General features: G+C 37.8%; 1 protein-coding gene across 1 annotated transcript; it reads left to right on the forward strand.

The window, feature by feature from the left end:
• The first annotated feature begins 6,956 nt into the window (after positions 1-6,956).
• LOC121390200 (DIS3-like exonuclease 2) lies at positions 6,957-112,853 on the forward strand. The gene is made up of 24 exons (XM_041521964.1): positions 6,957-7,076; positions 19,529-19,580; positions 23,147-23,472; positions 24,588-24,653; positions 28,307-28,360; positions 29,705-29,806; positions 43,259-43,711; positions 46,028-46,175; positions 46,543-46,630; positions 48,173-48,272; positions 51,121-51,274; positions 54,088-54,200; positions 65,000-65,107; positions 69,910-69,978; positions 72,695-72,802; positions 74,986-75,122; positions 79,898-80,021; positions 89,118-89,177; positions 89,395-89,481; positions 100,444-100,591; positions 103,273-103,403; positions 104,458-104,562; positions 107,305-107,472; positions 111,671-112,853. The coding sequence occupies exons 2-24, from the start codon at positions 19,535-19,537 to the stop codon at positions 111,689-111,691; spliced, it is 2,916 nt and encodes a 971-aa protein (XP_041377898.1). The 5' UTR covers positions 6,957-7,076; positions 19,529-19,534; the 3' UTR covers positions 111,692-112,853.
• The last annotated feature ends 27,446 nt before the right edge of the window (positions 112,854-140,299 follow it).

The raw sequence follows: 140,299 nt of genomic DNA on the forward strand, positions 1-140,299 counted from the left end.
CACCGGCTTGACTATTCATAAATTTCTAGTTTGGCGTTATTGAGGGTTTTTTTAATTTAATGTTTTACAAGCGTGCTCTTTTTAATCTGTTATTATTATTATATTCTGTTTTTAACATTTATTGAAATAAAAAGAAATTGTAATTCATCAATACAGCGGTTCGCTACACCTATACCGAAGGGCGAGGCCTGGTATTTCATTTCATTTCAACTTATTTTCGTGCTTATATCCAATTAAGGTTCAAGCACGCTGTCCTGGGCACACACCTCGGCTATCTGGGCCGTCTGTCCAGGACAGTGGGTTAGTTGTTAGTGAGAGAGAAGAGGGTGTAGTGACCTTACACCTACCCATTGAACCCTTAAGAACTCGTTCTGTGTTGGAGCCGGTACTGGGCTGCGAACCCTGTACCTACCAGCCTGTAGTCCGATGGCTTAACCACTGCGCCACCGAAGCCGGTAAGGCCTGGCATTTTACCTTGTTCACCCCCGTTCGGTTTTTATAAATTAAAGGTCAACATTTATCAAAAACGTAATTCACTATTGTTTGGTATCTACGTATACCTTTTACAATATATATGAAGTATCAATAAAATATATTTTTTTAATATTTACCCTTTTTTAATATATTCGCAATAAAAAGTCGCGTTTTTCCCATCGCTTTCCAAAATGCCTGTCGACTCGAAGAGCCAAGTCACGTGACCCCGTGACGCCGCGCTAACCGGCATAACATTAAAGCGTGATTCGCAGATTTTCAAACATTTTACTGGGAAGGTGGAACACGCGTATTTTTAAAACGCGGAAATGTTATTATATTGAATTGAATTGTATGGATGGAATCTTCTTTTGGAGATAGTTTTCAAACGTAAAATATCGTGAACCATTGTTTAGTGTTTGGATGTATCAAATCAGCAGTTTTTCCGAACTTTAAACAAACCGACAATCACAGGGTTTGCGAAGATGAGGGTTTGCATGAAAGTGGTTCTTAAACAGAACCCGTACGTAATGGAAAGGACCATCACGATGGGATAGGATCTACAGTGACCACTTCATCCCTGGGGATTACGACAGTTATTTAAGGTGGTCGATAAATATGACACCTATTTTTTAAATTATTATTATTATTTTTTTTTTTTTTTTATTATTATTTTTTTTTTTAAACATATCTGTTCCAAGCCTATATCTGTACCGGAGCAAGTCACTGGCTATACAGAGACAGGCCCCGGGACGGACATGCTCGAAACTCTAGTGGTATTGAGCATGTTAAAATTATTCGCACGCACCAAGGCTATATCCCCACTGGCACATGGCGCATAATACAACAAACAAGAAACCACGACGAGCACGAGCTAAACTAGAGCTCAAAAGGGTGAGGGGGGTGGGGAGGAGGCGGGGAGGGTACCAGAGAAGGGGCGGCAGTGTAAAATATAGTGGTACGACTCTTCTTTCAAATTCAATTGAGAACATTTTCACAGATACAACAAATATAACCCACAAAAGTGCCTCTTTGAAAAGTGTTAGGCCATGCGCCGTCCCTGCAGTGGCGTAGGGGGGGGGGGGGGGGGGGTCTACGGGAACAAACCCCACCCCCATCAATTTTTTTTTTTAAACTATTAAATTTTATAAAATCGTATATACACATGTATATACATAGTGTGGGTTCCTCCCCCCACCCACCTCCAATCCCAATATAAAATCCTGCCTACGCCAGTGGAGGGTACCAAGCCTAGAACAATAAAAAATATGAGGCTTGTATTTCATAATTAAATACAAAGATTTTGTGCGTGCGTGCATGTGTGTGTATATACGAACTTTACACAGACATGCACGCACACACACAACACACACACACACACACACACACACACACACACACACACACACACACACACACAGAGACTGGACTGTCCAAACCGGCATCTATCTAAACCGGCATTATGTATAAACCGGCATAGTTTTAAAGTCCCATTCAGCTACCGTTAATTTATTAGGAAACAAGAAATCTGTCAACACCAGATGCCTTCGATTCCGGACTTCGGATGCAAATTCAAGAACAAAAGAACCTTTCATGTAGTAATTAGCTCTGTCCACACCGGCGCGCGATCTTGACCCTATACTGTCTACACCGGCATGCCATCCAATCTAATTAAAATTAGCTCCACTATTACATGTGGATCTAACAGCAACCAGTTGGAGCTTATGTCCACCAATCAAAACCTTACTTGCAGAATCATGCCAGTGATTTGAAAATAATTTGAAAATATTCCGAATTATTCTGAGGGTATACGATATGTTTCATGTGAATTACGAATGCTTGTAACACAATACCCTCACATTAAAGGAACAGATAGCTAACTAAATTCTCCTGACATTAAAGGAACGATGATGGCCAGCGGAAGTCAGTCTATAATTCATACATGAACTTTGTGGACGGTGCGAGATGACCACGTACGACTGTGTTGACGGACAGATCCGGCCTCAACCGACCAATGTCGCTGCATAACCCGCATACCTTCCTCGTGCCAGTAGTGTTTAAAAGAAGAGCCAGCAAGCTGTATCGACAGTCTTTTCTCAACCACGAAAAGCTCCGGCCAACGGCAATCCAAGAATCAGCTACTTTGTTGACCCAGCCGGTCGTTATACTTTCTGACCAAAGTAAAACTGAAACATCCGACGATAACGTGAGGCAGATGCAGTTCCTGTGAACATTTTATCCCGAACCACGATCATCCTATCAGTTAACTATGTGACGAGAACCCAGAGAAGAACATAACTATACCTTGTGAAATGTGTAACTTATAACCTATTAAAATCTTCCTTAACTTGATCGATCTTCCGAGTTTATCAACCGTTGTACGAGTGTTTCACAACGCGCGCTCGTACAGCGACGACTATAAAAGAGTACTACCACTATACGAATCATCAGAGTGTCACTAACCATACGACTGGTAGTGGCACATGCTTTATTTAGACCAGTAGAACTAATTTTAATCAGATTGCTAACAACACTGCGTAGTCTCCAATGTCCAGGTAACATTTCGTCTGTAAATAATAATTTATGGAATGGAAACTGTGTTTAACGTGCCCCTATCCACAGAGGTTCAGGCACGCCCACTTCGGATTTAGCCTCTGACTTCGCCAGTGACCAACTCCGGAGCGGGGGGGGGGATTGAGTTTGAAGTGGGCAGGTTTTGGAAAAAAGCCATTTAGTGCGGTCAAACGCAAGCGCGGACCGAATAGCAGACACTTCGCAAACTTGAAGTATCACCGAGTGGGAGCCGTGCTCTGATTGGCTAAGTTTCGATTCCTCGGTGAAGCCTGACAAATACCTAAGTCTACAAAGAGTAACTGCATCCAAAAACATGTCTGGACTCTAAAATTTAACCCAAAATAGTTGAGACTGCTCGGCCGAAAAGTTTTAAAGGTGATTTTGAGCAATTGATCGGGCGCCAAAATAAAATGCGTTAGACTATTTATAAAAAAATAAACATAAGAATTTTGAACTCGATCGAAAACGTTTAAAGTCTAACTAGCCCAAAAAGGAGGTTGATACCTGTCCTAGCAAAGGTTGGCGTCTAGGGGGATCCGATGTACCCGGTGGTCTCAAGCTGCGGGAGGAACTGCCGGTAGTCGGAGTCTGCTAAAGCCTTGGTGATGGTACGGTAATGAGTCCCCGCGACGGTTTTCAGAACGCGGTGTATTGTCGGGTTGTCCATCTCCAATAGTAGCAGTCCTTGGCTGAATATTCCGCTCCGGCAGATGGTGACGCAAACTGCGTTGAGTCCCTCCCGCATCTTGAGTCGATGTACAGCGAATTCCCCCTCATCCGGATTGTCTGGCAAAGGTTGATATGCTAGTGCCTTGGGCGTGCTGATGAGATGGCGTTCGTCTTGGATGTTGGTTCTAACCAGTTGTTGGAAACGCTGTGGGAGCCGGCTGGCCTGCAGTGACCACGGCTCCACTGGTTGTTCGTCTGGCTTCGGCGGTTGAGAGGGGCGACTTGGCTTGGCTGGTATGGCACTCGGGGGAGTGGTCGCCTTCCTCTTTACAACAGACACCTTCCGGGCCTGCGCCTCAACGGGTGTCGCCTGTATAATCGGCGGCACAACCGGAGGCGCTGAAGTCAAGGCCTATGGAGTTGGTCCAAGTTCCATCGTAGAAGACGGGATGTCCGGGGCTGGTGCCTCTTCTATTCCAGTCTTCTTACGGGGGGGGGGGGGGGGGGGGGGGGGGGGGGGGGGGGGTGGCGAAGCAGAAGGAGCCGCTGCCGGCGGTTTAGCCGCCGGTTTTGTCTCCCCCTGAGCCTTCCTTGGCGCACGTCTCCTCTTCCTCCACCTTCCTTTCTTCGGCGGTACCGGGTCCCCGTACACCAAGGTCACGGAAGCCCGTGACCCGGTGTACGTAATCCGGTACTCTAGCAAAGCTCCGTAAGAGATCATCAGCCCCTCCAGGTGGGGGGGGGGGGGGGGGGGGGGGGGTGTTAATTCGAGAGAGAGCATGGACACACGTCTTGTCTCATCGTGATCTATTTGAAACTGGATAATAATTTAAATATTGACCAATCACACTTCGCCTTTTATAACGTTATTTGGGAGCATACAAATTCTAAAAATATCGGGCGAGTCTATTTTAGTGGCCGCAGTACAGCGAACCATACCAATACGTACGGGATGGGTTATCAGTCTTCAATTTTACATTAAAAATTATTTATTTATTTATAAAAATACCCAACTAAATCAGTCTTCAGTTTTACATTGCATTCGTAATTCACACGAAACATGTCGTATACCCTCAGGATAATTCGGAATATTTTAAACTTATTTTTAAATCACTGGCATGATTCTGCAAGTAGGGTTTTGATTGGTGGACATGAGCTACAACTGGCTGCTGTTAGATCCACATGTAGGCCCTAATAGTGGAGCTAATTTTAATTAGATTGGCATGCCATCATACCTACTGTCTGCCAGTGGTCACCTTTTAACAATGACGGCAGTAATTAGGACACCACAGAAAGTGTTACGAAATAATCGCGCCTCTTTGAAAGCTTAATAAACAATTGACAACACCTGTAGTAACGGGTATAGGTAGCATTGCATCTAACGATCTGTCTAAGACAATAAATTCAGATCCCTATTTTATGTTATATTAATCAATAAAATAATGTTATTTATTCTGCTTGTTGTTTTAAATGCGTTCCGATCTGAACACATATTTTTTTATTACAGTCAAATGTTAATATCCCACTTTCAAAAGTCAAGACTGCTTTTCACAGGTAGGTAGGTAACTAGGTTAACGTGTTTTTGTACCACCCTTTGGTGTCGGTCCCTTTGATTTTACCCGTGGTGTATCCCATAGTTAGACCACGGGCGTGTCTGACCTAAATTTTAGCGATTGCTGAATGGCTGAAGAAAGTTACGCCTACAGGTCACGTATAGTTCAGCAGGAAGTAAATTAGAACATTGTTTTAAAAAGTAACACTTTCACTAACATTACTAATAAAGCTACAATATAAATATGTAATGGGGGCGTGGTACACGCTAGTTACATCATCCTTTTCCGAGAGATTTGTCTAGATAGACCACGGTTATTGCGGCCGTTGAGTGACGGGTGTAATAGATCTCTCGATCATTACACCCGTCACTCAACGGCCGCAAAAACCGTGGTCTAACTAGATAAATCTCTCGGAAAAGGATGATGTAACTATAACATATACCACTTCCTCACCAATCGAGGTACCATTAGAGTAGATGTACAAATGTGTTAAGACCAAAATGTCCAAACTAGCGTCTGTTAAGAATCAGCTGTTTTTCGAACAATCATTCTCTGCTGTCGGCATGTTGACCTACTAACAGAACGCCCGATGCTACGTCACAGGTCTGATGTGGGTCAAACCGACTGAGCAGTGGGGGTTTTCCCCAAGCGTTTTACAAAAAGTTACTTTATTAATAACTGGGATGGTATTTTTATTTTTTATTTTTAATACTGTAATGTTTATGTATTTGTTTTATATACTGTGTATTAATAATGTGCCATGATTGTGGACCTTTAAAGTGGTCACAGCGTCTCATGAATGACGTAACGTTTTTGTTCTCTTGGTTGACAGAGAGGCGCCTCTGCTCTTCAGGATTACCAGAATACGACTCACCAGACGCAAAACTTTCTTTAAATCAATTACCCTTTCTAGACAGCAACAACGTTGGAAATTACCACTCTCCTAGCGACACCTCCGTTGGACTATCAACAATCTTTCAAAAGGGCATCGAGACTGGAGGGCTCAGCGGTTGGAGGAGCCGGGAGGGGGCTCTGGGAGGGGGTCGTCCACCGGAAATTAGGGTAGGGCGCTTAGGCGGTTTCGGCCGTAGGGAGTGTTTAGGTTTGTCCGGGGGCCTGCCCCGCCCCTCCTCCCCCCCCCCCCCCCCCCCCCCCCCCCCCCCCCGAAGGGTCACACCAATGTTCCCAATACGAGTCATGCCTCTCACTCTTCCCAACCAATAAATAACTTCCTGTTGGCCTTGGCCCAACCTCACCAAACAACCTCCCTCTTCTCCCCCAGACATAAGGGCATAAGTTAAATTAGTTAAATTAATAGTTTGAATTTTAGAAAGCCCGATCAAAAATGCGCAATTTTTTAAATATATATTTATTATTAATTGGGCAATGCGCACATAAATTTATAAAGCCCATACAATTCTAAATTGCCCCGGGAATAATTTGTGTCCCGGATCCGGTCTCTTGCTATCCAGAGACGGGACCCGGGACGGAGATTCTCGAAACCGTAGTGGTATATATATGAGCACAACAAAATTATCCACTCCGCTCATTAGTAATCGGTATCATTGTCGACTATAGGAATTGATTTGGTATATTGTAACCTAGAGGTCTCGGTCATTACCAGACAGTTTGGATCAACCGAGACTAGTTAGCATTAACTGGTACTTCTCATTCACGTTTCAATTTTGTAAAAACTGTTAAGTTTTACTTTCGCATTTGAGTTTCATAACAGTTGCGTTATACTAGATCCTGGAGACACTGAGTGTGTTGTGTAAATTTATAGTAATTATTTTTATTGTGTTACAAAAGGTAATTATTGTTATTTTGTTACAACAGATCATTTCTAACCTTTCTATCATTACGGCGAGTACGGGCAGTGGCAGAGCAAACTGTACAATCGACGGCCCAAACTTGAAACTGGCAAACTGCGTTCGGCTAAAAGTAACGCCGTTAACGGTAGCCCGAGTACTCTGACTGTAACTTGTAAGAGAGCTAGACGGACATTTGAACATAAATACGCTCTCGTTACAGTCAGAGACCTAGTTCATAAAAATAAACTCGAATGTGCATTTACATTCAAGTTTATTTTTATGAACTATCAGAGACCAAGCTGTGTAATTTTTTGGCAATCGCCGACCACTAAAAAAGTAGTCAAAGATTTCCGCTCTATAGGAGAAGCCATGTGTTTAGGGAAGTGACGTCACGTATCAGCATGCGCGTGCATCTGGTAGGCAGAAGTCTATCATAATGGCCATTAGTAACAAAGCGAACTAGCGTAGCGTGAATAGCAAAGAATGGCCAAAACATGCTTAAATTACCGCTTGTAGCATGGGAACGTTATTCTACATAGCTCCTGTATGGAGGAGATACATGTACTCTTTCTACCCATAAAATTTGATGATTGACCGAGTTCAAAACTATAGCAAACTTCCTTTTTTTTCTTTTTCTTTTCACCTGAATAAATATTTTTAGTCCATGTATTTTTAAAGCGTCTGGTCCATATTTCAAGTTAAGCAATACAAACGAGCGCGCGCACACACAAATAAAAATAATAAAATAAAACAAGTAGGCCTATATTTTTTTATTTAAAACTGTTTAAAAGAAATAATTGGCCTACACTTTGTTAAAGGAAATTATTTCTTTAAACAATTTTAAATAACCCATATATATATATATATATATATGAACATTCGTTACAAATGAACAACCAGTAGACAATATATAGACAGTAGTTATATATATAACACATCAGACTACCCTACTGGTTCATTTGTAAGGCTTTTCATCAACAATAAATTTAAGCAAGTATCTTATTAGAAAACTTTACAAAAACTTTAAAACTATTAATTTTATCAAGTCCTTTTTTATTCCTTAAACTTGCTGATATCGGATACATATTAACACATTGTATTAAAATGGAGGAACCTAAATTTAGTTTCCATACATGTTCCATGACCACACATACATTGCTTCCTCTAGCTACAGCGTCCCTTTTTAAATATTAGTACAGAACTTAGCCTTTTAAACCGGATACATCTCAAATTTACTTAGTCCCTCACCTTTGCGGTTTCATCTTCAGAAACTTTTATAGCATTATTTTATATATATATATATATACATAAAAATTGCCATTAATATTTTAATTGCCTAATCCCATGCAGGCCAGGACATAGTTTAATACGCAGTCGATATAGGATTGATTCCTGTTGGTGGTCCTATAGGGCTATTTCTCATTCCAGCCAGTGCTCTACAACTGGTGTAACAAAGGCTACACTATTTATTATCCTGTCTGTGGGCTGATGCATATAAAAGATCCCTTATTGTTAATCAGAAAGAGTAATCCATTGTGTGACAGTAGCAGGTTTCCTCCCTAATATTATCTGTGTGATCCCTAAACATGTCCGACTTCATATATCTGTAATTAAAATGACTTGAGTGCATTGTTAAATAAAAGATTCCTTCCTTTCAAATCTAAAACAGTGTCAGTTACCTTTGACAAGAGGCACAGTTTCAAAGGCCATCACTTTCAACCTGATTAATAAACCAGTTAAAACAACAAATTACTGTAAATGGTAACAATACAATGTTTAATTTAAGACATACATTAACACAATGCAAATATCATTTGATCATTGGTTTATAATGATAATAGAAAAAGAAAATAATAAATATGTGTTGTCTATTGTTTCTCGATATAATTTTATTGATTTTGTAAAGTCTGTTTTTATTAGAAAATAGAGATCCTGGTAAAAAAAGATTAAATCCAAGTGTTATCAATGTCATCATCACATACTGAATAGCCTCAATAATATTACATATGGTAGTTTGGAAAGTCAGTGAAAAAAGTTCTGGTATCTTTCTTATGCACAGAAACATGAGATACTGTAGAAAAGAATCGCTGAATCTGATACCAGTGTTCTCCTTAGCATCCCTTAATTCACCCTAAAACTTAAACGCCCTTAATTCATCGTGAAAGGCCCAATTTTCATCCAAGAGTTGCCGGTTCTCTTTTTGTCCATAAACAGGGATCACCGATACCTAGAAGAAAAAAATGAAAATTGGTAAATTTCTATGATATATAAGTATGAAAGTTTTATATTGTGTACATATTAGTACTAGTAACTATAGCATTTTTTGACTGTATCATGTAAGCCCAAGATGTTGGTCAAGGACATATATATTGAATATTATTGAAATATTTGAATACACATAAATGTATTTGTGAAGACATATTGACATCTGTCACTGATGACAATAATACTTATAAATACAATCAGCTCCCCTTTTCTTTCTTTATTTGCTGCAAACAAATTCAGATAACTTATATAATAAATGCATGTAACATAATTTATGTTTTTAATAAAATATGGTGGCTGTCACCAACTTGTGGATCAATATCCAGTTTTATTATTATTATTATTGTTTATTTATTTTTAATCCCAAACAAATGATTTAATACATCTGATATCCCACCCTGAAATGTTTATACCTTTTATTTTATTATTAAAAAATCAACTTACACATTACAAATACACCTGTGGATCACTTCTTCAATAAAAAAAGTAAAACATTATAATTAACATATAATATAATTAATAAATGGAAATATTTCAGAACCATTTTCATATGAAACAATATATATATATGCTTGATTGCACACACACACACAGCTCCGTTATTTAATTAAAAATATAAATACTCCAGCCACCTACATATTTTATGGCATAATACAATATAAAATATATTCAGATTTTTGTTTTACCCACTATAATGGATCTGTCAATACAAACAAAATGTCAAAAAGTTACATAAAACGTTTGTCGATTGACTGGGTAGGCCTACTGTTCACAGGGCATCTTTGTTTCCATGTCAGTTTGGTGGGGGCTTTTATTATTATTATTTTTTATTTTATTATCTTTTCAATTTTTCATTTCAATAAATACTGACGTGTATTAGTATTACGAATGAATAACATACAACAAACCTTTTATAAAATGACGATCTCCGTTGTGGGATGGGCAAAGTTGATTGTTGTCAGCTTTAACTGTTCAACGTTTCGCTTCCACTGTATTTGATGAAACTAATTTCATAATCCTTACTACAGTGACTTGTGCATCTAACAACAACGTATGAAATTACCATGACAAAATACCATTCATCAAAACTAGTCTACACTGATTTAATTGACGGAAAAACATTCGATTGTTCATTACTACTAATGCCAGTATTGTCAACTGGTTTCTTGCCTACCAGCGCTCACGCGGTACCACGTAATCAAAACATGTGACGTCACCGTGGCTTCTCCTATACCACAGCAATCCTATGTTTGACGTAAAATAAATTTACATCGACCATTTTCGAGTTCCTTGATTAAAAAAAAAAATTTCAGATATTAATCACTAATACACACACTTCAGAAAAAACCCCGACAGCACCCACATTCAGCTAAGCTTCGGCAAACTCTGGACAGCAGAATTCTAAGTTCGCCGACCTATATCGTGATGTTGCGTCACATGATTGCCCAGTGCACTGCCATTCCGTCTTCCAGGGGCCGTCTTATACATAATATGACAAGTGCCCGACAATCACCAAAACAGTTTGCTTTGTGTAACGACACCACTAGAGCACATTAATTCATTAATCATCGGCTATTGGATGTCAAATATTTGGTAATTTTATCATTGTGTTAGAGAGGAAACCCGCTACATTTTATTATTAGTAGCAAGTGATCTTTTATATGCAGCGTTCGAAATAAGCACTTGTCCGTTTGTCCTGACAAGTGAAAATTTACCCGGACAAGCATAATTTACCTTAGTCGTTATCCGGCGGACAAGTTTTTTTTTTTAAGAACAGTATCATAATTTTTAGCAATGGTTGTACTTAAAAAACAACAACAACGAAATCAGCGGTGTCTTGTCGCAAAATGTTATACAAATATCGTGGTTTGAGAGTTAAATAAACATTGTCTTGATAACACAATAGTCTTAGCTCGTGAATATTCGGAATACCTTGGAGTTGTGATTAAGTTCCGAATTCCCTACTTGGAACTTGGCTGACATAAATAATTTATCTGATCAACAAATTATATTTGATACCATTTGTATTTAAAAACAAAGTAGTTGTCTGTTCACTACAAATGTGAAAGTCAGTTTTCCTTTGATTATGTGAATTACTAATTACATCATCATCGGTAAACAGTGTTCTCGCCGCTGGGTGAAAATTAAAGCAGGGCAGCCGCGCGGTACCACGCCCTTCAAAAAAAAGAAAAGAACAAACAAAAAAAACCAAACAAAGGAAAAGCAAAAAAAAAAAAAAAAAAAAAAGGAGTAGGGTGGGGTGAGCTTGGTTACCATATTATTGTTGTGTGTTGGTAGACTTTGTGGAAAGACACACTCCATATTTATACAAAATACAGACAGACTCGTCTTTTAATTAAACCGAAGATGTTATCGGTCCGACATTCATGGGCAGTTCCGGTTTTGCTGAACCGATCAAAGTTTTAATATTTATTATTTTAATAAAGATTTCAAGATATACGAAAAACAATAAAAATTGTTTGTAAAGTGATCCCCTAATGTCGGATAAATTTTTTGTTCTTTCCATCTTCATTGAATGAATCAATCGCTGTGATAAAATATTATCGCCAGCTGATAAAAAGTAGTTTCGTTTTTGTAAAGGCGGTGAATATATTATGTGGCACCCAAGATAAAATGATTTTAATAATAAACACTACCACTCCCATTAATTGTATAAATGGTGATATCTCCTCAAAATGAAAAGTTTACAATATTTTATAAAGAATTGCTGAATAAACAGAATGACAGAAAGTAAAAATCATCAGTTACAACCAATTATATCTGCAATTGAGGACAAAATATCAGACGATAGTTAGTGGAAACAAAAGACAGAATGACCGTTCTGATCACGTGACAAATTTACCGCCAAATAAGTCGGGTTTTTTTTAAGTCGGAGATTGCCGAATCCGTCAAAAATAAAAATGTTTTCATTGCTCAATTAAAATATAACTTTTATTCTGTGTATTAAACATACAAATGGATACAGGTATGGGACAAAATAGAGGTGGTTAAAGATACTGATAAATTACGTAAATGTTTTGTCAATTGCTTTTTTATATACAACGCGGCTTGTTTCCTTTGATGTCCAGTGTGCAGACTGATCGTTGTTTTTATATGTGTGGAAAAAAGTGTGCATTTGGAAATAGTGGAGATAGGTGCTGTAAAATATAGTATGGTGCTGGAAAATAAAGGAGGGCGCAGGAAAATAAAGGAGGGCGGAGAATTTGAAAGGAGGGTGGCAAAATGCCCCGCTTAAATGGAGCAGCGAGAACACTTGTAAAGTGATAAAACAAAAGCCTGTTAAGACGGGTTAATCTACGATTATAAAATATATTAGTTAACATTTATCATTTTATTATTTAGGTGTTATATTTACATATATCTCTTCAGTGAATTTTATGAAATAAGTTACTTAAAAATAATTGATTATGACAAAACAAAATTACGATCGATCAACAAACCCGTGAAAAGGCGGAATAAGCACGATTACGTGATTTCTTGTTGATTTGTTATCAGAACAAATAAAAGGCTCTTTCTATATAAATAAAAGTTAAAATATGGCATGTCTCCCCACCATAGAGGTTGTGACCATCTCCCACTCCAGATATCGTTCCTACAGGCCTAAATAAACATCTAGTCATGGACGTTGCCCGGTACAAATGAAAAAAGTAAAGTTTGTTTTATTTAACGACGCCACTAGAGCACATTGATTTTTTTTATCTTATCATCGGCCCTGTACAAATGTTTCATTTGCCAAGCTTTGATAAACAAAAACTTAACTAATATTAAGAGTAAGTATTTCTGTGTTGAAGCAATGCGATGTAGTACGTTTTAAAATGCATATTTAAAGGTGGGTTTTTTGTTGTTGTTTTTTACCATATTATGCGGCGATGCACATACTTATACTTGAACTGTTACTAGAACACTTTCACCGCGTTTTCCATGGAAAAGTTTTCCGAGGTAGCCCTATGCGTTGCGAATCCAACGACCAGCGCATCCTTTAAATGAATGTTTTGGCCTATCCTAAACTGAACAGTAAACGAATCATCTAGTTCCATTGTGTTTGTTTAATATAAATTGTACGTCTGACACCACATGGTTACACAGGTAGCAGTCATCATTTATGGCTGAATATTACCTTGGATGAGGCTCCAGGTTAGCTGTCACTCTACTGTACCTTTACTTCAGCTTGTGTTGCATTTTTGACAAATGTCAATTAAGTATCCAAAGTTAAATGGAAATGTTTATTTTGAAGTAAGTAAAGTACACATTAATCAGTATGTTTATCGCTAGCTTTGTTTTTATAAAGTTATTTGAGTTGTGACTGTGATTGAAATTTGTTTACATCTCGTATGCCTTTCCGCAGTGACCGGACAATCATTAATCTTATTTTTTTGTTGTTAAGTGTTTAACGTGCCTTTAACAAAGTAAATACTTCAGCTTGAATTCGTGGAAAGATGTCGACTGTATTTTATTTTCAAATGAAATTGCAACATGTCAAAAATTTGACAATACGTCAACTTGTTTGATGATAAAAACGCACCCCGACTTCCCCAGCTAAGTGCTTATAAATTGCATCATTTTATCCACATTTGATTGTAGTTGGTATTTGACAGTTTTATTACTTTTTCTATATTTAACAGTGAACAGAATACAACAAAGACTTATCCGTCAGTCCCCCTGTAAACTGGATACTCATCGAACTTACTTGGGCCCAATTTGGCACATGGGGTTAGGCTACTGTTTAGAGGAGATTCACTGCATCATGTAAACTTGTACGTACTAGTATGTAACAGTACATGATTAATAAAGGACAGCAGTAACATTATTTTAACATTTGGTGACAGTCACATATTAATCACTAATACACACACTACAGAAAGAAACCTGACAGCATCCACATTCTGCTAAGCTTCAGCCAACTCCGATGCCGTTATTCCAAAGCTCGCTGACCTATATCGTGACATAGTGTCACTGGTTGATTCCACCTTACAGGGGCTGTCTCATACGAGGTTACAACAGTGAGGAGTTGGCTAATGCCATTTTGGAAGAATTTGATTTTAATTACAGTTGTTTCATATCAAATTCCTCAACTGCAAATTTCCAAAAAGCCACGAGGAATTTTCTAATAATTTGGTGAAAGAATTTCATTGAAGAAATCTTATTTTGTTAGAAAATAAATGGGTTTATGCAGATTCTAAAACTCGTAAATATATATATATATATCTGTGTGTGTGTGTGTGCAACATATTACATAAAAAAATTCTTTATTTTTTAAAAATATATAATTATGTACTATGAACCAAAACATTCAGCATAGCAATATTGTAAATGTCTTTATCATATATGTGTGCATGTGCATGCATTTGAGAGTATGTTTCACAAATAGCACATTTTCATTACTTTCAGATTTATTATATCACAGTAAAGTACTTTTAGAACGGGCACACTTACAATAAACTGTGGGTTAGAACGAACTGATTGTAAAATCCCGATTTTCCCCACTACCGGTATATAGTATGAATAAATTTTAATGTATAGAACAAACTGTATAGCGTATACCTAATATTTTTTATATCTTAATATTTGTATCTTATCAATCAGTAGCATTATAACGGCAATTTAATGCATAAAAAATGACTATACTGATATTGTGATAAGATCAGTCGGATAACGTCTGCGTGTATTTACGTAGTCGATTGGCATCAATTAAGGGAGTAATGTATTGAACAATTAATGGTATGTTCTTACTTCACTGCTATTGACCGGCCTCAGTGGCGTCGTGGCAGGCCATCGGTCTACAGGCTGGTAGGTACTGGGTTCGGATCCCAGTCGAGGCATGGGATTTTAAATCCAGATACCGACTCCAAACCCTGAGTGAGTGCTCCGCAAGGCTCAGTGGGTAGGTGTAAACCACTTGCACCGACCAGTGATCCATAACTGGTTCAACAAAGGCCATGGTTTGTGCTATCCTGCCTGTGGGAAGCGCAAATAAAAGATCCCTTGCTGCTAATCGGAAGAGTAGCCCATGTAGTGGCGACAGCGGGTTTCCTCTTAGAATCTGTGTGGTCCTTAACCATATGTCTGACGCCATATAACCGTAAATAAAATGTGTTGAGTGCGTCGTTAAATAAAACATTTCTTTCTTTCACTGCTATTGTTCACTTGTTTAAGTCCCTATCATTTCCTTGACATTTTGCTGGTATCCAGCAATAAGACGGGGCGAGATGTAGCTCAGTGGTAAAGTGTTCGCTTGATGCACGGTTGGTCTAGGACCGATTTCTGTCGGTGGACTCATTGGGCTGTTTCTCGTTCCAGCCAGTGCTCCACAACTGATGTAACAAAGGCTGTGGTATGTACTATCCTGTCTGTGGCATGGTACATATAAAAAAGTCCCTTGCTGCTAATCGAAAAGTGGCGACAGTGGGTTTCCTCTTTCAATGTCTGTGTGGTCCTTAACCATATGTCTGACGCCATATAGCCGTAGGGCGGGACGTAGCCCAGTGGTAAAGCGTTCGCTCGATGCGCGGTCGGTCTGGGATCGATCCTCGTTCCTGCCAGTGCACCACGACTGGCATATCAAAGGCCGTGGTATGTACTACCCAGTCTGTAGGATGGTACATATAAAATAAGGCTTCTGGAATTTTTATAAAATCCACTAGCCATGGAATCAGTGATTTAAAAAATGTACTAGCCACAATTAAAAATCCACTAGCCCTACTTTACTTTAAGTTAATACAATTTTACTAATTAATAGTAACAATCGGATATGTCACCTAGACAGAGCTTAAAAACAGTAACATTAGGTGGTGGTGGTAAGGGCAGGATATTCATAATTACAAAATAGACTTAACTGCAGCATTAGACTCTTTTTGCATGGCAGTAGTAGTTATTTACTAGCCCAACATTAAATATCACTAGCCATGGGAGTGCATGGGGCTACCATAATCTAGAAGCCCTGTATAAAAAGATCCCTTGCTGCTAATCGAAAAGAGTAGCCCATGAAGTGGCAACAGCAGGTTTCCTCTCTCAATATCTCTGTGGTCCTTAACCATATGTCTGATGCCATATAACCGTAAATAAATTGTTGAGTGCGTCGTTAAATCATTTCCTTCCTTCCTTCCATATAACCGTAAATAAAATGTGTTGAATGCATTAATTGTTAAATAAAACATTTCCTTCCCTCCTTTCAACAATAAGACTGACACATGCAACTCGATCACTAGCATCTGATCAATCAGTAGCATTAACGACAATGCATCCAAAACACCTGCACTGATAATTCCAATCAGATAAAGTCCACTTGTCGTTATGTAGTAGATTGGTATCAATTAAGGGAGGAATTCATTAGGCAATTAACAGTCTGTTCTTACACTGCTATTAATTGTGTGCTTGTTTAAGTGCCTGTATCCAACAATAAGACTGACACCTGCAACTCACTATACAATCATTGTAATTAGTGTAAAATAATCAGATATTAATATTGTGTTGAAAGTAGGTACCACAAATATTATGAAATGTTGAACAGTATTCGGTAGGTGCACAATCATGATGGACAGCAAATCATCACGTAAGAGAAAAGCGCTTGATCTAGATACGAAATTCCAAATTATATCGGCTACTGAATCCGGCCGAAAATCAAAGAAAGATATAGCAACCGAATTCGATATTGCAAAGTCCACTCTTAGTACCCTTCTGCCAACATTGCTACAGCCTGCAGGCTGTATGACCAACGCTTACTAAGCAGACAAGGTCACAAGAATAAGCAACTTTGTTTCAAAATGTGACTGACTGAACACTCATTTGATTCAACATGCTGTATTTATTTGCTTCTATTGGTGATAATAAATGAAATATTAAAAACACCCACACCACTAATTCTTTTATTTATGGTGTTTAAATTAGAAAAATCCAAAATGGCCGACTTCCTGAATGAAAATGGCTAACTTCTGTAAACGTGTACAACGAACTACTGCTATAACGAACCTATATTCCTGGTCCCTTGCAGTTCGTTATAATAGTACTTTACTGTATGTTATTTATTTCTATAACGTTAATAACTATAATACACACCCACACACAAACAATATTATATTCACCTTTTCTCCAGGTGAAAAAGTTGTTGATCTCCGAATGGTATGCCTGCTTGGCATGCACTGTGTACCACTCTCTGTTGCTTTGATGATTGTCGGGCACTTGACTTTTTCTTTTTCTTTTAGTGTCCAAGGAACGAATCGTCATTGGATATAGATGAATAATTATTTTTCGAGAGTCACAGTTACCTCAAAAATATGACTTAATATTTGTGCAGCACTGGGCCCACCTTTGAATTGTGTGTGAATTCCTTTTCTCCAAAATTGTCCTCTTTTATGCTTGAAATGTTCTTTACAACAAGTGCATATCATCGCAGAAACACAAACCAAAACTAATCCATGTTGTAACCTCATATGAGACAACCTCTATAAAGCGGAATTACCAAGTGGGCGATCATGTGATGCTACGTCACGATATAGGTCAGCGAGCTTTGGAATACCGGCGTCAAAGTTGGCCGAAGCTTAGCAGAATGTGGGTGCTATCAGGTTTCTTTCCATAGTGTGTGTATTAGTGATTAATATGTGGATTTTTTAAAATCAAGGAACTAAAATTAAGTTATCGATGTAAAGGTATTTGGTATCAAACATAGGATTGTCGTGGTATTAGAGTGGGAATCTTTGACTACCATTTGGTGGGCAGCGATTGCAAAAAACCCAAACATAGCTTGGTCTCTGACTATAAGGGCTAATAACCGTCCAAATGTCCGTCTAGCTCTCTTACAGTCAGAGTACTCGGGCTAGGCTATAATGGTAGCTTGAGCCACCTCCAGCCCTACCCCTTATAATATTGATATTGATATGTGGGGTAAAGCTAGAAGAAACTATATAGGTAGTACTAGACCAAATAACTTCCGGCTGGGTCAAAGTTGGAGGTGCACCGAACTTTTGATAGAGAAGTGAACACCACAAGTCCTGTGATTGGTTATAAATGTGAGTGTGTTGGTTGTAAAAAATAATAGTTTTATCTGGGTAAAAAAAAAATGCAATTTTATTTCATCTAGTACCAATGTGTCAAGTAGCCTTGTGCTTGAAACATATATGGGGTACCTGTAAAAAAAAGTACTTGAATTTTGTGCGGAACTAGGGTAGTCATAGATGCTACCCGTTATTTCAGAAACGAGCAGCTTGACCCCCATTTTTTTCTGATTCACTTTAAGTGTGAGGGGTGGTAGTATTTATATCCGTGGCGTTTATGTCGGTTGATACGTTGCAGGTAGGAGTTTTAGCCACATATGTTACTATTGTCGTCTATGGGATTTGATTTGGTAGTATACACCCTGTAATGCTTTGGCAATGATTGACAGCCAAATCGTTGCAAGCTCCTGTGTCTAAAATATAATTTTTTTCCTAAATCTGATTCCCACTCTAATACAACAACAATCCTCTATGTAACTATGTTTGATGTTAAACATATTTGCATTGATCATTTTCAAGTTCGCTGTAACTAATATGTGACATATTAATCACTAATACACACACTACAGGAAGAAACCAGTCGGCACATACTTACATATATGTATTTAACCGGAATATATCTTATTGAAAGGGTGTGCTGTCAGTTTTTTCCTGTAGTGTGTGTATTAATGATTAAGACTTGCAACCGTCCCAGCATGCATTGTATCACTGTATCATAGATTACTGCGGTAAAAACTACTAATAGTACTATTGAGCAATAAATAAACTTACTGTTAACATTTTCTGATACATCCCTAGAGTGTTAAACAGTCACTGTCACAATTATTGATTGGCCCAAATGTGTGTGTCTAAATTTTGTTGTTTAAAAACTAGACTTATACTCACAATTTATAGAGAGGGCAGAAACGTCTTGTTCAAAGTCTGTAAAAAAAATAAAAAAATATATATATTTATTATTATATTACAACTATAATGCTGCTCCTGCTGCTGCTGCTGCTACTACTACTGCTGCTTCTGCTACTACTACTGCTGCAGCTGCTACTACTACTACTACTACTACTACTACTACTACTACAACTACCATTTGTGATGTATATAATATATATACAATGTATACATGTATGATTAATTTATTTTCATGTTCAACATCATTTTGAAAACTTGTCTTATTTCGAAGGTTACCATGGCAGCAAAGAATCCCGTTGATACTGAAGTGTCTTCTATAGGAGGTAATGTACATGTAATCTGTTTTATCATGTGCTTGGCCTATTCTACTAAATTAATGCTTTAATTTGTAAATATATACACCTGGAAATTAATTAAGCACCACCCTGATTTTCGGAAGTAACTTATTTTTCGCAATGAACTGTGACTATTTAATTGACCCATTCCATGTAAATTGCAATTTTTTTGTGGAGATGTAGCATGTCACATGATCACACAAAAGTTAAGACATAATTTTATCCTGATTTAATGCGTAATGTTACAAGGTAAATGAAATGTGTCAATTTGGGTGAAAATGTAGGTAAATTAACTATGGGACTGGCGCTAGTTTGAAATGATTTTCAGAAGTGTTTTATGGCTGTCATGTTTGAACAAAGTCCAGAGTGTCAGAAAATCTTCAAAACTTCAGTATCTGGTGTAACCCCCACATTAGACTGAAGGATCTCTCTGACATATTCTTTAACCCAGAATGTCCCACAAGTTCTCAGTTGGATTGAGGTTGGGGCTTTGTGCCGGCCAAGGAATGGTAGTGATTGCATTTAGGTGTAGGAAATCCATTACTGCACGCTTTCGATGGGGGTCTAGCATTGTCATCCATAAACATTGGTCTCGTGGCCAAAGCATGGTTGTGAAAGTGAGGGACGACAACGGTTTCCAGGATGTTTCTCTGATATCTTGGCCCATTAAGATTGCCTTGAACAATGACCAGATCCACCTTGCAATCATGCGAAATGCATCCCCACACCATCACAGAACCACCGCCAAATGGAATGGTTTCATGGATGTTGTTGGTGGCATAGGCAATATTTGATTGCCTCGAGATATAAGTTCTTCCATCAGTCATGTGCAGAAGAAAGTGGCTTTCATCGGACCAATGAATCTTTCATCAGGATGCAAGATTCCATCTGTGGCGTACCTGACACCATGCTAAACGTGCTGCTGTGTGTGCTGGTGTCAGAAGGGGACGTTTGATAGGCCTCCTGGCTTGGTACCCAGCCGTCTTCAGCCGATTCCTTACAGTCCTTGTTGACATGGCCCTGTTGGGAATCCAGTTATCTCTCAAGGTCTTGCTGCTGGAAAAAGGGAAATATTGAACAAGTCTTAACAACACCCTGTCTTCTCGTGGAGATGTTTTATGAGGTTGTCCTGGATGGTTCCTGTCCTTGACATCATTGGTTTGTTGGTGTTTTTGTACGAGTCGACTAATTACAGTATGATTCCGACCCAACTGACGCCCAATTTCCCTGCATAACAATCCCACATTATTCATTCCAACAATCTGCCACTTAGTGGCAATGGACAGTTTTCTGTGAACCATTAGACGCTTATTAAGCACAAAAGGAAAATTATTTTCCGAAAACAAACATCAAACTTAATTGAACAAAAACTTGGTTTTCCTATGTGTGAGGTTAGTTTTCTGCATGTGCTATTTGTGCGGGTTCTTGACTGGCAAGGACAACGAAACAACAGTATGGAGCATGGGAAGGGACATGATTTTTACAGTATTAATATTGCCTGGCTACCACCCATAATAATAATTTGGTGACAATATAAATTGGGTGGTGCTTAATTAATTTCCAGGTGTATATTTTCTCAGATCATAATTTTTGAAATGCAAAATATATTTAGATATTTGGTTTAACAATTAATATTATTTATTGTTTATACATAGATAAGACTCATTTGGTATGTTGAATTATATACGTTTGGGGAAAACCCCCAACACATACAGGTATCTATTTTATGTAACAGAAGCATTGAATTTATTTTGTTCACTTCACTAGTACTACTCATTTGTAATCATTTTGTTTTTCATGAATATGGATTTCGGCTGAGTGTGGGAAAAGAAATGAAATCCTACCAGGTGATCAGGCCAACCAATTAAAATTGGTATTTTTCTCGTTCCAACCAGTGCACCACAACTGGTCAAAGGCTGTGGTATGTGCTATCCTGTCTGTAGGATGGTACATATAAAATATCACTTGCTTACTAGTGGAAAAATGTAGCGGGTTTCCTCTCTTTATCAAATCAATGTGCTCTAGTGGTGTCGTTAAACAAAACAAACTTTTAAAATGAGCACTATTAACTTATACTTATTAATCAGTTTGTGGGACTTATTTTGAATGGTTAATCTACAACATTCACCGTCTTACACATTTAATATATAAAAGTGAATTACGGATTGCTGTTAATAAAATGTCAGTACTATGTTTATTAAACAATGTTTGAACTATGATTGTCTATATACATGTACGTCTTGTGTTGCTTATTTTGATCGTAATACGTAGTAATAAGGGAATACTGGTTTAGTATTTTAAAAAAATAAGCTATAGTTACTATAGCAGGCCCTTTTTCCGCCAAAAGTAGTCAAAATTGCTGTGACAATTTCAAAAACATAATCACACAACAAGACACTGGCTAGTTTAGTGTCATAGCTGTCTTAACATCTGTGAGACTACATGATTGCATATCGCAGGGCTCACCCTGTCCATTGACAAATTTGCCAATATTGTTAATTTTAATTCATAGTAGCTACAATGATTAGCATAAATTTGGCTAATAAATTAGCGGAGTCATACATTGTGCAAATTGTTTTTTCGGTTCATACTTGCATGAACCAAAAAATAATCGCGGTCAATTCTTAAATGAAATACTCTACATACATGTGTATGTGTGAAAATTGGCTAAAAGAAAGTTCTTTCCAGTATGATCCCTGATATCGTGTTGTTTGCAGTCACCAGTCAGGCATTGTTCGCTTCTTGGCAAAATTCATTTCGGTAATATTGATGCTAGATAAAACTAATTATTACAAGTTTTCAGTTTATTATTGGAAGTATTAGTATTTGATAACAAAATATTATGATTTGATTCAAGTGTATATTTAGAAACCTTTCCGATAAATGTGGACATTACTATCAATTAAATTTCTAAATATTTCAAATGTATGAAGTCCAGCAGAGCTGAAATGTGACAATGGAACAACACTTAGTGATCAGACAGACACATTTAATAATTTCTTTAGTAATGTATTGACAATTTAAGACAAAATTCTAGACTTGATGTGCCAGATTTTGAGAAGATAAAAGTTTTCGAAATTGTCGCTGAGATGAAAAGTTAAAGATACTGGTAGCTCTTGTGCAAACAAACATAAATGTCGATAAATCATATGGAGCTGAAAACTACTTCAGTTAGGTGCCTTGGCAATGGCTTCCTCCTCAGCATTTATTTTTAACAAAACAATAGACAGTGGCAAATGTCCTCAATTTTTTTAAAATGCTAAGCTACAAATTGGAGGACAATATCTGTATTGTAATAGAAAACATGTCTCCAACCATTTAATATTTACTTGTTAGTTAACAAAATTTGTTCTTTTACATTCTTCCCAATTCTGAACTCAGATCATTGAGAAGATTGTAAAAGATTGAATTTTAGAACAAAACACATGATGATCATACCAGACTGCACTTATTGATCATATATAACTTAAAATGCTTACACGAAGTGAATGAAATGTAGTTTTTGTTATTAGAAAAATAATTTCTTTGACAAATTGGTGTATTGTTTGTTGCAGAAACTGCTTCAAAATCCAGTGGTGAAATTAAAGATGTTAATGAGAAAACAAAGAAACAAATGAGGTGTGGCAGAGCTCACGAAAATAACAATCCTATGCTGGCGAGTGGTGGCGCAAACAGACCAAACATGGTGTATGACCGTAACAAGAACAACAGAAACCATGTGGGAGGTGAGATGACGGAAAAGTGTGTGGGTCACAATAATGGCGGTGATAGACCCAGGTCAGGCAAACACAGAAACCGAGGCCAACATGGAATCAACAGTCAAGGTCCCAGCCAGACTCAAGACAGACGAAATGAGAACAGAGGACACGGAAGACGTGATGTAATTTGTGGCTTGTAGCACTGACTACCCTGATTGTAGCACTCACTGCTCTGATTGTAGCACTCACTGCACTGATTGTAGCACTCACTGCCCTGATTGTTGCACTGATTGTAGCACTCACTGCCCTGATTGTAGCTCACTGACCTGTCTTGATTGTAGCACTAACTGCCCTGATTGTAGCTCACTGACCTGTCTTGATTGTAGCACTCACTGCCCTGATTGTAGCTCACTGACCTGTCTTGATTGTAGCACTCACTGCCCTGATTGTAGCTCACTGACCTGTCTTGATTGTAGCACTAACTGCCCTGATTGTAGCTCACTGACCTGTCTTGATTGTAGCACTCACTGCCCTGATTGTAGCTCACTGACCTGTCTTGATTGTAGCACTAACTGCCCTGATTGTAGCTCACTGACCTGTCTTGATTGTAGCACTAACTGCCCTGATTGTAGCTCACTGACCTGTCTTGATTGTAGCACTAACTGCCCTGATTGTAGCTCACTGACCTGTCTTGATTGTAGCACTAACTGCCCTGATTGTAGCTCACTGACCTGTCTTGATTGTAGCACTCACTGCCCTGATTGTAGCTCACTGACCTGTCTTGATTGTAGCACTAACTGCCCTGATTGTAGCTCACTGACCTGTCTTGATTGTAGCACTCACTGCCCTGATTGTAGCTCACTGACCTGTCTTGATTGTAGCACTAACCTGAATAATTCTTCTTCTCAAGTTGAGCTCCTTTACATTTTACATGCACCATTGTGATTGGAACATCAAAACACTATAATTGTGAAATGAATATTACATGTACATGTATATACCAAAACACAGTAAACTGCCTTTGAAACAGTAGTTATCTGATATGTAAGAATTAAAATTATGTTATTTTTGAGATTTGATATTATATGGTTGCCACAGCAACTAAAAAGTACCCAATTTGAACAATATGATATTATATAAAGTTAGTTTTCTTTTAAAAATATATTTCTTATTCAAAATACTGTTTTTACATGTTGTTATATGTTTTTAAAGATGTTGATCTTTTTGTACTACTTTATTTAGCAGAAACATTAACAGGTTATGAAGTTTAATTTATTGAACGTGTTTGTTACTCTAGATGTTTGAGCCGTACTGGCCACGAGATAAACTTTCCGATGGATTGAAGAGAGGCGAGCTAATCCAGGTATTTTGCTACATGTATTTACCATTCTCACCGTGTACAGGTCTGACAGTCGGGGGATAACTACCAGTATGTGGCATTTAGCCATTTATGGACGTTAATTCTGGTAAAATGGATGCATGAGGCAGTAATACCAGCATTAACATTTGCAAATGGTCAAATACGTGTAGGTATTCCTGTTCTAATTCGATATATTTTTTAGTTTTCTGTTTGTGTAAATGAAATTTTCCAGAAGCTATCTCGCAATACAGTAGTTTTCCTGCCACATGAGGTTGCTTAAGATGCTTTGTGAATTGGGCCTCAAGTGAAAACTATCGTATTTCACATTGTAGCATTGCAAAACTATTAGAGTGCAAGCAAGTTATAACATAATTTGTGATTTTCAATACAATTGTTTTTCATTGTTATAATTATCATGGTATCACTCTATTACGATGTTACTTGTTCCGAACACTTATGGTGACAGGAGATAAACTTTCCGTCATGGGGCCATTGGGCTGTTTCTCGCGAGCCAATGCCCACGACTGGTATTTCAAACATGTATGTTTATCCTGTTCTCACCGTACATATAAAAGATCCCTTGCTGATAATCGAAAAGAAAAAAAGACATGTTTTATTTAACGACACACTCAACACATTTTATTTACGGTTGTATGGCATCTGACATATGGTTAAGGACCACACAGATATTGAGAGAGGAAACCCGCTGTCGCCACTTCATGGGCTATTTTTTCGATTAGCAGCAAGGGATCTTTTATATGCACCATCCCACAGACATGGTAGTACATACCACAGCCTTTGATATATCAGTCGTGGTGTACTGGCTGGAGCGACAAATAGCCCAATGGGCCCACCGACAGGGATCGATCCTAGACTGACCTCGCATCAAGCGAACACTTTACCACTGGGCTACGTCCCTCTCCCTAACTGAAAAGAGTAGTCCATGAAGTGGCGACAGCGGGTTTCCTCTCTCAATATCTGCGTGGTCCTAAATCATATGTCCGACGCCATATAACCATAAATAAAATGTGTTGAGTGCATCATTACATAAGACATTTCCTTCCTTCCTTCCTTATGGTGACAATTTATGCTTGATAATAATTTGGCATAGTGGTTGTTATTTACATCATCATTTCTGGCAGAGTTACAAATGACATCACATAAGCCCTTGCAAACAGAACGTAGGTTACAAAATGTACAAATACACTCGTTATGCTTCAGAAAACATCCAAAGATGATATTTTTAAAGACAGTATGTCAAACTAAATAATGAGAGGTAGTGTAGGTATATTTGCAAAAAGACTCTTGGGAAATCCACATAATTTCTGATGTGTTAATGCAGTTTTTTAGGTCAAAAGGAATTGTGCATGTTCATACAAATGTCAAATACCTGCTTTTTGTCATTTTATAAAGTTGATATTTCCTTGCAATATGTTATATTAATTTATTTGAAGACTTTAGATATAAATTGGTCATAGGTTTTGTTTACCTTGATTGGTTTAATTAATTATGCTATATGTTTCTATATAGCATTAGTGGCTATAACATTTTTATTAATATCGGCAGGCCCATGGATTTGGTATGTACCTTTGCCTGCCTGGGGGAAACATGCCCTGAAAAGGACAACCTCTGTTGTCCAGCTCTTTCTCCCAGGATATTGGTTTGAACAAACACAACCACTAAACCTGGCCAGAGTACACCCATTTTACACAAAAAAACACTACTTTTGCATGGGCCGGAATTACCACAAACAGGTCTTCAATGTCAAGAAATTACACATGTTTACAAACTACATGCTCTCCCCTGTCAACTTCAGTCAAATAGTCAAATCTGTATCTGTAAAATTTTGCATTTTAGATATGATAATTGGAGGCTTATTAAAGACATGATGACTGAATTCATGGTACTTTATCAGAAATGTGTCAGAGGGATGGTGAAAGTCACAAAATTGGTGTCAGTTACAACAAATTATATACACTAATTTGAGGGGAAATTAGACAGAATAGGCCTCTGATTCAATTTTGACTGCTATATTTACTGAATCTACTTCATTTACTGTATTAGACATGTAATTACTTGGTAAAAGGCTAAACAGCCCATATAAATGCATATTAATATGAATATGCCCTACAAATGTTACTTAGGTATACACCATAATATGTTTTTTGTTGTCGACAACTTTGAAAATGAAGATTTTGGCACAAAATGCTGATATCAATCCTACTTGCACCATATTTGTCAGTTTCCAGTGATAACTGTTGACAAGTGTAATCATGTGCCAGTGTCTTGGAGACTTCAGTGTAGTATTTATTGATTGGAATGATGTTTGTAGTAATGACCACTGAATATGCATTATGGATTACTCTGCCGTATGTCTTACAAGCAAAATTTTATATATATATTCACTATGCTTAGATCTTCTGTCCAATTGCAATAATTGAGAAACTCATTAAAAGACAATATTTAAATCTCAGTATTGACCAACAAAATCTTTCTCTCTTTTTTATCAAAGAAACTTTTAAAATGTTGCAACAACATGTAGTAACATCAGAGGTTATTTTATGCTATTTGGAGGATATTGAAATTTAAAAGGGTTTCTTTTTAATTTACAAAAACATTTAGAAACTAAATAAATGAGTTTTCATATTCCTTGTGGTATTCACTTTTAACAGAATCAAGCATTTAAGCAGTGTAATGTGTGAACTATATCGGGCCACAGACCACAATTAATTACACTATATGTTTCTATATAGCGTTAGTGGCTATAACATTTTTATTAATATCAGCAGGCCCATGGATTTTGGTATGTACCTTTGCCAGCCTGGGGGAAACATACCCTGAAAAGGACAACCCCTGTTGTACAGCTCTTTCTTCCAGGATATTGGTTTGAACAAACACACCCACTAAACCTGGCTGGAGTACACTCGTTTTACAAAAAAACCACCTACTTTTGCATGGGTCAGAATTACCACAAACAAGTCTTCAATGTCAACAAATTACACGTTTACAAACTACATGCTCTCCTGTCAACTTCAGTCAAATAGTTGCCACTTCAAAGCTGTCTACCATGAAATAATCACAGTCAAACAGCAGACTACAAGCGCGGACAAATTTACAGATTGGGAAGATAACTGTGATCTGTGGCCAGGCAATAAAAAAGAAACAAAATGGCTTCCCCCAGTTAGCAGGAATAATAATAATTTTTTTTAGTTACACATTTTTCATTTGTTAAACTGTTATGATGTGTTGGTGGTTCCATGTGTGCATCTTTCCAACACATACAGCTTATATTTGACCTGGTTATCCCTCTTAGTAAGGGCTTTCTTGTCACTGTTCATTGTTTGTTTATCAGTCCCCAACCGGTCAAACTGGAAGGGACTGTAGGTTTCGTCTCTGTCCTTCGTCTGTCCGTCCGTCTGTCCCACATATAGTTTTCAAACAAATTCAGTAATTTAAGGCAAGGTGCAAGATATTGAGCTGAAATACTTGTGTATATAGCTTCATCATTCACTGTTACAGATTAGTTTGAATTTCATGGCAACATATCCATTTTTGGTTGAGTTATGGCCATTGAACTTAGGTGATATGAAAATGTGTTGGGCCCTCTAGAGGACATGTATTGCTGTAGCTGTACTCTCAGAATGCTTGTTTTTCAGGGAGTTATTCGAGTGAACCCCAAGAACTTTGAAGATTCCTATGTTCCTTTACCAGTAAGTAACGTTTTGTATCTCATTATTGTGAGACTGACAGAATTTATTTGTTTATAATTGCTTTAATCCAATATGGATTCTGCACTATTATTATCTATTATGATTAGTTATTTCAGCTTGTGCATTTAGTGTCTGATGATGATGATGTCAGTGGTGTATTGACAAAATGTTGAGAACATTTTAATTTGTGATTGTAGTCAGATACTTTATTTTTATTAATTGTCTTTATTTCGACCTATCTGTTGTGTCATGAGTCTAGAATACTGTAAAATGGGTATTATTCGCGGCAGTAAATTTTCGCGATATCAAAAATGCAGGCAGTTTGCAGTTTTTAATTTTCGCGGTGTCATGGTTTTCTTTTTTCTTTTTTGTTTGTTTGTTTTTTAAATTGCTAACACGTACAAAACTATACTTTGGTACATAACATTAAATCGACACTAGAGTGGTCCCTTTCTGAGCGACTCCGCTAAGTGCTGCAGCGACATGTCCAGCGGCAACTGTGTATACAATTAATGAAATTAATCCAGGATGTGGTTCAATCAACTCTCCAGAAAGTGTGAAATAAAGACAAACACTTGTACTAGTAATCTTGTTTTAATGTTTAAACACCGGTTGTTAAAAATGTTCTCACCTCTTTTGTTTTTGTCACTTATCATTGACGTTTTTCCGGAAGTTTACAAAACCATTTGTGTCCCTTATTTTGATTGGCCAATTAAAAATGGCTCATTATACTAATTTCTAAATGTTTATTCACAGCTTAACAATACCAGTAAGAATGTCTGTTCCAAAAATCAACTACATTTATCATTCTTCACAAAAACAGTGTTATGGCAGGTTCAATTTTGCAGTGGTTAAAAAAAGTGCGTGCAAACCTGAAACTTGGTTTACCTGACCGTTACACTTGTTTAACAATCGAAGAAGTTCCATCGACACAGGCCGCTAATGATGCCGTTGATAAATTAAACACTTCTACAAATCGTAAACAAAAACACGGTGAATATAGATTGTATGATGCAGAACAGCATGCCAAAATTGCTAAACTGTTTGTTGTTGTTTTTTTTGTTCTAATGGATTTTATTATTTACGTAAGTGTAATTTTCGCGCCTAAATTAAAAACGCGTAAAACGCAAAAATTACACATTCGCGAATAATACCCGTTTTACAGTATCTCACGGTCTTGAAACAGTTCCATGGCATACTTTTAACAAACATTTAAAACTGCTGTGTTTGTTTTGATCCAGGGCTATCTGAAGCTATTTGACTGAGGCTCACCAACATGGAGATGTTAGAATATTTATTGGGATGTGTATTTGGGTTAAGATTTTGAGTTATATTTATTTTAAGGATGGCAGTGCTGACATCTACATTCCGGGAATGAGGAGGCGAAATCGAGCTCTCAATGGTGATGTGGTAGCTGTTCAACTTTTAGACCGAAATGAATGGAGGGTGGGTATTACTCTTTTAAATTCTAGACCAGAAGGACTGGAGAGTGGGTCTTACTGCTTTTAAACTTCTAGACTGAAACGACTGGAGGGTGGGTCTTACTGCTTTTAAACTTATAGACCGGAACAACTGAAGGGTGGGTCTTTCTGCTTTTAAACTTATAGACCAGAGTGACTGGAGGGTGGGTCTTACTGCTTTTAAATTTCTAGACCAAAATGACTGGATGGTGGGTCTTACTGCTTTTAAACTTCTAGACGGGAACAACTTGAGGGTGGGTCTTACTGCTTTTAAACTTCTAGACCAGAATGACTGGAGGGTGGGTCTTACTGCTTTTAAACTTCTAGACGGGAACAACTTGAGGGTGGGTCTTTCTGCTTTTAAACTTATAGACCAAAATGACTGGATGGTGGGTCTTACTGCTTTTAAATTTCTAGACGGGAACAACTTGAGGGTGGGTCTTACTGCTTTTAAACTTCTAGACCGAAATGACCGGAGGGTGGGTCTTACTGCTTTTAAACTTCTAGACTGAAACGACTGGAGGGTGGATCTTACTGCTTTTAAACTTCTAGACCAGAATGACTGGAGGGTGGGTCTTACTGCTTTTAAACTTCTAGACTGAAACGACTGGAGGGTGGGTCTTACTGCTTTTAAACTTCTAGACTGAAACGACTGGAGGGTGGGTCTTACTGCTTTTAAACTTCTAGACCAGAATGACTGGAGGGTGGGTCTTTCTCCTTTAAAACGTCTAGACCAGAATGACTGGAGGGTGGGTCTTACTGCTTTTAAACTTCTAGACTGAAACGACTGGAGGGTGGGTCTTACTGCTTTTAAACTTCTAGACCAGAATGACTGGAGGGTGGGTCTTTCTCCTTTTAAACGTCTAGACCAGAATGACTGGAGGGTGGGTCTTACTGCTTTTAAACGTCTAGACCAAAATGACTGGAGGGTGTGTCTTACTGCTTTTATACTTCTAGACCAGAATGACTGGAGGGTGGGTCTTGCTACTTTTAAATTTTCTAGACCAAAACAGCTGGAGGGTGGGTCTTACTGGTTTTACATTTCTAAACCAGAATGACTGGAGGATGTGTCTTAATGCTTTTAAACTTCTAGATTTGAATGACTGGAGGGTGGGTCTTACTGCTTTTAAACCAAGTTACTTCTGGGCTCTTTTCCAAGTCAACATTATCTCAAATGTACACACTATTCTTCTGTATATATTGATTTTGAGAGGAATGTTGTTATGAACATTTTTCATTTGATTTAAAGGTGTAAACTGGCACGATCCTTCTCCCCCCTTTAGGTATTACTTGAAGATGATATTTGTGAACAGACCTTGTGTTTTGAATGAATCCTTAACTACATCCCAGTACTAACAGTGTTTCTACCAGAAATAATTATTTGAGTATGGCACTGTTTATACTGAATACAACCGTAGTCGATAGTGGGTATGGGGGGGCCTCCTCCAGAAAGAAAATGGGTTAGGTTTAGGGTTAGGGTTAAGAAAATCATACAGCAATAATAAGAGTCATTAATTTTGTCAAAAGGTCAACTTAAAAAAACAACAACTGCAAAACAATTTGGGTATGAATATATATACTAAATATATATGTCTAAAGAAGAATGAATCCATGTCTACATCCCAGTATTAACTAAATATGTCTAAAGAAGAATGAATCCTTGTCTACATCCCAGTACTAACTAAATATGTCTAAAGAAGAATGAATCCTTGTCTACATCCCAGTACTAACTAAATATGTCTAAAGAAGAATGAATCCTTGTCTACATCCCAGTACTAACTAAATATGTCTAAAGAAGAATGAATCCTTGTCTACATCCCAATACTAACTAAATATGTCTAAAGAAGAATGAATCCTTTACTACATCCCAGTACTAACTAAATATTTCTGTTTAGACTGGTACATCGTAATACATGTGTGTAACTAAATACATCTGTTTAGGATTAATGATGCTTAACTACATGTACATCCTAGTACAAATTAAATACATTAAAGTTTGTGTGTTGAAAAGAAGACTTGTATTAAGTATTATAAAGAAATGTTTGGTGTCCATGTTAATTCTAAAAATTGCATTTTAATACATGTTTGACATAAAAACATTTACGTCATTTAGCATTGTTTTCATTTAAAAATCATTTTCTAAAATAATTATTGACATTTTTGTCAAAAACAAAGTAACAAAATGTCAATAAATAGTCTTAGAATGACATATCCAAATATTTGCTAAATTGTTGTTATGAAATATGTTATGTTTTTTTGAAAATAGAAATGACTCGTCAAATGGCGCGTGCTATTGTTTGGTATAGTTTCTTGTTTTTTGGTAGAGGTTTCTTTTATTTGTACAAATTTGTGATAATACACTATATATATACTACATCATGACAGTTGCATTAAAATAGAATAAGTATCACTTTTTATGTCTAAAAAAGGTACAAACACAATAAAATAGTTGTAATCAGACGGCATAAACAGTCATCGAAAAGCGCCATTTCCCTATTTCTGTTTATAAACAACAGGTCATGTGACAGCACATATCCCGCCATACAATTTGACAGCAGTGGTACACACTGCTTGCATGTGCTGCTAACACAGATTCATATTTATTCATCAGGTTGCCATTAAACTAAATCACCATAAATAGCCACTAAAATAAAAACACCAACAACAACTGAAATATTAATATTTACTAAACTTAAAGTCCACAGTAGTGCTCAGTAACTTATACAATCACAGTGTTCAATGCCAAATAAGTATTTCAATACACCAATCCTACACTAATAAATAAACCACCCTCAACCTCAATAAACGTAACACCTATCCAACAATTACCCAATATAATACTACCTAATTACCTGTTCCCAGTGGAAGACGCAGGCCACTGAAGTGAAGTGAAAGAGGTTTACGTGCACATTCAGAGCAAGCTGTTGTAGCACACGCCTATCCTGGACACAGGGACCGGCCTTGGCCGGTTCCCTCTGTCCAGGACAGAAAAGAGTTGGGGTGGGGGGGGGGGGGGGGGGGGGGGGTTAGAGAAAGGAAGCCTGTACTGGCAAGTGCAAGGGAGCACCAGCAGTCCAATGTTGGTGACAGGTGATAGTATTTGGTGCTATGGAATTTTGAAAGTCCCGTAGGATTATGTCAAAGAGGAAGAGGTGCGCGTTTACATGAAGGAAATTTGGCGCAATTTTGATGGTCGTTCTAAATGAAATAGTGAGGACAGCCAATAGGTTTTGCTTTTAGTATTCCGAATGTGGCTCTTTATTATGACCGTCTTGGTGCTGTAGGGTGTCTTCCTAGGTTGCCTGTAGGGCCCTTAGAAAGGGCCTGATCTCTTCTGATCGTGGCATGACAACCCAGGGGAGACTCGAGCAATTGTGTAGGTCGGACGAGGTAGAGGCGGTGATGGGGAGCTTGATGTTGGATGCTGTTGCCATGGAGGTGGAGTAAGTTCGTCCGTTTTGCCCAAGGTCCTGCCAGCGCCAAGGAAAGTTTTATTATGGGTTTGGGTGAAGGGGCTGGTATTATTTTGTAAAGTCCCTTCTGGGTGCAGTGCAATGGTGTCCTCGGAGCCTGTTTCTTTTGTCCGACTCCTTATTGGAGTACGTGCTGGGCCATTATTTTGGTTTTATGTAAGGACGGGTGCATTGTTATCATTAGTCAGTGCACCCTATGGTATGTTGAGAGTGCATGCCGTGTTCGTGTTTACCTATGTTTTGTGTTATGGTTGTTCTTACTATATTGAGTCCTTATTCTATGTTTCCAACGGCTGGTCAAAGCCACCCATCCCCCCTCTCTTTGAATTGCATAGTGAATGCCAGGAGGTGGGGGGTTATTAGTTACTCTAGCTATCTAATTTGAAGGGGGTTTCCCTTATAGTATGAGTGTAGTTTTAAAAAAGCCTAGTGCTTTGCATATAATAATTGTTTAGGTAGTAGGTACGATTCATCCATAACAGTCACACAAGTATCGGTAGGTACGCCTCCCAGTCCTACCCAGGCCCCCCTGGGGAATTGTAGGTATCTAGTTACTTAGATAAATTGGTCAGCTAATCTTACTTGTATCTTGTTTTCCTTTAATGGCTATCGTCTGTTCTGTTGTAGTAGCTATCACTCACCTTAGTCTGCTGTGGAAGGAATTGTATCTACTACCATACATACATACATAAAGTGCATACTAACATTTAAATATATTTTATTGAACAGTCCTCAGTTTATGTACAGTTCCTGGTCATTGATTGGTTAAATCGTTCAATTGTTGTTTCTGGAAAAGAGATGGTGTAATTAATGAGTTCTATTCTGGTTAGGAGCTTTGGTGACCCTGATTGGTCCTCTGGTTGACCAATTAGTGAGGTGTATTTTTCAATCCTATCTGCTTATAATAAATAGGCGGGCTATTGATAATATTCCATAACTTGTTTTTAGCATGGATAAGGTGGCTATATTTGGGAGCAGTTACGTCAGGCGGTTAGGACAGCACACTCGTGGTGACGTGTGTGTCAGCCGAATGCCGATTTTTTGGTCACGGTGGTATGATATCGGATGAGTTGTATAAGGCTGCGGTGGAGTACCAGCCGTCGCTAGTGATAGTACACCTGGGCGACAACGACATTGCCCCTGAGACAGTCCCGAACGATATTGTTGACCGCCTTTTAAGGTTGCGTCAACGTTTTTTGACTGAAGGGGTGGCTCGAGTATGTATTCTGGAGATTTGCCGCTGTGGGGTGTTTAGGAAGTCCCCTGAAATGACTATAGCCCGGTTTAATACCCTCCGGAATGCAGTCAACCGTGGGCTGAAGAAACTGATCCGGCGGGACTCGGTGCCGCTGACTACAAATTATCCCGAAGATTTTCTGGATGATGGGGTTCATTTTAACCCCCGGGGAATGCGAAAGTACTTCTTTCGCATTCGTAATACTATCAGACCATGATAGTATTATAATACTGGCCCACACCTAATTACCTGTTCCCAGTGGAAGACGCAGACCACTTGTCATGTCATGTCATGTCATAGGGTTTTACGTGCACATTCAGAACAAGCTGTTGTAGCGCACAACTGTTGTGGGCACAAGAGCCGGTCTTGGCCGGCTCCTCCGTCCATGACAGGAAAGGTGGGGGGAGGGGAGAGGAGGGACCGCCTGCACTGGCAGGTGCAAGGGAGCACCAGCAGCCCGATCAAATCGGTTGCAGGCGGGTGGGGGTGGTGGTGCTATGGAATTTGAATGGAGCAGTTAAATGCCAAAGAGAAAAGGGCGCGCAATTTTGATTGATGGTAATTGGCGCAATTTTGAATGGTCGGTCGAAAGGTAAATGGCCGAGCTAATATAGGTTTTGATATTAGTGAATTGAGAGTAGCTCACGCAGACCACTTGTCTCTCACTGTATTTATATTCCCTCATTATAATAGAGCGGCCTCCCATTGGCTGAAACTTATCAGTCTATCTTAGCAAAGCACGTGCGAAAGCAGCATGCACAAACTATAATACATTTCAGCCTATCATCTGTAATACTGGCAGCCATAAATAACGCAATACACCATCTGTAATACTGGTAACCATAAATAACAATACTATTCACAGGTTTGTTACATTGCCCTCCACCAAAATAAGGTGATCTCCTGACAACTTTTAAAATATAACAGGATCTTTAACTTGTGATTGTTCAAATGAATCCCATTCATCACCGAAACACATACATTAATGTGTCCAACACGATTGTCTTTCATATATTGTCTATAATAGTAATTCCATAGCACATGTCGAAGGACTTCGTGAAATTCAGTGATAGGCTGTTCTTTTCCTGAATCCACCATCATAGTTGCATCTCAGTAACTGTCAGGAAAGCACCATAGCAAGCAATGACATCTCCCTCATGGCCACATAACAAACTTCAGATCAAGACGTCCATCATTACTTGTACAGTTATCAGCAAAGCTACCCATCAAGCAAAGACCTCTCCATCACAGTTACAGATTTCCTCAAGCATCAATCAAGACGAATTCTGAAAACTTAACTAAACATTAGTTCGCCTTAAATACATATATACTCAATTACACCTTCATATCAATAATCACATCATAAAACACCACATAATATAATTCACAATTATACCAACAAATACGAAAATTTGAGCACTTGGAATTAAACATTTAAACATATTTAGATTATCCAAATAAAATATCTCAAAATATTAATAAACAACGAACAAATGCTAAATGCTGATCAAATAGGCCACTCGTATAAACAATGCAATCATCTATATAAATCATGCAAGTTTGCCCTTGTAAGCTGGCCAAAATACAATCCATTAATCGTTGGAATGTCCCTGGCGCATTACACAAACCAAATGGCATTACATTGAATTCATAAAATCCCCCTGGTATACAAAACGCAGTTTTGTTTTTACTCTCGGGGTCCACCTCTACCTGCCAGTACCCCGAGGACAAATCAAGAGCCGAGAACCAGGTTGACCCAGATAAATGGTCCAACACATCATCGATTCGTGGTAATGGATAGGCATCCTTTAGGGTGACGTCATTCAATCGACGATAATTTACACAATATCTCGTAGTACCATCCTTTTTCTTAACTATAAGACAACTGGAGAAGCCCATGGTGATTTTGATGTTTTAATGATAAAATTGTCTAACATATCATCCATTATTTTCTTCACCTCACTTTGTTTATGATACGGTATTCGACGAGGAGATTGTTTAATTGGGTCACTATCAAGGGTATTTATTTTATGATAAACAAAATTAGTACATCCTATATTATCCGCCCCTGTAGAAAATACATCCCGATATGTTTCTAACAATCTATCCAACAGTTTCCGATTATCAACATTTAATTCTCCAAACTTGGCAGAATCAAAATTCAGTTTCACGGGACTAATCTCCGAAACAATTTCACATTTATCTTCCACCTCGACTAACTTCCCCAAACAACTACCCTTGGGAATTTTCACTTCCCTTTCAGTTAAATTCGCAACCCGAATGGGAACCTGTCGGTTATGAGGTGTAACCAATACCCTTGCGACGACAATGGTATTGTCCCTTTCAGACGCATCGTTGCTATCAACGCACCCCTCACCACAGAATTCACCGTTTAGATCTGCGAAAAACGTCATCATGGTTAGCGGGAACCAACACAATCTCTTTGGTAACAACATATACTGACATTACCTTTCCACTACGATGGATTGACACATTCCCCGACATAAGTTTAAGTTTATCATTCTTCAAGTCCAACTTTGCCCCACATTTGGTAAGAAAGTCTGCACCTAAAATAACCCTATAGCTAAAGTCTTTTATGACCACCATGGGCACAACCAGCCGGTTTCAAAATTCCAAAATTAATAAAAATTTCACCTAATTGAATCTGACAATGTCTAAACTCTACATTGGCTAAATGGCCACTCCCTTTCGGGTGAAATCTATCACTCAAGGTTCGTGTCAATTCCTCAAAATTATCACTTTTATCGCCACCAATGTCAAAGTAAACTTAAACTTCCACGTAAACAAATCCCCAACAGTCTAGGTTTATCGTCATCCTTCCACCCATTTAAATCTCTGTAGAGTTCAAAAGTTTGCAACTACTCGGCCCAATCCTCCGGCTTTTCCCCATTGTACGGTTCTGGCCTAAGGGCCGTGCCCGGTTGAACAATCGGTACCGAACTCTTGTTTAAACCAGTTCCTAATAATACTTTACAATTACTCGCAATAGGTGTACCAGCATCCATTTCAAAATAAGGGTTTAATTCCTGTTTAGGACTAGACATTAAACCTACATCGCGTTTTTCAAAGACAAATGAATCGGTACGACCCCTACCCCGACCCAATGACCAACTTGTCAAAACGGGCGTATCGTTATTCATCTTAACATAATAATTACTATACTAATCACTACAATTATAGTAATTACCTAACTAAAGTTAACCCTAATGAAAACCTACACTATCCTAACTTTTTGACAATGAACACTGCATAAACTACATACTATAGTAATTAACAGACAACCGATCCTACTCACAGCGCCAAATGTAACCGTCCAAAACCTACAATAACATCAATGAAGACGGAACGACCAAGAAAGAGCAACCAAGAAAGAGCGTCAATTCCCCATCAACTTTAAATATTTAAATGTGGACGGGATAGAGGCTCACTCGGGGGCGTTCAGCCACGCAGATTCATATTTATTCATCAGGTTGCCATAATTAAACTAAATCACCATAAATAGCCACTAAAATAAAAACACAAATAACAACTGAAATATTAATATTTACTAAACCTAAAGTCCACAGTAGTGTTCAATGCCAAATAAGTATTTCAATACACCAATCCTACACTAATAAATAATCACCCCCAACCTCAATAAACTTAACCCCTATCCAACAATTACCCAATATAATACTACCTAATTACCTGTTCCCAGTGGAAGACGCAGACCACTTGTCATGTCATGTCATGTCATAGGGTTTTACGTGCACATTCAGAACAAGCTGTTGTAGCGCACAACTGTTGTGGGCACAAGAGCCGGTCTTGGCCCTCTGTCCATGACAGGAAAGGTGGGGGGAGGGGAGAGGAGGGACCGCCTGCACTGGCAGGTGCAAGGGAGCACCAGCAGCCCGATCAAATCGGTTGCAGGCGGGTGGGGGTGGTGGTGGTGGTGGTGCTATGGAATTTGAATGGAGCAGTTAAATGCCAAAGAGAAAAGGGCGCGCAATTTTGATTGAGGGAATTTGGCGCAATTTTGAACGGTCGGTCGAAAGGTAAATGGCCGAGCTAATATAGGTTTTGATATTAGTGAATTGAGAGTAGCTCACGCAGACCACTTGTCTCTCACTGTATTTATATTCCCTCACTATAATAGAGCGGCCTCCCGTTGGCCGAAACTTATCAGTCTATCTTAGCAAAGCACATGCGAAAGCAGCATGCAAAAACTTCAATACATTTCAGCCTATCATCTGTAATACTGGCAGTGATAAATAACGCAATACACCATCTGTAATACTGGCAACCATAAATAACAATACTATTCACAGGTTTGTTACATAGGCAACGACCCGAAACATTGTTTTTGTTTCAAAAATCGTTAATCAAATTATTGCATATAAATCAAATTATTGCATATAAATAAAATGTTGTATTCAGGATGTAATAATCACAAATCATAAAACGATCCTACATTGTTGATAAAAATATCAAAGAAAAATTGCAAAAACTTCAAAGTGTAGTTGACCTATATTATCGCCGTTTGACCCAGATACAATACTTCGTTGGACCAACTGCCAGTGATTTCTTCTTCTTTCACTCCCTCTATAAACATGTCAGAAGAAGTTGCACAAATACATGTTTAAAGTCATGATTCCGATAATAATGTTTTCAACATTTACTTGTGTGACATCTCAAGTGACCTATTGTGGTAGGGTGCACATTTTCTACGTCCGCTTGGACTACCGTGTGTCACGCATAAACATTTCTCGTTTTTGATGAAAAAAATTAACCGGCATAAGCGTACAGGCTTCCATTTTTGTTGGGAATGCAGGCAGATTTTTGCCAGTCAAATGAAAATCCCCAAATCTGGATAACAACAATTATTCGTATTAGCTTTATTGCCAACACGTAGCTAGCGGGGAGAGGCAGTGATTGGGGGGGGGGGAGATTTTATTTTATTTTTTACTTAACGACACCACTAGAGCATATTGATTTATAAATCATTGGCTATTAGATGTCAAACATTTGGTAATTTTGACATATACTAGTAGTATTACAGAGGAAACCCGTTACATTTTTCCCATTAGTAGCAAGGCATCTTTTATATGCACCATCCCACAGACATGATAGTACATACCACAGCCTTTGATGTACCATTCGTGGAGCACTGGCTGGAACGAAAAATAGCCCAATGAGCCTGCCAATGGGAATCAATTCCAAACCGACTGCACTTTACCAATGGGCTATGTCACGCCCCTGATGTGGGAGGAGGCATGAGGGGTAAAATAATAGAAAAATACTGTCTATTGATACTGATGTTTTAAGTATGTAACCTCTCTGAAATGGCTGCAAAATGGTATTTTAGAGCCTGTAGAAAATGTCCTGGGAATGGGTCATGCTGCCAGACCTGCTAGTGTCTTGTGATGGAAATACGTGGTGAAAAGGTTTTAGGCCAGCTCATTTGCCGGAAATGCTATACCTGGATAGTATTCAAATATGTAAAAACAAATAGATGACCAGTGACAGTGTATATAACTTGTGAATGTCCCCGGGGTAGGGATGGAGTTCACAATAGTTGGTATATAGATATTGCATTTAAACTAATTTGTTCAGATCTACTAGCACATATCCGTGACCCATTTCCTTGTGAATTTGGTCATTCTACCCCTTTCCAAGGATCCTAAGGGTGGGGCACAAAGAGGGGAAAATTAAGCCAATTGTCTTGTCCAGGAATACCATAAAAATATCAGTTTTGCGAATTTTGTTAATGTCATTCCCCCCCCCCCCCCCTCCCTTACCCCCAGGGAGGAGACAAATTCCTTAAACCATCTATCATATCGACAACTACATGTACTTGACCATTTCCAAACAAATGTATTTGGCAGTTGCTCTCACCTATGGAAAACCCAAAATCATGAATTTGGTCATTTTAATCCCCCTAGAAAAATGGGTGCCCCGCACTCCATATGTTTAGTAGTTGTGGTCAGCAATTTACTCAAGTGACCATTTAGATCCATTTTTATATCATGCATAAGTGTTCAACATTAGATGCATTCTATGTATACATATTTAATTAGGGATCACATGTTGTTGTTGTTTGTTTCTTTGGGTTTAAAACATTTTTTAAGTGAATGAAAATTTTTTTTTTTTTTTTTTTTACAATTGTGACCGTGTGAAGCACTATGCAAGTATCTTGTGTCGCAATAAATTACTGAAATGCATAAAATCCTTTTTACTATTTGTAGTATTCTAATATCAGTGTCCAGGGTTTCTGCCAGAGGGTATGAAGGGTAAAATTATGTACCCTAAACTCTTGGGAATTAATGGATACGTTTTAATAATTTTTAGAACGATTATAGTAAGAGAACTGCTTTGTACATGAAATGCAGTGTCCAAGTTCAAAAGATTCCAAACCTATAACCACCTAGTAGCTAGTGGCAGTTATGATCTGTTTGGGGTTTTAAGTACCCTCAAATTATTGCTTACTGGTGTCCTTTACTTTTGACTTAATGACCCCAAAGTTGTATGCACACAGCAAATAGTTTCCAATTTTATCATAGCTTACCATGGTAACCAATAGTTTGCATTGGTTACCATGGTAACAGTTTTGAACTGGGTACCATGGTAACATAGTTTTGAACTAGTTACCATGGTAACAGAATTAATAATTTTCACCTATCTTTTCTACAGGCATAGTACAATTATTTCACTATACATTGGGGTTTTTTCAGTCCTTAAAAATGATATTTGTTAGAAATTGTTTTCTGTGTTTTGCATTGGTTACCATGGTAACAGAATTCACAATTTTAACCCTTCCTTGTAAAGAGCTGGGAGCTTATTGTTATGTCATTATACAGTGAATTTTATTGAAATAAATTTATTTGAAACATGTCATATGGGAAAAGTTTCCTATTTTTGCATTGGTACCATGGTAACAGAATTAGTAATGTTCATTTGAAAATGACAGGAAGTGAAAGGGCATATACTTTTTAAAATCATGTGTCATTTGACAATCATATGTAAATTAATAGAGAAAGTATACATACTTTTAGTGTCTAGGTAATGTTGGATACGTTTTAATGTCCACAAGTTATAAAAATGTGTTGATGATAGTATGTGCATTTGACCCTATTATTCAAAAACAAAATTAGCTGTCTACTTAATTGTTTTTTTAAAATCAAGTCGTGTGGTTAAGTAATCACAGCATAGACTTAAATAAAAACAAAAATATTAGTTTTAAATTAAAGTTTTCATAATTATTAATATAAAAAAAGGTATATTGAAATTTGCAGCTGTTACCATGGTAACATAAATAATATAACTGACTACAAATGTTAGCATTACGTAGGTGGATATTCTTAGTATATGTATGTTTAATTTCAGGTTGAAATGTCATCTGATTTTAATAATATTACTAGAAATGTATAATAATTCATGTTGGACCTTATGTTCATAATTTATAAAAAAGCGTTGATGGCCGAATGTGCATTTGACCCTATTTTTCAGAAAAAACAGTGGCTGTTAACTTAATTTTTTCTTTACATCAAGCAGTATTTTTAATACATCACAGCATAAATTTAAATTAAAAGAAAAATATTTTTTTAATTATAATTTTCATAATTATTAATGAAAATATGGTATATTGAAATTTTCAGCTGTTGCCATGGTAACATAAATAATATAACTGACTACAAAATGCTATAATTACATAGGTGGATCTTCTTTATATATGTGTGTGTTATTTCATGTCAACAGAAATGTCAACAGATTTTAATAATATTACTAGAAATATATAATAGTTTATGTTGGACATTATCTTCATAATTTACCAAACCGGCCTCGGTGGCGTTGTGGCAGGCCATCGGTCTACAGGTTGGTAGGTACTGGGTTCGGATCCCAGTCGAGGCATGGGATTTTTAATCGAGATACCGACTCCAAACCCTGAGTGAGTGCTCCGCAAGGCTCAATGGGTAGGTGTAAACCACTTGCACCGACCAGTGATCCATAACTGGTTCAACAAAGGCAATGGTTTGTGCTATTCTGCCTGTGGGAAGCGCAAATAAAAGATCCCTTGCTGCCTGTCGTAAAAAGAGTAGCCTATGTGGCGACAGCGGGTTTCCTCTAAAAACAGTGTCAGAATGACCATATGTTTGACGTCCAATAGCTGATGATAAGATAAAAAATCAATGTGCTCTAGCGGCGTCGTTAAATGAAACAAACTACTTTTTTACTTTTAATTTACCAAAAGCATTGATGACAGTATGTATGGCACCCTCTTATTCTGAATGAAATTGGCCATCTACTTAATTTTTTCTTTAAATCAATCAGTATTGTTAATAAATCACAGCATACACTTAAATTAAAAGAAAAATGGTAGTTTTTAATTCATGTTTTCTTAATTATTAATGAAAAAATTGTATATTGAAATTTGCAGCTCTTGCCATGGTAACAATAAAATAACCATCTAAAAAATGCTATCATTACGTAGGTGGATCATTATAGTATATAAGGGTGTAATTTCATGGTAAAATATCGACAGATTTTAATAATATTACTAGAAATGTAGAACATGCCGGTGAAAATTCTTTAAATTTGGCAAAAAGAATGCGGCAGGATAAGGGTTAATATTTGTATGAGATTTTTGTTTGTTTAAAGCAGTAAATAATTAGAATTAATTACTGCACAAGTATCTGTAATTTATTTAATTGTTGGTATCATTGTGTTGTAGGTCTACATGAATGACCTGGAGAACTTTGAGAGATCTCAGGCAGGTGCAGTGAGTGTGGTTGCCCATAACGATGCAGACAGTGACGACTCTGGACCAGATGTTATTATAGAGGAAGAGGAAGTAGTGGACAGTGTAGGGTTACCTACAGCTGCACCTGATGATGATAGAACACATGGACAGACATCAGTCTCAGCTACTGTTGAATGTGTTACTGACACTTTGTCAGGTCATGTCAAATCTTGTGATATACAAGATAATAAGCCTGCTAGTGCAAAGGTTACAAATGTAGCAAGTAAAGCACATACTCCCAAAACAGACAAGAAAGTTAACTATACTTCAGTAAAGGACATTTTGCAAGATGGCAGCCCTGTGATGAAGAAATTGTTTTCTGGTGAAAGTAAGAGTGCTCGCCAATCTATCGCTCAAGACAAGTTTCTTCAAAAGACTGGAAAGGTTTTTTTTTTTTAATTGTTTATTTTAAAAAATAGAGTATTTGTGTTTGATACATATTTTATTAAGATTACTGCTTGTAATTCCATTAAGCAGGAACTGTACTGTTTTTCTTGAGTAATTGCTCAAAAGATGTCAGCAACTTGGGGAAGAAAGCGTGCCAGTTATTAAATAATTATAACAATAAGAATTAGGGGCTTTAGAGTTAAGGGGACAGTGCCCCCTGCTTCCAATCTCTAAAGTCTTACTACTTGACAGTATGGTTTGAACAAACAAATGAAAACGGTTCTCGTACATGCAAGGTAGAAACTGCTATGTGTAAGGCATAGTTTGTGAATTAGCTGTGGTTTCATCACTGATCATCAGTTATGTGATCAGTTTACACTAACTGATCAACTTTCACTTATACATTGGTTACAATATACTTTTAGTTTAAAGTGACAGATCCTAGTTTTTAAACACTAAGCAGCCGTCCAAAATAAGCCACAGTCGGCGTTAATTATTCGGTTGCGACTCCGTTTTCACCATTCAACAGGAACAAACATTTTGATTTTTTACATATTATTAAGTAGTTCAAGTTGTAAATATGTGTTGACAACTCTGTTTATTTGACTATTCATACTTTGTTTGTGCTTATATTTATATGTATCATCATATATGAAAGTGCATGTGTGTGTGATATACATATACACAGAATTTCACATACATTGTTTTCGCTTCCTATTTATTGCACAAGTTTATGTAGCGGTCTCGTGGTATGCTCTTTAGCAAAATAAACGAGTGCAATAAATAGGAAGTGAAAACAGTGTATGTGAAGTTCTGTATTTATTACATTATACATACCTTCTTTTATGTTTTACAGAAACTGTTTTTAATTTAATGTCATGACAACACTTTGTTAAATCTATGATCAAAACTGCTAACTGAAAGGTGCTAACTGCAGTAAAAATAAAAAGGCAATTCCTTATTTAAAAGTTCCGGTCCAGATTGCACATATGTGCGATACAAAATAAATTTATCACACGGTTTCAAAATGTCTTTATCACTATAGTAAGATTGAATAGGTATGTAATAAATTAATTTATTTTTAATCGATAATTAATTATGGGCGGAACTCTTGTATGAAGTGGTTTGTATACTGGTAGAGTAAGAAACAATGTCAGTACAATGTCTGTTTAGTAGGACCCATTCATTTCTCACAACCTACTTTTAGTGCATTACATGAAAGAAAATACTTGTCCAGATCATTACTTCCATATCAATTCATAGAGAATGATATAAAATCTTGCATGTAAGTACAACTTGGAATGGCGATATGTTGTGTGCCATAACTAGGTCACAGTGACCTACTTTTGATGGTACTCTTTGTTGCTAATGGAAATCAGATAGTATTTAAATGTAATTGTTTAGATTATCCATTTCCATACATCCCCCCCCCCCCCCCCCCCCCCCCCCCCCCCCCATGGAATCATGGACTGGCCAGTATCTGAATCCATGGTTGGCGTGCCTGAACCGCAAGGATGTGGGCACGTTAAAATAGTTCCTTCCTTCCTTCCATACATCCAAAGTGTTTCGGTGATCCCGAAATGCATTTTTGAAAACACTTACAAGTGCCTCTGAGAAATAGGCCTGACAGTTAAAGAGATGAGCTTTAGTCAACTTTTTATTGGTATTTCCATGTTTCAGCATCACAGACTCTTGTTTCACTCTATTGTAACTTTATTCAAATGTGTCACAGGTTTGTAGATTAACCAACCTAGTGACTTGAAACTAAGGTCTGCTACTTTTAGAATTATTTGAATTATTAGAATGTGTACGTGTACCTGTTGTCACGTTCACCGGAATAGAGCATACACTTCATTTACTTTTAATAATGATTCCTTTCTGATTTCTTTATCAGTGCAATAAAACAAATCTAAACCCAAAGAGATTTTACATTAGAAATAATTACAGTTCACATTTCATGACAATCAATTTTGGATTTCATGACATCGTTAAAATTCAACCAGTTTGCAGTTTCCATTTAGATATGAAGAGGTTTCATTATACTTTGTCAAAGCCTTTAAGGGGCAATTAATACCACTGTACAGACCTCCCAGCATGTGTTAAATTGGGAGGGGATGAATAGTTCTACTGTAGAATCACTGTGTTAGATAGTGGATGTAGGGGGCGGGGAGGTTGGTGAGGGATGTAAAATCTGTTGTGCATTATATTGTAAATACATGTATAATTTGTTTGTAGAGAGATGATACCTGTGATCTCTTGGGATCCATTTATTAAAGTGTTTACTACATTGTTGTGTTTTTTTATGTATTGCAGGTTGTTGCAGTTATCGAGAGAATACACTCACGAGCATGTGGAGGTTATATCAAACCCATGCGAGACAAGAACCCCAACTGGGCTCTCTTCTCTCCGACAGACAGTCGCCTGCCACGATTACAAATCCCAGTGGTGGAATGCCCCCAAGGTTTTTTTCTCAATACGTAAAATCTGAATACTGAGCAAATAGGTTTTTAATGTTAGTGACAAAGTTGAGCATCAAAACCTCTTGTTACAGCTATAATACTAAAAAAAATTCTGCTACGTTATGCTGGGTTGTCATTATACAGTCATTTATTCATCTATGTACATTACATACAACATATTGTGTTTTCATGTACCTTTTACATTGAATGACTGATGCTTGTTTTATGCTGAGGTTTAATTAAACATTGATTGATTGGTTTGTTCATTAATTCATTCAGTTGATATCATATAGATGTGTTTACTATAATGTAAAAGTATGTGAACTGTTTGTTAAATTGTAATAAAACCTTCTTCTTTTTTTCTGGAAGATTTCTTGACACGACCCAATGACCATGCCAACACACTGTTCATTGCCAGGATTTCTGACTGGAAGGAAAATTCAGCTTATGCTAATGGGTAATGATAAAAAAAACATTTCTAAATCCATGTTCAAATATCTGCTTTCATTCTGCTTCAACATAGAATCTTTTTCTCCTGCTCACCAAATGAAGAGTAAAAAGGAGCATATTATTGTCATATGTGTCATATTTGCAACGGGACATCATGACACAATCATTTTAGTATTCGCACAATATTCAGTCAGACTTCGTTATAACAACCATTGATGCTTTGACTATTATACCAAAATTGTTGGGAACAGCCATTAATTAATGTTAGTCAGTCATTACACTAGAATTCACACCGGTACAGGCTGTACCAATCGGAGATGTTTTCAACCAGTCAATGATTAAAAGTGAATGCACCTTCATTTTTTTGTCTTTTGATTTAATAATGCTTTTAAAAAAAATAGTTTATTATATTACAAGGTGTAGCCGCATTCTGCACCAGACAAATGTACAGTTTTATGTTATTTCATTGTGTGAGAATTTAGCCACATTCTTCACGGGACAAATGTACAGTTTTATGTTATTTCATTGTGTGAGAATTTAGCCACATTCTTCACGGGACAAATGTACAGTTTTATGTTATTTCATTGTGTGAGAATTTAGCCACATTCTGCACCAGACAAATGTACAGTTTTATGTTATTTCATTGTGTGAGAATTTAGCCACATTCTGCACCAGACAAATGTACAGTTTTATGTTATTTCATTGTGTGAGAATTTAGCCACATTCTTCACGGGACAAATGTACAGTTTTATGTTATTTCATTGTGTGAGAATTTAGCCACATTCTTCACGGGACAAATGTACAGTTTTATGTTATTTCATTGTGTGAGAATTTAGCCACATTCTGCACCAGACAAATGTACAGTTTTATGTTATTTCATTGTGTGAGAATTTAGCCACATTCTTCACGGGACAAATGTACAGTTTTATGTTATTTCATTGTGTGAGAATTAGCCACATTCTGCACCAGACAAATGTACAGTTTTATGTTATTTCATTGTGTGAGAATTTAGCCGCATTCTGCACCAGACAAATGTACAGTTTTATGTTATTTCATTATGTGGGAATTTAGCCGCATTCTGCACCGGACAAATGGACAGTTTTATGTTATTTCATAATGTGGGTTTTTTAGCTGCATTCTGCACCGGACAAATGGACAGTCCTATATTATTTCATTGTGTGTGTTTTTTTGCTGCATTTGTGTCTGCATATGCATATGCATAAGTGGAAAAACAACTTTAAGCAGTATTTTTCCCTACGTCACTATAGCAAGGGACATAACTCATGATAAATTTGCTACCATGTCAAAATGTTAATAATAAAGTGACCCAGGTTGTAACAAGTTCTGATTGTTTATATCTTACATTTGACAGATGGAACAAACTTGTGTATATTTGTGAAAATGTTGATAATTGTGAATTTGATATAACAACCATTAACATTAGCGTGGGGCAGTGGAAGAATATGTGGGGCAAGTACATATTATGTTTTTTGCACTTGCTCTGTGACAAGTAAACGTTTAAATAGTACTTGATGTGTTTTTTTCCCAGACATCTGTCTCGTAGTCTGGGAGAGGCGGGACAAATTGAGCCGGAGACCGAAGCTCTCCTGATTGAAAATGATGTTGACTACAGTGAATTTTCTGACAAGGTATAGTTCTCATTGTTCGTTAAGATCATGATTAATAAATCAATGTGCTCTAGTGATGTTGTTAAATGAAACAAACTGTAACTTTAAACACATTTTATTTATTAAAAAACAATGTTTGACATCCAGGAGGTATGTTCTTTGTTTGTTAAACATTCATTCATTCAGTGGTAGACTGTTCACTTGAGATACCATGATTCATAGTATTGAGCCCATCAAATCAGTCACTAGGTCTTCCATAACTAGTATATCAAAGGCAGTGCTATGTAGTATTGTGACGACCCTGGATTAGAGGGTGTCCTTGTAAATGGCCATAATTACTAACTATGAAGGCAAAAGATCACCAACAAGATTAAAATTCAACAATATTTATTTAACAATAACCTCAAAACACATACACAGGTAAACTGTATGTTCACTGATTCAGTTAGTGATATAATTCAAATGAATAATTAAATAAATAGGATTAGGTTACTTTCAGACTATCACATACCACAATTTTTCAGTTACCTTAAAAGACTGAGTCTTATTTACCTGAGATGGGTAAGTGGCACTATAATAATTATTACTAATATATGAAGTCCCCAACATTATAATATATACAATCTAAATTGTGGACCAAATAATTCAATAACTGCAAGAATACACACTTCAAATACTTGTGTTTAGTTTACATAGACCTATATCTACTGCATAGGCATTTTATCTAGCTCTGTCTCTCTCTCTGTATATGCATTTAACTTTGCCACATAAAAACCACAACACTCGGAGAATACACCTTTTCTGTGTATGGGTGCTGTCTATCTCCCTAAATTATATTAATAATAAATGCCGAAAATAATACCCTTTAATCTTAGTTAATTATCTCATCATTAATGTTGTAAGTTTGGTCTCTACAAGTTATCCCAGTAATATTCACTTATGTAACTCCTGTATAATTGAGTAATTTATAAATAAACCCAACCCTCCTATCAGGGCAAATGATTGACCGAAACTCACAAATGTCGGTTGGACCGGTATATATATATACCCCCATTAAAATCCAACTGCAGAATTCCAAATACCACAAGGGGCGGGACATAGCCCAGTGGTACAGTGTTCGCTCGATGTGCGGTCGGTGTGGGATCGATCCCACAATATCGAACACCGTTGGATAAACTTCCCACTACATCGTCTGCAATGTTGGATAAAACCCAACACGGTTGGAAAAATCCAACACTATTGGATATTTCAGATATATTTGGAAATTCAACTAAATAATATAACAGGAATACGCTATTTAATGAACTACATGTGCCTAATTACTTTTATATTTAATAATTTCTACATTAATTAATTCACTAAAATTGATGCTAAAAATAATTAAATGTTTACCTTAGTGCACAAATAGCAAGGTTTAAATTTAGCACACGACAGATACCGGAAGTATGTTGATCGAGACTCGAAAATGCACCAGTTTAAATGAACACATGGCTGACACAAACAACTAATCTCTGAGTTTCCATCACTTTACAACTACTAACATGTTGCATAAAGTAAAGTATGTAGTCTTTAATAATAAATACATTGCTAAATACTACCAAATATTCTGAATTGTGAATAATTCATGTAATGGGTGAAAAGCTAAATGTAAACAAACAAGTTTTCCCAGACTCTCTTAAAGGTGCATTATCTTTATTTAGGAACATTAACATTAATGCAAATATTATTTGTAAAATACTAACTGGGAATGTGTTAAATTCCCAGATCCTCACAGTATCCTGTCTGTAGTAAAATACATATAATCAACGTTGGTAATAGTATCCAGTGTATTGGGAATGGATTTCTTCTCTTACACTCCAAACCAGGGCCCAGTGTTATATTGGTCCTAACACCATGTTACGACGTGTGCACTTCATCCTTACCCATACCCTTTACCTAGCACAATTGGTAGAGTGTTCGTGGAGGAGCTTGGGTCATAGCATCGAATCTTCTCGGTGAACCCAGTCTCCCATTGGGTTATTTCCAGTTCTTACCAGTACCCCATGACTGCTATATCAAAGGCTATGTTTTCAAACAACCATTTTTTGTTTGATGTTTAACCTTTGTGCTGTGTTTGGATAGAAGTAGGATCCAGGTGGGTGAGATGAAGGATTCAGGGGGTGGGGGATTTGTGCTCCAAATTTGAACTCTGGTGCATTGGGGCAGGGGGTTTAGCCCCTCAGTCATATCTTTTTTTCACTCCACCTTAAATCTTAGTCTGCCCTACAATCTTAACAGGATGTACTAGGGTGGGGACTTGTTTGGGTGCTTTGCCCCACCTCATTGTAAAAAGGTGACAAAGGCAGTAAAAGCAGAAGTTCGCATCGGAATTATAAGGAAATCCTAGAGTTCCCTGTCACAACTAAATATAGTCCGGCATCTGCCATTCCAGTTGTAACATTGTACAATTTTGTTATTGTGGCTGCAAACTGTAATATATACACTGTCAGTTCATAGGACTGTATTTTGCCGTCACAATTTATAACCATGTTAAATGTACAACCAGTTTTTACAGTTTCCGTATGTTAGACAATTCTTATCTGTAGACTAAATATACACTGTTGAAACAATTAATATTACTTTTATTCGGTGAAGAAAACCCTTCACAACAATTTACAGTTTTGCACATGTTAATCTCAAATAAAGATTTTAAATTTTATATATATATTATATAAAATTAATTAAAAACAAAATTTAAAGTGAAACATCTTTAATTTGGCAGTACATGTATGTATTGGATTGTTCAAAAGTGTTCCAAAATATTATATCAATACTGCTGGATTTTCATCAGAAGTGGTTTCCCTTGTTTTATTTCTTTTAATGATTTTAGGTTTTGGCTTGTCTTCCAAGTGAAACTCCCTGGGTAATTCCACAAGAAGAGTATCAAACACGCAGGGATTTTCGACAGAAGTGTGTGTTTACAATCGACCCTTCAACAGCCCGAGACTTGGATGATGCTGTTTCCTGTGAAAATATGGGCGATGGTTGGATATGTCTTTTTTTTAAGGTTTAACATGTATTACATACAATACCAAACAATACAATTACATTGCATTTTGCTTTGCATTGCATTGTATTTTGCACTACATATTGTATTGTTTTGCATTGTATTGCATTGTAAACTGATGTTGAATGTGTTCTGTATTGTGATTGGTTAATTACATTCTTTTTCCAGGATCAAATGAAAATAACACCAGGAAAGCTAATGACATCATTAGAAAGTGACGTCATTAGCAATTGGAACAGGCCAAGTTGACTGTTCAAGGGTCTACAATCAGATTGTAGCCAGATGTTTTTTTCAAGAAATACCAAATATACAATTAGTTCCGTATAGAAAAGATTCAGTTTACAGTGAACATAACCATATGGGGATTTTCGATTTGTGGGTGTTACTGTCTATTTGATGCCTGCAAATGTTTAATTTTTAACCTCAGGCTAACGCCTTCGGTCAAAAATAACATTTGTGGGATCAAATAGACAATAACACCTGCAAATCTAAAAACTCCATGTGATTATCTCCTAATTGCATTTTACATTGCATTGCATTCGAGCCTCATCATCATTTTAAAAGATAGAACTAAACATCCCAGCTTCAAAGCATCCATATGACAAAAACTACACTATTGTGGGTGATCTACTGAAGATGATTATATATTATATATTAAGACTTACAACTAATGCATGTTTGTGAACAGAAAGGAAATGAATGTTGTTCAATGCCCGCTGAGCACAGTTCAATGCCCGCTGAGCACATTTTAAACTAACTTAAGGCAATTTGGTGTCTTCCATATTGTTATTTTGAAATTTGGTCGAGAAAGAAAGAGGAAACTGCTACTGCCACACAGATGAATAGTAATAAAGCAGCAAGGAATCTTTTACAGGTCCAGTTAAACCTGTGTGTATCGCGACGACAGTGGGTACATCCATGTCACAGCAAGGAATCTTTTACAAGTCCAGTTAAACCTGTGTGTATCGCCACCACAGTGGGTACATCCATGTCGCAGCAAGGAATCTTTTACAAGTCCAGTTAAACGTGTTTATCGCCACCACAGTGGGTACATCCATGTCACATTAGTCTGCACGGCATATAAAATATTAAATGGATAGATAACAATTTATTTGAATAAAAATCTGAATTAATGCATTAAAAGCACACTTTTGCCAGCCTCAATCAATGTTTTCTTATCATAACTGTCATCGCTGTAATGATCAGTTCTGTATATCAACTTACACAGGTTTACATAAATGCTGCAATACATACCTTATTGTAATCTATGAATCCATAAATGAAATAAATGTTTTATATTATCTGTTAACGTAAACACCCAAGTATACTTTGAATTTCCTTCTGAGTGACAGAACACAACCAAAGTGGCTGCCCAGAATATAAAGCTGACCACATGGCCTATTTTCAGCTATAGTCTGTTTCATAATTATCATTCTCCTATATGGTGAAAAAACCTGTTTGTGCTCATTTACCATCCCAAACTTTATTGTCAATGGAAATATTCCCGAACTGTGAAGAAAAACCTCACAATTGAACGACAAGGAGGCAACAACAAATCAGATGTTGATTGCATGAAAAGTGCATGAGAAAACAAACCAAACATAGTTTGAAGCATAACACAGTTAAGGGCTTTGACGATCTATGATTAATAACAGTCAACTTTTGTTGAATATTGATAATAAATTGTGACGTTGGCTTTTTGTATATTGTCATTTTGTGTTATCTTAACTAAGGAGCATGGAACATCCATTTTATTTGCATAATCTAAATTAAACTGAAATATACTATAATAGGAAGTGTTCGCTGTCCAGAACTTACTATAAGTCGTTCATTGTTTATGTGAACAGTACTGAGAGAAGTGGTTGTTTTAACGGTTGCTGTGCAGACTTATATGCCATCATGCAGGCCAATAAATACAGGGGGGTGCCGCTAGAAAAGTGAGTTTGAAAAAACCCAAAACATTTTAACTTTTAGTAGTACCATGTTAATTGTTTCCTTGTATTGTGGCGGTAAAACAAATATTTTTAATGATAGAGTTTGTTTTTAAAGTATAACGCAAATGCTTATGTGCGCAGACTTTAGTATCACCAGTGTATCAAAAAATGAACTTTTAAAACAGGTGGCTGCTTAATATAGGCGAGTTTATGCTGTGTTAGATGTGTTGAATGAATATAAATGTGGCCTCTTAATACAGTTGGCCAGTAGAGTAGGTTTATGATTGTAATTTCCTATAGAAAGGACTATATAGAGGGCCTTTGATGCACCAGTTGTGGGACACTAGATTCAATGGGGAGAAACTAAGTGCATTGAGAATGATTGATCCTGTGACACATCGCACTGCAGGCGAGCACTCTACCACTGGGCGACATCCCACCTGAATATTATCTTGTCTCATGGCCAGGGTGGGACGTAGCCCAGTGGTAAAGCACTTGCTTGGTATGCGGTCTGTGTGGGATCGATCTCCGTTAGTGGGCCCATTTAGCTATTTCTCGTCCCAGCCAGTGCACCAAGACTGGTATACCAAAGGCCATGGTATGTGCTATCCTGTCTGTGATATGGTGCATATAAAAGATATCTTGCTACTAATGGAAAAAAAGGTAGCGGGTTTCCTCTCTAAGACTATATGTTAAAATTACCAAATGTATGTAGCCAATGATTAAAAAATCAAAGTGCTCTAGTGGTGTTGTTAAACAAAACTAACTTTATCTCCTGGGCCTGATTGTTATTGTGTTTATCTGAACTTAAATGTCTTTTTATCTTTTATCATGTGGCTGTTTATTGTGTTTGTAGGAACATATGAGGTTGGAGTTCATATCGCAGATGTGAGTTTCTTCCTGCACGAGGACACCCCACTGGACAGCACGGCAGCTAAGCGGGCTAACAGTGTTTATCTGGTGCAGAAAGTGAGTACTTTCAGGCCTTCTAGAATACGGTAGCCTGACACCCGTGACGGGTGTTTATCACAGTCAGGCTAGTAAAAAGTTTATACCACCATGCCCGACACAAGTAAAACCCCCAAAACAAAACAAGAAAGAAACCCCTATCAAAAACATCCCCAGTCCCCAGCAGAAATGTCACCAATTTTGTTCACCAATCTCATATCAATATCTAATTATTATCATTATTACATAATGCAAATATGTCTGTATTCTTGTTGCTCAAAAACCAGTCACATGACCTTCCGTAAATAGTGATATTGCCCTCAGTCGGTCTCACCGGTCCGATCAAAAGTGATATTTTCCTGGGAGATTTAACCAATGAAAATAAAGATGAGACAAAATTCTATCCAATTAATGAGTAGGTAACATAATGCAACTTAAACTGTTAATTTTAATGTAAACAACCACAAACAAAATGCTTTGCTGTCCTTCAACAAAAAGATAACATTTTTATTCACTGAGTTTTTAATTCCACAAATATGACAAAGATAAGGTCAATAATCATAAAATTTTGTAAGGAATATTTCGCAGTTGGAATCGGCACTGTCAGGATTTTATGTTACAAATAAAGAATGTATTTGGAGGTAACCAGTACATGTATGTTCAGATTTATTATTATTATATTATTATTATTATATATTTTTTTAAATGTGATTTTGACACTTTTGCTGATCATAGTGTTTTGAATTTAATTTTTGTCTTGGTAATGTTTCAACTGTTTATTTCTGCATTTCTATGCTTCTCATACAGTGTCATAGGAATTTATCCATGCAATGTACGGTACCAAACATGAGCACCTTCCCAAAAGCAAATGTCACAGAACATTCCCAATTTCTTGGCTATAAATTCCCAATTTGGTGAATAAATATTTTGTAATTACAGTCAAATCTGTCTTAAGCAGTCACACAAGGGAGTAGATAAAAGTGGCCACTGAGTACAGGTTGCCACATATATAGTCTTTAAAACATTTGTTTTTGTTTCTTGTTTTACTGTCTGTACTGCTAATCAATGGATGTGTGCTTCGCAGTTGACTATAAATCAACTTTTGACATGTCTCCTTCAGAAATAATGCAAATGAAATGTATTAAATTAACCGTTCTCAACAAGTTTTTGTTTTTTTTCCATTTAATTATTTAATTCCTACTTCATGCAGTGTTTTGTTACAGTAAGTAAATCTACAAATGTCAAGCGTAGCCTGCCCAGAGGCAATTAGGTGCATTTCAGAGTCATACTTTCTTAACTGATACACAGTGGAGATGTCGGGACTGAATGGGTACTAGCATTCCTGAAGTTGTGAAGATCGGTTATTTGCTGCATCTTATCGCTGCTGTTAAAATATCCCTTTTATATAATAGTAAAACTTTACAGTAACTACTTAATACAGGTATTTTAGCGATTTGTGATCCGGTTTAGGTGGCCGCTGGCCACGTTAGACAGTTGACCGCTTATTACAGGTTCATTTACATTATAAATTGTTTGGGAGGGAAAAAAGTGGCAACTTAAGGCAGGTGACTGCTAAGTAAAGGTGGCCACTAGGACAGGTTTGACTGTATGTCTATTCTGATAAATTAATTTAACAAAGTAAATAATTCTCACAGAATCCCCAAAACAACAATTGGAAGCAGTTGTGGTAACGTAACACGATCTTATCAAATATCACTAGCCATGGGAATGGGGCTACCATAATGTAGAAGCCCTGTGTAATCTAAACTTACTGTTGTGGCAGGCCTTTGCACATGATACCTAAGATTTGATCAAGTTTTACTTCTATTCCGAGAAATGTCCACCAAATAAGTACATTGTTTGAGCCTGATGGGGAACAAAAACATTAAATCAACCCCTAGCACTACCGACAATGGTCATATGGGGGGGGTGGGGATACATCTACAAGATAATTATTTTTATTTCCTTTCACATGTAGCAGTTCAACAATGACTATTTTCCCACAGCATGTCCCATCCCTGTCAAGTGTCATGGATATATACACCGATGTCATTTTATTCAAGTCTCTAGATACATTGTAAAAACGTTTCCAATTGTTTTCCTGCCATGTTCGTCTAATCACTGGCTCACAAACTGCTGTTACTGTAACACTGTGCAGACGTAATACTGCAGTGGCCAGTCTTTACGGTTGCACACCACCATGTATGTTTGCAAACTTTAATAAGTTTTAAAGGTGTGGGTTTTTGTGTGGTTTTTTTTAAACATTACACTATTAAAATTGCAAGAAATTATTTTTGAAGTTCATTATATGATGAATAGTCTTATTCAACTTACCGTACTAGCACAACAACAATGTTATACGACCCTGAGTTATAACCTCCACTGCAGAATTATCTCCCTTGCCGGATGTATAACCTACACCCGCGCATGGGTAGACCGTATATCCTCGTTTTTTGATTCTGCAGTCCTCCATTGCAGTCGTGTTCGAGTTCTGTAGTAAAAAAAAATTCAAATTATTAAATTGTTTATTAATTTGTAATTTTGTTTTACTCTGTCTTTTGGGTGATTTACACAGGGGGTTTATGTCTGACACGGCTGGTTGTGTGTGCCGAGGGGGGTTGTCTTAAACGACTGCCCCAGTTTGATCAGCATTTGTTATGTCGTTCGTGTTGTTTTGAACGCCAGTGTCATATCTGTGTAAATTGGTCCCCCTCCACGTGGTAGGAAGACTAAGAAGCTGTCAAAAGACGCCGAGCGTAAGAGGATGATTAGACGTGAACACGATGGGCAGAGCACAGTGGCAACCTCTGGGGGTCGTGCTCCATACCGATTTGCCGTTGGTCGGCAAGTCGGTGTCCAGTTCAAAGAGCTCGCGGACAAGTGGTAGGCGCAAGGGCGCCGCCTCGTCTGTTCGCCATCTTCATGGTGATACCAGTAAACCCGTAAAGAGTTTCCGGCAGCGTTAGCTACCGGGAAACTTTTGTCTGCGGCGAAGGTTTTGTCCACGTCTTTGTATAAGACATTGGGAGCTTCCTTCCTTTCACATCCAGCGGTCGTTTCCGCTAGGGTGAAGGCAGACTGCCACCCATCTCCTAACGTCAGTGTGCCACTCGCGGATTTAGAGACTTTGGAGAGGTTATCTAAACTTCTTTTTCAAGTCAATAACCATTTAGGTACGTTCCTATTTGGGTTAGATAAAGCAGTCATGGGTCTTCCGCCTATGGCTAAGGGTTGTTTGTTGGCGGCTTCTAAAACCTCTCATCACGTCGCACAGCTTGCTGGGCGTGTTTTTGCCAACAGTCTACTTCTGCATCGGGATCACTACCTGGCGGGACTGAGATCGACGGGTGTGGTTAAAACCTACTTTCGTAGTCGCTCAGTAAGGGAAACCTTACTTTTTGGGACCAATTTTAACTTGGTCATGGACCAAGAAGCGGCAAAATTCGTCCCTGCTGCTCAGTCCCGAACTGCTCATAAGCGCCAAGCAGCGTCTACTTTTAAGCCTCCACCTGTTAAGAAATTGACTTTTCTTGACAGTTATCAGATCCCTGTGGTGTCTGATTCGGGTGTGCAGTCGGGTAATGCCCGTGGTTCATCGAAACAGGGACGTTTTCGTGGTTCCGCTCATGGCAAGGCGCCCAGGGGTGGGAAGCAGCCGGGATAAGGGTGTGTGGACAATCGACATCTGCTTACGGAGGTTCCGTTAGCAGATCTTCCTGTGGGGGGCAGATTGCGCCATTTTGTTCAAAGTTGGTGCGAACTGCCAGATCTGGACCCATGGGTTTTGTCAGTTGTCCGCAACAGATACAGAATTCCGTTTTCATCACACCCTCCACTGACGTCCTCCCCCCGGTTAGTCTGTCGACAAATGAGTACTGGTAGAGAAGATGGTTGTCGAGTTTCTCGACAAGAAAGCCATCCAGGAGGTAGATTTGGGCACTCCGGGATTTTATTCCCATCTGTTCTTCGCCCAGAAGAAGAATGGCGAGTGGCGACCAATTCTAAACCTGAAGCCGCTGAATTCTTACGTCGTTATTCCATCTATGAAGATGGAGACGGTTCAGTCTGTTCGCGCTTTGCTTCAGGTGGGGGAATGGGCGGCGTCCATCGATTTGAAGGACGCTTAACTGCATGTTCAATCCATCAGGATTTTTGGAAGTACTTGCGGTTCCTCTACGACGGCAGAGCTCGGATTGACCACAAGCCCTCACGTCTTTACTCGGGTAGTAAAGGCAGTGGTGGGGCGTGTACATCTGTTGGGTATACGGATGCACAATTACCTGGACGATTGGTTAATTCCGGCGGCGTCACAGACGGCATGTCTCATAGGCATGGAGTTTGTGATCGACATGATTCTCCGATTGGGGTTTATTCGCGACTTCACAATTTCATGACGTTGGCGCAACGTCTTCTGGTGGAGCAAAGTACATCGGTGCGCACGCTCCATGTGTTGACCGCTTCAATGGAGTCGTCACATCAACCTGTTGGAGATGGAAGCAGTGTGTCGCACTTGTCTCCATTTCAGGACCGTTATTCGACATCGTCGAATTTTATTGAGGTCGGACAACACGTCGGTTGTTGCGTACCTCAATCGGTGGGGAGGCACCAAATCCCTGTCATTGAGTCTTGCGGCTTTGGAGATTCTGGAATAGTGCAACGATTGGGGAGTGGTGTTATCGGCCAAACACATTCCTTCGTCCGTGAACGTCTTGGCGGACGCTTTGAGTCGTCGTTCCCCGGTTCAGACGGAGTGGATGTTGCACAGGACGGTGACTTATTGAGTTCTTCAGTTGTGGGGGAGTCCTCAACTCGATATGTTTGCCACTCGCCTGAACAGTCAGTTGCCAGTGTTTGTATCGCTGGTACCAGACCCACTGGCACTGGAGTATGGTACGTTGAGCATGGACTGGACACGACTGGATTTTTACGCCTTTCCCCCTCCGGTTCTGCTTGTCAAGGTTCTGGCAAAGATCAGACAGCAACCTTGTCGTGTCACGCTCGTAGCCCCGAGTTGGGCAGCTCAAGCCTGGTTTCCTCCGCTCCTGTCACTTTTAGTGCAGGAGCCGGTGCGGTTGCCGTTGATACCTGATCTGCTCAGTCAGAGACTGTGTCGGACAGAGTGGCATCCGAAGCTGGAGGTTTTCCGACTTCATGCATGGCGGTTGTCAGGGTTTCCCTCCGAAACAGAGGCTTTTCTAAACGGGTTACAGAGCTTGTCTCCTCTTCGAAGCGCCAGTCTATGGAGAGGGTCTACCAGTGTCACTGGCGTGCTTGGGTTCGTTGGGCGACTGAGAGGGATGTGGATCCCTTGTCACCTACTGTTAAGGACTTAGCTGAGTACTTTCTGACTCTTGTTCAAGAAAGACAGCTGAAGGTTCAAACAGTGAGAAGTCACCGGTCGTCCATTTTCACTACTCTGAGGCAGTGTGGACGAATCTCGTGTTGCATGACTTGCTTAAGTCGTTGCAAAACACGGTTGAGAAGCCTTCCATTTTGCCTAAATGGAATGTTTTTCTGGTTCTGCATGCACTCAAAGGCAAGGCCTACGAGCCTTTGAAATTCACCAATCTTCGTCATTTGACGTGTAAAACTTTGTTTCTGGTCTCACTTAGCGGCTTGCCGTCGTATTAGTGAGATTCATGCTTTTTTGCATGATTTGGTGGATTACAATACGGACGGGTCAGTTACATTACATACTGATCCTGTTTTCGTGGCTAAGAACCAGGTGCCAGGGGAAGAGTTTCCTCCGGCCATCATTCAGTGTTTATCTCGTACGCTTTCTGTGGATAATTCTGATAGACTTCTTTGTCCGGTGCGGGCTTTGAAATTCTATTTGGAGCGTACTAGAAATCTCCGGCAAAACACTAAGAGACTGTTTATCTCTTTCACACGCCAACCAGGAGACATTACGAAGAATGCTTTGTCGAGATGGATTGCTGCAACCATCAAACTGGCATATGAGAAGGCGGGTGATCATGTTCTGCGGAATTTCTCCGTTCGACCTCATGAGATTCGGACGATTTCTGCTTCCCTTAATTTCCATGATTCTTTGGACATTTTCAAGGTCATGAGTGCGGGGTTTTGGAAAGGTCGACACACGTTTGACCGGTTTTATTTCCGTGATATGGCTGTTGGTCCGGATGGAACTCGGCGGATTCAATCAGTCATTGCAGGGCAGCAGGTCATTTCGGTGCGCAGGGCCACGAGTAGGGGGCGACCCTTATTTCGTCCGGTCGCTAGCGGCAGTCTTTCTGGGAGATAGTTCTCCACCTCCTGTTTGGAGAGTGGGGGGTGGATGGTTGACTATCTGGGGCAGTCGAGTGTCTTTTACCATTACTTGGTGTGTGGGTTTCCTCACCTTGTTAACTTGGTTTACTTTTAATTGGGGTTGTAGTTCTTCAATTTAAAAGTCACTTTGACATTTTATACCTCGTATGATGTGGGTTGCTTTTTCACTGTATCATTACTTGAGACGAACACTACTGGTTGAATGGGTAAGACCTCCTTGTTTTCTTACCTCCTCCCTTTAATGTTAAATTCTCGTGCTTTAACGGTGTTATATCACGTCTGTTATAGCATTGTTGTTGTGCTAGTACGGTAAGTTGAATAAGACTATTAGAAAATTTGTTTCTAATTTTCATTATTATTCATACTTACCTAGTACTAGCACAACAACCGTTACCTCCCACCCGCCCTGAGGGAGGTCTTTTTTGATTCAGTCATTCCGGACTTTGAATCGATAACGAGGATATACAGTCTACCCATGTGCGGGTGTAGGTTATACATCCGGCAAGGGGAGATAATTCTGCAGTGGAGGTTATAACTCAGGGTCGTATAGCATTGTTGTTGTGCTAGTACTAGGTAAGTATGAATAATAATGAAAATTAGAAACAAATTTTCTAAATAAAACCCATTTTAACAACAATGCACTTACATAAAAATAAAAATTGGTTCCTATTTTATTTCTCACTTTATTACTAATTTGTGGGTGGGAGTATAATACTATAATGCTATAATAAGCCTCTTAACTGATACATGTTTTTGCTAACAAAGTTGTTTTTATCTTTATCATAGATCTATATAAATTGGATATTAATTTATGTTTAATATTATTCTTTATAGTAGTTACTTTTCACACACCAGTGTTACATTTTTAGACTCTAGATAATCTTCTTTTTAATAGATTTGGGTGTTTGGCATGTCAGTCAACACTGATACACAAGTACATGTAATAGCCATGATGGTATTGTGAAATGTTATTAACAGTTACTTAATAAGTTAAAACTTTAAATTGGTATGTTTGGCTGCCACATCTGCATATACTGAACATTGATATTAAATGTAGTTCAAACGTCATTCTAAGTGAATATGTATAACTTTTAACAGTGATGTGGGAGTTGAATCAAAGAAATTAAAGAACAGTGAAGTTTGTTTTATTATTTACTTAATTAAGAACAATGTATTAAAACAAAACAAATATAATTAATTATGTTTTAAACAATTCCCAATTATGACTAAAATCACGCTAATTTTCCCAATCCGATCAGCCATGGGACTCAGGTGAAAAATCCTGGATAAATCCATGACGTCATTAAATATCATCGGTTAGAACGCATTATGTGGGAAATTATCAGTATTGGCGTATTTCGAGTCTGATAAACAAAGCAGGAATGGATATCATTATGTAATAAAACAATTATTGACCACATTTCGGGCAATATCAGATTTTATGGACTAAACGAAATTGATATTGACTGAGGCTCAACTTCCTTCATGGGTGCCTCTATGTACTTCCCTGCACCCACCTGGCATCCTCGTCCCCTGCTGCCAATAAAGCTGATCTGACCCACGACACTAATTAACGACCACCGATAGTAGGGGAGCACAGTAGGTGGTTACAAGTGCCTCTTAAAAGTGTTCAGACCAAGCCCACAGCTAAAAGCTGATGGGGAATGACAGGTATGTGGCACAGTTAGCCAAAAGAGAGGGGCAGCTTTCGCAGTTGGAGAGCAAGGACTGGGATGTAGAGGTGGGCAGTGAAAGATGTTGAACAATAGGAGGAGTTGCCAGATCGGGAAGAAATGAGATGGAATTCAAAGGAGTAAAAGGGATTTTAAAAATTCAATCCCACAAGCAACAAATTTACTGGTGTTTTTCCTACCATGTTTTACCCTGGCAATCTGCCATGCATCAATAGTTTAGTGCCATCTTGTCCTCCATCAACACCATGCTGCCTTGAGATTTAGCAAGCCTTCACATAACACCCAGCTTACAATTTTAATACTAACGAGAAAACTACATGTAATCTATTACTATCTAGACATTTCAGAACTGAACAGAATTTGTCTTTACTTTATATGTATAAATACATATACACATATGTCAAGATTGTAAGAGTCATATCTCTATAGTATATGCAAACATAAATAAATATAAATTTTTATAATAGACCAGCAACATGTGAGCATGTTGAAGCATGACAGAGACTGCAACCAGTCTGTAGTTGCACTTTATTTCCACACTAATTGTTCTGTAAGCTGTTATGGCATGATGCTTTTGAGTTTTCATGTCACACACTATTGCGTAAATGATAATTGTTATGGAACAAAGAAACAGAAAAGAAATGTTTTATTTAACGACGCCCATATTTTCAAAGCTATTTTAGTGCTACGAAATTGTAAAACCATAGGCTATGACATCACTATGGCATGTGCTGTAGTAACGTCATAGCTTATGATAGTTTTACGATTTTCTAGTGCTAAGATAGCTTTGAAAATCCCTAGCCTAGTCATTAAGAACTTACTATAGAAGTATGATTTCATAATGTACAAGTTATTTTTATATTCTCCGACAGAAGTGTCTATTACATAAACTGGGCAAGAAGTAAAATAATCAGTAAACAAGGCCAAACACCTAATAGCCTTGATTGTATTTAACAAACATCTGTAGGGTCAGAGGGTGTACCTGGGCCTCATTCCCCACATAAGGACGAGATTAATCTTTTGAATACATAACAAGCAGTTTTTAAAAATAAAATATTCCTTTTTTTTTTTTTACAAATGCTACGAAATTGCATATGAGGTCAACTAAACAGGAAAAGAGTTTTAGTGGTATACCCCACTAATACATTCTAAATGGCTTGCCCCTTTACTTCAAATATTGTTCATATGTGACTTACTTATAATTTATATATGTATATATGTATTATTAATTAATAAAATATCTGTTCCAATTTTGCCATCCATTTATTAAAGCATGCGCATCAGGTAAATTTAATTTTTAATTTTTTAAATTGGTAATGAAAATAATAAGTGTTTTAAAAATGGTGAAAATGCCCCCAAAGTATTTAGTTTCTAACTTCCAAGTTGAAATAGGTAATAATTTATTAAATATGAAGATAGGTTCACTGTGGTATAATATTGTGTACAGTTAAACACCCAATCAATTTAACAAGATAAATTAATATGTTTTTCAGTTTAATTTATCATGACATTGGTGACATTGGTAAACTCTGTTTAGAGACTCAAACAGTTTGGCCACTAGAGATGGGCAGTATTGAAATTTGATGTCTGGTTTTGGTATTGCTATCAGTATTTTTGGAGTGATATATCTCGGTGTCAGTATGGTATTCGGTATTGACACAATACCAATACCGATACTGATACCGAAATCAAACGGTATTTTCAGTATACTTGGTTTTAAATATATGCCTGAGTTAAGTCTCGCCCACTAATTTCATCTAAATAAAATAAAATTCCATACAGAAAGCCCTTGTCTGGTTTATACCCAACCCATTTTGCGTACATTAGATATATTGTTAGTGTTTTACTAAATGGAGGGAAAAAAATTTCAATACTGAAATTTCGGTATTTTGAAATTTGCTTTGTACAGTAAATTGATACTGACATGGTAACGATACCGAACGGAATACACTGTATACCGCCCAGCTCTATTGGCCACACAGCACTTATTGTTAGATTTATTTATTTTTTAATTTCAATTCTTTATTCTATGTATGCATATATTGATATTTTGGGACCTACCATCCACCCACCCCCCAACATTTCCATTATGGTGGAGGTGGTGGATGGGACGGCCTAGGGAAATGAATTAAAAATGGGGCAGACCTTCCCGTCTACTCTCCTCCGACATAAATACCAGATTAACCAGACATATTTTATTGTCAATATTCTACTTTTTACGTAATCATTTGTAGAAACCCTTTTTAACCCTTTGTATAAACACTTTTTAACTTCCTTGTAAATAAATTTTATTTAACCATTAATTAGTATTTTTATCTAATCATTTGTATAAACATTTTTATTTTTTTTTATTTTTTTTTACTAACACTCTCCGCACCCCTCTCGTTGTGAGCACAGTTTCTGGCCCTAGTCAGAAATCGTGCTCACAATGAGCGTGCTTGAACATTAAATTGATATAAGCACGTTAATTCCCGACATCTGACCTGACAGTCATTTGTGGGCATACATACATACCCACCCCCCAAAACAAACCACCTGAAAAGTTATAATTAAAATATCTATAAACATGTTTCAGGTATAATGAGAATGTTTGTTTTTAAGTTATTGTTATTATTATTAATTTTCATTATTATCATCTGATGACACCATTGGGTAATCTTTTTAATCATAATCCTTACAGAAAATCAGTTATAACTTGTTTTAAGAAATGCAGTATAACTTAAAATAAGGACACCTACATGTGTATACTGTGTACTGGAGGTCTTTGTTTCAAAGTTCTTATTTTATTGGTGAATAATGTGTTGCTAATGGAACTTTAAAAAAAAAAATTGTTTTAAGGTTATACCCATGTTGCCACGGTTACTGTGTGAAAAGTTATGCAGTTTGAATCCTGACGAAGATCGACTTACGTTCTCTGTAGTGTGGAAGATGAATAAACAAGGGGAGGTAATCAGACAAAAAATATAAACATTTTATATTTAGTAATATATGTACTATATCGTTTTGTTTTTGTTGAATGGCTATTTTATTAATGATTTCTTCACTGTGATTCTAACTTTGTTTAGTGGTAGAATTTGGGAAGAAACAAAATTTCTAGAATTAACATGTACAAGAATACAAATAATCATTTAAAATCATGTCTCACGTGGTTAGGTTTGTCTCTAAATTGTTTACACAAACCTTGGAAATTTAAAAGCTACTAATGATAATGTAAACCATTTTGGGCTGTTTATTACATTAATTATTTTTGACAACTTCTTTCTTAAATTGTTAATATTTTGCCAAATCGAGTGCTTTTTTTGGTTGTACTTATAATGCACTCTCCCCCCTATGTCTAGTAGTCTGGTCTGAACATCCCAAAAGCCAATGGGATGGCCTAAATTCTTCTACTGTGTGCTCCCTCTAGTTCCGATCACGTGACTGTAACTTCCTTCTTTTTTCCTTTGCTGTTTGGTTCGGACATCTTTTTATTTGGCTCTGATTTATTCAGTCATTTATCGGTTTTTCTTATCTTTATTGCTTGTATTATGTGGGGAATTCTTCCTACATATTGTTACAAGTTGATAGTGTATTTCTTGTTGGCATAATTCACTTGGTTAACAAGTGTTTTTTCCAAATTTTACTTGTGTGTGCCGGTTAACAAGGTGTGGCCACCATTTGAAATAGGGCGACTTTTGTTTACCGGACATGTTCAGTCTTATGTTTTTTTCTTTCTATTTCACAGTTTTAAATTATCATGTCAGATTCTAGCTCGGTGAGACTTGTCAAGTCATGTCTTCGATGCAAGAAGTTCCAGACGGGGGCAGACCTGCATGAACTTTGTCCGGGACCCTTGTAAAGAAGACACAAGATGTGAATTTGGTGGGTCTTGTCAATGGTGTTTGCTGCTTACCTGTGAGTGATGGCTACCTGCGTGAAGAAAGCAGAGACGTTGACACCACCGGTTTCAGCAATTCCACCATCCATTGCTGACTCAGTTATGGCAATCGTTAAGACGATGTTACCAACGATGTTACTAGAGACTTGCTTTTTGGTGGCCTCCATGGTCACTGCGGCTCCAGTCCAGTGGCAGTTCAGTGACACCTGTTCAGTCACAACCCAGCCTTCGTCTGCTCTAATGATTCCTGATTGGCGATTTGCTGTATACGGTGCCTGCGGCTACTGTGATACGGTTTCCAGCGACTACTCCGGTTCAACGCTCTTCCTATTCGTCTCGAAGGGTTCCTAGTCTCATCAGATGCCGGGACCACACGGGATCCCACGGATCACTGACACTGATCTCCTGCTGATCCTGATTCCAGAGCATCTGTGGTTGAACATACGGAGTCCGCAGTCTCATATGACGATTCGTGATTGCCTGCCTGCTGTTATGAGATGTTACCATTGTTTCCGCATTCTCCGGCACCCCTCACAAAGGGTCCCATTCCGATGATCGCTACGGATGTTCGGCCTGAAGATGGGCCATTTTTCCAGATACACTGTTGATTATCAGTGCACCGCTGTCACTGTTGAGGTGGACAGACGATACCTTTACTTCACACCTTCTATTTGGGTTGCTTTTCCAGCTGCCGTCTAGGTTTCCATATCAACTCAATGAGTTGCGGTTCACCCTGCTACACGGTCTTCGCCATACAGCCAGTTGTGGTACGTCGTCGGTTCGAAGTTACAAGCATTCCAGGTTGGTGCTGAAGACAGAATGTTGGACCCGTCACTTGTGTCGGTCTGTTGCTTCATGAAGTTGCTTCACTACATCCAGTGGTGCTGCACATCTGTCGCTACTTCCATTGGCTCCTGAAGTTATCCATTTGCCGTCACGCGGGTTTTTGTTTTTACTGCGACCGTTTTACTATGGTCCATTGTGGATTATCAAACCACTGACGTTCACTGTTGTTTCCACCAGCGTTTATGTCTGATGCTGAGAAGATTGTCTTTGCTGTTGCCGCTCATCGGGTGGTGTGACGGTCGTGGATACTAGCCATTTGATGTTTGCGCTGCTTCACATCCACGTATATCGGGAATATAGTGTAGCAGGCCGAGGCGCTGTCGGTGGCTCTTGACTGTCTAACAGGATCACTGTTCCGATATCCCGGTTCCTGCTTCACTGCACTATTGTTTCATGAAGTGCCATTGCAAGATGCCTTCATCATGCAGTTTCTCAAGCATCTTGGTTGGGTTATCAACCTCGAGAAGTCTTGGTTGGATCCCACGCACACATATCAGTTAATCGAAGCCTATCTTCAATCAGATGTGGGCATTGTTCAGGTTCCTCTCGACCGCTGGACGATGATTCAGTCTATGGTTTCCAGAGCCGTAACCGCTCCGATGTCCTTCCACAATTGGCAGAGTCTCTTGGGTCTCCTCACGTCGGCTCAAGATTTGACACTCAGGGGTCGCCTTCAGTTTTGTCGGGTCCATATGTTCATGAATCCGTTTGTTCGTTCCAACAACCCAGACTTGATAATCAGTCTTCCAGACGACCTCCGGTGCAGCCTTCAATGGTGGCAACTCCGGTCAGATGTCTTAGACAGATCTCTTTGTCATCATTCCAAGCGTTCCATCATCTGTTCATCGATGCGTCTCAAGAAGGTTGAGGAGCCCATCTTAGCCACCAGACTACATCGGGGCTGTAGTCTCCAGAAGAAACCAGTCTTCACATTAGCCTGTTAGAGCTGTTGGCTGTCTACAGTGCAGTCCTTCATTGCTGCCAAATGTTGATTAGAGCATCTCTCATGGTGGCCATAGACAATATTGCCATGGTGGCTTACATCAATCGCCAGGCCGGAACACACTCCACCAGTCTTCTTCAACTGACGTATCGTCTTTACAAGCTGGTTGACAGGATTCCCCTGCAACTTCATGCTCACCACATTCCAGGGGTATCAAAATATGTTTGCCGACACTCTGTCTCGTCTGTCATCTCCACCATCGATGGAATGGATGCTGCATCTAGAGACCTTTCGATGGGTGTGCCACAACTTATGGACACAAAACATCGACCTATTTGTGACACGTTTCAACCACCAGTTGAGGGTTTATGTGTCTCCGGTACCAGGTCCAGACACCCTGGATCTAGACGCCTTGGCCATCAGTTGGGACCAGATGGATGCTTATGCATTTCTGCCACTGATCCTACTTCCCAGTGTGCTGCAGAGATTCCAGCAGTTCCACTGTCGACTTCTGCTCATTGCACCGATGTGGCCATCCAGGGTGTGGTTCCCAGACCTCATCAGGCTTGTGGATCCAAATCCACTACTTCTGCCAGATTGGGATCATCTGTTGCTGCATCCCATGTCCAGGTTACACCATCCACAACCTCGGTTGTTCCAACTGCACACGTGGACCAAGGGTTTTAAGGAAGAAATGCTTTTCTTCCCAGACCACAGAAGCCATCTTGAAAGCTCGCAGATCATCCACTATTGTGGCTTACAATGTCCGATGGCTTTATATTCACCGATGGTGTATCCGGCAGAAAATCCGACCTCAGACTATTTGGGTGGCTTGTTTGGCTGATTTTTTATGTATTTACGTACATCTTTGAAGCTGAAGGGGTCGACCATTGCGGGCTACGTTTCGGTGATTGCTACTGTTTGTGATGCTGCTACCGGAACGCAGTTGTCGGATATCCCTGAGATCCACACGATGATTAAGGGATTTAAGCATGAAGATCAAGTTCATAATTTTTCGTCCATCAGAATGGGATTTGAATAATGTGCTACGAGCCTTGTCTACTGCACCATATGAGCCTACTGAGTCATCCTTCTTAGAAGATTTAACACAGAAGACTGTCTTTTTGCTGGAGTTCGCCACGGCTGCTCGTTTCTCCGAGACCCATGCTCTAGGTGTTTATTTGGTTCGGTTTCACAGACATCGCAGTGCAGTTACCTTGGAGCTGCTTATGAACTTTGTAGCGAAGAATTATCTGCCTGATTAAGCGCCCCGTTCGTATGTGGTTCAAGCCCTCTCCTCCATTGTTGGTCCAGCAGATGTTGAGGACTTAGCTTTGTGCCCTGTGATTGATGCACCCATAACGTTGTTGCTCGTTATTATTAACACTTCAATGCATTGGGAGGTTACCTAATACCTGCATCCCTGGTGGCTACACCTTCCCACCATGTCAGAATCAGCATGAGATGTGGCTTATCGACCCCTGTTCCACTGGTTTCTGGGTGTTGTCCTTGCCACTGCTGATAGATGCCACGTTTCCGGTTGATGTTACTAACATCACCTGCATTGGTCTGTGACGGGCATCCCTTGGAGGAGGGCTTACCATGGTTGGCCTATTCTTCCACTTGTCAGACTATCCAGTCCTTGGGGAGAAGACCGATGCATCTATGGATTCCAGAACCCACTGCCTTCTGTTGAATGCTGCAGTTGTTTGAGGACAGGTAATGTGGAAAAGAAATGGAGAAAACTTGCGGTGTTTTCTCTTTTATGGATACATTACCTGTCCTCAAGGATTTATTCCCACCCGAGCCTCTCTGCTTCCTGTTCTTTGTGTAATGCGCTCAGAAAAAAAGAAGGAAGTTACAGTCACGTGACCGGAACTCGAGGGAGCATACAGTAGAAGAATTTAGGCCATCCCATTGGCATGTTCGGACCAGACTACTAGCTATAGTGGGGGGGGGGGGGGGGGGGGGGGGGGGGAAGTGCACTTGTTTGAGGATAGGTAATGTATCTATAAAAGAGAAAACACCTCAAGTTTTCTCCATATTGAGAACCAGAGACAGTGACTTATTTGTGTATTGTAGGTTCTTGACGAATGGTTTGGACGCACTGTCATACGATCATGTGTGAAGCTAAGCTATGAACATGCACAGGTGAGTCCTTTTTCACTGGCCTCTGAAGAAATCTGAAGGTATTTTGTTTTAGTACCAAGTTTCTGAAAGGCCCTAATAGCTGTAAGTATAACATTGTTGTATCAGTAACTTTATGAAGCTTGGAGTATACATTGTTTTAAACAGTATCTATTCCATAGGTTTTTTGTTATTACATAATTCAGAGTTCGACAAATCCGCTAGCTCGACGCCCGTGGCTAGTGGTTTTTAAGTTCGGGCTAGTGAGAAACGCAAAACCACTAGCCCGCGGTAATTGCTCGATCGTGTGTTTTTTGTTTGTTTTTTCTCTCGGCTGAAATTTCGTTTAATAAATTTGATTGTGACGTTTGTCATCAAATAATATCAACAACGCAATCAGTATATAATAATAATCCACTTGAACTAGGTCTGCAAACTGCAGTAACATGATATCTTTACATTGCCACAGTTACAGCATGGATTGTTTACTTTTCCCTTTCAAGTTTCTGGCACAGGAAATAAGTCTAATGACATGCGTGTTTTGATTGGTTGGACACGTCACGTGGTAGTTAATCTCACACATATGTTTTAGGCTAAGAACTTTGAAATCACCATTCGCAACGACAGGTTAATCTCAATCAAGTAAACCCCAGTCATGTTTTGAATTTCAGTGTTTGTTTTATTTACCTATTGTTTTCTAATTTAACACTTCGCTGACATCTGCAATCAGGAAAACAATTTACTTTAATGGTAACCGCACATGCAATGACTCTGCTTGGCCTATTATGTGTAGCGGTCTGGATAATGCATCACAGCTGCCGATACAAGATGATACCTTTTTTGTTCATCAATTGACAACGGATTAGATGTCGCCGTTATATTCTTTTCTTATCGGTCTGACACGGGATAATGCCCTGTATTTGAGCAATTGGCATCACCGTTCCTGGCGACGTAAGTAGTAGGGCCCTAAATGTATAACCCACTACTAAATACACTGAACCATTGTGACATACTGTCGTACCCTCACTTAAAATTAATTATTTTGATAGTGTTGTTTAGATACCAACCATGAGTTTGCTCAATTATTTTTCCCCGAGGGGAGGGCAAAAGCGAAAAGGGAACAACGACGATGGATCACACTTGACAAAAAACCAAACGTACAACACAACAAAAAACTGAAAGTTACAACATGATTTAAGTGTTTGTTTTATTTTACTGTTATACTTGTAAATGTGTAATGTTACAAAAATTATATAAAAATGTAGTTATAATTGATCAGGAATTTGGGCTAGTGCTTTATCTTGGTGGGCTAGTGTTTTTCACTAACTCACTAGCCCTGTGGCTAGTGACTTTTCAAAATGTTTGTCATACTCCGCATAATTAGCATGCTACTCATGATATGTGTAGATTGCTTGCTTGCTCAATGTTACTAACTTATGGCATTCTATTATCTTTGACCGCTGTGTAGCCTAATAGTCTTTGAATGTCTTTGAAAAAGGTAGGTGAAAGTCTTAGAATTGTAATAAAAGTCCTTAAAAGTCTTTTAAGGCTATGAATCCTGTAATAGGACCTTTCCTTACATATTTCAAAAACAACATATCAGCTATTCTTCCTATTTTGGAACATACGGTGAATATTCATGTCTCTTGCTGAAATATTCATTATTCAAAAGGCTTGATTTCCCTCAGCATTACTTAATTGTAGCATATTGAAGAAAGAAAAACAAAAGAAAGGTTGCTTTTATAGGGAGACTAGTGCAGGCAACAGACATGCAAAACAATTTTTCATATGCAATACTGTGCTGTTGTAATGAACACCCAGTTCTGTTTTGTTGATTCCATCTAATTTTATTCCATTTTGTCCTGATTTGAACAATATCCTCTTTAAATTACACTTGTTACCAATAAGCTATTTGTCTGAATGCTTAATGTATATGATATGATTTTTTTATCAGGAAATATTCAGTAAAATCCCCATTGCGTTATTTATGCCTCTCAGTATATCTATTAACACACAGTTTTATTACAATCAATGTATTTCTTTATAAGAAAGAGTTAGATTACAGTCTCTACAAAAATGTTGTTTATTACGTTCTCCCCATTATGTTGTTGACTAGGTAATATTAATAGACTCCATCATATGCGGTCATATGGGATAGAAAAAGTACACCCAAGGTGGTGGAACTCGGGTGGAAATTTTCACCACCGAGGGTGTACTTTTTCTATCCCACATGACTGCATATGATAGTCTTTTTCTTCCATCTATTCGATAAATAAACCATTATTTTACATGAACAAACAAAGATAGCTGAAAAAGTAACTTCTTTATTTGACTGTTTTATCATAAATAAACTACACTATCATATTTACCGCATCTGTTTTCTGTGTTAAATGTAATTTGACACTACAAATTAACAAGATAGCTTTTATAATGAAGGTTTTAATAACAAAATATCAATCTAAAGCTAACCAACTCGCATTGATATGACGTCATATATTACCAATGCCATAATACTCCCCATGTTAAATTTAATGACGTCATAGTCCATGCAATTCAGATTTATTCCGCATGGGCTGACATCATGGAATGGATCTGTCTTGCATGGCTAGGGATGGGAAAAATTATAGGTTATTATATCTATTGTGAGAATTATCTGGTGTGACTGACGTACTTTTATATTCATCATGAATGCAATAGTTACATATTTTTTCTTTTGGTGTGAATTTGGCTTTTTTTTCAGGGTTTTATTGAGGAACCTGATAAAGAATGGATGGCTGAGGAACTTCCACCAATATCAACAGGTTTCACAGTGACGGACATCACCTCTCGAGTTTTACACCTACAGGAGGTAATAACGAAATGCTTCTGTATACCAGATGATACGTTCGTTAGTCCACACTTGTGACAGTAACCTGGCAATGGTTATATTTCATCAGCTAGTGATAAATGAGCTCATGTGTCCTTTAGCTTTCTTCTGTTTATATATGAGAATAGGGCTAAGGTGTGCAAATATTTTTCTGGTTGGTTTAAATGGAATTTTATTTTGTGACTGATGGATATACAGGCCTTTCCCCAGGATTTTTTGAAGGCGCTTACATATTTAGCATCATTATAAGACAAAAATCAAGCCAAAAGAAGTGGGGTAGTGGGCTGAAAACAGTTAAGTGTTTGCCTTCAATCCATGAAATCATGTTGGGGTTGGTTTTTTGTTGTTTTGTTGTTGTTGTTTTGGGGTGGGGTTTTTTTTTGGGGGGGGGTTAAGACTTTTTAAAAAATAACCCATCAATTCCCCACCCCCAACAATTTAATAATTTGCGCCATGTTGTTGCTGTTGATTTCAGCGTCGTGTTAAATGCTTGTTGTGATTTCTGCTTGTAAAATACCTAAGCTAAGAATGCTGACTTCACAGTATATTCCATTTATATAAAAAAAAAAAAAACCAAAACCCCCCATTAATAAAATAAAATTTTACTGTCTTTTTAAAATCCAGCTAACTTATTAAATGTCACCTCACAGTTTTACAAATATATATCTAGCATTATCTAACAAATATGATTATTGTAAACTAATTCAATGTACGTTTAACTGCAATTTGTATAAATACTGCATGTTCATTTCCCGCGATCGCGATCTGCATGCGTGTTCACGACCATAGGTACAAAATTAACAAAGACAAAGGAAATAACCGAAACTGCAGTTAGGTATTCATTGATGCAAACAACTATTGTTTTTCTACAAATTTACATCAAGATTTACTTCTGTGTAATTGTATTGTTTAATGTCCGCAACGATGTCTCTTGACACGTGGGTGTCAGCTGACTCTGAAGTGTGACATATATTACGCCGAGAGCTTTTCTCAGTTCAGCCAACGAACGTTCTTCCTAACGTTAGCGAACTATTTGATTGGTGTCCATCGTCTCCATTTGGTTTAACGTGAAGCGCACAAACCAGTGTAGTGAACATTTTGTTTTCGCTCGGTTTGGCTGAACTCAGCCCTTGGGATAGCCGATATGTCTTTCGGCCCTGAACTGGCATGTGTATTTAAAGTGAAACACATTGTCGGTTTATTTTTATTACTTTGGTTCAAAGACTTTACAAAGTTAAAATAACAAGTTACATATCTTCGAGACAATGAATCACTGTCACATTGCTGTCATGCATGTCGAATGCATGCTGTTAAAATTAATAACCTTGATTATTAAAATTAGCAAAAATAAGGCATACGCTGTATTCGCTATTATGCTAATTGAATATTTGGTGTTATTATGTTTGAGGTGTCGAATAGATTATGTAACTGTTTGTTCACATCACAAGATAGAAAATGGCTCAGCCAAAATTTTAGCCACTTGCAAATTTTATTAGCCATTTTTTTTTTTTAAATAATTTTTAATTAACCGATGGCTAAATTGGTTACTGACAGCGCGAGCCCTGGATTTTTTCAGTATGTGTTTTGGGAAAGGGGTGTTAGGATAGAAATTACTGATTGCCAACTTAACTGTACTATTAAAAAGTGCTTCACCTATTGTTTATTGAGTTAAATAGTACAGTTGATTCTGTCAATGGGCATCTTCTTTGATCGGCCTTGAAGCTTGAATCCCGTTATGCGTAAGCGCCTTCCTGATGGATTAGCGGTCCCAGTAGATATGGTAAAATTACCAAACACCAATTGTGAGCAAACGACTGGTGCATTGTTAAGTAGTTAGGAAGTGTTTTACCTGTCATAGTGATTAGGTGTGCTTGGTATACTGGTACACAAGTTGTTTGCAAGAGGTAGTCGACTGCCACGCTCGTACTTGTGATAATTGTTTTCTAAAGTACTTCAAATCAAGGCTTAGCAGCAATTGATTTAAGGCGCCTACACCTAATGGCCCTGGGGAAACACCTGGATATATATTTTTTTTATCGTCTCCTGCCCCTACTCACTATAGGATCACTTCTAAAACAGCCCTGACATTCATCATTCTTGTTCATGTTATAGATGAGCTTGATTCTGTGAATATTTTGTGTATAGCAGGTAATGTTTATTTTCAGATGGCCAAGTGTCTGCGTAAAGCTCGTTTTGATGGTGGAGCATTGCGACTCGACCAAGTGAAGATACAGTACACACTTGATAAGGACACCGGACTGCCCAATGGATATTTTGTTTATCAGCAAAGGGACAGTAACAAGTAAATCAGTTATCATTTGATGTTTTTGTTTTATAATACTTGTCCCACAGTGTTTGCACAATCTTGAAAAGGCCTTGAATTTGAAGGTGTCTTTTAAAAAAAAAGGCCTTAAAAAGTTAACAAATGCCCTAAAATCACTTGAAGTTTGCTTACATAAATTGTCCCATAGCTGGCATCAAAAGTACATTAATGGAACATGGAAGTTAATATTTTGCCATATTTATACAGGTTACAAGTTGAGTTATTTCCCTTATCTGACTCTACTATTTCAATTTTGCGTGATGTCATGAGGTGTACTGTACTGGCTGCTAGCCACTCATTACTGTCCACCATTTCTACTGACACATTTTGCCAGTGTTTGATTAGGCATGCAATCAGTGAACAAATAATGGAATAGATTGTATGTAACTTGAATTGGTTGTCCTAGTTGGGGCCTCCACGAGTCCAAAATATTAAACTGGAGTACTCGAGGGACGTGAGTACCCGACACTTACACTAGTTGATAATGAGACTAAGGAATAAAGTAAAATGGCATTATGCATCTAATTCCAGCAGAGGCACGGGATTTAGCTCAGTTGGTTGAGTGTTCGCTTGAGGTGCTTGTGTCGCAGGATCGAACCACCTCAGTAAATCCATTCAGCTGATTGTTGTTTTTTCCATTCCAACCAGTGCACCACAACTGGACAAAGATCGTGGTATGTGCTTTTCTGTCTGTGGGGAAGTGCATGTAACAGATCCTTTGCTGCATTAGGAAAAATGGAGCAGGTTTCCTCTGATGACTATGAGTCATAATTACCAAATGTTTGACATCCAGTAGACGATGATTAATTAATCAATGTGCTCTTGTGGTGTTATTAAACAAAACAAACTTCTAATTCCACTGCTGAACATGGATGCCAACTCATGCCATTGTACTGTATTGCACACATTCGACTTTTGTTTTCCCTCCATGTCTCATAGCCTTATAATGTAACTGGCGGCAAGCATATGGCAAAATGACGTAAAAAATATAATTAAATGAGAGTCCTCTTCTTTACCTGGGTACTCGAGTCCCATGAGCGGACTCGAGTCTTGCTAGACTCGGCTCGTGACCAAGTACTCATGGAGACCCTAGTCCTAGTATGGGTGGCAGGGTTCATACATATTTGAAAAGTGCTTGAACTAGAGTGGTCATAATGAAAACCTTTTGAATTTGTCAAACCAATGAAAAGTGCTTGAATTTGTCAAACCAATGAAAAGTGCTTCAATATAAGAACATCTTCTTGAAAAGTACTTGATTTGCATATTTCCACTGATAATATGAAATTTATTTTTCTCAAGTTATTTTCTTGTAATTAAAAAATTTGTCAGCTGATTTTATTGACAGTTTTGACTGAATAGTGTTGGATATGTTGGTAGGAAATCTGATTAAAATATAGGAGACCAAGTGTTACCAGTTGAATATGGTGAATGTAAAAGTTCTTGAAAACTAATTTTACAGTGTAAAGTGCTTAAAAAGTCCTTGAATTTTGCCTTCCATGTTGTGTATGAATCTTTGGTGGGTAAGAATGTAAAGATGATTCTCACAAAGCGTATTAAAAGACCAGTGATTTGGGGTTATGGGCGAACATCGCACATGATTGGGCAAGAAACAAATTAAACAGTGAAATGTTGGAGAGTTTATCAAATGTGCATCTCTTCACTACTTCTCTTCCACGGGTGTCAAATTAAAAAATGATCCCCCACAGCCTTTGACTGGCACTGACGTCAAACCAAGCAGGACTTAATTTGAGTCATTGTGTCTCATATGTTTGGGCCTTAAAAATCGAATTTACGACTTGACAAGGCCCTAAAATTTAGTTGTTGAAAATCTGTATGAACCCTATTCTGACTTTTATCTATAGTGCAGTTTCCATCAGTATGAAAGAATTGTCAGAATTCCCTAACAGTCAGTCATTAGTTAATGTTCTCACATGATATTCATGGGTCAACCTTGTGGTCATGTGATCAGGTTCTTCTTCTTTTAAAGCTGTTTTAATGCTGCATTTATTTGGTGCTCATGAAAATTGTGAATTGACAAGTTCCAAATTGTGAACATGACCAAGTGGAGAGCAATCAGGTGATTTATAGACAATCTGCACAATCTCACACACCAATCTTGTGTTTGTTCCACCATTTTTTCACGAATTGTGAAGATTGAAACAGAAAATCCTACCTCAGTACACAAATTGTGTTCACAGGTTATTTCGCCAAATGAATGCTCTTCACAACTTGTAAATTAGGCAATACAATATTCACGACTTGTAATGAATAGAGCATTATTTCCAGTATTAGGAACAGGATTGGTGAACAGGCACATACCTACATGTATATTAACGCCTGTTCCTTACAATCTTAATATACATTTGTAGAGTAAGAGGTGGTAACAAAAACTTGTCTAAATCAGTATAAAATTAAAGTGAAAGAAGAAAACTAAGAACGACAAAAAGAAAGAAAAAGAAGAAAGCTAGACTAAATATGCCAATTGTAAAGATGTATCTAAATCATATAGAACAATTTCTTTCTTGTTGTCCGATTCAGATATGTTTATGTAAATTTCGATCACATCCCTATGCTATGTTTGTTCTTATTCTGGGATATTATCTTATTTGGCAGCATAATTTTCCTGAACTTTGTGTCACTGATTTGTTATTGATATAAACTTTCTGACATGGATATGGGGCAGTTAGTTCAACAGTTACATACAGTAAAATCATACCTTTGTGTACCCTGTTTCCCCATTTAAAGTTTTTAATGTTAAGGCTACTTCTCCAGGGCTCACCCTGGATCAAAAATACCTGTAGCCAAAATATTAGCCAAATGGAATTTTCATTAGCCATATTGAAAATGCTTTAGCCAAATTTGTTTTACGCAGTACTGTATAGAGTATTTATATATGAATATGAAAATGTATCTTTTTCAGCTAATTGTGTACAAACTGGAATAAATAGGAATAACAAAACCTTAATGGGGGTAGGGACAGTTAATATATTACTTCGATTTTTTTCAGTGGGGGTGGGGTTGGGATGGGATTAAGCAATATCTTCAGTCTGAAGCCAGTACCCCATACACCCACCCCCACTTCTAAGGCCTATGACATTAAATTAACAAACGTACAGAAATATGGGTGGGTGGGTGGATGTTTATGGATGGTGTTTTTTCTTTCTTCCTTTTTTCCCAAAGAAAAATTTGAGTTTTTTTTTTTTTTTTTTTTTTTTTTTTTTTTTAATGACCCATCAATTCCCCACCCCATGTCTGTGCCATGTTGTTGCTGTTGATTTCAGCGTCGTGTTAAATGCTTGTTGTGATTTCTGCTTACAAAATACCTCAGCTAAGAATGCCGACTTCACCACAGTATACTCCATTTATTAAAAAAACCCAACAAAAAAACAAAAACAAAACCCCCAACAACAAATCCTTTCATAAAATAAAAATTTACAGTCTTTATAAAATCCAGCTAACTTATTAAATGTCACCTCACAGTCTTACAAATTTATATCTAAAATTATCTAACAAATATGATTACTGTAAAATTTTATTCAGTGTACATTTAACTGCAATTTGTATAATTTAAATACTGCATGTTCATTTCCGGCGATCATGATCTGCATGCGTGCTCTCGACCATGGGTACGAAACTAACAAAGATAAAGGAATAAACAAAAACTGCAGTTAGGTATTCATTGATGTGAATAACTATTGTTTTTCTACAAATTTACATAAAGATTCATTTTTGCGTAATCGTATTGTTTAATGTCCGCAACGATGTCTCTTGACACGCGGGTATCAGCTGACTCTGAAGCGTGACGTATGTTCGCGCCAAGAGCTGTCCTCAGTTCAGCCAACGAACGTTCTTCCTAACGTTCGCGAACTATCTGATTGGTGTTCGTCGTGTCCATTTGGTTTAACGTGAAGCGCACAAACCAGTCTAACGAACGTTTTGTTTTCGCTCAGTCTGGCTGAACTCAGACCTTGAGATGGCCTACATGTCTTTTGGCCCTGAACTGGCATGTGTAATTCAAATTGACACGCATTGTGGGTCTGTTTTTATTACTTTGGTTCAAAGATTTTACAAAGTAAATAAACAAGTTACAGATCTTCCAGACATTGCTGTCATACATGTTGATGCATGCCTTTAAAATTAATAACCGTGATTATTAAAATAAGCATACATTATCAGGCCTATGCTGTATTCAACATGGCACCGTTTCTCGTTACCGGTCGCGAGATCGCTATTACGCTAATTGAATATTTGGTAGTATTATTATGTTTGAGGTGTCGGATAGATTATGTAACCGTTTGTTCACATCAGAAGACAGAAAATGGCTTAGCCAAAATTTTAGCCACTTGCAAATTTTATTAGCCATTTTTTGTAAAAATTAGCCAATGGCTAATTTGGCTACCGAAAGCGCGAGCCCTGCTTCTCCTGGTAACGTTATGTAATGCTCTTGTTACTCTACTCCCCTTAGTTCTTGTACTTTTACTGTGACCAGCATATTGGAATTTTTCTTTGTATCTTCACTTTGTTTAGTAATAAATACATGATTTAAAAGAATAATCTGTTAATTATAGAACAAAATAACCACCAATGGCTGCATTATAAATACTTTGTAAATAAAAATTAGACATTATTTTGAAAATGTTATGTAACTTGTGATAACATTTTGAATACATCACATGATCATGCAACCACCACCCCTCCCCACCCTCAAGTGTTACATAATTGTTTGAAAAAGTAAAATAACCTGACAATTTCAGATTGATAGAGGAGTTCATGCTATTGGCCAATATGGCCGTAGCTCACAGGATCTACAAATTCTGTCCTGAGAAAGCACTGCTACGTCGACACCCAGCGCCACAGGAAAAAGCTCTTGATAATTTGGTAAGTCATCAGACTTATTTCATTTCTTAGTGGTACAGCTCTTGAGAACTTGGTATATCATCATACTTATTTCATTTCTTAGTGGTACAACTGTTGAGAACTTGGTATATCATCATACTTATTTCATTTCTTAGTGGTACAACTCTTGAAAACTTGGTAGGTCATCAGACTTATTTCATTTCTTAGTGGTACAGCTCTTGAGAACTTGGTATGTCATCAGACTTATTTCATTTCTTAGTGGTACAGCTCTTGAAAACTTGGTATATCATCATACTTATTTCATTTCTTAGTGGTACAGCTCTTGAAAACTTGGTATATCATCATACTTATTTCATTTCTTAGTGGTACATCTCTTGAGAACTTGGTATATCATCATACTTATTTCATTTCCTAGTGGTACAGCTCTTGGAAACTTGGTATATCATCATACTTATTTCATTTCTTAGTGGTACAGCTCTTGAGAACTTGGTATGTCATCAGACTTATTTCATTTCTTAGTGGTACAACTCTTGAGAACTTGGTATGTCATCAGACTTATTTCATTTCTTAGTGGTACAGCTCTTGAGGACTTGGTATGTCATCAGACTTATTTCATTTCTTAGTGGTACAGCTCTTGAGGACTTGGTATGTCATCAGACTTATTTCATTTCTTAGTGGTACAGCTCTTGAGGACTTGGTATATCATCATACTTATTTCATTTCTTAGTGGTACAGCTCTTGAGAACTTGGTATATCATCATACTTATTTCATTTCTTAGTGGTACAGCTCTTGAGAACTTGGTATATCATCATACTTATTTCATTTCTTAGTGGTACAGCTCTTGAGAACTTGGTATATCATCAGACTTATTTCACTTCTTAGTGGTACATCTCTTGAGAACTTGGTATATCATCATACTTATTTCATTTCTTAGTGGTACAGCTCTTGAGAACTTGGTAAGTCATCAGACTTATTTCATATGTTAGTGGTACAGCTCTTGAGAACTTGGTATATCATCATACTTATTTCATTTCTTAGTGGTACAGCTCTTGAAAACTTGGTATATCATCATACTTATTTCATTTCTTAGTGGTACATCTCTTGAGAACTTGGTATATCATCATACTTATTTCATTTCTTAGTGGTACAGCTCTTGAGAACTTGGTAAGTCATCAGACTTATTTCATATGTTAGTGGTACAGCTCTTGAGAACTTGGTATATCATCATACTTATTTCATTTCTTAGTGGTACAGCTCTTGAAAACTTGGTATATCATCATACTTATTTCATTTCTTAGTGGTACATCTCTTGAGAACTTGGTATATCATCATACTTATTTCATTTCTTAGTGGTACAACTCTTGAAAACTTGGTAGGTCATCAGACTTATTTCATTTCTTAGTGGTACAGCTCTTGAGAACTTGGTATGTCATCATACTTATTTCATTTCTTAGTGGTACAACTCTTGAGAACTTGGTATGTCATCATACTTATTTCATTTCTTAGTGGTACAACTCTTGAGAACTTGGTATATCATCATACTTATTTCATTTCTTAGTGGTACAGCTCTTGAGAACTTGGTATGTCATCATACTTATTTCATTTCTTAGTGGTACAGCTCTTGAGAACTTGGTATATCTGTAATGAAATTTACTTTTCGTTTCTTAATCTGGGGACCACGGGTTTGTGGCTACCCCTTTCGGTTGTAGACTTTTGCTGGTATTAAGAGTCGATTAATAATTCTCTAGAAGGCTGAAATTACTATAAACCAGACTGACTTGGCTAGCACAGAAAACCTAAACTAACAAATAAACAGATTACACATTTATTCGAGGGAGTACAAACAAATAACAAATATGTATGGTAGTCCTCTAAGAATCCATATATGAATCGACTACCACTAAATAAATAAATTTACACCCACATATCCATACAAATAAATATTTATATTTAGGGACGTGTATGAATGTGTCGTGGATAATCCCGACAAAGAGAATATTCGTGGAATTAAATTTACATCTGCAGGACAGCCCACACCAAATAATTAGGCTCTACACCTTACACGATTACCCATCCATGCCGGTGTACACGAACTCCGTTAAATCATATATATTGGACAGCCCCCTTCAAAGCTATTTTTAACCAAAACACCCCATTAAAGCAGTCGTTAATCCATATAATTAGGACTCACTTATTCGGAATGGGGTTACAAACCATCGACAATGACGAAGACCGCTTATTAAAATCAACGAGATCCTAATTTAATCAGGTTTAATTTATTCAGACGGGTCGTCCGTTCTCTAACTCGGCCAAAACGATTAAGCGGACAGTTCGTGCACGGTAAAAACACGGAATTATATATGGGACGATTACACCTTACACGTAACACGGGTCATTGCATGACTCGCTTTACGTAGCTAATTTATAATTTTAATAACCAAATCTTACAGGATATACATTGGTTAAATGTATGTATAAATAGGCAGACAGCTAGGAATGGAAGCAAACATGTTTACATATATATAAAATGAAAAACAACACAGCACTCAAAAACTAACCTCACAGAAAAACAACCCGAGCGCAAGTGGGGATAAATAACGTGCGTCGAAAAATGATCTAACCTGACCAACCTGATTGGTTGATTCAGTCAGGCGACACTCTTGCACGGACTTCTGCCGACAACATTTAAAATGGTTGCACGACACTTATTGTATTATCCCTCGTAGCAATGAGAAAATAACGTTCCTGATATTCATAAGTGAGTAGAGTTAGATCATGCTGTTAATGTAATTAGTAAGAGATATAATCAGAATCTTAACTGAATATAATAACCAAGGAAAATATGAAAAGATAGACAGACTGAAAACCAGGAAGGCTACATATCATCATACGTATTTCATATCTTAGTGGTACAGCTCTTGAGAACTTGGTATATCATCATACTTATTTCATTTCTTAGTGATACAACTCTTGAGAACTTGGTATATCATCATACTTATTTCATTTCTTAGTGGTACAGCTCTTGAGAACTTGGTATATCATCAGACTTATTTCATTTCTTAGTGGTACAGCTCTTGAGAACTTGGTAGGTCATCAGACTTATTTCATTTCTTAGTGGTACAGCTCTTGAGGACTTGGTATATCATCATACTTATTTCATTTCTTAGTGGTACAACTCTTGAGAACTTGGTAGGTCATCAGACTTATTTCATTTCTTAGTGGTACAGCTCTTGAGAACTTGGTATGTCATCAGACTTATTTCATTTCTTAGTGGTACAGCTCTTGAGGACTTGGTAAGTCATCAGACTTATTTCATTTCTTAGTGGTACAGCTCTTGAGAACTTGGTATGTCATCAGACTTATTTCATTTCTTAGTGGTACAGCTCTTGAGAACTTGGTATATCAATCAATAAAATATTTACATGCTCCTATACCAAGAAGGTTTCGAGCATGGTATATCATCATACTTATTTCATTTCTTAGTGGTACAGCTCTTGAGAACTTGGTAGGTCATCAGACTTATTTCATTTCTTAGTGGTACAGCTCTTGAGAACTTGGTATATCATCATACTTATTTCATTTCTTAGTGGTACAGCTCTTGAGAACTTGGTATATCATCATACTTATTTCATTTCTTAGTGGTACAGCTCTTGAGAACTTGGTATATCATCAGACTTATTTCATTTCTTAGTGGTACAGCTCTTGAGAACTTGGTACGTCATCAGACTTATTTCATATGTTAGTGGTACAGCTCTTGAGAACTTGGTATATCATCATACTTATTTCATTTCTTAGTGGTACAGCTCTTGAAAACTTGGTATATCATCATACTTATTTCATTTCTTAGTGGTACATCTCTTGAGAACTTGGTATATCATCATACTTATTTCATTTCTTAGTGGTACAACTCTTGAAAACTTGGTAGGTCATCAGACTTATTTCATTTCTTAGTGGTACAGCTCTTGAGAACTTGGTATGTCATCATACTTATTTCATTTCTTAGTGGTACAACTCTTGAGAACTTGGTATATCATCATACTTATTTCATTTCTTAGTGGTACAACTCTTGAGAACTTGGTATATCATCATACTTATTTCATTTCTTAGTGGTACAGCTCTTGAGAACTTGGTATGTCATCATACTTATTTCATTTCTTAGTGGTACAGCTCTTGAGAACTTGGTATATCTGTAATGAAATTTACTTTTCGTTTCTTAATCTGGGGACCACGGGTTTGTGGCTACCCCTTTCGGTTGTAGACTTTTGCTGGTATTAAGAGTCGATTAATAATTCTCTAGAAGGCTGAAATTACTATAAACCAGACTGACTTGGCTAGCACAGAAAACCTAAACTAACAAATAAACAGATTACACATTTATTCGAGGGAGTACAAACAAATAACAAATATGTATGGTAGTCCTCTAAGAATCCATATATGAATCGACTACCACTAAATAAATAAATTTACACCCACATATCCATACAAATAAATATTTATATTTAGGGACGTGTATGAATGTGTCGTGGATAATCCCGACAAAGAGAATATTCGTGGAATTAAATTTACATCTGCAGGACAGCCCACACCGAATAATTAGGCTCTACACCTTACACGATTACCCATCCATGCCGGTGTACACGAACTCCGTTAAATCATATATATTGGACAGCCCCCTTCAAAGCTATTTTTAACCAAAACACCCCATTAAAGCAGTCGTTAATCCATATAATTAGGACTCACTTATTCGGAATGGGGTTACAAACCATCGACAATGACGAAGACCGCTTATTAAAATCAACGAGATCCTAATTTAATCAGGTTTAATTTATTCAGACGGGTCGTCCGTTCTCTAACTCAGCCAAAACGATTAAGCGGACAGTTCGTGCACGGTAAAAACACGGAATTATATATGGGACGATTACACCTTACACGTAACACGGGTCATTGCATGACTCGCTTTACGTAGCTAATTTATAATTTTAATAACCAAATCTTACAGGATATACATTGGTTAAATGTATGTATAAATAGGCAGACAGCTAGGAATGGAAGCAAACATGTTTACATATATATAAAATGAAAAACAACACAGCACACAAAAACTAACCTTACAGAAAAACAACCCGAGCGCAAGTGGGGATAAATAACGTGCGTCGAAAAATGATCTAACCTGACCAACCTGATTGATTGATTCAGTCAGGCGACACTCTTGCACGGACTTCTGCCGACAACATTTAAAACGGTTGCACGACACTTATTGTATTATCCCTCGTAGCAATGAGAAAATAACGTTCCTGATATTCATAAGTGAGTAGAGTTAGATCATGCTGTTAATGTAATTAGTAAGAGATATAATCAGAATCTTAACTGAATATAATAACCAAGGAAAATATGAAAAGATAGACAGACTGAAAACCAGGAAGGCTACATATCATCATACTTATTTCATTTCTTAGTGGTACAGCTCTTGAGAACTTGGTATATCATCATACTTATTTCATTTCTTAGTGATACAACTCTTGAGAACTTGGTATATCATCATACTTATTTCATTTCTTAGTGGTACAGCTCTTGAGAACTTGGTATATCATCAGACTTATTTCATTTCTTAGTGGTACAGCTCTTGAGAACTTGGTAGGTCATCAGACTTATTTCATTTCTTAGTGGTACAGCTCTTGAGGACTTGGTATATCATCATACTTATTTCATTTCTTAGTGGTACAACTCTTGAGAACTTGGTAGGTCATCAGACTTATTTCATTTCTTAGTGGTACAGCTCTTGAGAACTTGGTATGTCATCAGACTTATTTCATTTCTTAGTGGTACAGCTCTTGAGGACTTGGTATGTCATCAGACTTATTTCATTTCTTAGTGGTACAGCTCTTGAGAACTTGGTATATCAATCAATAAAATATTTACATGCTCCTATACCACGAAGGTTTCGAGCATGGTATATCATCATACTTATTTCATTTCTTAGTGGTACAGCTCTTGAGAACTTGGTAGGTCATCAGACTTATTTCATTTCTTAGTGGTACAACTCTTGAGAACTTGGTATATCATCATACTTATTTCATTTCTTAGTGGTACAGCTCTTGAGAACTTGGTAGGTCATCAGACTTATTTCATTTCTTAGTGGTACAACTCTTGAGAACTTGGTAGGTCATCAGACTTATTTCATTTCTTAGTGGTACAGCTCTTGAGAACTTGGTAGGTCATCAGACTTATTTCATTTCTTAGTGGTACAGCTCTTGAGAACTTGGTAGGTCATCAGACTTATTTCATTTCTTAGTGGTACAACTCTTGAGAACTTGGTAGGTCATCAGACTTATTTCATTTCTTAGTGGTACAACTCTTGAGAACTTGGTATATCATCAGACTTATTTCATTTCTTAGTGGTACAGCTCTTGAGAACTTGGTAGGTCATCAGACTTATTTCATTTCTTAGTGGTACAGCTCTTGAGAACTTGGTATATCATCATACTTATTTCATTTCTTAGTGGTACAGCTCTTGAGAACTTGGTAGGTCATCAGACTTATTTCATTTCTTAGTGGTACAACTCTTGAGAACTTGGTAGGTCATCAGACTTATTTCATTTCTTAGTGGTACAGCTCTTGAGAACTTGGTATATCATCATACTTATTTCATTTCTTAGTGGTACAGCTCTTGAGAACTTGGTAGGTCATCAGACTTATTTCATTTCTTAGTGGTACAGCTCTTGAGAACTTGGTAGGTCATCAGACTTATTTCATTTCTTAGTGGTACAACTCTTGAGAACTTGGTAGGTCATCAGACTTATTTCATTTCTTAGTGGTACAACTCTTGAGAACTTGGTATATCATCAGACTTATTTCATTTCTTAGTGGTACAGCTCTTGAGAACTTGGTAGGTCATCAGACTTATTTCATTTCTTAGTGGTACAGCTCTTGAGAACTTGGTATGTCATCAGACTTATTTCATTTCTTAGTGGTACAGCTCTTGAGAACTTGGTATATCATCATACTTATTTTATTTCTTAGTGGTACAGCTCTTGAGGACTTGGTAAGTCATCAGACTTATTTCATTTCTTAGTGGTACAGCTCTTGAGAACTTGGTAGGTCATCAGACTTATTTCATTTCTTAGTGGTACAGCTCTTGAGAACTTGGTATATCATCATACCTATTTCATGTCTTAGTGGTACAGCTCTTGAGGACTTGGTAAGTCATCAGACTTATTTCATTTCTTAGTGGTACAGCTCTTGAGAACTTGGTATCGTAGGATCGATCACCCTTGATGAACTAGGCTTTTATTCAGTCCTTGCTCCATGACTTGTACATTTATCGCCAAGTACATGTATGTACTAATAGCTTCTATCAGTGTTTTGTGATATAGATACGGTAATACTAATCCTAGGGATAAAAAAAATTTGTGAGGGCCAGTGTTTGCTAAGGCCCTTACATATAACATGTTGTCTAGCAGGTTGAAATTACCTTACCAGTACCCAACAGTGACCGATTCTTTTTCTAGCCTACTTAATTACAACAGAACATTTGTAAACTAAGGTCCATTCAAAAACACTTTACTTACAAACTCATTTAATAAATTTAAATACCTGAAAAAAGTAGTCCATATTATGCAACAACATGACCATAAATATGAAGTTGAAAATATTAATTTGTTGAAATTATTTTTTAAACAGTGATACAACTTGAAATGGCAAGTTAGGAATAAGTAATTCCACAGAATTCTGAAAACATGACTTATGACATAAGGCATATATAGAAATCATCAGGTGAGAGAGATTTGTCTCCCATCCCTAGCGATGCAAGACAGACCCATTCCATGACGTCAGACCATGCGGAATAAATCTATCTTGCAATATATGACGTCATATCAATTCGAGATGGTTAGTTTTAGATTAACATTTTGCTATTAAAACCTTCATAATAAAAGCTATTCTTGTTAATTTGTAGTGTTAAATTACATTTTAACACAGGAAACACAGACGCGGTAAATATGATAGTGTAGTTTATTTGTGATAAAACAGTCAAATAAAGAAGTTACTTTTTCAGCCATCTTTGTTTGTTCATGTAAAATAATGGTTTATTTATCAAATGGATGAGAGAAAAAGACTCCATCATATGCGTTCATGTGAGATAGAAAAAGTACACCCTCTGTGGTGCAAATTTCGATGCTATGACTTGGCAAGCCTCGTCTTTTTCTATCCCACATGACCACATATGATGGAGTCTATTATTCTTGCCCACTAGATTGAATTAGCCAGCTTTTGCACGGTGCTAGATAAATCTGTCTAGTACCCCGGGGCTAGATGATTTCTACATACATCTGACGTCACAACTCATGTTTTACATCAATTGACGCAATAGTCCACCGAATTGCTTTTTCAAGATGTATCATTGTTTTAAAAATATTTAAACAAATTAATATTTTGAACTTTATGTTTATTGTTAAGTTGTTATATTTTTATGTCATTGCATAATGTGGACTATATTTTCCATGTATGATTAAATGAGTTTGAAGGTGAAATGTTTTTGAATTGTTCTACAATAAACAAACCATAGCTTACAAAATTAATGTTTTGTTACTGTAATTAAATGGGCAAGAAAAAGAATCAATCACCATTGTGAGGTGTAGATAAGGCAATTCCAACCCTTGTAACAAAATGTTTTTGTCAGAGCCTCGGTAAACATCGGCCCTCACAAAAAAAAAAATTGTCCCTCGGGCTGGAATTGCCTTATCTATATCTCACAACGGTGATAGATTCTATTAGTCTAGCCCCATGCAAAAGTTGGCTAATTCATTCCACTGGGCAAGGTTGTACTGTCATGTAAATGAGGAAAGGCATGTTAAAAATCTCTTGCTGCTTTTTGGAGGGAGTAGCTCATCTGGCAGAATGTTTCCTTTCTGTCTGAACCAAGTGTGATAACAGTATTTTAGACACCTAACAGCAAGAGTTTAAGATGTGTTGATTAAGAACTGTCGGTAATTTTAAGCAGTTATCTACTGTTAATAAAATTTCCAACAATTCCCTTTACACTATTGTGATGACAGAAATGTTTTAAGATACATGTAGTTGACATGATTGAACATTTCTCAGTGTTGGTGTTATTTCAGATGCAGCTAGCACAGGAGCTGGGGGTCCCACTGGACTGCAGAGATAGTGGATCCTTACATGTAAGTCAGTGTGATATCTCACAATTCTGTCTGCTGATTCATCTATCAGTCCATCCATCTATCTAGAAACATACTTTTTCTGGTATCTGTTATGTTTATAGTGGCATTTGTTGAGTAAAACAGTTCATCTATTTGTATTTGTTCATCTATCCAGTACCCATCCAGCCTAATATGTAATGTGTAATATCTGTTAAACGTATGGTTGTTGTTTTTGCAGGCATCTCTGTTGAAGTATTGTGGTGAGGACGAGTATTCGGTTGCTAGGATGCAAGTTCTTGTAGCAATGTGTTCCAAACCTATGCAGGTTTGTTAATTTAAATTCAATATACATCTTACAGAGCATCTGACTGGGGTGTAACAGGTTATCAGATCAATCTGCCATGGTGATTCCATTGTGCTGTTACCTACTCTGTACTCTACACTTGTATATCACAGCTTGTCATTTATTTATGCAGGGAATGTGCATATAATATACCTCTTGCTGCTGTTTGATAACACTGGTATTTGCCAATCTGTGATGGTATACTAACAGAGTTTGTAGGGGTCTTGGAATTACCATGTAATCTGAAGGGCTGTATTGACATTTGGTATTAAAAAGTGTAATATTATTAAATTATATTAATGATGACAAAAAGTTCTTTGAAAATTCTTTTAAAAGTCATAAATTGTCATGGAATTTAGTTGGTAACAAAGAGCGTGAAGCCTGTCCAGGGCCATATTCCATGAAATAACCTCAGCACTACTGTCATCACAAACACATCATGACTAACATTTTCTTCCAATCACCAGCCCATTCCATAATGCGACGAAGCTGCTAATTGTAAATTATAGTGAAAATTAACCAAATTTATTATAACATATCTGTATGTTATAGTGAAAATTTACAATGGGTCTGAAGCAGTTGTAAACTACTAATGCAGATATAAAATTACAGAAGATGATTTGATGATGATAACTAGTTTAACGTGCCCATATACCACTAGGGTTTCGAACACGCCCATCCCGAGTCCGACCTCCGATAAGATCGGTGTCCTGACTCGGGATGGAGGTGGGGGGTAGAGGGGGAGGGGTTGAAAATGGGCAGAATTTTGAAAATAGCAATTAGTAAAAACGTTAATAGAATAAATAAAAAAAATAAAAAGGTTACAAGCCAAAAATAAAAAAGAATTGACTGCTCGGCCGAATATTTATATAATTTGGAGCATTTTAGAAGGACAGTCCAAAATTAAATAAGAGAAAGAAGAGAGGATCGGACTATTTAATAATATTAAAGAAAAGAAGTAATTTCAACATAAAATTTTGAACGCAGATCTAAAAGTTTAAAGTCCGATCAATATGATGATTTTCAGTTTGTATGAAAATGGATCTAATATACTGTAAATCCTGAAATTAATGTAAAGTAAAGTTTGTTTTATTTAACGACGCCACTGGAGCACATTGATTTTTTATCTTATCATCGGCTATTGGACGTCAAACATATGGTCATTCTGACACTGTGTTTTAGAGGAAACCCGCTGTCGCCACATAGGCTACTCTTTTTACGACAGGCAGCAAGGGATCTTTTATTTGCGCTTCCCACAGACAGGATAGCACAAACCATAGCCTTTGTTGAACCAGTTATGGATCACTGGTCGGTGCAAGTGGTTTACACCTACCCATTGAGCCTTGCGGTATCTGGATTAAAAATCCCATGCCTCGACTGGGATCCGAACCCAGTACCTAACAGCCTGTAGACCGATGGCCTGCCACGATGCCACTGAGGCCTGAAATTAATGTGATCATAATATTAAAGGAGAGGACAATTAAGGCATTTGGCCTGGTATGCATATTCAACGATATATAATGCACATTATTGCTTAATATCAACATGTATAATCATATAGTTAATTAATAAAACGGTTAAATGTGACGGGCGCAGCCATTTTGTACCATCTCAGTGAGTACGCCCTCTGGTGAGCTGGTGGTTATGTAATACTTAACGTGTAACATCAGGAATGAGCCTTAGAACTAGAGAAACACAATCTACCTGGTTTTTGCAGGATGATAAATAGTCATACATTGCAATGTTCTGTAATAATACACATCCCAGTAAGCCAGCAATAAGTATATCCAGCACTATATAATATATTATTTTTCAATACAAAATAAAATACCATTGTCAAAGTGGCTACACAACAAGTCGAAACAATTAACAATGTTTTGCTCATGCGTTAACCTACGTACTGAAATGATACATGGAGTGTTTTCTTAGTTAATTGGTCTATGCTGTTAGTTGCTTCTACCTGTGATTCCTGATTGGCAGGTGTGTATTTGATTGGTAACCAGACGAGCCAATTAATTGACGCTGTCTAGACACAAAAATACATACCGGTATTGTGGAATATTACCTGTCGCCCCTAAAATTGTAATGGACATGGTTTATTACTGTAAATAGTTCTGTAAAACTATTGATTAAGTAGACTTTTCCATCTAAAACCACAGAACTGACCAATTACGTAGTCCCAAAGAAAAGAAAATTATCACTTGGGTATCGTGGGTTGTCGTTTTTGCTCCAACGTAGCATATCAATAGGCCTAATAGTGTACATTTTTCCTTTGGATTATTAAACAGAATAATACTATAACCCCATTTTGTTCCGTTAATGCAACTTGAAATATATTTAGTTAAATAGTTTCTTTATATTATTACGTCATTTATGCTGTTTTACAAGTCAGGTTGATCAAAGAGAAGCGCCTTGTCGAAAATTACTGTTTTTGTTTACACTGTACATACAGGAGATGGTCAGAAGCTGACGTCACTTCGCCCTAAGCTATCCCACCGGACGTCACAAAAACAAAACAAAATGGCTGGCCCCAGTTAGCAGGAATAATCATGTTTTTTTATTAGCTCTAAAATTACGCGTTTTTCATTTGTTAAAGTGCCAGTATGTGTTGGTGGTCCGGGTATGCATCTTTCCAACACACGGCTCTTGTTTGAGTTGACCCTACCTTTATGCGAAAAATGCGAGATCGTGTTATTCACATTAATAATATGATGCATTTATTTCTATGTTTTGTCCAGCAATAGTCCAGCAAGCTATGTGTTACACACTATTACAACAAAGATTAAAATTCTAATACATTTATAAAACAACTGGAGCACAATTCATCATAGGCAAGACAGACTAATTGTCCAATAGTCAAGTAAAAGTCGACACGATTCATCGCACATGAATGGGTTTTAGCACGCTAATCCTGAGGTTGACCATTTCTTTGTTTTTACTGTTCGAGTTCGCTGCAACTTTCTCGGCATATCTTGGAAAGATACAGTTGTAATGATACATGTATGCTAATGTTTAGCCAGATTTAGGTAACTATACACGTTAGGTAAATTACTGCTGCAAAAATATGCTGTGACTTGATCTCACTAGGGACTAAACAGAACAGAACTTTATTACACTCAGGCCTTTACACAACAGCATATGAGGAACAGGTTAATTGATGCATACACTGACATGTTGGTGATCTCATTGAAGACGCCTGTAACTCGGATTTAACCAAAATGTACACAGATGTGTGTTGTTAGGAAAGTAATTATATTTCACTCGCATTAATTTCATATTGTATTTTAGTCTGTCCACTGTCATTCGCATTAATTTCATGTTGTATGTTAGTCTGTCCACCGTCATTCGTAGTAATTTCATGTTGTATTTTAGTCTGTCCACTGTCACTCGCATTAATTTATAGGGATGAGAATTCCATGGATTTTGTCTTGCTCGGGATCTATCTCGTGAATCGTCTAAATCCGATAAAAAAAAAATTATGGTGAGGGTGAGGTCCCGATTCTCCTCTGAAAAATATAGAATCCCATCTCAGACAGCTAAGAAAGCGCTGTTAAGATTGGATAAATTTAATTACAGTGGTCCAATGCCTTTTGGCAACAGTAAGAAATGACCATTACGATGCAAAGTACAGTTTAATTGGCTTATTGTTGATTGAACAACTAATCAACAATAATGATATATTTTTACTTTGAAAAGCAAGTGCGAACTTAGTCAAACACATGGCTATCGGAGTCAATAATTTTCAACAATGGTGACAGTTATTAATCCAGAAGATGAAGCGCAGCACATTAATGTTCTCATTCTGCAGGAATTCCATTGTTACACGTGCCGTATGCGGCCTGGCATTGTCCTGCTGAAAGATCCAAAATGGGAAGCATGTGATGGCGAAGAATTTCATCCCGGTAGCGTACAGCTATCAGGTTGCCTTGTACGAACACATGTTCACTTCTGCCGGTGTATGAGATGGCTCCCCACATCATGACACTCCCTCCACCAAATCTGTCAACTTGGGCGACACAGTTGTTGGCAAAATGTTCATTGCGGCATCTGTAAACACGTTGTCGTCCATCACGTCACTGTAGAAGGAAATGTGACTAGTCGCTGAACCATATTCGCCGCCAGTTTCCCAAGTTCCATCTCTGTACATTCGTGCACCAGCGAACACATAAATGTTGATGGTGACGTCGCAGGACAGGGCCAACATACGGTCTCCTAGCCCGTAAACCAGCTTCTCAAAGTCGGTTCCGAATGGTTTGGGCAGACACCCTTCTCAAACCAGGTATGCATCCAACAGTGTTCGTTGCTGTGGCAGTTTGATGATGCTAGTGCAGAACCCGGATGTAGCGATCTTGTGCTGCAGTTGTTATGCGATGTCTTCCACTTCTGGGCCGGTCTTCAGCTGATTGAAACTGCTGGTAGCTGTCCAAGAGACGTGAAATGGTGCTCTGATGGATGTTCATGTGGCGTGCGACTGCTGACTGCAATTCACCTAACTGGAGGCTGCCTATTGCAATGTTACGATTCGGCAGGCTTAGTCTTGGCATCTTGTAACTCGTCTACATCGAAATGGAAATGAGGCATCATTGCGAACATTGCAGCTTTAAATACCCATCACTACCCCAATCTTTTCCCCGAGTTTCACGTGCATTCGCCAAAATCTGACCATTTCACGCCAATTTCCTGCAATTGTCACACAACATGCGTTAAATTTGTTTTAGGGTGCATTTGGACATGCTGTCCCATTCCAGAAACATTATTTTAAGATATTTTCTATAATAACAAATAATAACTTAACAAATAATTTGAATGGATATGGCCGCAGATCTTTATTACAAAATACATAATAATAATAAACCAATATGGTGAGCAGGCACGTATTATCTAAGCGGGGTACCGCCCTCTAGGGTGAACCATAGCAGGACAGCCTTCCAATATGCCCATGTATAAGTGGGTAACCAAGCTGAGTATCTACCTACAATTGGTTCCATCAAACAAAGTGGGAAACTCATCAGGGATGTTTTTGGACCAGTTTGAAAGGAGAAATAAATCAACTGCATCCTCACTCAGAAGGTTGCTAGACGTGTTTGATTCTAATGCGTAGAACTTTACCAGAGTTTTGCTTGATTCAAATTTTGTTACCCATCTACACCATCTGGTGGCAGCTGTTGTCTCTTCTCCATACACAATAAATTTCTCAAAAGGCAGTAGCGATGCCATGACATCAGCGAAAAGATATTCACAAATTAGTGCGGCTGTAGTTTTAGAACGAAAAAACAGTTTGTTTGCTAGCTCGTATCATAGATACTGACAGGGTTCTCACGGACCAACCAACCAATGATCCATAACTGGTTCAACTGACACAGCGATCAAGGATGGGATGCACCATATTGCATACACGTGCGTCCCTGTGGACGCAGTATATTTTTACAGTATTACTGTATTCATATTCCAGTTACGTAGAGTTCATCCTCGTCCCCAGATATAGTGTCCTGTCTACATATAGGAACACGTTTGGTATTTAAACATAAGATTTATTCATGTTGAAAATATAACATGGAGGCAACGCTGCTTGAGCAGATCTTTCTTTTTTCTTCTCTACGCATGCGTGTCTCATAGGAGTACCGGGACAGACCACAGTGTTCACTATAAGTTCCAAGACACTACACCGATGACGACCACTGCTAGTATACAGTAACTGTGCTTTGTGTTATTGAGTGGCAATTAGCAACAATTGATTTGGCTAGCCGCAGTATTCATGCCCAGTTAGCACTCACGGGACAGGAACAAACGACAGTCTGATGATCACGTGACAGATAGGTGCCTTCGATTCGTTATTTCATTCATGGATTAATTACTCCAGGTCTGGTAATGATTTCTAGTTATCACTAAGTGACGGCATTCGTTTGGTAAAACAAGCCTGGGACATTGTCAGTGCCACGACAATCAAAAACTGTTGGATTAATACACAGCTTTGGTCTCACTACACAGATGTCATCTGCCATTGAAACCCATGTTAAATTGCCCAACTTCAAATGACAATCAAATAATTTTTTCATTATTGGATCATATAAAAATGGCATGGTATACATTGGACAACATAATAAGAATATAAAATGGTTAAATCAGATACATAGTAATAGTAATGATGACAATGATTATATACATGTAATAGTTATACGATATGAACATGTATATGCATGTAGTGTATGTATATGTGTTAATTCAAGTTAGTTGTAGTAGAGGGTCTGGTAAGTTCATGTTGCCTATGGTTGAACATTTCATAACAGAATTGGCCAACAGTTGGAGTTACCTGTTCTGGGCTGTCAAGAAGGAAAACACATTTTTCCAGTTCAGACAGAAATGTGAACTCAGAACCGACTTTATAATATAGTATTTTTCTTAAATGCATATTTATTGGACATTGAGTTAAAAAATGAATCTCATTTTCTGGTTCTTTTTGGCACAGCCGGCAGATCCGCTTATTTCTATTGATATTCCTATAATGTCCAATCTCTATTTCCAGTCTGTGAGCAAATAGACGTAGTTTAGTGAGTGCTTGTCTAAAATTGGCCGCTTAAGACAGGTGACCGCTGATTACAGGTTGCCACATATATAGAAACATTTGTTTCTTTTTTTACCATCTGTACTGCTAATCAACAGATGTGTGCTTCACAGTTGACTATAAATCAACTTATGACATGTCTCCTTCAGAAAAAATGCAAATGGAATGTATTAAATTAACTGTTCTCAACAAGTTTGTTTTCTTTTTCTTTTTCTATTTAATTATTTAATTCCTACTTCATGCGGTGTATTGTCATAGTAAGTGAATCTACAAATGTCAAGTGTAGCCTGCCTAGAGGCAATTAGATGCATTGCAGAGTCATACTTTCTTAATTGATACACAGTAGAGATGTTGGGACTGAATGGGTACTAGTATTCCTGAAGTTGTGAAGATTGGTTATTTGCTGCACCGTATCTCTGTTGTGAAAGTATCCCTTTTGTATAACAGTAAACATTTAATGTGGCCGCTTAATACAGGTGTTTTAGCGATCCGATTTTAGGGATCCGATGTAGGTGGCCACTGGCCGTGTTAGACAGGTGACTGCTTATTACAGGTGCATTTACATTATAAATCATTTGGGAGGGGAAAAAGTGGCCCCTTAAGGCAGGTGACCACTATTTACAGGTGGTCGCTAGGACAGGTTTGACTGTAATTTGCCATTTCATATTTGTTTTTAATATGTTTAATTAGTTGCAGCTTTTCAGAGTTCTGTAGCTTAATTTTAAAATAATATCTGTCATCAAGGATTTTGCTTACGTAGCTAGAGTTTGGTTTTGGGTGAATTTTAGCGTTAGTTAATAGACTTTTGTCAATGTTGTTACTATCAAGCATATCTTGTAAATAAGCATGCCAGACTATGTTGTGTTTGCTACAGGATACTGCATCATACAATATAGATCGTGATTCTTCTACATTTTCTAGGTGCATAAAATATTTACAAAAATTTGTATGTATGTTATTTATAAGTGGGTAGCACCCAGTTCACTTCTGCAGGCAATTTTAACACTGTTTCGTGGGACTTGAAAATTAATTTTACAGAATTTTATATGTAATTTTTCAAAGAGTTCAGACTCTAATATGTCAAATAATTTGTATTAGTTGTGCTTCTTTAGTTTGTCATGCAGTTTCCATGCCCCATACTTCCAAGTTATAAAGTAGAATAGGTTTAATTAGTGTATCAAACAGTTGATTATATATATGTGGGGGTTGATTGACACCCGAGAAAGCTTGGTGTAATCTGAAGAGTGCTTTTGATCCCTTATTACTAAGTACAAATGAAGATTGCCAATATAATGGGTTCTTGTTGGCACTTGCTGCCAGGATGAATCTCACAGTGACACGGAGGGATTCCTGGTCTCCATAAAGTTTTTCTTCTGTGTTTTTCGGTGTTGGCCAGTGAGCATCTCTGAGTTGGCTGTGTTGTTGGCAGTATTGTAGGATGTGTTCAACAGTTACAGCGGCTTGTTCACAGGGACAGATTGACAAACTTCAATCCAACAGACCCCATGAACAACCTCAATCGAGGGGAACAAGTTACAATCTTCAGGACACTGTAGACTGCGGTCCCACCGTGCCAGGATTAAACTTGTCCCCTCTCCAATCTGTCCCTGTGATATAAGCATTTATTTTCACTCCAAAATCTGGCTATAATATCGGTCTGAACAGGTGGTTCATTAACCGATTCACTCCGGCTGTCTCTTACGCTATACACCCATGTCCCAAAAAGTCAATGCTTAATATTATAAAATAGCATGGGCAAAATACAACCAGAAGGCTTACTATTAAACATACATATTGTTTTAATTCTTCACCATTTCATAGAAGTGAATATGTGAGCCATAACTTGTGTCACAATAGTGGACTGTGATCAATGAACTCTCACCCGGAAGTGATCTGTGCCTTGTTCCCTGACAGTCTTAGAGTTGCTTGAAGCACCAACCAATGAAACGACAGCATTTTGGGATGTCGTTGGTGACATAACACACAGGTTTCTTTTAATCAACAATGAACTGCGAATGGACTTTGATGAGTTTGTCAATGTTGATAAAGAGGTTGAAACATTTGCCAGTCTCAGTGATGAGCAGATTATTGAAAGTGTCAAAATAACTTATGAAAAAACGTACGATGACTAGGAAGAAGAGTTCGACACTGAACCAGGATGCCACTAAAACGTAAAAATTTTGTTTTGTAGAAGGGAATCAACATTCTGACTTACCATGTGTATAAATACATAATTAATTTAATTAAATATAATTAAATTTATGTTTAATAATTTCTTACCTGGTTGTTATTTTTATTTTATTTAATTTTAGTTACTGCCTTTTAGTTTTATTTAAAACATGTCATTTTGTTGACATTTAGCAACTTCAAACAAAATATGTTTGGTAGTAAACCCAAGGCACCCTCGCTATACCGCCAACTCAATATAATGCCAAAATCGCATTGATACATTAGTTAGCAGTAAATCGAGGTTATACTGATATTTGCAATTTAGTAAACTAAATTAAGTAAACCAAATATTTGCTTATTTAATAAATTAATGTAACATTTACCTATTTAATAATATGATATTTGTAAATTAATAATGTAATGTTTGCCAATGTAACTTGTAAGTAATATTTGCTTTATTAATAATATATACTACTCAAAAGAATTTAAGGGTCAGACGATATTTTCGACATTATTTTCTGAATGTCAATTATATTAGCTAGACCATAATGTCATGCATGGTATTGTTCCATTTTGACGAAAGTGGGTCTAAGCAACCCATAAATGAATTAAAATCCACTGTCATTGACACTGTCGACTAGTTCTAATGGCGAAAACATGCTTACATTTGCACGTAAATTAGGGTGAAAGCGAAAGGTCTGCTAAGTGCCCATAACTTGCTTTTTCACAAAGCGCTTCATTTGTATGCTTTGCACGTGTATTCCATGTTCCCAATGCTGAATTTCCGTATAATTGGAGCTTGCGTTCGTGTGCAGTGCACACTCCAAATTCGACAATGATACGACTTCAACGGACTATCGAAGATCGAGGAAGGGCTATTGCTTGGCTTCAGGATGGCAATACACAAACAAATGTTGCTCTGAGACTTGGTGTCAGTCAGAGTGTCGTTGGCCGACTGTGGCAACGGTACCAAGCAACGAATTCTGTTCAAAATCGTCCACGTTCGGGAAGACCCCGAAGCACTACAAATAGAGAGGACCGCTACATCACCAATATGGCTCTACGTCAACGCACAACCACTGCACGCCGATTACGTGACAATCTGCGGACTGCGACTGGAACTCGAGTGTCTGATCAAACCATACGCAATCGTCTGAGAGCCAATAATCTACGCTGCCGTCGCCAGGCTGTTCGACCACCACTCCTACCACGTCACAGAACGGCCAGACGTCACTGGTGCATGCTTCATCTGCGGTGGCAACGTGTTCAGTGGGGTCAAGTGATGTTCACTGATGAGTCCAGGTTTAGTCTCCAGTTCAACGACGGTCAGGTTCGTGTCTACAGACGTCCTGGGGAGCGCTTCGCTGACGTTAACGTTAGACAACGTCACCGGTTCGGTGGTGGCAGCGTCATGGTGTGGGGCGGCATCTCTATCCACCACAGGACTCCCCTCTATGTGGTGGATGGCAATCTGAATGGAATCCGCTATCTGAATGAGATTATCCGGCCATTGGTTCTCCCAGGCCTTCAGCAGATTGGCGGCGGGGCAGTTCTGCAGGATGACAATGCCAGACCCCACCGCGCCAGGGTGGTAACGGACTTTCTCAGACAACAAGGTATCGCCAGGATGGATTGGCCAGCATATTCGCCTGACTTGGCCCCAATAGAGCACGCCTGGGACGAATTAGGCAGGAGAGTTCGGGATAACCATGCCCCTCCGGCCAACCTTCATGATCTGGGTCAACTTCTTATGGCAGAGTGGCAGGCCATTCCCCAAGAGTTCTTCAGACGTCTGATCAACAGCATGAGGCAACGATGTGTCGAGTGTATTCGCGCCAGGGGTGGATTCACACACTATTAAACGAATGTTCTAATGTGTAAAATCCATGTTTGACAACTTTCAACTTTGACAGCATGTCATGTGACTTTCTTGTATACAGTGATGTTTATTTGTGGGTTTTTGTAAATATGGAACGAAAAATAAAAAATTTGGTGTAGCTTACATCATCAATCTAATACACTCTGAAACTTATTTGGTTATAAATTTTTGACCCTTAAATTCTTTTGAGTAGTATATATAATAATTGTCAAATTCAATTTTAATTTGCATTTGGCAGTTTGGCGAACAACTGCTTAAATGCAAGTAGTGAACTTATTAAGTGAGTGTTTTGCCATTTTGTTAGTCTGTAGTCTGAGCTGTGTTGTATTTACAGAATGCTCGGTATTTCTGTACGGGGCTGATCGATGATGAGGAGGTGTATCGTCACTACGCTCTCAATGTTCCGCTGTACACGCACTTCACCTCTCCCATCAGACGTTATCCTGACATCATGGTGCACAGACTGCTGGCCGCATCGCTTGGTAAACAGTTTGATTGAGTTAATATAACATCTCACCGAGAGGGCTCTTGGTAAACAGTTTGATTGAGTTAATATAACATCTCACCGAGAGGGGTCTTGGTAAACAGTTTGATTGAGTTAATATAACATCTCAACAAGAGTGCTCTTGGTAAACAGTTTGAGTGAGGGCTATTGGTAAACAGTTTGAGTGAGGCTCTCGGTAAACAGTTTGATTGAGTTAATATAACATCTCACCGAGAGGGCTCTTGGCAAACAGTTCTATTGAGTGAGGCTCTAGGTAAACAGTTTGATTGAGTGAGGGCTCTTGGTAAACAGTTTGATTGAGTGAGGGCTTTTGGTAAACAGTTTGAGTGAGGCTCTTGGTAAACAGTTTGATTGAGTGAGGGCTCTTGGTAAACAGTTTGATTGAGTGAGGTTCTTGCTAAACAGTTTGAGTGAGGGCTCTTGGTAAACAGTTTGATTGAGTTAATATAACATTTCACCGAGAGGGCTCTTGGTAAACAGTTTGATTGAGTTAAAATAACACACCTCACCAAGAGGGCATTTATTAATTGCACAAAAATAAAGCCTTAAAGTGTATTCTTGTTACCAACATTTTACTGCACAAACATAGAAAACTAACTGATACAATTATTGTTTATATAGGTTAATTGGTCTTTTGGTTGATTTTGACATGTGATTGCCGTTTTGACACATGGGTATTGATCCAGACAGTCACTGTCAGCAGTTCAGTCATAGTTGCATTATGTAATCTAGTGTGGAGACGTTTTATAAGTCAGAGGTGTTATTAGGCCTAAATTGGATTAATCAGTGTTTAGTTTTATATATTCAATTTCAATTATTTATTTCTGTAAGCATTTTCTTATTGGTACAAACAATATACATGTATAATCAAACGTGACAGAAGTATGGCTAAATATAAAATTTAATATAATAATAATTTTTGGCAGTTCTACTGTTAAAATCTCCGATTAAGAACACATCTCCCAGATCAGAATTCAATTCAGTATGATTATTTAACTCATGAAACAAATCAACATCGTACAATTTATAATAATAAGAATTCTGGGGAGGTGTGTAAGCACATGCAATAAATGTGTCATTATTACGTTTACTTAGACGCTTATCTATCTTTAACCAGATAATACTATCTGAACAGTTTTCCGCTACAGATATAAATGGCTTATACTTTCTTTCATACATTATAATAATACCCCCTCCCTGAAAACACTTCCTACGTTTTACAGAGAATAATAAAAATGCATTACCATCAACTGACAGTTCATAGTAATTTTCTAACCAACATTCTGTAAGTAACACTAGATCATGTGTTAATAAAAAATTCTTAAAATACTGCTCCCCGATCTTTTCTCTAAAACCATCATGTACATTCCATGCTACACATTTTACCACATCAATATTAGAATCATTCACATTCTCCAATAATGCCTATTGTCTATCAGTGTTAGTTGGAGATCTTGTATGGTGTGGGTCACTCAGCAGCAATGTCTATGGCAGTGTCAGAAGTTAAAAAAAGTTTACCATCTATATACAGGCAGTCACATACCAAGTTTGCTCGTTTTCCTTGGGCTGTAGCACATTTCAAATATGGGATCAGTTGTCGTCTTTGGTCATTGATCTCTTTGGGGAAGTGCTTATTCACATAAAAGTCAGTGCCCTTTAACTAACATGTATTCCTCCATATGAGCTCACAATCCTGAACGCGCGAGAATTTAACTACACTAGGTCTTTGCCTTGTTTTCTGCTGGTTCGGTTGAGAAGTCATATTACCTGTTTGCACTTGCCCGATTCTGTGTGCTCGGTCAATATCGATTGATTTTTCAACTTTCATCTGTTCCCATAAAAACTTTTGGATCAGTTCAGTACAATTCTCAGTTGAACTCGTTTCAGCTATGCCATAGAAAAGCAATTGCAGATCAAAAATTTCATCAGAGAGTTTTTTATTTTCACACATGGCTTTGTCCAAAGTCTCACACATATTGTTTAAATCTTTAGTCCATCAACCCTTGAAAGCTGCACTGATAAATTGCTGGCTTCATTCGGTATCCCCAACTCTAGCTTTAAGGCTTCCAATATCACCAGTAATATTCTTCACTTTGTTACTCCACTCCTTCACAGAAGAATCAATGGTATCTTGCATATTATTCATCTTTGAAACAAGTTGTTGTAGTTGCGAGGTTATGTCTATCATTCACTGAGAAAGCATAGGGTTTGGGGGGACCTTGCAGTGACAATGGTAGGCCTACCGAACTTGGGGCATACACATTTGTAGAGTTCTGATATGACTGTGCAGAAGGTGAATATTGTTGGTAGTTCTGAGCCTGCAGATTATAACCAGAAATGTTCGAACATACAGAGCTACATGTAGCTGCTGCAGTGAAAACGTGGCCGTTATACATGCCCATTCTCTTATATGGCACTGAATGTTGTTTAATTCTTCTTTTTGGGGGGGGGGGGGGGGGGGGGGGAGAGGGTTAAATAAGGATTTCCTGGGAGAAAAGTTATCCCAACTTGATCAAATATTGGTAGTCTCCTGCAGAATCTGGGAAGGTTGACAGGTCTGTGTATGTCAAGGTCCTGTATCAAAACAAGTTTTAGAAAGCTACTATAGTAACAAACTATTAAGTTGAGCCCGGCAATCTTATGAAAATGTTATTTCAGACTACTGTGATATTCCAAAAGCTTCAAAGAAAGAGATCCAGATTGAGGCAGAGAACTGCAATGAGAGAAAGGTTGCAGCCAAACGGGTGTCTGATCTCAGTTCAGAACTCTTCTTTGCTGTCTTCGTAAAGGTAAAGTTCTGAAAAAACTAATTGTCTGGTAAAGGTAAAGTTCTGAGAAAAAATGTCTTGTAAAGAGAAAGGTTTGTGAAGAGAAATATCTTTGTAACGGTAAAGGTCTGAGAAGAAAAGTATCTTTGTAAAGGTAAAGTTCTGAGGAGAAAAAAATGTCTTGTAAAGGTAAAGTTCTGATAAAAAAAACCCATCTTTGTAAAGGTAAAGTTCTGATAAAAAAAAATATCTTTGTAAAGGTAAATTTTTAAGAATAAGAATGCATTAAGATGTGTCTTGTTTGTGATAAACATTTGTTTAAATTTACTAGATTTCAGAACCACACTCAAAGTGTAGAGATAGCAGGTTGTAATGTTGTTAGTGACAACTCACTGGTTTACTAAGTTTTGAATTCTACTAGTCTCAAGGAATTGTAATTACATCTAATATACAATAATTGTTGTTGCATGTATCTAACAAACATCAGAATTAAATGTTGAAATATTATCGCTATTAACAGTTTGTTGTAACTGAAATGTGACCATAATAATTACTGTATATTACATATTTATCTCAACCTATGTTAACTTATTAGAAATGTTCTCATGGTATAATTTTCATTAAAAGCTATGTTTATCTTGACCTATTATTATCTCAAGCTGTTTGGTACAATCCTTTTAACATCTGTTCGGGATGTAGACCTTTGGTAAAGCGCTTGCTTGATGCGCGGTACGTTTAGGATCGATCCCTGTCGGTGGCCTCATTGGGCTATTTCTCGTTCCAGCCAGTGCTCCACAACTGGTCTAACAAATGCCGTGGTATGTACTATTCTGTCTGTGGGATGGTGCATATAAAAGATCCTTTGCTGAAGTAGCGACAGAGGGTTTCCTCTTTATATCTGTGTTGTCCTTAACCATATGTCTGATGCCATATAACTAGTAAATAAAAATGTGTTGAGTGCATGATTAAATAAAACATTTCCTTCCTTCCTTTTAACATCTAGATAACAATGTTTGGTTATGTTTTCTCTAATATACAAGGAAATGATATTTGTACATGATACATTTTGCCACAGGAGGCTGGTCCATTTGAAGAGAAAGCAATGGTAATGGGAGTTCTGGACAAGTCCTTTGATATATTTATCCTTAAGTTTGGAGTTCAGAAGAGAGTCTATTGTGAGGTAGGTAACTCTGGTAAACAGAATGTCAGTGTAAACATTAAGATAAATTCTTACTACAAGAGCATTGTTATTTGAAAGTGAATATGGGAAGAAAAACTAAATTTATTCCTTAAACAAATTGTGACTCATTGACCAAAATTTTACAAATTTATCATATTCACACTTGGAAAAGGCTACACTTTTTGTAATATAGTATATATTGTCGTGAACAAACCCTGCGAGTGTGATTACGCAGACAAAATTTATCAGGGTTCGTTTGCTCGAGTCATCAACTTGAAACTTTCATTAATAAACACTTAAATGGAAATGAACACAAAATACATTTTATAATTAAATAGTAAACTTTATTTACAGTAAATGCTAAGTTCCCAAGTGTGTCCTTGTTTTGACTTTATTGAACTAAAGCTCTTAGTACTATTCACCAGATCTGGTGGTAAACTACTCAATTATTCGCCAGTTCTGGTGGTGAACTAAACAACAGTGTTCGCCAGATCTGGTATGACAAATCTAACTTCTGCTCCAATAACTATACGCCAGATCTGGTGGTGAACTAAACCACTATTGGCCAGATCTGGGGGTTACAAATCCAACTTCTGCTATAATAACTATATGCCAGGTCTGGTGGTAAACTATATAACCATTCATCAGTTCTGGTGGTGAACTACACAACTACATGTATTCGTCAGTCCTGGTAGAACTACACAACTATTGGCCAGATCTGGTGATGAACTAAACCACTATTGGCCAGATCTGATGGTGACAAATCTAACTTCTGCTTCAATAACTATATGCTAGATCTGGTGGTAGACCAACAACCCTGGCATGAACTATAAACATTTTCCAGTCAGATCGCTAGATTTCAGAATAAAACTATATTAGTAATATAATAAATAATCCCATATTACTATTACCATATAACCTATTCTATTCATCTAAAAGAAAAACCTTGTTTGACATAAAAATAATTGTTGACGATTAAGAAATTACAATCTATTAGCGTATTTACTAAAAATTATACAATTTCTACCTATTATTAAGTATTATTTTAATACTTAAGCCAAGAGAAGGAAAAACATGATTATATCTTTCAATATATTTTTATACTAACTTTCTCCTGCAATCTCGACCTACTCATAGTTTTATTCTGAAATACTTCTTTTCCAACTAAAAAATTACAACACGTCTTTCCTAGTCAGCGGACATTCAAGCAACTGCGCGTTAAAGATATTCAAAGAGTGTCTGCTGATCATGTCACCAACATGACGTCATACTAAAGACGTCATACTGGCGCCCTTTCAGACTCAATGTAAACACAGTGTACTTCTATCCAGTGTTAATGGGCATTTGTTTATGTACCCAAACTAAATCAAATCTTATTAATAAAACAATATTAGTTTCGTTATAAAGGCTTAGGTGGAATAATTATGTATTCGTTACAATATCTAATTCTTTTTTAATCCATTCTATATTTGGAATACATGTATAACCTTTCAAGTTACTCTTAAATATAATCTGCTTAGTAAATAGTACATGTATAATTAAATATAATCTGCTTAGTAAATAGTACATGTATAATTAAATATAATCTGCTTAGTAAATAGTACATGTATAATTAAATATAATCTGCTTAGTAAATAGTACATGTATAATTAAATTAATTGGATCATTATTACTTGTTCTAAAACCCAAAATTACATTTTCTTTTGTAAAATTTATTAATATACGGGTACCTAGTTTTTTAAGGATTCATTCTTTTATCCCTTTCAAATGGGATTAATTTTACTAGTCAAAAAAATAAATGAATTAATGTTGATATTTCATCTTCACAGAAAGAACAAAGTGGAGACTCAGTATATCCTATGATATGTAAAAAATGGTTATCTGGTAATATTCTGTGGATAATTTTGTACTGAACCATTTTAATTCTGTATTGTCTGTGCAGCAAAATGGTATTGCATTTATACGTTTTCAATCATATTCTTGATAAAATGATGCATTATTCTGTATACTGTGTTCATTCTGTAACTCTGGTGAACAAAATGTCGTTATATATATTAACTGTGTAAAATGATGCATTATTTTGTATACATGAGAACTGGCAAAGATAACAAACTGCATACTTGTGTTGAGTTTCACAATACCTATATTCAATATCTAATCCAGAATAATTTTCAGTTTTTGTTAATATTGTCATTATATTGGTACTTAAAGCCAGTCAGATAATGTGGTGATCATGCATGTACATGTACTTTGGACATCTTAAGTGTGTGGGTTTAGTTTTAAAATGTTCATTTCATGGGATTGAAGCAAGATCAGTTTATTAAGCCTGTATAGTAAGTCATTTAATTATTATTGGTATATATTTAATTGGCTGTGGAAAATCTAAATCAGATTTTTTTTTTTTGGACAAAAGGCTTAATTAGCCATTTTTTGGTAATGGCAGTCTGCATTGTTCCCATGTATGTTGCATCAAACTTAGCTCATATGCATAACTACATAGCTCAAACTATATTGGCTAAAATCAAATCAAACCATTTCATTGACATTGGTATATGCATCTGACAGATTGTTGTTAAACAAACCGATGTTTGTTTCATCTTGTCAAAGTCCACATTCAGTAGTGACTGGCTGTATGTTCTGTTTAATTTTTAATTCAATAATGTGCTAAGCAGTTGTTAAGGCCTTAAATTTACTTTCTATGAATGGTGGCTAATTAAATGCTTTTTTACTACATTTCTTCAGAAATTGAATCTTAAGAGTTTTGAATTCTGCAAGGATCATAAGCAGCCAGTTCTAACATTAGTGTGGCCCAGTGACGACCACCACCCGTCGGAAGAGACACAGCATATCGCAGTGTTCACAATTGTTAACGCACAGCTTGCCACAGATGTCGGACCCTTGAAGTGGAAGGTAACCTGGCCTTGTAACTAAAAATACCTGTACAGGTATTGTGAGAAAATTGTCAATATCTTTATTAGTCCAACTGGAGGGGACTATAGGTTTCATCTCCATCCTTTTATGTCAGTCCATCTGTCTGTCTGTCCATCCGTCTCACATATTTTTCCTTGAACTTAGATGTGAAAATTTGTTTTGTGGACTTTTCTTTTCATATGGTCTTGAAATATAAAGCTGAAATTTTGTGTATAGCTTTATATTGTGCAGATAGAGTTTTAACTTTCATTGCAATTTACCGTACCCATTTTTAACAGTTATGGTCCATAAAGTCTTGAAGGTAGTACTAAACCAAATAACTTCCGGCTGGGTCAAAGTTCGAGGTGCACCGAACTTTTAATAGAGAAGTGAACACCACAAGTCCTGTGATTTGTTATAAATGTGAGTGTGTTGGTTGTAAAAAAAATTAGTTTCATCTGGGCTAAAAAAGTATGCAATTTTATTTCATCTAGTACCACTGTGTCAAGTAGGCTTGTGCTTGGAACATGTAAAAAAAAGTACTCAAATTTTGTGCGGAACTAGGGTAGTCATAGACGCTACCCGTTATCTCAGAAATGAGCAGCTTGACACCCACTTTTTTGTAATTCACTTTAAGGGTGAGGGGTGGTAGTATTTATATCCGTGGCGTCTATGTCGATTGATACGTTGCAGGTAGGAGTTTTAGCCACATATGTTACTATTGTTGTCTATGGGATTTGATTTGGTAGTATACACCCTGAAATATTGAGCTGACATTTTTTGTATAGCTTTATAATGTACTGCTGCAGATCAAGTTTTGACTTTTATTGCAAATTACCCATTTTTAACAGAGTTATGGCCCTTGAACTTAGAAGATGTGAAAATTAGTTTTCCAGACTTTTGTTTTGCAATGCCTGAAGATATTGAGATGAAATTTTGTAATTTCTTTATCATGTACTATATCAAGTGTATCTTGCATGGTGATTTACCCACTTTTTGCAAAGGTATGTCCCTTAAATTTAGGAAATAAAAAAAGATGTTGGGTTTGGTAGGGGACATGTATTGTTTTAGCAGTACTCTCAGAATGCTTGTTTTATCAACAAAGGATGTATGTCACATTATACTGAGGCCTGCATGATAACCAAAAATAAAATGTCCAAAATCATTGATTTTACAAAAACAAGCTGTGACATTTAAAAAGTTAAGTGAAATTTTAAAAGATAACAATTGTGTATGTTTATTAAAACTGTTATCTTTGCATCATTGTTAAGCATCAACCTATTAAATCTAGTAGGTGCTATCTTCATTTGGGTCAAAATAGGCTTGCATGGACTAAAACAACTCCTGTATCATATTATTTAAACGGATGTGGTGAAAATTGTTTATACTTTCTATTTTGCTTATATAAAAATTGTTCCAGTCAAAAGGTGCTGTATTTACATAACCCCTTTTGAAATAAAAACAATTTACACTGTGTTTTACTAATTGTTTTAGATTTTTTTAAATTTGTGTCTATCATCCATTTACATTTGGTTGACTGCACGCAGTAACCGATAAATGTGTCATACAGGGGTGTTGTTGATTGATTCATTCATTGATCGATTGATTGATTCATTCATTCATCTTACACATATTCATGACAAACTGATTGTAAATTGTAAAGATCAATTTATCTGCTTTTCCGTAATTAAGAAGGATGTTATTAATGCTGCATTCATTTGGTGATCATGAATATTGTGAATTCAAAAGTTGCAAATTGTGAACACGACTTCACAAAGTAGTGAGCATTCAGGCAGTATATAGACAATCTGCACTGTCACTGCAATCTCACACACCTCAATTAATAATTAAACCCAAATAATAATTACACAAATGATTTGTGCCATTTTTTCACGAGTTTAAAGATTGAGACAGTAAATCCCACCCCAGTTCACAAGTTTATGTTCACAGGATATTTCGCCAAACAAACAATCATAACAGCTTGTGAATTGGGAAATATGATATTCATGACTAATTAATGCAGCATTACAGACAACATTCAATAGCAGGGTTCTTATACATTCTGGAAAATGCTTAAATTTCACCAGTTATAATTTCAGGCCTGAAATGTCCTGTGAAAATTACCTTTATCTATGTTGTGCCTGAATTTCACTAAAAACAACAACAACTAATAATAATAATAATAATAATAATAATAAATATTAAATGTAACAAAAGTTTTATTTTCGATGGGCAGTAGTTTTCCAAATTGTATGATTTTAACTTCTTTTACTTGTCTATGAATTTAATAATTGGTTAAATAAATAACACACCAGGAAATGAAACATTTCAAATATAAGCATGACCACATTCAGTTGTAAATGCAGTTTTTATTATGGTTTGACGCAACAATTGGTTTTGCTTGTATAATGTATGTGTTCGCACAAATTATTATTGCATGGGCAAAAAAATTGCACACCCTATCACACATTGATATCGCTAGTTTAGTATTCAAAATTATTGTGAATTTGACAGAGAGCATTTGTTCACTCACCTACAAAATTTCAGGAGAGTAGTTTATTTTCAAGTCATAAGCACTGGAAATATTCACTTAATTTTTTAGGCCTCAGGTTACAGTTGTCCAAAATCTGGAAATTTGTCTGTGCAAGTAGTCTGCTGTTTGACTGATTATTTCATGGCAGACAGCTATGAAGTGGCAACTATTTGACTGAAGCGACAGGGGAGAGCATGTAGTTTGTAAACATGTGTAACTTGTTGACATTGAAGACTTGTTTGTGGTAATTCCGGCCCATGCAAAAGTAGTGCTTTTTATGTAAAATGGGTGTACTCCGGCCTGGTTTAGAGGTTGTGTTTGTTTAAGCCAATATGCTGGGAGAAAGAGCTGGACAACAGGGGTTATCTTTTTAAGGGTACATGTATGTGTCCCCCAGGCAGGCAAAGGTACATACAAAACGTCCACGGGCCTGCTGATATTAAAAAAATGTTATAGCCACTAAGGCTATATAAAACATATAGCGAAATTAATTGTGGTCTGAAAAGTCATGGGAATGTCCCTGAATTTTATGATCCTCTAAGTGTAAGAGTCATCTTTCGATGCCTGTTTAATAAATGTTCACTGGGTATAGAATTGCAGTAAATAAATGCTTCTCAACCAAATAGTCATCTTTTTACAGTCATGTTTTTGCATGTTGATAATCGCTAAAATATGCTTATTGATTAATACTATCTGGTAAGTCCATTCAATTCAGTTTATTGCCCAATACCAAACAATCTGGTGTCAGCTAACTGAGATAAGAATTATATAATATCAATAACAACAATTGATAATAATAACAATATTAATGTACAGGCCAGGCCGGGCCAGACAGACACCAAATTTGTATTCTATTTATAGGAATAAAATGACTATAAAGTATATTATAAAAACGAAATGGTCAAAGTACTTGGAAATAATTAAATTAAATTATTGTCCCATTGATAGCCAGAACAAGAACTTTACATTTAGAAATACAGCCGTCAATAAATGTTAATACATTGTACATGGTTAAGAATTTTAATGTCACCATTATTGTATGACAATAAATATAAATTGTAAATTGCTAGAAAAGTCGGGTAAAGGAGTTTAGCTTATCAAATAGTTGTTACCTTTCAACATAATAAATAGGACAGTCTAAAATAAAATGTTTTTCGTCTTTCATAGCTTGGGAATTACAAACAAAACAAGTCCACTGTTCAATTTAAAAAAAAAAAATTCAAGGTTTACAGAATCTCCCAAGTTCAGTTTGAAGATTGTGTGCCTTATTTTTCATTTTAGTAAATTGTCCGTGTTGTTGGAAATTTGGTGTCTAATGATTTGAATAAAAAATATAAAGAATAATAGAGGTTGAATTTGGGGAAATACTGTTCACCAAAATGAGGTTAGCTGGTAGTTAGTGATTAATGCTAATATTTAAAATAAACCAATAACATTGCATTATTGTTAGGCTTAATTACTCACATGACATTTATCGCAGATAGTAGTAGCCGGCTATATTTTTACCTGTTATTTCTATTCACATGACATTGTTTAGTACATGTAAGAGTACCATATCCCATGCACCTTTTCACCCACCTCCATCCCCCATCTTTAGTAGCTCTCTGCACATACCATACTGATAGTTATGTTTCCAAATTTTAATAATGTTTTTTTTCTTTTCAGGCACTAATAAGTAGGCTGTGATTGTGGAGTACCATCTTGAAACATGAGAACCTGATGTCCTACATCAGTCTACAGACAGTTGTAAACAAACGGAGGTGTTTCTCCGAGTGTGTCAACAGTTTTCATTAATTGAGTTTGAGAGCAGTGGGAAATTCTCAAATTTGAAGTAAAAAAACCTATATGTATTGTGTTATCTGAATGTTTTACACTTGTCAGTTTTATTATTTTTAATTCATAGAATTATTTGATGAAATATTTACCTGTTTTTTTTCTATGTACGCATGTTGAATGTCATGAAAATAACCTGAGAAAATAGAAGAATTTTTAGGATGATGTTTGAGAACAAATTAAAGCAGTATTTTGAATTTTGGGTGAAATTAAAAACATGACCTCCTGCAGGGATTTAAATCTCATTAATTTAGGCACCACTGTCCGGTGTTTTGTCAGTTCATAACACAGCAAGATCTTTTTAACACAGTAATATTATTAACAGCTGCAGAAGAGTTGTAGATATATTTAAAAATGCAATTCAAGTTATTTAAATCTTATTAGAGATTAACATTTCAGTGGTTAATGTTTTGTACTTAATTTGGGCTTGATTATTTTGGGCATACCTATTTTGGGGACACCGTTTATCACCATGACTCTGGTACAATGTAAATCCTGCCATGTTATATTTGAGTACCAGCCTCGGTGATGTCATGGTCAAGCCATGAGACACAAGGCCGGTTAACAGCCAAGTACAGGCTCCCTACCCAGAGTGAGTTTTAATGACTCAGCGGGTAGGTGTAAGGCCACTACACCAACTTCTCTCTCACTAACCATTGAAAACTAACCACTAACTCACTATCCTGGACAGACAGCCCAGATAACTGAAGTTTGTGCCCAGAACAGTGTGCTTGAACCTTAATTGGATATAGGCACGAAAATAAGTATTTTAATTACAGAGTATTATAGTGCCATTATTTCAAATGTTTAAAGTTATACTACGCAGGTATTTCACGGTTACAATTTGTTAAAGACCATTTAGACCGATATATTATTGACATGACGTGTTGGTTTGTTTGAATAATGTGCAAAATAATTATTATTGCACTACTTAAAGGGGACTATCCCAAGTTTTTAGCTATTTTAAAAGGTTTTAAAAATATTTTTGAATTTAATTGATTAAAATTACACTTTACTTGCATTTTCTTGGTTCGAATATGAATATATGTATCACCAATCTGCACAAACAATATTTGAAATAATTTGCCCAAAGACCATTCCAATAAGTTTACCCACACAAGGATTGTGTGTTATTTTACATTTATCGGGGTATCAACTAAAATAATAATCCACAAACTTGTTAAAACCATGAAGGCATTCACATACACATTTTTGCAAGTTTGTGGATGTTTTTTGTTTATACCCAAGTAAGAAACTATAACCGACTCCAAACCCCTCTCATCTCTCTCTCTCTCTGCATCTATCCATCCATCCCCTATGTAGAGTGTGTGCGCGTGCGTGTGTCGGGGCCCCTGGATTTCACGGAAACGATAGTTTTCGGTACTGTGTTGATAGCGTGTCGATACCACTAAACACTGGAGAAAGGTCCTGGGAATGCCATTCACAAAACCGTACTTTTGTTTCCCACCGAGTACTGTATTTGACCAGTACTAGGCCCACGTCTTTGAATAAGTGCCCCTCCTTATTGAAGGCATTTAAGAAATTAGGCCTTTATTCATAAATCATGATATTTCATGTCGGTGTCTGTGAAATATACTCCAAGGCAAAAGTTATTGTGACACACAAAAAACAAAGATAATCGATGATAAGTTTTTACTGCCGTGTATGAAACATTGTAACATGGAAAGAGGAAGTCCAAAGGTATGGAAACCAGCAATAGTCCATGAAAAGGGTGCACCTACCATATGGAAATGAGCCACATCACTAGAGGGGTCCGGAGCGAAGTTCACACAATCAGTAGTGAGTGTGTCCACCTGGAGTATTGATACAGGCCTGGCCCCGTCGTCTCATTGATACCACTAAACACTGGAGAAAGGTCCTGGGAATGCCATTCCAGATCCGAGGAAGGATCAGCATGGTTCGGATCCATGTGCCTTGGCGAGGGGTTGTCACCGGTGGTCGGCCACTATGGGGATGGTCCCTGACCTGGTTGTTTTGTTGATATCATTGCCATAAGTGCCATATGGTGTTTCTGTAGACGTTGACGTGATGTCATGCTGCGAGGTCCCAGATTCAAGCATCCCTATGACTCGCCATGTCATTTTCACTGAGGCGTGATATGAAACAAATTGCATCAAACAGTTCACTAATGGTGTTTTTCTCATTTCTGAAGGCTGCACAGAGTGGCAATGATTTGTGACTGAATGTCTGGCCTTTTATGGTGAACACTGAACAGGATTTCTCCCGAATATTCCATGTATCTTGCACAAAGCATGCAATCGCTGCAACAATTGCTTGGTTGCATTTCTTTGAGCTATTTCATGCACATTTTCTCTGGTTTACATCCATAAATTTATTACTCCAAACAATCCATGTCACAATAACTTTTGCCTTTGCCTTTGAGTATAAATTGCTAAAAACGTTGAAGGATCGAGAAAAAGCTGTTTAGAACATTACAATCCAGTATGTTACTAAAATGGACAAGTAAACTCTTTGTAAAGTTATAGTTTTCTATGTGACATAAAATGAGGTCAGGAAATTCCCACCGCACGGTTGGTTTTTCACTAATGGGTGGGACATAGCCCAGTGGTAAAGCGCTCGCTCGGTGCACGGTCGGTCTGGGATCGATCCCAGTCAGTGGGCCCCATTGGATTTTTTCTCGTTCCAGCCAGTTCACCATGACTGGCATATCAGGAGCCGTGGTATGTACTACCCTTGCTGCTAATCGAAAAGTCATGAAGTGGCGAAAGTGGGTTTCCTTTCCCAATGTCTGTGTGGTCCTTAACCATATGTCTGATGCCATATAACCAGGGGTGAGGCATATAACCAGGGTTGAGGCATAGCCCAGTGGTAAAGTGCTCGCTTGATGTGCGGTCGGTTTGGAATCGATTCCCGTCAGTGGGCCTATTGCACTATTTCTCGCTCCAGCCAGTGCACCACGACTGGTACATCAAAGGTCGTGGTATGTGCTATCCTTTCTATGGGAAGATGCATATAAAAGATCCCTTGCTGCTAATTGAAAAAAAGTAGCCCGTGAAGTGGCGACAGCGGATTTCCTCCTTCAATATCTGTGTGGTCCTTAATCATATAACCGTTAATAAACTGTTGAGTGCGTCGTTAAATAAAACATTTCCTTCTTCCATATAACAGTAAATAAAATGTGTTGAGTGCGTCCAAATAAAACATTTCCTTCCTTCCTTCACTAACATTGTAGCGTGTTTCGTATTACGAAATTAAGTTATTCTTCTGCAAATTTTTGCATTTATTTTCCAATTAAATTGACATGTTAAATGTACATGCAATTAACATTTAACTGTTAAAGAACTGAGTAGGTGTGCATGCAGGAAAATTTGTATCGGGGTCTAAGCAGTCTCCAACTGAGTCTGTGTGTCAGACTCGCATCAAGAGTGCCAAACGCCCAAATTTCTAAGGAATACTGAGGGTATATATACATGTAGTGCGCCTGAAAATTTCTAAAATTAAATGTCCTGAAATGCAATTTCCTGCATTCTACAAGCAAAATTCATCCTGAAAAATAGAGGGTTATGTTTTTTTTTAAATATTAAAAAAAAAAAAAAATCTTTGGTACACTTATCCCTTATGACTCTCTCCCCCCCCCCCCCAATTTTTTTTTAATGTTATTCACTCTGAAATAAAAGTAGCATATTTTCGATGATCATTCTAAAGTAAAGTGTTAAAGTTTAAAAAAAAAATCATAAACTCATTTCCAATTTTCCTTCATTCCAATTTTTTTACATTCACAAATTAAGGGAAATAAACATATTTTGTAATACAGGGCTTACAAGTGCTTTGTATGATGTGAAATTGTTTGACATGTACAGTTTAAATTTTGATTTAAACTTCTTATGTTTTGGGACGAGTTAATTTGAGAGTTGAGAGTTACTTGCTTGGTGGGCAATTGAAAATTTTAAGATATGGCCAGCCCTGATGTATTAAAAAACAGTAAAAAGCAGGATGTGTGTTTGTTTTGTTGGGAAAGTTGCTAGGGCTGAAAATTCACTATAGTCCCTTTAATGTGGGCAGCCTTTTTTGAGATTACTGTCAGTAGTATCTGAAATATAGACCACTAAAATCGTAACAATTTTGTTATTTTTGTTTGTCATTTTTCTGGAAGCATAAAAAATAATCTACATTGGGTTTGTTGAACAATTACATATGGCTAAATCAGTTGTCTTTTTTCAACTCTCTCTTCATATAACATTTAATAATGCTAACACAACTCTACTGTAAAAAATTACATAAAAATCAAACTTCCACCATTTCTTTGACATTATTACATAATTTGAATAAATTATCTGATTTTCTGTTTATATTTTGGATTTGTTTCTTTTGGTAATATATTACTTGATGAACAAATTATCTATAGTAGAAAAATTACCATTACTAGGTGTATTTGTTTATAAATAACAATGATACATTTAAAATGTTCATAACTTGACTATCCATCCCTCATGTTTTGTCACCCATCATATGATTTCCCTTGCTCTCACCCGTGTTGAATAGCCCCACTGATATAAATTTAATACAGAGAATAGGTGAACTGGTTTAAGTGTTTGTTTTTAACTGCTGAACAAACTTGAAAAGTCATTGATACCTTTACTGATTACAAAATCACATGAATGCCACATTATGCCAGAACCTTACATCTTACATCAGTCTGTAGATGGTTTTTAAACAAACTGGGATGTTTCTCGGTGTCAAGTTTTCATTAATCGAGTTTGAGAGCAGTGGAAAATTCACAGATTTGGCGTACAAAAAACAATAATGGTTGTGTTATCTGAATGTTCTACACTTGTAAGTTTTCCCATTTTTAATTCTTAAAAGCATGTGTTGTTGAAAGAATGAAATAATAGAACAATATCTGACATTTTGTCCATCAGTTCAACATGCTTGGGGGGTATACTAGGGATGCATTATGTTATGGGGGAGGAAGGGAGGGAGTGTTAGTTAAGAGTTACATAACTTTTTAAAACAGTTGTTTCAATTTTATTTATAAATACAGTCAGACATTGCTATTTTGTTTTTTTAACATGATTTTCTGTCTAGTATTTAATTCTAACAGAAGTACAAACAGAAACTCCAATAATATTGGTCAAATTGTCATCATGACAGGGAAAGCAGGGTTCGGGATTGTTAAGTATGCTTATTGTAAAATGGCCTTGGCATTAGGGGTAAAAATATGACAAATTTGACTTTATTTAATTTTTGAATGGCCTCCAAACGATGGACCAGGGGCGGGATGTGGCTCAGTGGCAGAGCACTCCTGAGGTGCGATGGGTTGCAGGATCGATTGCTCTCTGGGGATTTTCCAATCCCAGCCAGTGTTCCACAACTAGTGTATGAAAGGCACTGGTGTGTATTGTCCTGTCTGTGGGAAAGTGCACATAAAATATCCCTTTAAGTATTGAAATAAATTGAAACTCAGTTTCATATGTGTATTGTTATGTTATTTATTTAAATTTTATTTCGACATTTTAAAATAAATGTATATTAGTGTAAACATATTTTAATTATCTATATTTTGACATTTACAGAAAAAAATAGGTTTTTGCAATAAAGAATTTCCCATTTAATCCTGAAATATAAATATGTATGTACATTGTAGTTAATAAACACAGCAAAAGAAAGAATTTCATGTTTGTTGTTATTCTAGTATTTAGTTACTAATGAAAATCAAAACTAGTTACAAAGGTCAACAACAGTCATTCTTCGCACCTGCTTTGGCTTCATGCACAATAAATATAACATATCCAATGGTAACTTTTTGATACAATATATTTGACAAAAGGTACTTTTTATTTCTTTCATTTTCTAAAATTTAACTTTAATATTTTGTCCAGAATTATTAAAAATAAAAACATATAGACCTGTAAACAGCGTTGTATGCTTGTTATAGAATTTTAATAGACTAGTTTTTATTTTAATGTGGCAAAGCATTGTAATAATACATTGTCAACTAATTTAGAATTTGAATGACATCAGTATTCCAATGTCACTTTACATCTCCTTATAATAACAATAAACTGTGGGTACATGACGTTTCTGTTTTCAGAACGCTTGAAAAATTCCAATGCAAAATTGCTATTGTTTTTATTTGAATGTGTATGAAGAAAATCTTGTAATTAAAAATTGTACCACTTACGTAATATGGATTTCAAGTGAAATTGAGGTGAGATTGCTACATTTGTTGTGTACGAAGTGAACACCAGGGTTCAAAGAGTGACTGGCGTCGACGATAGTGGGTACAAACGGGAAACAGTGCAGTGAGAAAACAGTGACTGGCGTCGGCCATAGTGGGTACAAACTGGAAACAGTGCAGTGAGAAAACAGTGACTGGCGTCGACCATAGTGGGTACAAACTGGAAACAGTGCAGTGAGAAAACAGTGACTGGCATCGACCATAGTGGGTACAAACTGGAAACAGTGCAGTGAGAAAACAGTGCTTGTCCTTGTTCTTTGATGAAAAAGTCAATTATTTTCCACACTGTTGCCCGAGGTCATATTCATCTGTGTAATATGACTGAATTAGTTATGAATAAATCTGTACTAGAGCACAGCACAGTTATTTCAAGATTAATTTTACAAACCTATGTGGATTTTATATTTGATCTATAAACTTCTTCAATGATATGTCTTTAGATGACAACTTTTTAAGTGACAGACCCTAGTTTTTAAATACCACAGCATATTTTTCAATATTGGAGAACTTTTTTATAACTGAAATCGGACATTACTTAAATTTTATTGTTTAAGATTAGCCATTTTCCCACATCCGAAGTGTTTTTGGTCATCCTGGTGTTTCTAATACCACAAAATGTTATTTTATTGTTTAAGATTAGCCATTTTCCCACATCCGAAGTGTTTTTGGTCATACTGGTGTTTCTAATACCACAAAATGTTATTTTATTTTTTAAGATTAGCCATTTTCCCACATCCGAAGTGTTTTTGGTCATCCTGCTGTTTCTAATACCACAAAATGTTATTTTATTTTTTAAATGTTTGTACCTCCGAGAAGTAATGGTTATGGAGACGAGCTCTAGTCTACCCTTTTAAGTGTATTTCCCCCAATTCAACATCACATTTCACTCTATTGTAACATTGTCCAAATATGTTACAGGTTTGTAGATTAACCAACTTAGTGTTAATTTTCACAGATTGAAACTAGTTTGAAGAAAGATGAATATGTTAAAGAAAAGCTTGAGATGTTTGGAAATGAAGGTCTTGTAACAATGCGTAATATCATCTTTCTTTGTAGAGCAGTTGTGTGCAATCTGTATCAGACTTGTCTGTGTCACCAGCTTCAGAAGCATTGTACTGTAGATCTGAAAACAAATATACACCAGTCACCAGAGAAAGCATCCATAGTCTTAACAGAAGGTCACGGCCATTTGCATTGTGAAAGGTTTCCAACAACAAGAATATTTTGGTTTCTACACTAATTTTATATTTTATCCATGTCAGTTGACATAGTTACCCAGTACAAATCCAAAAGTGCTTGCTCAGTCTCATATACTTAGAAAGCAGATCCATTGTCCACTTGTCGTGATGTTTGTTAGGATTTCGTTTTAGGTGTGGACCTGCTCTCTTTATTTGAAATCTCTTGCCTGGAATTAATTTTTCTTTAGGCTGTACTATACAAATAAAATCCCATAGGTGACAATATTAACATCTGTAGTAAAAAACGCTACATGCAATATATCAACCAAACTATGACCCATAAATACAAATACTACCCCCCCCCCCCCCCCCCCCCCCCCCCCAACGTGTTAACTGAAGAAATTGGCTAATTTTCAATAAAATTGAATGTTTTTACAACACCCTCAGTTTTGCACAAAATTGTAGTAATTAGTTTTACATGTACCCTAAACATGATTCAAGCACAAGGCTACATGTACACAGTGGTACTAGATAAAATAAAATTCCACACAATATTTTGTTGATAATTGGACAACAAAGCCTGTCACATTAAAATTTTAGGACTAGTTATATTAACTGCTCTATCAAAAGTTGGGTGCACCTCAAAATTTGACCCAGCCAGATGTTACTTGGTTTAGTACCGGGTACTATCTTTTTTTCTTTCTTTTTTATCCCATTGCCTCCTTTCCTTTCTATCCTTTGAATTCCATCTCATTTCTTCCCAATTTGACAACTATCTTTCAACTTCTTTTGCTGTGCACCTCCACATCACAGTCCTCGACTTTCCAACCGTGACAGGTGCTTGTTTCTTGTGACTATTTCTGCCACACACCTGCCATTCCCCATCAGCTTTTTAGCTGTGAGCTTTGTCTAACCACTTGTAACCACCTACAATACACCCCTACTACCGGCGGTCGTTAGGTAGTGCCATGAGTCAAAACAGCTTTATTAGCGGCAGAGGACGAGGATGCCAGGTGGGTGCAGGGATATGCACAGAGACTGCACCCGTGGAGGAAGTTGAGACAGGTAGGCGATGGTGTGGACAGCTCAGAAGATGAGAGTCAGAGGAAACTAACAGAAATGGTCGAAACAGATTGAAATGTAGGGAGAAATTGGAAAGTTTTTTGTATATTAAGATAATGAGAATAATAGGCAGAGGGTGATAGATGAGAAAGCAAGGAAGGAAATGTTTTATTTAACGATGCACTCAACACATTTTAATTACGGTTATATGGCGTCGGACATATGGTTAAGGACCACAGATATAGAGAGAGGAAACCTGCTGTCGCCACTTCATGGGCTACTCTCTTTGATTAGCAGCAAGGGATCTTTTATATGCACCATCCCACAGACAGGATAACACATACCACGGCCTTTGATATACCAGTCGTGGTGCACTGGCTGGAGCGAGAAATAGCCCAATGGACCTACTGATGGGATTCGATCCCAAACTGACCGTGCATCAAGCGAATGCTTTACCACTGGGCTACGTCCCACCCTAGATGAGAAAGATGAATGAAAGTGTGAGCCAGCTTTGACGAGATTTGAACCACTGTCGTCAGCTTGAATGTCCAGCAGCTTATGCACTAGACCACGGAGCTCAATGGTTTAGTACTATCTTCAGTGAACCAATACACCCAGGGGCAAATGGGGCACCTACATTATTCAAAGTATATTAAGATCTTTACATAAATGTCAATCTTCACTAGAAACACCAAGCCAGCCAAGACATTACCAGTCTCCCATAGACAGAAATGAAAGTTTAAAGTTTGTTTTGTTCAACAACACCACTAGAGCACGTTGATTTATTAATCATCAGCTATTTGATGTCAAACATTTGTTAATTTTAACATACAGTCTTAGAGAGGAAACATGCTACATTTTTTTATTAGTAGCAAGGGATCTTTTATATGCACCAACTCACAGACAGGATAGCACATACCATGGCCTTTGATTCTCCAGTCGTGGTGCACTGGCTTGATCTAGAAATAGCCCAATGGGCCCACCAACAGGGAATGACCATGCATCAAGGATCCTGACCCTAGAGACATAAATAAAGGGAAAAGTTTTATTTAATGAAGCACCCAACACATTTTATTTACAGTTATATGGTGTGTGACATATGGTTAAGGACCACACAGATATTGAGAGGAAACCCACTGTCGTCACTTCATGGGCTACTCTTTTTTGATTAGCAGCAAGAGATCTTTTATATGCACCATCCCACTGACAGGATAGTACATACCACAGCCTTTGATATACCAGTTGTGGTGCACTGGCTGGAACGAGAAATAGCCCACTGACAGGGATCGATCTCAGATCGACCACGCATCAAATGAATGCTGTACCACTGAGCTACATCCTGTCTCAGACATAATAAATTTACTGCACTCATTCGCTAAGCATTGGATATTTCAGTGCATTTTAAAACTTGGGGGGGGGGGAGTGGGAGCACATCAATAGACCCCTCCCTCTAAATCCACACCTGACACGAAGGCTAGTTTGGAGTCTGTGACAGCTTAGAACAGAATGATGTATGAGGTATGACTAGTCTACGCTCCAGATGATAATACCTTCTGGTTTATACACAACTGATTTCAGGAACAGCCCATATGCTGGCGCGGAAAACTGTGAATACTTGCTGACACTTTTGTCGTCGCATGGTGTCTGCTCCAGCAGCTGATGAAGTTCACATATGTCCATTTCACCTTCAGCAACTTTCAACATGGTACCCACCATTCGCCGAACCTGCGCAAGAAGACAGATCATTTATATATATATATATATATATATATATATATATATATATATATATATATATATATATATATATATATATATATATATATATATATATATATATGTATGTATGTATGTATGTATGTATGTATGTATGTATGTATGTATTATATAGGGTTTTGGTGTCCTTAAATATGCAAATTAAGTAGGTTATATATTATTTAAATATAGATAGATACCATGGCATTTGATATACCAATAATATATAACCTACTTAATTTGCATATTTAATGACACAAAAAACCCTGATGCAGGTGCAATGCTTTATGACCAACAAATAAGTTTGATTTTAAAAGCCAAAGAAACTGATTTACAGCTAACATAAGAAGCAATATTATAATTAAATCTATTAAAAGATATAATGTTGATGCATATAAAGTCCTTCAGACAGTAATTTTCAACTGGGAGAAAACAAATTAAAACACATTTTAATTTGATACGAAATAGTCCTGATTCAATAGATTTGAAATGAGGTGGGGAAAAAAACTTTAGAATATGTAAGTTATACTCACAAAACACACTTTAGAATATGTAATAGTTATATCCACACTTTACAAGGTGTATTGGTGAATATCCTAACATGACCAAAACTGTATTTAAGTTAATTATTATATCAGTTCTATGGCAAATAAGATCAATAACTCCAAAGTAGTAAATAATAAAACAAAAATAACGTGAACCAGATGTTGTGACCCTCATATTTTGTTCTCAAGTATTTAAACTGTGTATTTCACAGTTGTCTGTGTCGCATTTGCAAATGCAGTTTGATACCATTTTAACCGTGTGTGTTAGGGCTGTACTGGTAATGGAATATATTAAAACTCGGGGATGTAGTTGTTTTTTCTCTGGATGGGAACAGTATGGAGGAATTAAGTAGTAAAATGCATCTCCTAGAACATTTGTGTATTTAGATCGCCCAAAACACCATTTTATAAGATGCAGAACCAAACATGATATTTAATGATTTTGTTTTTAAGGTTTGGGAATTTACTGGAATGAAACCCTTACCATGCTAACTACAGCTCTACACTTGCATGGTTTTTGAATAAGCATTTTGTGTGGTAAGTCTCTCATGGGAACTGCTATGAAGAAATGCACATGTTGGTTGAAATACTACAAAAACATAATTTGAACATTGTTATATGCAAACGATAGGTGTCACCAAGCAAACCAATTTGTTTTTAATTTTGTAATGGCTAACTGTGATAAGTAGTCGAAGGTGTCAGCGCATAAAGAATGGACTTTGAAGACCGGAATGGAGATTTTAATGTTATTAAACATTATGGAGAGCCAGTTAGACTCCTGATTTCTGCAAACACGTGGTGTTTTATACACGTATATGACAGCTGTAACCATGGATGCTACAAGTAAAACATTTGTCTACATTCTCCCAATATGGATTCCTAAATTGTTGAAGGATTCGAAATTCTATGAATTGCAACCAAACATGGCAAGTGTGAATGTGACAAAAAGTGTTACTAATACAGTCTTGTGTTTTTGCAAATCAGTTGACACATGATCATCAAATAGGAAAAAAAACCCAGATATACATTCTGCATTTTAATGTAAGTTACATGTATGACAATAAAAAGTTCAGTGATTTATTCTTAATTTTTTTTTTTTAAATACAGTTTACAGTTAAATGAAAAGTGTAGGTGCATCATGATACACCTACACTTTTAAAAAAAAAAAAAGAAAGAAAGAAAAGTTTTATTTAACGACGCACTCAACACATTTTGTTTACGGTTATATGGCGTCAGACATATGGTTAAGGACCACATAGATTTCAAGAGGAAACCCACTGTCGCCACTACATGGGCTACTCTTTCCGATTAGCAGCAAGGAATCTTTTATTTGCGCTTCCCACAGTCAGGATAGCACAAACCATGGCCTTTGTTGAACCAGTTATGGATCACTGGTCGGTGCAAGTGGTTTACACCTACCCATTGAGCCTTGCGGAGCACTCACTCAAGGTTTGGAGTCGGCATCTGGATTAAAAATCCCATGCCTCGACTGGGATCCAAACCCAGTACCTACCAGCCTGTAGACCGATGGCCAAACCACGACGCCACCGATGCCGGTCTTTTAACAAAAGAAACCATGACAGTGAGACTGGACGTGGAGTATGAAATCGAGATCGGTATTCTCAAATGACAATACCAGTACCTGATGTTAAATACCTGTCTGTACAAAAATGATGAACTATGAAAGTGCACTTCCCAGAAGTCAAAGCAGTCAGCCATTTTTGGTTGGCAGTGTGCCAGGATACCTGATGATCTTCTGACCCCCACAGTGAGGTGTTTGACTGGATCGTTCTCTAACAAAACTTTTGGGTTTGTGAAAGCAGAGAAGTTGTGTAAGCCTGAGAGCCCATCTGCAGCTTGGTGCAATTTGTATATGTCAACATCACGGCTAGAAAATAATCACATCCACCAGAATGAGTAAACACATCACTAGATACATGTTCATTGAAATTAGACTATTTCCATATATTCTAGGTTAGTCTCTGACTGAAAGATGATTAACTGATTGACTTGTGACTGAGATAGTAAAGAAAACCAATGCTGTCACTAGAAAAAAATACTGGCTTTAAAATGTGTCTATGGAGATGGATTGATCCATACTGGGTGGCTTCAAAACCAGTTGAATATCTGTTCACATGACATAGAAGTATTCATAAATCTGTGTCATGATGCAGTATAACAGAAATTGGATCCTACTGGTCAGTTCGACATCAGATCTCTATCTGTAGATCTAACCAAAACAAATCAAGATGACCTTTCATTAGATCAAGCAAACACTTACATTAACCTTAAAATATTTGAAGTTGCGTGACATTTTAAAATGTAAACGTTTAAAATAAAGTAAACATACTTACACTACACAGTAGGAAGAGCTGAATTCCAGTGGTGATATTGGCAGTTCATGGAAGAACACTCGTGAGGCAAGTTCATCATTCTGCACTGAGAAGCCAGGTTTGAAGTGGCAGCCATCTTTGATAAGACAGAGTCTGTAGACGTACTGGCGCGACACGGCTCTGTGACGGCAGTGGAAGTTGTCCGACACTCGCAGGATCTTCAACACACTGAAATGATCATAAGTCATCGTGAAAATACACTGATTTCCTTGAAAGACATTTGTTCCTTTAGCTTACAGCAGTTTATGACATTGTTGTTTAAACTGACTTTCTTGCTAGAAACAGTAATTTCTTCACATGTCACTATGTGAAATTTATTTCTCAGTGTATAATCACACACAAAGACCCCATTAAAGCCATCCAGGACTACCATGCAGAACCCAAAGTTTTTATTTTTATCTGGATATGACTAAATAATTTTGTTTGAGGCCATAAGCATACAAGATGGTGGGAATATCAGAAGGTCAACTGCTCCCCCACCCCACCCCCATACTGGAGTAAATATTCACATTTGGGCAAAACTTATGGAGATATTCAGACAAAATAAGCCAGTCTGAAAATGTTTCACCATATATTTCCATCATTCTATTATGATAAATTTTACTTGTAGAATACAGGATAGTGCATTTCAGGACATTTATGGTTTTTAAAATTTTCTGATGGAGCATTCCCCTAAATCTCTCTAGAATTGACCCGTCCGTACGGCGTGATTGACAACCGCAATTTGCTTGGACGCCATTAGGTTAAACAACATAATTTTTTCCGATGTGTAATGTTTTTGTATAGTTAGCATTAAAATTAGTTAAAATAATTGTCTCCTCCAACTGAATTATAATCATAGTAAACATATACTTCTGCTGACAAGTGTTAACAGCGATGACAACTATGCGGAGCCTACGACTGACGTAAAATCAGTGTTTTCCTGTGAAACCGTCACATGGTATTGAAAGTGAAGTTTTGCCGAAATCCATAAAAATTCAACTGATATATATAAATTCTACGAAGGTAAGAGTTTAAGAATCACTTTCCCTCCAATGTAATGGAATTTACTGACTCATTTAATCAGTCTTCGATGTATATATATATTGTCGTTAAGAATCCGTCGTTAAACAATACACAGTCAGACGAACGGCCAAAATAAAAGTATTGGCAAGACTTTCGATCGTTCCAGCATTCAGTTAATTTAGGCATAAATTAGGTTTAGGGTTAGTGATAGTATTAACAAGCATGCTGGAACGTTTGGAAGTCTTAGCATTTTTTCTTTTTCTTTTTGTTTGCATGTGTGTAGGCGTGAGTCTGTGTATGTACTTTTGTGTGTGTGTGGGGGGGGGGGGGTGAGGGAGTAACCTATATGGTTGTGAGCTTTAGGGGAATAAGGAAGTATTGTCTGGAAAGTTATAAATTAGGCAAATTTTATGTAGGGACCTTGAAATGTTTTGAAGCAAAAAAAAGTAAAATAATAATAATAAAAAAAAAAGTGATTTTTTGCAATCAGAACAGATCTGGTTACGGTTTCTCAGTTTGATTTGATTTTAGCCAGTGCATCACGACTAGTATATCAAAGGCTGTAGTATGTGCTATTCTGTCTGTTGTGTGGTGTATATAATATATATAAAAGATACCTGGCTACTAATGTAGCAGGTTTGCACTCTAAACTATACATGTCAAAAGTACAAAATGTTTGACATCCAATAGCTGATGATTAATAATTCAATGTGCTCTAGTGGTGTCTTTAAACAAAACAAACTTTTATTTATCCATTAGTTTCCCTCAATCCTACCCCTCAATTAAAACAACCCAATTTTACCATAATATATATTAAAACAATTCCTCACCTAACAGCAGATCAATTACCAATCTTGGGTAATTTATAATAAATATTGGTAAGACATTTTATTATTCCTTTATTATTATTCTTAGAATTTTCAACTTAATGGTTTCTGCCAGAGGCTACTAAGGTTAAACTTATGTACCCTAAAATCTTGGAAATTAATAGATATATTTTTTAATGTTCAGATAAATGATAGTAAAAGAACTGCTGTTTATAAATGGTCATGTGCTTGAAATGTAACGTCCTAACCCTAATTTCAAAACATTTCAAACCCATAACCACCTAGATGAGGCACTTACATCTGTTTTGTTTTTATTACCTACCCTAAATATGATTTTCTTTTGGAGACAGTAGTTTTGTTTTTCATCATTATTTTAAATCCCAAATTTTAGCAAAGTATAGGCATTTTTCTTCTTCCACATGTCATCTTATATGTAGCTTTGTGCAACTTTCTAATAGAAATCAAATAACATCATCAAAGTTAAATACATTGTTCACTACTTTTCTTAATTTACTGCTATACTTTTTAATTTCATACTTTGTTTAGTCACATTGATTTTGTTTCCTGTTAAAAATTTTTTTTCCTAAAATTAAATTAATCTTTAAATTAATACAACGATATGTAATTAAGTTACAGACTAATGTACTTCTTCAAATGGATGTGAAATACGTAACATGTTTGTTTTTATATATTTCAACAACTGGACCAATGGATGTGGAGTCATTGCTTAGATGTCGAAAATGAGGTTCTGAAGACAAACTATTAAACAAATTACATTGCATCTTGATATTGAGAACAGAATAATAGAAATAATAGAACAGTTTCAACTGATATGTGAAAGAAAAACTGGTGCAGGGGGTAAAATTGCTGCTGAAAATAAAACACTTTCAACAATTTCATTTAATACAATACTTAAAAAAAAAAAAAAATTGTGTTTGACATATTGCTGCTAAGGAGTAATTCAGACTTCCAAGACTTGGGATTCAGTTTGACACCACCCATCAAAAGGTAATCCTTAATTGCTCAGTTGACTGTACAAGTTTCGAGGATAATGATTTGGAGATGGATGCCACAGAAAGATATATTTTTGAATAAATATATTTACCTGTACCAGATTGCATGGGGATTAATATGTAAAGACCCTCTCTTTGAGAAAAAAGAAAATGTTAGGAAGTATTGTCATAATAAATATTAAACAAATTGTGCGAACTGCAATCTGTGGTTTAGTTTTATGTTATATATACTCTTCAAAAAAAGAAACGCAAAAGGGTACAAATGGGTTATAACTCCGATTTTATGTTTCCTACCGGTTCATGCTTTGTGAATATAAGGTCATTGCATGTCCCAAACACATTCCCATGGTTACATTCGATAAAACGCAGCTACTGTACAATAAAGTTCCAAAATATGAATATTCGCAAAAACGCAGCCACGTGCAAACCATGTCACCACTGCACGTGCGTTGTCTGCACGTGCAACATGAACACCGACAGTATAAAAGTGCAGGGTGTTTGCTTGCCTGGCCTCTGTATCTGGCCGACAGTTGACAATCCAGGACATGCCACGTCTCAGTGAACCGCAGAGAAACAATGCCATCGGCCGACTAGACGCAGGCGAATCCAGAACGGCCGTTGCCAGGGCATTCCATGTGTCCCCAAGCACCATCTCCAGACTGTGGGACCGTTACCAGCAACATGGATCAACACGTGACCTCCCTAGATCCGGTCGACCACGGGTCACTACCCCCGGGCAGGACCGCTACATCCGGGTACGCCACCTTCGGGAACGATTGACTACTGCCACCTCCACAGCCGCAGCAATACCAGGTTTGCGCAGGATATCCGACCAGACCGTACGGAACCGCCTACGTGAGGTAGGAATTCGTGCCAGACGTCCAGTTCGAGGTGTCATCTTAACACCACAACACCGTCGACTCCGACTGCAGTGGTGCCAGATTCATCGACAATGGCCTCAACTGCGATGGAGACAGGTGTGGTTCAGTGACGAGTCCCGATTTCTGCTCCGACGTCATGATGGAAGATGTCGCGTGTATAGGTGTCGTGGTGAACGTTATGCGGCAAACTGCGTGCAGGAAGTGGACAGATTCGGCGGGGGTAGTGTCATGGTGTGGGCAGCCATCTCACACACTGGCAGAACTGACCTGGTCCACGTGCAGGGCAACCTGAATGCACAGGGCTACATTGACCAGATCCTCCGGCCACACATCGTTCCAGTTATGGCCAACGCCAACGCAGTGTTCCAACATGACAACGCCAGGCCTCACACAGCACGTCTCACAACGGCTTTCCTACAGAACAACAACATTAATGTCCTTCCTTGGCCATCGATATCCCCGGATTTGAACCCAATTGAGCATCTATGGGACGAGTTGGACCGACGCCTCCGACAACGACAACCACAGCCCCAGACCCTGCCCGAGCTGGCAGCAGCCTTGCAGGCCAAGTGGGCCACCATCCCCCGGGACGTCATCCGTACTCTGGTTGCTTCAATGGGCAGGCGGTGCCAGGCAGTTGTCAACACACGCGGAGGCCACACCCGGTATTGACTCCAGATGACCTTGACCTTGGTGGTGTGTCCTATCACTTACTCACAATGGACTAGAGTGAATTGTGAACAATCCTGCAACATTTGGTAATTATCGGACTCACCATTCAATAATTAAATCAATTCTCCAAATGTTACGACAATGTGGTTTTGCGTTTCTTCTTTTGAAGAGTATATATATATATATATATATATATATATAGTGTTTCTGCCAGAAATAATTTTTTGTGTATGGCGCTATGTTACTGAATGCAACCACAGTCAACAGGGGCTATGGGGGGTCTCCTCCACAAATAAAATGGATTACATTTAGGGTTAGGCTTAAGAAAATCATACAATAATGATAAGAGTCATTAATTTTGTCAAAATGTTAACTTAAAAAAATAAATATTCGGGTATGGTGCCATACCTATTTTACCCTCTGGCAGAAACCCTGCTCTATATTTAGAAAATTTGTTTCTACTTTTCATTATTATTCATTCTTACCTAGTACTAGCACAACAACGATGCTATACGACCCTGAGTTATAACCTCCACTGCCGAATTATCTCCCCTTGCCGGATATATAACCTACACCCGCCCATGGGTAGACCGTATATCCTCGTTATCGATTCAAAGTCCGGAATGACTGAATCAAAAAAGACCTCTCTCGGGGCGGGTGGGAGGTAACGGTTGTTGTTGTGCTAGTACTAGGTAAGTATGAATAATAATGAAAATTAGAAACAAATTTTCTAATAGTTGCAGCAATCCATCTCGACAAAGCATTCTTCGTAATGTCTCCTGGTTGGCGTGTGAAAGAGATAAACAGTCTCTTAGTGTTTTGCCGGAGATTTCTAGTACGCTCCAAATAGAATTTCAAAGCCCGCACCGGACAAAGAAGTCTATCAGAATTATCCGCAGAAAGCGTACGAGATAAACACTGAATAATGGCCGGAGGACTCTTCCCCTGGCACCTGGTTCTTAGCCACGAAAACAGGATCAATACGTAATGTAACTGACCCGTCCGTATTGTAATCCACCAAATCATGCAAAAAAGCATGAATCTCACTAATACGACGGCAAGCCACTAGTGAGACCAGAAACAAAGTTTTCCACTTCAAATGACGATGACTGGCGAATTTCAAAGGCTCGTAGGGCTTGCCTTTGAGTGCATGCAGAACCAGAAAAACATTCCATTTAGGCAAAATGGAAGGCTTCTCAACCGTGTTTTGCAACGACTTAAGCAAGTCATGCAACACGAGATTCGTTGAGAAATCTTGACGTCCACACTGCCTCAGAGTAGTGAAAATGGACGATCGGTGACTTCTCACTGTTTGAACCTTCAGCTGTTTTTCTTGGACAAGAGCCAGAAAGTACTCAGCTAAATCATTAACAGTAGGCGACAAGGGATCCACGTCCCTCTCAGTCGCCCCAACGAACCCAAGCGCGCCAGTGACACTGGTAGACCCTCTCCGTAGACTGGCGCTTCGACGAGGAGACGAGCTCAGCAACCCGTTTAGAAAAGCCTCGGTTTCGGAGGGAAACCTCGACAACCGTCATGCGTGAAGTCGGAAAACCTCCGGCTTCGGATGCCACTCTGTCCGACGCAGTCTCTGACTGAGCAGATCGGGTATCAACAGCAACCGCACTGGCTCGTGCATTAAAAGTGACAGGAGCGGAGGAAACCAGGCTTGAGCTGCCCAACTCGGGGCTACGAGCGTGACACGACAAGGTTGCTGTCTGATCTTTGCCAGAACCTTGACAAGCAGAACCGGAGGGGGAAAGGCGTAAAAATCCAGTCGTGTCCAGTCCATGCTCAACGCATCGTACTCCAGTGCCAGTGGGTCTGGTACCGGCGATACAAACACTGGCAACTGACTGTTCAGGTGAGTGGCAAACATATCGAGTCCCCCACAACTGAAGAACTTGATAAGACACCGTCCGGTGCAACATCCACTCCGTCTGAATCGGGGAACGACGACTCAAAGCGTCCGCCAAGACGTTCACGGACGAAGGAATGTGTTTGGCCGATAACACCACTCCCCAATCGTCGCAGCATTCCAGAATCTCCAAAGCTGCAAGACTCAATGACAGGGATTTGGTGCCTCCCCACCGATTGAGGTACGCAACAACCGACGTGTTGTCCGACCTCAACAAAATCCGACGATGTCGAATAACAGTCCTGAAATGGAGACAAGTGCGACGCACTGCTTCCATCTCCAACAAGTTGATGTGACGACTCCTCTCTGAAGGAGTCCACACCCCTGACAGATGTTGATCCAAAAGGTGTGCACCGAACCCCTCGAGGGAAGCATCGGTAAACAGGACCAACTCTGGAGAAAGTGGGTGTAAAGGAATGGCCTGGGACATACACTTGTCCACTAGACACTCTTGGATTGGAAGAATGAACCAAGGCCCCAATGGTATCACCAAATCCCAGCTGAGACCATCCCACACTCGGGACAAATGCCATTGAAGTGGTCTCTTGAACCATCTGAACCGCACATTCAGCGCCGCCAGCGATTCGAGATGGCCTATCAACACATGGAGCGTGCGCACTGACGCACTTTGCTCCACCAGAAGACGTTGCGCCAACGTTCTGAAATTGTGAAGTCGCGAATCCGTCGGAAGAACGGACGCCTCCACAAGGTTGAAAACCACCCCGAGATAAGTGAAAACCTGCGTTGGCACTAATTCCGACTTGACCCAATTGGGAATAAACCCCAATCGGAGAATCATGTCGATCACGAACTCCACGCCCACGAGACATGCCGTCTGTGACGCCGCCAGAATTAACCAATCGTCCAGGTAATTGTGCATCCGTATACCCAACAGATGTACACGCCCCAGCACTGCCTTTACTACCCGAGTAAAGACGTGAGGGCTTGTGGCCAATCCGAACGGCAGAACTTGAAACTCGTAAGCTCTGCCGTCGTAGAGGAACCGCAAGTACTTCCAAAAATCCTGATGGATTGGAACATGCAAGTAAGCGTCCTTCAAATCGATGGACGCCGTCCATTCCCCCACCTGAAGCATCTCCATCATCATAGATGGAATAACGACGAAATAATTCAGCGGCTTCAGGTTTAGAATTGGTCGCCACTCGCCATTCTTCTTCTGGGCGAAGAACAGATGGGAACAAAATCCCGGAGTGCCCAAATCCACCTCCTGGATGGCTTTCTTGTTGTGAAACTCGACAACCATCTTCTCCATCAGTACTCGTTTGTCGACAGGCGGTACTGCAGGTAACCAGGGGGAGGACGTCAGTGGAGGGGGTGAAGAAAACGGAATTCTGTATCCGTTGCGGACAACCGAAAAAACCCATGGGTCCAGATCTGGCAGTTCATACCAACTTTGAACAAAATGGCACAATCTGCCCCCCACAGGAAGATCTGCTAACGGAACCTCTGTAAGCAGATGTCGACTGTCCACGCACCCTCATCCCGGCCGCTTCCCACCCCTGGGCGCCTTGCCCCGAGCGGAACCATGAAAACATGCCGGCTTCCCCCGAAAACGTCACTGTTTCGATGAACCACAGGCATTACCAGACTGCACGCCCGAATCAGACACCACAGGGATCTGATAACTGTCAAGAAAAGTCGATTTCTTAACAGGTGGAGGCTTAAAAGTAGACGCCGCCTGGCGCTTACGAGCAGTTCGGGATGGAGCAGCAGGGACGAATTTTGCCGCTTCTTGGTCCATGACCAAGTTTAAATTGGTCCCAAAAAGTAAGGTTTCCCTTACTGAGCGACTACGAAAGTAGGTTTTTACCACACCCGTCGCTCTCAGTCCCGCCAGGTAGTGATCCCGACGCAGAAGTAGACTGTTGGCAAAAACACGCCCAGCAAGCTGAGCGATGTGATGAGAAGCTTTAGAAGCCGCCAACAAACAACCCTTAGCCATCGGTGGAAGACCCGCGACTGCTTTATCTAACCCAAATAGGAACGTACCTAAATGGTTATTGACTTGAAAAAGAAGTTTAGATAACCTCTCCAAAGTCTCAAAATCCGTGAGTGGCACACTGACATTAGGAGATGGGTGGCAGTCTGCCTTCACCCTAGCGGAAACGACCGCTGGATGTGAAAGGAAGGAAGCTCCTAATGTCTTATACGAAGACGTGGACAAAACCTTCGCCGCAGACAACAGTTTCCCGGTAGCTAACGCTGCCGGAAACTCTTCCACCACCGCCCCCATAATACGATCGCTAGCCGCAATCAAAGCATCAATCTCCGCAAGAGATTCATGCACCTCGTGCGCTAACGGCAAGCCGAAATCCTTCCGCGGAACGTCCGTCGCTAAAGGCCGGTTTCCAAACGAAACACCTTTGTAAGACTGAACAGCCTCCTCCGACGGAATTGCATCCGTGCACACCAGTCGGACCTGTTCCCGTACAAAACCAAGAACCGCCTGGTAATCATAATCGCCGTCTGGTGTACCATCGGCCAAATTGGGAATCTCGTCAAGCATCGAACCTGGTGCCGACCCTTCCCCCGAACCACACACTGATTTTATTTTTTTTCAAACGACGCGCCATGCGCTGACCGTAACAGAAACGAAACTGCATGGGCAGGACGATGCGGACCGGCCGAATCTGCAAACTGGTCCAACCCCGGTCTCCCTGGAAACCCCGGCAGTGGAGGGACTGGTGGAGGGACTGGTGGAGGCGATTCCCCTAGCCAGGCCATGAAATTCTCAAAAAGACAAACATAGTCCCCCCGAGTCTGCCCCTGAGGGCGACCCGAAACCATCGGACCCTGAACGAAAGGTTCCGCCCATGCAGTCGAGGGATAACGCCTGGAACCTCTACCCCGATCTGACAGGTCCGGATTGACCATCGGTGTAGACACAGGCGCACCCAAGAAAGCTGCAGTTTCCCTGATCCCTGCCGAAGCAGACAACGGGACTGGTGGTGTCGGTTGAACCGGACCATCAGGAAATTCGTACACGTACAAATCTTGCGCCGAATTCTGAACCCAACGTACCACGTGTGGATTAGCCAACCCAGTTGACGTAGCCACATGCGAACGATCTAAAAGTTGATGACGCTGTACAGGCACCCCAACAACAGAAGGGACGTCACACCCGAAACAACGCCACCCGGCTCCATGACCGAGACAACGTTGTAAGACTTCGCGATTTCGCCAAGTGGCTCGATCACCGAAGTAGCGCCGAAAGATGCGTTGGCCGAAGCGGCGCCCTCGGATGCCACGACCAACCCTGCACCAGAAATCTGGTGAGCCAAATGGCACCGCGAAGCGGACTTCATTCTAGAGCTAATCGACCCCTCCACAGAAGGACCAATAACCCTGCCCCCATCAGCAAGATGGGAGTCGGAACTGAGAGACACAGTCGTTCCCGCCACGACTGCACTGACGCCCCCGTTACAACCGTAACCGGCGCCGCCTCCACCGACGGAGGCAAAAGCAAATCCCCAGGTTGAACGGAGCCCGACCTGGAAGAAACCTTCCCTGCTTCAGCCGAAACAGGGAGCAACAGTGCCCCCTCCACGCCAAGCGGCGCTTCGGGTTTACTGGTATCACCATGAAGATGGCGAACAGACGAGGAGGCGCCCTTGCACCTACCACTTGTCCGCGAGCTCTTTGAACTGGACACCGACTTGCCGACCACCGACAAATCGGTATGGAGCACGACCCCAGAGGTTGCCACTGTGCTCCGCCCATCCCATTCACGTCTAATCATCCTCTTTCGCTCGGCGTCTTTTGGCAGCTTCTTAGCCTTCCCCCACGTGGAGGGGGACCAATTTACACAGATATGACACTGGCGTTCAAAACAACAAGAACGACATGCCCGACATAACAAATGCTGATCAAACTGGGGCAGTCGTTTAAGACAACCCCCCTCGGCACACACAACCAACCGGTTGGAGCCCGAGGAAGCCGTGTCAGACATTAACCCCCTGTGTAAATTACCCAAAAGACCTCATATGACAGAGTAAAACAAAATTACAAATTAATAAACAATTTAACAATTTGACAAAAATTTTACTACAGAACTCGAACACGACTGCAATGGAGGACTGCAGAATCAAAAACGAGGATATACAGTCTACCCATGCGTGGGTGTAGGCTATACATCCGGCAAGGGGAGATAATTCTGCAGTGGAGGTTATAACTCAGGGTCATATAGCATTGTTGTTGTGCTAGTATGGTAAGTTGAATAAGACTATATATATATAATTTTGCCTCTTTTATATATATATATATATATATATATATATATATATATATATATATATATATATATATATAATATATATAAATAAAAAAAAAAATTAAATTTTTATTTTATATTATTATTGTTCTGTAGGCATGGGTTGTCTTATAATATTTATTACTATTTTTTTATCTGCCTATGCCTCTAGAACAGATAAAGCTTTTTGAGTACATTTTGTGTGACAATAGGATAACTAATGGGCGGGTTGTGTGAGATTAGGGGGAGGGGGGGTGGGGGGGAGTGCAGAAGCTTCAAGTTTGATTCCCAACAGTTGTTGCCACAACACGAGTTTATAATTTATTTAAACACTGTTGTACTGGCTTAATTGGCAAATATGTTACAGACTGTCCAGCTATCCTACTTTTTCGTACTTTTTGGTCTTTGTCCTATTTTTCCTACTTTTTCTTCAGAATACTTAGTTTTTTGTACTTTTTGGTTTTTATCCTATTTTTCCTACTTTTTCTTCAGAATACTTACTTTTTCGTACTTTTTTTGTTTGAAAATGCCACGAATTGCTGTTAAAGTGTGCATATTCCTTGTATTATTATAAAAGTCATCAGTTACGGGAATTATTTTAATTTTTCTTGGCAGCAAGATATATCTCCCAATTTGTGGCACCATATAATCTCAACATATTAAAATTACACCCTCAAAGCCAACATATTTTCCAATGATTAATATGATTATAATGTACAATGTGTATGTATGACTTCAGAATCAACAATACATTATAGAAAACTTAAATTAATCATGTTAACTCTGTTTTACTGTGCATCAGCATTCCTATGCATGTAAATATGTATATTGATTAATTTGAAATAACTATAACGTGACCATTACATAAGATTCACATTATTTTTGATAGAACACAAAATACATGTACAAACTAAGCACCACATAAAAAGGTGTTTTGAGCATGAATAATGTCGCTACGTACTGTTTCAGTCCTACTTTTGTTCTACGTTTTCCTACTTTTGTCCTACATTTTCTGTATTTTCATTCCTAATTGTGTCCAACTTTTTCAAAAGGGTGTGCTGGACAGCCTGATTTTATAAAGAAGGGATGGGGCACCCAAACGTAAACAGCCCTAATATGTCTTGTCTGAATGGAGACGGGCCAATATGTCAGTATACATAACTGGAGGGCCAGTTGTGATTTTTATTTTTTTTATTTTTTTTATTTCGTGTATGGCTTTGGTTTCATAAATAGGGCAAGTGCCGTATACCGGTTGATTCAAGCAGTGCAGCTATGTAAGAATACACCCCCATAAACATCGCAATCCCACAATCTAAACCACTGCCTGCATAATTTTGGCACAGGCGACTGTATCCTGCAATAGTTTTGTAACCTTTCGTGCATAAAATTATGGTACACTGATAGCATTCCCATACACCTTGTATTTTAATGTTACTGCTCACGTCCCCCTCCCTTTCGTTTTCTTAAACAAAACATTTAACGCAACCCGACCAAAAATAAAGATGCCACGGTTTTAAAAGGGTCGAGGCCGGGTCGTCGCCGCGCATTCTATTCTCTTGTTCCTCAGCATATCAGGATTTCATTAATATAAAAGTCGAACAACAACAACAACAAAAATTAAGATGAAAAAGAAGAAGAAAAAAGAAACAAACAAGACATTTTAATTTATCAGTTCTGACAAGAAAAACGAGCATAGGATGTTTTAAATGTTCTTTTGGTTACATTCGACGTTCACTTCCGGGTTCTTGTGCTTCGATAAAATTTACTTAAGTAAAAATGGTTTCGTCAATTTAAATCACGTTGTCATCGTAAATGTACCCTGTAGTGAAATACTTGAACATCTCCTCTTGTCGGCTTTTTATTTAAACAACGATATTTGTAAATAAATTAAGGCAAAAATGTAATCGGCAGATCGGTTGATTTTGCTATTGACCTATGCGAATTGGCAGCCATTATTGAAAGTTTGTCTGACCTTGCATCACGTGTCACGGTGGGCGTGGTTAACTCATCATATGGATGGGTCAATTGACATACATGTAAATGCCCTATCAATAAGTCAAACCTATTACACATTTGTTTTTTAATAGGCCTGCAAAGTCATATACATGTACATGTGTATATACATAGTAAATTAAAATTTAAAAACATCATTGTAAAATTAAGAAATTTGCTAATACTATTTTTGATATTTGCTATAATTGTAATTGTAACAAATTATTGATTGCTCAGTGTAAGATTATGTCATTTGATCCAACCATTTGATACATGACTGTGGTGTTTATATATTATATGTATATGTAAATATGTATACAAAACTTATACATTGTAGAAGAAGCATTTAAAAAGTGCATGTTGCATTTATTAGCTTTTGTTGTGATGAAGTTTACTTGTAGAATGTAAGAAATTGCATTTCAGACATCTAGTTTTCACATTTTCCTTGGGGAAACATGCCCCCTAATCTCCTAAAAATTCAAGAACAAGTCAGTCGGTCAGTTTCCCCGATTTTCACTCATTTCCTCTGTGGCAGAATATGATTATAGGATTTGGGTATTCCCATACGAGTATACATGTAAATGTAGTATATTTTAAGTCCGTGTGTGTGTAGAGGGGAGGCCTGAACATGGTTTCCCCCTCCCTAAGACCAGCATACAAGTGGACCAAGCTAGTTACACTGTGAAACAATAATTGTATATTTCTAAATTGTACTTTGATATAATATTCGTTGGTTGTAATTGTTGTAATAATACATGTAAGTAGTAGTTCATTTGGAATCCTGTATGTAGTAGGTTTCATAGTAATGCAACAGTGAATTTTGCATTTTTGTTTAAAAGTTCAAAATTTTGGCAAATATTTAGCCTGCTCTTCAACAAAGTTGGAAGCTTGTACACAAACAAATTTGGGAGCTTGTAAATTTGGGATTACGTACTTTAATTCACATACCATTTTAGCAATATGGCCAGTTGAATTTATTGTGGCAATGAAAAAAATCACAATTTCAAATAAATGATATTACAAGATGTGGTCCTGTGCACATGGTGTTTTTTTTTGGGTTTTTTACTTTCAATATTTATTATTTTAATAGTATTTACTTTTAAATACATGTACTGACATGCTTAAACTTTATTGTTGAAGAAAATGCTTATGAATTGTGAAGAAAAGCCTTACATATAAATGACCAGCAGGCGACAATAAATCAAGCCTGTTATGGATTTTAAAATGTTTATCAAGAATACATCTGTCATTCCCAGCCTATTTGGGTATCTAATATCATTACTGCAAGTCCCATAACAAGTGTATCTCGTAAATCATCTCTTTGTGTGAGAAAATTAGAAAACATTTTGTTTCATATACATTCTATCACAGAAACCCAATTCTTTGCCTGACTTTTGGGTTCTAAGTATTATGTCATACAGTCTTTCGATTGTAGAGTGAGCTAAAAATAGACAACTGATGGGTCCTATTAAACAGATTTCACTGTACTAAAGTAACAGACCCTAGTTTATAAACACTAAGGCATATTTTTTACTAATAAAGCCTTTTTTGATAATTGAAATCAGCTATTACTTAGATTATCCATTGCCATATATACAACAGAGGTGTTTCTGGCTATCCTAGTATTTAATGCATTTTTATACTTTTAAAACCGCACGTACCTCTGAGAAGTAACAATTATGGAGACGAGCTCTAGTCTTATTTTTAAAGGGTATTTTCCCTGTTCAACATCACTCTATTGTAACGTTATCTGACTGTGTTACACGTTTGTAGGTTAACTAAACTCAGTGTTCATTTTCACAGGTTGAGACTACACAATCTGCGACTTTAATAGTATTCTGAGAATTACATGTTACCACACTAAGAAGAATGGCTCGTCTAACAGACCCAAATGTGTAGATTACATGTTACCACACTAAGAAGAATGGTTACCACACTATGAAGAATATTAAAGTTGTGTAGAGATACATGTTACCACACTAAGAAGAATGGCTCATCTAACCTGTGTAGATTACATGTTACCACACTAAGAAGAATGGCTCGTCTAACCTGTGTAGATTACATGTTACCACACTAAGAAGAATGGCTCATCTAACTTGTGTATAGATTACATGTTACCACACTAAGAAGAATGGCTCGTCTAACCTGTGTAGATTACATGTTACCACACTAAGAAGAATGGCTCGTCTAACCTGTGTAGATTACATGTTACCACACTAAGAAGAATGGCTCATCTAACCTGTGTAGATTACATGTTACCACACTAAGAAGAATGGCTCATCTAACCTGTGTAGATTACATGTTACCACATTAAGAAGAATGGCTCGTCTAACCTGTGTAGATTACATGTTACCACATTAAGAAGAATGGCTCGTCTAACTTGTGTAGATTACATGTTACCACATTAAGAAGAATGGCTCGTCTAACTGTGTAGATTACATGTTACCACACTAAGAAGAATGGCTCGTCTAACCTGTGTATAGATTATGTTACCACACTAAGAAGAATGGCTCATCCAACCTGTGTAGATTACATGTTACCACACTAAGAAGAATGGCTCGTCGAACCTGTGTAGATTACATGTTACCACACTAAGAAGAATGGCTCATCTAACCTGTGTAGATTACATGTTACGACACTAAGAAGAATGGCTCGTCGAACCTGTGTAGATTACATGTTACCACACTAAGAAGAATGGCTCATCTAACCTGTGTAGATTACATGTTACCA

This window comes from Gigantopelta aegis, chromosome 15 (assembly GCF_016097555.1).
Source record: "Gigantopelta aegis isolate Gae_Host chromosome 15, Gae_host_genome, whole genome shotgun sequence".
NCBI lineage: Eukaryota > Metazoa > Mollusca > Gastropoda > Neomphalida > Peltospiridae > Gigantopelta > Gigantopelta aegis.

Coding starts and splice junctions, on each gene's coding strand:
- LOC121390200 (XM_041521964.1), top strand. CDS start 19,535: ATGGCAGCAAAGAATCCCGTTGATACTGAAGTGTCTTCTATAGGAG. Junction 100,592..103,272: donor ACTGCTGGCCGCATCGCTTG/GTAAACAGTTTG, acceptor ATGTTATTTCAG/ACTACTGTGATATTCCAAAA. Junction 107,473..111,670: donor TCGGACCCTTGAAGTGGAAG/GTAACCTGGCCT, acceptor TTTTCTTTTCAG/GCACTAATAAGTAGGCTGTG.